The 120,569-nt window shown below is 41.0% G+C and overlaps 1 protein-coding gene and 3 non-coding genes across 17 annotated transcripts; 1 reads left to right on the top strand and 3 right to left on the bottom strand.

The window, feature by feature from the left end:
* Positions 1–2,838: 2,838 nt before the first annotated feature.
* UBAP2 (ubiquitin associated protein 2) lies at positions 2,839–119,706 on the bottom strand. Of its 14 annotated transcripts, none has more exons than XM_089912500.1 (32): positions 116,762–119,706; positions 116,256–116,342; positions 91,421–91,560; positions 89,289–89,435; positions 72,734–72,811; positions 68,540–68,650; positions 65,949–66,102; positions 64,482–64,559; positions 58,104–58,238; positions 48,284–48,338; positions 46,736–46,839; positions 42,258–42,323; positions 37,539–37,591; positions 34,415–34,482; positions 32,212–32,401; positions 28,519–28,732; positions 25,257–25,534; positions 24,461–24,630; positions 20,362–20,575; positions 16,448–16,487; positions 14,166–14,349; positions 13,191–13,260; positions 8,829–9,024; positions 7,970–8,061; positions 7,758–7,805; positions 5,317–5,395; positions 4,888–5,096; positions 4,518–4,617; positions 4,326–4,433; positions 4,114–4,181; positions 3,855–4,034; positions 2,839–3,773 (listed from the first exon to the last, which is right to left on the bottom strand). In XM_089912500.1, exons 3-32 carry the CDS (start codon positions 91,517–91,519, stop codon positions 3,678–3,680), a joined length of 3,684 nt encoding a protein of 1,227 aa, XP_089768626.1. In that variant the 5' UTR covers positions 91,520–91,560; positions 116,256–116,342; positions 116,762–119,706; the 3' UTR covers positions 2,839–3,677. The 14 variants fall into 14 exon arrangements, with proteins under 14 accessions (XP_089768626.1, XP_089768628.1, XP_089768629.1 ...); XM_089912502.1 differs by having other exon boundaries at positions 14,166–14,331; XM_089912503.1 differs by lacking the exon at positions 89,289–89,435 and adding an exon at positions 11,317–11,442.
* On the bottom strand, positions 14,997–15,078 carry LOC115803869 (small nucleolar RNA SNORD121A). The gene has a single exon (XR_004024662.1). It is a non-coding gene; the product is annotated as a small nucleolar RNA SNORD121A (small nucleolar RNA).
* LOC115803868 (small nucleolar RNA SNORD121A) lies at positions 32,010–32,090 on the bottom strand. Its single transcript, XR_004024661.1, has one exon. It is a non-coding gene; the product is annotated as a small nucleolar RNA SNORD121A (small nucleolar RNA).
* On the top strand, positions 99,973–100,079 carry LOC115803845 (U6 spliceosomal RNA). Its single transcript, XR_004024640.2, has one exon. It is a non-coding gene; the product is annotated as a U6 spliceosomal RNA (small nuclear RNA).
* Positions 119,707–120,569: the final 863 nt, after the last annotated feature.

Raw genomic sequence — 120,569 nt, 5'->3', positions numbered from 1 at the left:
ATAGCTCAGAAAGAACGAAAGGGTTGATGAGGGACAGAGGTAGGATGGACCCTAGGACACAGTCTGTGATACTTAGGTCCTTAGTTCCTCCTTCCTTTCTGATCTCAGGGTTTTCATTCGCTCTTCAAACTCTCCAAACATTTGCCAACTAATTCCCAGCAGCCTTCTCTGGAATCTAGTCTTAAAAAAGTGGGAATGTTGAACGTGCTAAGGTTCACATGGGACACTGTTGAGCCTGGTCCCAGAATCTGTCCAAACTCCATGGCCTACTTGCACCCCTGAGTCAAGTGACTCCAGTCAGATTCAGAGAACAGAGCAGCTCTCCTGTGACAAAACACTGAGTGCAAACTCTCATAGAAGGACGTTGAAACTAGTTTTTCGCCCCACACATACTCATAATGCTCTGATCACCCCCTATCAATCACTCCACACTACCAAAACACACACGCGTGTGCCGCGTGCTTGGTCTTAACGCTCTCTCGGAGCCCTAAAACTAAGCCTTTTCTCTTCCTGCCAAAGCGTCTCTCCCCCAGGGCAGGCCAGACTCCCTGGCACTGTGGGAGGTGCTGTGCTGCTCAGCCCTGTCCCACAGGCCCTGCTGGCCTCTGTTTTACGTTGACTCAGAGAGCCAGGTGGAGGTTGTACCTCTCAGCCTTTGGGGTGTTACTCTTCAGAGCTGGGTTTGCCTCTGATGAGAGTAGTCGTCAGTTCCAGAAAAGACTGGGGTGTGCTGATTTGCTAGGAGGTGGGACATTCTGATAGCTCAGACTGACTTGTAAAACCCAGGTGCTGGTTCCAGAGCTCTGTCCTGCGAACACATACTATGGCAAAAGAAAACTGAAGCACGTAACTTCTTTCGGGAGTGGAGATCTCAGGCTTAGGCCACAACCTTGTGAGTACAGTTGTGCTGATTATTTGGTGTAACATGAATTCAGGATCCATCCTGCATTTTTAGGTTCCTTTCGATTCTAGTGGAGGCCTCTGGACGCTCTTCAGGTCTGTGTATTTTGAGGCTGGGTGGAGAACGTACATTATGATTCTGTTGTTGCTTCTTGCAGTCTTCCCCTTTCATTTCACGTCATTCCAGAGTTCTTTTTTCTATTAGCCAAGCTTTTTTGTAGTCCCTTCTTTCCTCTTCCCTGGTAATTGCTTCCTTATTTGCTGGTTTCCTTATGTTTGGAAAATACATAGTAAGCGATTGAAGGGGAAAATGCGTAGTTCTCCACTGAAAATTAACTCTCTACCCTCCCATCCTGATTTTTAAAAAGGTTTACATTTACAAAGATTCAGATGCAATTTTCAACTATTCTGAAACCAGCAGGACACACCTGACTTTAATAGTTTTCTTAGCTGAAATTGTAGATGTTTTTCTTTAGTTTAACTTATGAGAAAAGATTATCTGATGCATTTTGTGTTCAATTTCCCCTTTAGTGGTTTATTTTTTGTCTTTTTCTGCCCATCTGTCTACTAATAAAATGTGAAATAAAATATACCTGTATTGCTACTTCCCCATGGGATGACCCTCTTCTTTTTTTGTGTATTAAAATTAAAAGGTGGTCTTAATCCTTCCTCTGTTCCCTTGCAGATTATGCACAGGAGTCAGCTGAAAAACTAAAACAAAAACCAAATCTTGCTCACCTGCCTTTTGACAGTCTGCTCAACTCACCTCCTTGCAGAATAAATATCCCCAAATCCTTACCAGCTTTTAAGAAAGGTTATTAAAGACAAAGCCATTTGTTAACCTTAATTCTGAAATAGGGCACAAGCTGCCAGTACAAGTAGGTCGGTGAAGTGATGGAGGAGTGCTCCACTGCCCTCCTTACGCAAGTTTTTTGTTTTCATTGTCACTTGTCAACTTCCCGCTGCTAAAAGAAGGGATCAGAAAGCAATAGATCTCATAATTTATTAAGTTTCAGTTGTGGACACTTACTTTTTTTTTTAAGCCAGCAGTGCTTGACCTATCTGATGAATGACCATTGATTTTGGAGGTCAAACAGACAAGGTAAAGACTGTACTCCTGGGCTGGTTCTGGCACGCTGACTTGAAACGGGACGCTATAATGCCTCGGGCAACACCTCAAGGCCTTGAGCTAGCTGCCAGGCTGGAATACGGCTGCGCCTCAAGACAAGCATGGAGATCTGCCTCCTGGCGGAGACATGGATAGTTTTACGGCCCCAGTTCCTTCTGGACTGGTGGCCTGGAATCAGAAGGGAGGAGCTTAAGAGAAGTCAGAATCCTGGCCCCAGGTGAATGGTTCCTTGGGACTTTCTGGAGCAGGTATTTAGCCCAGGACCCACTTACCTACTTCACACCACCCTGGCTCACTAGTCATCTGTCCCGCCACGGTCCTCGACGGTCAATCAAGATTGCATTTGGTTGATGAAGAGCAAAGGGCAGAGGTTTAGCTGTGCAAACTTACTCTCTCACAGGCCTGGAACTGTATTCTCAAGAGTTCTTACCTTTGTTCCTTTGGAAGAGAAATTACCCTACCGTAATATCCTGTTGACAAGACCCTTTTAGAGACCGCCTTGTCCCCTAAGTCTGTTACAGAGTTGCAAGAAAAACAAAGGTAACCGTTGATAAGCACTGCCTGTCAGGAGGGTTAGCTACCTTGTCAGCTGCGTCCTTTACCTTTTCCCTCCCTGAATGCTGATTGTTTTGGGGCAAGAGAAGGGCCCAGCAAAGCAAGGAATACCCACTGAAGCCCTAACACCCTGTTATCAGAAGCCTGTGACCACGGGAGCTCTACTTCAGCCCTGTGAAGTCCAGGGTCCCTGGAACCATAATGAAGATGGTCTCTGCCCTGAGCTCTCCCTGAGTCACACCACACAGAGAAAGTATGCTCTCAGAACTTTATTAGGTGGAGTTTGGGCAAAAGAGAAAACCTCTGAAACAGTCGCCCACCTGGCTCAGGACGACTGGAATAGAGGAGCCTTTGCTTGGAGACATGTTGTCACTGAGATGAAGGCATATCTTTGATTTTTTTTTTTTAAAGGGGAGCTGACTGGCTGAGTATCTCTGAGCGCAAATTCAGATTATTTTAAAAATGGTCAGCCAGAGGAAGGCAAGTCTCTGGGGACAAGACCAGACCAGAAGCCGAAGCCCCAGCTCTCTGTGGAGACAAACAGGTGCCACCTCTATGGGGGGGGGGGGGGGCAGGGCTATCTCTCTGCCATTCCCAGATCGAGGTTTGGAGGGAGGGGAACATGACAGATGACAAAAGGACCAGTTTCTCAAAAAGCAAGGGATAAAGTAATTACACAGGGACGAAAACTCAAAGAATGGTTTACAAGGGAGCGAGATGAGTCGTGATTCTTCATTGGTACCTGACCCCAGTCCCCAAACTGCCTCGAGCCAGCCCTTCCAGACGCTGCCCACCGGGGGGCTCTGTAGAAGGCCTGAAGGCCGAAGGGGGGAAGGGGGCTGCTGCTGCTACAGCAGGAAGGGGCTCGAGTGGGGAGAGGAGCAGTTGCTCCCCCCTCCCCCAAGCCTTCTACCACATTTACAAATACATACATAAATACATTACATACAACAGGGAGTCTGGGAGGCAGGCTCCCCACAGAGGCTCGGCTGACACAGCTACACGTCTCAGAAACTCTGGGGAGGGTGCCGGGCTCTGTGTGCGCTCTCCTGCCCGGGGTAGGCCCCGCCCTGGCCCCCCAGCTCTTCAGGGTTCAGTTTGTCCAGTATGGAGAGTTGCCGTAGGCAGGTTTGGAGGCTTGCGACTTGGGCTGCAGGGAGCTGGGCTGGCTGCGCTGACCGGAGCCGCTCTGAGGAGGAGAGAAGGCTGTCAAGGCTGCAGCGGAGCCCCCAGCCCAGGGCAGGATGGCCGCCTGCTCCACCGGGCTCACCTGAGCGTCCTGCGGGAGGTGGTGGTGCAGCAGCTGTGAGTGAGGCTGCTGGTGGGCGGGCAGGACGTGCACGAGCGGTGAGGGCGCGTAACCGGGGCCCAGGGGCCCAGGGGAGCCCAAGGCCGAGGGCAAGCTGAACGGTGGTGGGGTCCCTGCGTGAAATCCCTGCCTGTCGAAAGTCTGCAGGGCAGAGAGACGACAGTGAGGCTCGCTTGGCGGCACTCTGCCAGCCCTCCCGCCAGTGCCGGCCCTCCCTCACCTGAGTCTTGCTGTAGACGGACCCAGTCACGTCAGGGAGGCCGGGGCCGCTCGAAGACGCCGACACTCCTAGAAGGAAAAGCGGCTGTTCCCACGTCAGCTGGCCCCAGCGCCAGCCTCCCCCCGCTCCAGGGGCCCTCTGGGGCAGCCTCGCCTGAGAAGGAGTCAGGGGAGGAGACGACTGCTCTGGGCCGTAATCCTGGAAAGGCCTACCTTTGCCAGGCCCAGAACCTGCAGGCTTGCTCTGTGCCTGCGATGATCCACCATAGCCACCCTTGGTGTAGTCTCCCGCTGCCGCCCCCTGGCTCACGTCATCGTAACCTAGCACGGCAAGGGACAAGAGGCACGTGTGAGCTAGGTGAGCCTGTCCTTCCCGTGCCTCTCCGTGGCGGAAGCACCCCTCACCTGCGCTGTAGCTGTGCTGGCCATAGCCACTGGCCTGCTGGAAAGGGGTGGTGGGGCTGCTGAGGCTCACACCGTGCTGCTTGGCTGAGGCCGGGGGGACCTGGTGGCAGGCAAGCAGGAAAGGCATCAGTAGGGGGACAGAGCTGGGGGAGCAGGTCACCCCAGCTTAGCCTCAGGCAGTTGGTGGCAAAACCACTAGGGAGGTGTCTTCAGTAGCGCAACACGCTAGATCTCAAAACAGATGGGAAAGGAACCTCGCCCCCAAGCCGGACTCATTCCTCAAGGCCAGGTGACACTCTGAGTGGGGACCTGTCCCTCCCTCCCTGCTTCTGTTCCCTGGAGCTGGAGTAACACCCCCCTGAATACTCACAAACACGGTGGGCCCATACTGGAAGGCACTGGGTACGCCTGTATAGTAGGGGAGGCCAGTGTAGCTGTAGCCAGGTGGCAGGGCAGGGTTCAGAAAGGGCTGCTGGGCTGTGTGGTGGGGGGCCTGGGACTGGCTCTGCTGGGGCTGAGCCAGGGTGGTGGCAGGTGCAGGGGACGCAGAGTCTCCTCGGCCAAACTTTGTGACATCACCTGGGAGAAACGGGGCACTGAATCCAGTCACTGCCCCCTATCCAGCCAGGAAAAAGCCAGACTGGTCCCTGTGAACAGGAACAGGCCTGGCTGCCAGCACAACAGGAAGCCAGTAGGTCTCTGCAGCCCTTCTGCGTCTGTTTCCAGACTCCCGGGATGAGCCACAGGCCAGTCCGATGACCACTCCGCCCCCATGCCTAACCCCCTGAACAAGACTAACCTGAATAGGGATTATTAGCAAGGCTCCCATCTCGACTGGCGAGGGCTGCGGGTGTAGCGAAAGGAATCCCATAGTAATCCTAGGAGAGACCAGAGAGGTTCAGTCAGCACAAGAGCCTCACCCCACTCCCAGGGCAGCAGAACCTGCAGGCAGTACGGGTTCTCCAGGCAATGCCACATTCCCCAGGCCTACCAGACCGCAGGGACGTCACAGGCACACCACCAGAGGGCAGCACTCACAAAGAATTCAAAACAAATGGTGCCGGTCAGAGCTGTGCAGTGTGGCAGGCACACAGCATGTAGACGCACTGACCGATCCCTCAGCCTTCCCCGGGCAGAGCCAGCGGAGGCCCAGTCACACACATCCATTCTACATCACAGATGGATGCTGGTGAATGTCATGGGCCAAACCAACTCTACTGGCTTCTCCAGTGAGAGGGATTCTGAAGGAAAGCTAGGAAAGTTAACAGGACAAGGAGAAACCTGAGGAGGAGGAGGGGCCAAAAGGGTTTAACAGGAGTCAGGTCCTGAGCTAGGAGAGACCACCCACTCTGCCCTGGCAACGCTGACATTGCACAGGAGTCAGGACAAGCGTGGATGCTGAGGCAAAACACAGTGGAGCTCTATGAAGAAGAGGAGGCCTGCCCTGACCCTCACTCACCGCCCAGGGCTCTGCCAGCCCTGGACATACTGCACCCCGGTCCTCTGAGCCGAGGGAAATCCCTCCTGCTTTCCTCGTGGGCAGCAGTGTCTAGGAAAGGCACCTACAGCCTCCTTTGGCCCCATCTCCCGGACACCTCCAGGAAATCCACGGCACCCTCAGACCAGAGCCACAACAGAAGGCAGGGCTAGAAAAGCACAGTTAGTAGAGCACAAGCGGGGACAGGCCTGGAGGAAGCCCAGGAGGGGGAGCTCTTTGACACAAGAAAATCCAAAGGTGGAAATGAGGCACAAAAGTATCAGAATCTAAGAAATGACCGAAGGGGAAAATGAAAGAAATGCATCTCAAAAGGCAGGCTCTAAGGCACAAAAAGATTGAAGGAATATGAAGCAGCCCAGGATGATTCCCAGGGCTAGAATCCCACTGAGTCATTCCTAGGGGCCCAACCAGGCACCACCTTCCGACTCATTCAGGACCACCTCCTGCATTGCATCTCTGATGCCCTGGGGCTCCTGGCTGCAAGGTTTCCTGAGTGTCAGGGGGACTAGGGCTACTTCTGGTTTCCCTGCAAAGCCCTAGGGCTTAAGGCATCCCCAGAAACCCTAAGTTCTGTTTTCCACTCTAGAAATCTGTCATCATGTCCTCAATATCCTTCTGGGCCCTCCAGGGACATGGGCAGCAGCTGGAAAGTCCCGCAGGCCCCTTGAGCAGTAGTGTGATTGGCTGCTGGTTTGCACACTGGGGAAGAGCTGCCCATCTACCAACCTATGGAAACATTCCAAGCAGATGAAAGGGTCTTCTGAGAGACACGAGCATCAGCCACTGGGGCCTGGGAGGTAGAGGTGGTGCCTGCAGCTCCCTGAGCTCTCTGTGGCCAGCCCAAGAGGGGCTAACACCAGTGGAGAGGAGTCTGAGGAAGGACACCTCACCTTCACTTGGGGAAAAGGAAAGACCATACCCAGGAGAGTTGACATCGGGGTCCAAATAGCTATTTACTCCCAGACAATGTGACAGATGCCCTGGTCTGCTGCAAATGATCAGGAGTCTGGGAAACGCCAGACCAAGAAGGGGGTGGCGGTACAGGAGCCTGCAGGCTGTCCGGGCAGGGAGCGTGCCTCGTCCTGTACCTCTTCTGCACTGCAGTCCTGCTCACGTGGCCATCCCAGAGAAGGCCCAGTGCTTCATCCTGGTAGCAAGGGCCAGAATAAAGAGGCAATGCTGCCCTCAGAGTGAGACTGCAGCAACCAGAGAGATCCTGGGGCCAGCGTTCTTATACACGGGATGGCAGGCTAAACCCAGAAGGGCCCTTGAAGACTGCTGGCTCCAGCCACTCACTCAGAAGAACAAAGCTGCCATCACGAGCATCACCAATGGCCACTTCAGAAGCCACAAACACTAGATGGTACTTCGGAGAGGACTTTTTTATAAAAAGTCTAGGGGCACGTAAGCAGCGCCACGTCCTGTTTGTTTTGGTGGGGGGAGGGGTGGAACTTGAGGGAAGAGAAGGACCCACGTTTGGTAGGGACACTGCCTACTGGGGCGCCAGGTCCCAATGATCTTCAAGATCCCCAGGCACGAGCGCAGGACGCTCGAGTGCCCAGGCTGTAGGTGCAGCAGACACAACCACCAAATGGAAGCAGCTTTCTCAGCTGTGGTGCTGAGGGAAGTCCTCAGGCCGAGTGTCCTGAAGGCCAGAGAGGGTAGCAGTCACGGCCGCGCGGGTGAGATTCGCGAGACTCAGAGTCTGAATCCCCCCGGCCACCAGCCCAAATCCCACTCACCATTGGCAGCCGCGACTGCAGCATCTGGAGCTCGTCATAGCCATAAACCTGTGTGAGGACCAAAAAGGCTGTTAGATGCCCTGCCTTGACGGAGTCTAGCTGGAGAAACGCCCGGGATCCGAGCGGCAGAGGTGGGCTCAGGGAAGGAGCAGCAGCAACCCAAGGCCCCCAGGTCCTGCCGGGGGCCGGCCCAGAGCCCCACGTGCGCTCACCGGGTAGGCAGGAAGCAGTCCTCCGGGGCCCACGAGGTACTGGCTGTGCAGCAGGGGAGGCGCCCCCTGGGGCAGGCTGGGGGGCGCTTTGCCTGTGAAGGCAAACTCAAATGGAGTGAAGGGGCCACCACAAGGGCGAGATTCCTCAGGTACTGTGGGCACGGCGGGTGTCGAGCCCACTGTCACGGTGCCGTCCCAGACGAGGCCACGGGCAAGAGGGGAGGGCAGCAGCCGAGAGAAACGGAAGCCATGCTAGGGGGCGGGGGAGACAGAGCACGTGCCACCACACCCAGGCTGTGTTGCCAGAGGGGTCCGCGCCCTGCGGCACAAAACGCCGCCACCCTCTCCTGAAGGCCGCACTGCGCCGAGAGGGCCTGAGCAGCAGGAGCCACCTGCCCCTCAGAACAAAGCAGGCCGGGCAGCGCCAGGAGAGGCACAGCTGGGCCAGAGGCGGGCGGGCAGTCGCTACCAAACCACAGTCTGCTGGGCCCACACACCGCCCGGGTCTGGCTGCCAGGCAGTCACAGCAAGAGCATAAGAGCCCACGAGAGCTGCTCCGTCATCTCAGCTCCAGGGATGAGCGAGGACAGAAAAGAATGGGGAGCTACGAGCACAAAGGCTGCCAGGGATCTGCCCAGGGGAGCGTGCCCCCAGACACTGATTTCAGAATCACCCAGAACCTGGCCCCCACATTAGCTCTGGAAGATCCGGCCTCAAGAGGTGAGTGGAACAAAGATGACAAGCAAGTGGCGGCACAGCCGGAGGGAGACTGTGAGCTTCCGACGCTCGTGGACCCCCCCAGGCCTGCCCGCCTCGGCCTCCTCCCGGGGGAGCTGGAAAGGCCCCGGGGGGCACACACCTGAGGTCACCAAGGGCGTGGCCCTGGCACTGCTGCTGGGGGCACTCACAGCGGTACCGCCCAGGCAGAGGCTGTTGACCGTGTTCATGCTGCTTGGCAGGCTGAGCCCTGAGGACGCGGCACTCGAGGCACAGGTTGCTGCCGTTGAGAAGGTGGCTGAGGACTGGAGGGAAGGGGCGCTCTCCACGCCGGCATGCTGGCAAGACAAAAGCCAGGACACATGGATCTGGGGGCAAAGCACAAGAGTGCACAAGAACCGGCCTGGCCTGTGTGCCCGCAGTCTCAGATGGACCAGTGTGCTCACCGTGGCCTCTCACACTGCAGCCACATTAGGCCACTGGGACACAACTCATCAGCTGAGCTTTCAAGACCATTAAAATGGAGATTTATGACCAAAAAACCCCCTAAAAAATCATTAAAGTTGCTCAGGCTTTGGTAAGTGAAACAAAGCACAGACACAGATAAGCACAGAGCATCTCAATATGAGGTGAAAAGCCACCTCACAGAAAAGCAAGGAACCTCAGCAGAGTCGAGCCTGCGGCCACAAGCAGCCCAACCCAAGTCAGAGCCTTCCTGGCTCCTCCGACCTGAAGTCACAGGTGGCCAAGAGAGGCCTTTGCTCCAGGATCTGGTGACACTTTGTGGGTCACCAGGGACTACCAAGCAGGGCCCAGCCCGGCCCTAGGCCTGCCCGACAAGAGCCACCGAGGAAAGAAGGGCAAAGCCTAGCAGAAAGCTGTGAAGAGCCTGAGTGCCAAGGGTCCTGCCCAGCTGCTAGTAAACGAGGCATCAGGAAGGGTTTCAGGGGCTGAGGGGTGGGTGGAAGAGATACACCTGGCTGGGCAAAGCAAGGGTCAAAGAGGGAGGAAAAGGCTCTGTAAGACTGAGACCAGCCTCCAAATCAGAACTTGTGCACGACAAAGAAGCCGGGAAACTCCTGGAGGGGAAGCTGAAGAAGCGAAGTACCAGGAGAAAGGGGGCCACCGTGTGCTCTGCTTTCCACGGCACAGACGGCGCCGTGCGGGTCCCAGCCCCGCGGGCCGCCCTGCCCACCCGAGCCCTAGTATCCAGAATCGGCTCAGCAAGTGAAGACCGCTGAAATTATGGTCTTCTGGGGCTCCTCGGGACTCCTGCCCCTTCCGCCTAGATGGACAGAGAGAACCAGGAAGACGAGAGCCCAGGGTAGGGCCAGGGCTGCCCAGCACCCATTCCACGGCCCCCTGCGTGGAGCCAAGGGCACCCGCCACAGGATCAGGAACGGCTCTGACCACAGCACTGTGATGGTGGCACTGGCCGCACAACCTTTCAACCACAGGATTAAAAAAAGAAAAAGAAAAAAAAAGAACATTCCCAGACTGGGGAGTACGGGGAATCCACGGGAACTCCAGAGTCATCCAGCAAGCCTCTCCTGCCTTCAGTGGACCCTGGCGGCGTTCCTGTATCTGCCCCCTCACCTCTCAAATCTGTGAGGAAGACAAGTTGCTGGCTTGCTCGGACCATCCGACGGGGCTGCCACTCAGCCCCTCAGATGGGCCCAGAAAAGCACAGCTGCACCAAACCTTCCACAGAACACGAAGGGCAGGAGAATACACTAGATTTCCTTTACAGACAAGGTAGGAAAGACCTGGCTGTGACAGACTATGATATATCCGACTATTCAAAAATCAATTCATAAAATGACAAACCTAGGAAAAATATTTGCACTTCCCATCACAAAGGGCTACCTACTAAGTCTCCCAACTACAGAAATAAAGACCACAGACCTGACAGGAAAATGAAAAATGTAAACAGCTCACTCCAAAAGAAATTAATGGCTTTCCAATATATAAAATAGATGTTCAAGCTCTTTCGATTAAACACTATACTGACAGGTCATTTTTCTATTAACACATTGGAAAAATACAAATATTTGGTAACATCATTTCAGGAGGATGTGGGGAAAGAGGACATTTCATTCTTTGCCAGTGAGATCTAAGTGGGTTAAAATCACTATGCAGAGCAATTTGTATAAAATGACAAATGCCTAGCAATTCCACCTCCAGGGTTTACCCTCTAGACACAGCTGCACACGTGAAACATGTGCAAAAGGTTATACACCATTGTTTGTACAGGCACATCTCATGTTCTTGTGCTTCTCAGATACTGCATTTCTTACAAAGTGAGGGTCTGAGGCAACCCTGGGTCAAGAAAGTCTATCAGCACCATTTTTCCAACAGCATTGGCTCACTTCCTCTCTCTGCATCACATTTTGGTAATTCTCACAATATTTCAAGTCTTTTCATTATTATATTTGCTATAATGATCAGTGACCTCTGATGTTACAAATGCAAAAAGATTACAACTTGCTCAAGGCTCAAGTGATGGCTAGCATTTTTAATTAAGATATGTATGTTGTTTTTGTAGACATGTTATTGCACACCTTAACAGACTACAGTATAGTGTAAACAAAACTTATACGCACTAAGAAATCAAAAGACATATGACTCACTTTCCCACAATATTCCCACGGTGGTGGTCTATAACTGAACCCACAGTATTTCCAAGGTATCAAGACTGAAAATGGCCCTAAAGTTCCATCAGAGGAGGCCTGATTAAATAATGTAATGCAGCAGGGCTGTGAAAAAAGAACAAAGAACTCTGATTCAACACAGAAACCTCCTGAAGATACACTGTTAAGTGAGGGAAAAAGATAAAGGACACTATGTAGAGAATACTCCCATTTATATTACAGGAAAAGCAAAAGGGCAGAAGGAAAACTACTATGTATGCATTTTATGGGCTTATAAAATACAAACTAGAGGATCAAGAAAATAGTAGGGAAAGGGGTACAACCAAGTAGAAAAGAGACAAAAACTTTTCAGTATATATCTTTTTATGTCTTTCGTTATTGAATCTGTGACGACGTTAGCAATTGTACTAGGTGATTCTGGCTGTGGCCATTGGGACTGTAAGATTTGGGGTTTCCTGCTAAGACACAGAGTGCATGCAGCTAACCCATGAGGGCAAGAGCTCTGGGCTCCAACACACAGTGCCCGGAACAGGGGGCCAGCTCTGCAGGGCTCACAAAGGGGACATCTCAGGGCTCCCACTGGCCAAACAGGAGGCACTGGCTGGTGGGCAACTTACTCCAAGGGCAGAGATATTCACACCAATCTCTGCTATGAAGACAGTGATCTATGTGTTTTAAGACAAAGAATTATGTGTAAACTGATTTCACTTGGAAAGCTAGAGTATGAAAGCCACGATGTTAGCCAGGTCCTGATAAAGGATAGGACCTGAATCTTTTCCATTGCTTCATTCTACAGCGAAAGATTCGACTTCTTCAGAGGAAACCAATTTCCCCCAGTTTCCCGACTCTCCCGTTCATCTGCACCCAAAACTTCCTTCCCTACTTGAGGAACCATCTACTTCCACCTTGTGGAAGCCTGCTGTCTCCCAGGAGAGGGACACTGTGCTCTCTCCAGGCACCTTTCCTTCCACGTTCCAGCCTCCCCGGCTGCTAGCACAACACCCGCCCGCTGCCCTGCCTCCTTGCACAGCCTGGCTGCCAGCCCTCAGTCCGCTCGGTCTAGACCGAGTCCTACCCAAGACCACGCTCCCAGCTCCACAGCTCAGAAGCCGCACCTCAGCAACCACCATCTAGGTCACTCTTCAGCGCACCAGGACACTCGCCCGCTTGTGCTTCCACTCTTGCCTCTCCACACCCACACTTCCTTCTTCAACAGCAACCTTCCCAAAGCCTCTGCCTCTGAGCTGGGGAAGATGGCCTGAGATGGCAAGAGTGAAGTCTCCACGACCACCAGCAACCTGGAATGCAGTTACACTGACTGGGCTGTCAGTCTCAGAGCTCTCCCTTTCCTTTCAAGCACTCTCCCTACAGTGGGCTTCACAAAGTAACAGAGCATTCCCCAGGAACACTGCTCTTGATTAAACTTGACTTTTAGTAGAGCCCACGCGGAAGTTAGCAACGAGTCTACTTTCCTCTACAAAACTTGCAAAGACCTCAACATAAGAAGCTCCAGCAAATGAAACCAACCCTGCCAGGTAGAAAGGTCTCCTATCATGAACAGGGAGCTCAGTGAGTTCTTGGGAGCAAATTCACCACCTGACAGCCCTGCCAATCATCTATCAGGTATGGAGAACCAATTCTTCCACAGAGACATGGACTTAGGAAGCAAGATGTCCTCCATGTTGCCTAGGAAATCATCTGTTCAAACCATGTACCTAGATGGAGACATTACAGCCAACCTATTAGAGTATTTCAGACATTTAAAATCCACAAACTAAAGCCCCACCTGCACATGACTAAGCTCCAAGCTGGCTAAGCAGGGTGCTGGGCGAGGGAGCAAGGAAAACACTTACCGTGTGTGACGTGTTGGTGGAGAGCACCGTGTGCGCAGAGGAGAGGCTGCTCTGGTGGCCGGAGAGAGAGCTGGAAGACAAGGCAGAGCCCCACGTGTGCACCCCCCCAGCACTCCACCCGAGGGACCCACGCGTCTAGGAGGGCTGCACACGAGCTTGCCCATCCCTTCACATCCTTCCTTCCATGTGGCCTTGGAACCCAGTCCAGGTGCTCTGTGGTTAGAAATGATCTAAAGGGTCACTCACCATGAGGATCTGGGACATCCTGCCCTAGGAAAGCTACAGAGCCAGCTCAGACAACTCTAACCATTTGCTCTGCAGACTGTAAATGCTAAGAACAGGATTGCACTAAGAACACGGCCAGCCCCAGAGACCGCATTAAATTTGTGTGTGAGGGAAGAAAGTTCCTATGTTCAACCCCACATGCCAGAGACAGAGCTTGAATTCCCATCAAATGCAGAACTCAAACCAAATGCTTTTGTTCCTGGCTACAGGAGGAAAGAGGAGAAGTCTACTCAGAAGACCGGGTAAGGACCAGACAAATACCATTCTCCTGCACCCTGTTCTGATAACTTGATCTCTGACACCACGACAAGTGCGAGGCAGTGACCTGCTCAGAAAACCCCCAGCACTCTCACCCCACATCACAGCAACGGGGCCCAGAATGCGGAGGAGAGACAAGGTTCGGGGCACCCTCCTGAGGGCTGAAGAAGAGTAGCAGTGACCCCTTGGACCCACCTGATTCCCAGGGGACCCAGGGCTCTGTGACAGCAGGGGCATTACAGGCCAGCAAGGCTTTCACACTCGATGCCTGTGAGACCCTACCCAGCCACCTACGCTGCAGCCTTACTGCAAAAGGCCAGGACATCATGCAGGGAGCAACAGTGTGTTCTGCTCATGGGAACAGCCATGTAGAAGGGCTCCAGGACTTCGCCCCCGTGTGCCTCGGACTCTGGGCCTGTATTATCCACATACCTGCTAAGCTGAGAGAGGGGGCTGCTGGACAGGTCACCAGGCTGGGACAAGGAGGGCAGAGCGGCAGTGTGCTGGGGTACAGAGGGCAGAAGCTGAGTGCAGGAGGTGGTGCTGGGCAGGGAGCCCACGGATGGGAGGGCGGAGGGAGGGTCTGTTGTCTTTGGAGCTGGAACAGATGAAGGAGCTGTAAGAAACAGATCTGTTTAGCACCAGAACCAACCGTTAAGTATCAGAAATACGCTCAATGTTTTGTGACACATCAGGCTCAGTTGAGACATATACAAAGTTACACCCCCGGGGAAAATGCACAAGCATGCCACAGGTAGGCCCTTCTCTGTCTGCTGTGACTATGGAGAGGACTGTCAGAACACAGGCCCCAGGCAAGGAGAGAAATGACATCTTTACCAGCATACACAGCCCCTCTGGGGTGAACATACTCCTCCCAGCTAAAGGGACCCGACCCTGAGCCACACCCAGAAAGGGAAAGAGGCTCTAAGTTTGACAAATACAGTTACAACATGAGCACAGCAAGGGACAGTGAAAATCTGGTAGGCGAACCACCCAGGGGTTAGGTCTGCTTCTATCAAATCAGGCTGACCTTGTGAAAGGTCACAGACAGTTTAGGGCAGGAAGGGGTTGATAGCCCAGGGTACATACACTGTGGAGAGCTACACAGGCCTAAAATCTGCAGAAGACACCCCTGCTGTCCACACCTACTTTCAAAAGCGCAGTGAGCACTTCCTTCGCGTGTGCTTGAACAGAACAGACCTCAGAGCACACAAACGCACGCGTTAGGCTTTCAGAAGAGCATGAATGCGATCAATCCTAGCTGCAGAAAAGACTCAGTTTTAGTGCCATCCACACATACAACTCAGATATGTGCTTGGGAATAAAGCATCATTGTCTTTTCCAGTTAGGAGGAGGCAGCACCTTTCCTCGGGAGGCCCTGGGAGTCCAGGGGACACACACTAGTCTCTAAATGGAGGATCGCTCGAAAACCAGAACAGACAGCAACAGGGCAACACAGCACAGTCAGTTCTTAAGAGTGGTCTTCACAACCCTGAGGCTTGCTTTTTACTCACAGTCCTTCCCCAAATGACACCTGTTCTTACAGAAACTAGATAAACACACCATAGATGTCCCTGGCCCCAAACTCACCTCCCTGAGTGTCGGATCATGTTAATGACAGGTTCACAGAAAGCCTCTCAAAGAACGTGTGTTTGTATGAATTTGAGTGTGTATGTGTGTGTGTGTGTGTGTGTGAGACAGAGAGAGAAAGAAAGAGAGAAAGAGAGAGAGAGAGAGAGAGAGAGACGGTTGGAGAAGAGAGCACAGGACATAAAAACCTATCTAAAACGTGCACTATGTTTTACGGACATTTCACATCTCATTATCTCACTTAAAATCTCCAGTACACCTCTATGTGCTCTCGAGCCCATGCCTGGACAAAAGAAACTTCCCACTACGGCTTGTGGAATTCACACTTCCTGTGACATCCAATGTTCTCAGAGCTACCCACGTTATCACATGTGTCATTTCAATTCCAACTGAGGCCCACTCCTGGTCTGGCAAAATCCCATGGCCACTCTCCAAAAATTCCTAAATAAAGAGGGTCTTTTTGACTTCCATACCGAAAGTGGATACCCATTTGCTTTACTGAATGATGAATGAAAATCAGTTTCATTTTAGACTATGATCATAACCATAGATAAATTAGCTAAGAACAAAGGAAACAACTAACGGGGATTCACCTACACTATCTCCAGTGATCACTGAGCTGTGCTGGATGTGGAGGGCCCCTTCCTTTTCTGCCAAGTGTTTATAGTGAGCAACATTTTATCTCTCTTCCTCACAATGTCTTTCCTGAACTAGCATGCCAATTTCTGCTTGAAATGTCTTTCACATTATTGAAGTGAGAGCCCTCCGAGCATCCTGGAACCTGGGCCTCTGAGCAAAGCATCTTTTAAATCCAGCCTACACTCTACACTTGGGGGTGCAGTCTGACAAGGGCAGAATAACACAATACCTCCTTCTTGCTGTGGATATAACATTTCTAATAATACCATCAGCTCCAACCTGGTCACGGGGAATCTCTAGCTAAACTCTAAACGCAAAGAAATGATGCCAACGATGGATCAGACACAGCTCTCAGAAAAAATGTAGAAGGACTATTTTTGCAGAATTAGCCATTGGCCAATCGTTTTCCCATCACATTAGCTACGCTCTTTTTCTGTCTGTGGTTTCCACCAGCCACGACAAGAATAGTTAGCTCATATACTTACTGTCTACTGTCTGCTGACTTCGACTACCACCATGTCCATTCTGTAAGAAAGAGAAAAGAAAGTAAGTAAACCCGCAGAATCAAATGACAACCTAGATGACTTTCTACGGGATTTAGCCACAAACATATGAAGCATTATGAATTAAGCAAAGAACTATGGCCTATTTTGTTTTGTTTCTTAATAAAAGGAGAGGCAATACAACAAATTCTTAATAAATCTCAACAAGCTGACATTTTTTTTAAAACAAACTGGGTATTTAAGGAAGTAACAAGGATAAAACATAAGACCAAAAGCACAGGAAGCAATGAAACAGTCCTAAAAATTATTAAGCCATAGGAAGGACTTAGGAATTCTCATTATATTGAAATCTCCACAAGCCTTCCTGTCTCAAGCACATTCTGTCTCCTGAGTACCCCCCATACAAGAAAGAAAATGTTTCCAAATTATAACAAAGATAACTTTCATACAAGGAATTATCATATTTTATATTATTAACAAAATGGTTCTCAGAGAAAGACGTTACTTTGAAACACGTTTTTTTCTGAACTGGGTGGGGAAAGAGTGAGTTAGGACTGTTTGGTAGTCAGTCCCAAAAAGAACAGAATCTGAAAACAACTGGTTTGAGTTAACCATAAAGCACTTCACTGGAACCTTCTCACAGAAGGAGGCATCCTCACAAGGAAAACTTTAATTCCACAGACTGGGTGGGGAGACCCGGCAAAGACTGATTGACACTGGAACCTACAGGGCTCAGACCCTGGTCCTGGATGGGAGAAGGAACCTGAGGAAGTGACCTTCTCACAAATGTCAAAACTACTTAAAAATAAAAGACAAACCTTATAGCTTTTGACTCTGCCTTAACCAAAATCCAGTACAACTTCTGCTCATAAAATCTTAATTTACAACACATTTTAGTCTTAAAACAATGAGTTTATTTACAAGAAATGTAGACAATAAAACAGAACTGCTAGGAAAAAACAAAACGAGTTAAAAGACTAAAGTCAGAGAAAGGGAAACACCAATATACAAAGACGGGTGGAGAGCAATCAAAGTTCTACTCTTTTGCCTCCCTCTCAACAGGGGTTCACTATTCAGTAAATACATACACATGACATCAAGCATGTGCAGCCAAGACAGCACAAACCCTGACATACAAAGTCTCCTCAAAACTACACCAGAGGGCTTCCCTGGTGGCGCAGTGGTTGAGAGTCTGCCTGCCGATGCAGGGGACACGGGTTCATGCCCCGGTCCGGGAAGATCCCACATGCCGCAGAGCGGCTGGGCCCGTGAGCCATGGCCGCTGAGGCTGCGCATCCGGAGCCTGTGCTCCGCAACGGGAGAGGCCACAACAGTGAGAGGCCCACATACCGCAAAAACAAACAAACAGAAAAAACTACACCAGACAAAAAAAATAGAAAAGGGGAACGAAACAGCTGCCATCATAACTTAGGAACACTTCATCCCACCTAGAAAATCATTTTTTTAATTTATTTGGCTGTGCCGGGTCTTAGTTGTGGGCATGCGGTATCTTAGTTGCAAGCATGTGGGATCTAGTTCCCTGACCAGGGATTGAACCCGGAGCCCCTACATTGGCATCATGGAGTCTTAGCCACTGGATCACCAGGGAAGTCCCTAGAAAATCATTTTTAAATACAAACAACGGAGCAACAAGGTCCTGCTGTATAGCACAAGGAACTATATTTAATATCTTGTAATAATCTATAATGGAAAAGAATCTAAAAAAGAATATATGTGTATAACTGAATCACTTTGCTGTATACCTGAAACTAACACAACATTGTAAATTAACTATACTTCGATTAAAAAATATTAAAAACAAAACCAAAACACTCCACAAACAATGGACAAATTGACACAACAAAGGAGCCATATTATTTGGGATGGGGGAAATTCTAGGCAGAAGCATGGTGGGAACAAAAATAAAGTATCAGATGATCGGGAGAGATCAGAAATCTGGTTCAATTAGCTGAGCAAGAAACGAGGTGAACAGTGATACAGACAAGCAGAACAAGAGGTAAAGTTAGAGCTGGAACTGAGATGTCATGGAGATGACAGATTTAAGCACACAGTCTGATTTATGGTTTAGAAACTATAGACCAGCACGTTCCAAGGCAACGGAATATATTTTTTTAATTATTTATTTATTTTTGGCTGCATTGGGTCTTTGTTGCTGCGCGCTGGCTGTCTCTAGTTGTGGTGAGCGGGGGCTACTCTTTGCTGCGGTGCGTGGGCTCCTCATAGCAGTGGCTTCTATTGTTGCGGAGCACGGGCTCTAGGTGCACGCGGGCTTCAGAAGCTGTGGCACGCAGGCTCAGTAGTTGTGGCTCGTGGGCTCTAGAGTGCAGGCTCAGTAGTTGTGGCGCACGGGCTTTGCTGCTCCGCAGCACGTGGGATCTTCCCGGACTAGGGCTTGAACCTGTGTCCCCTGCATTGGCAGGCGGATTCTTAACCACTGTGCCACCAGGGAAGCCCGGGAACAGGATATTCTGCAATAATGGAAATACTGTCTGTGTGTGCTTGGTCTTATATTGTAGTGACTAACCATATCTAGACAGTGAGCATTAAAATGTGGTGTGTCTGAAAAACTAAACTTTTAATTGTGTATTTAATTTAAATAAACTACTACATGTGGCTAGTGGTTGCCATGTCGGAAATCACAAAAATAAACTTCTTAAAGAAGATATATGAAGAATACACGGCTTTTTAAAAATATGTAAACCAAGAAAGGCAAATACAGGTGGAAAATGAGAGCAACAAAATTTTGTACAGTAGAAAGCAGATGCCAGAGAGTAACTATGACTTAGCTGACCGGGTAAAGCCAAATCATAAGCAACTAGTAGGGAAAACCAGAAAACCACTCAACTGATACCAAAGAACCACACCAAGCAACTCAGTACTTATATATATCACATAACTTTGGAAGTGGGTATGCAGGTAGGGCTAAACATAGGAGAAATGTTTTAAACTCTGTACAGCAGGGCGAATGCCCCCTTCCACCTTCTCCCACAGGCTCTAAACTTCATCAAGAGGGTAACACATGGCAAGGAGTACTATTAAAAAAACACAGATTAAGTCAATGCAGACAAAACAAATTATTCCAACGGCAGCCTTCTGTCTGCACTAGGCTCTTAAGACACTAACAGACAGGTATAGGCCCTACAGGGAAGAGACTAGAAGAACAGTCCCTGGAGAATCTAAACAAACTCAACAGAAAAGGCCCACAGGGGCTGATGAAGGAACTCCCCACCCCTAGAGAAATGGCCGCCCACACTGTCCCTCACGAAAGCCCACATCCAACAACCTACTGCCACAGGCAGTTAACCTTTTAGTGTCAAGTGGGCAGCCTGGAATCACCAGACATTTGAGGAAAACATCTAACATGAAAGATGGAAAAGGAAGGGAGGAAAAATCTCTTAAGTTGATACGTATAAATATTTCCTCAGAATCTTAGAAGGAAACCTAAGAAAAGACAACATACCCAAATTTCTGCTATGCCAATTCAATTGTTTTCATTATTTTCATGTTCTCATCCACTCTTTAAAGTAGCTCTCGCTATAATGCTTGAATGTCTTTGCCTTACAGGAAAGCGAAATATTACAGACTATAGTCCCAGCCTACGCCATCCAAGCCGCTCTGAACAACTCAGGGTATATCCTTACACTATCCTTATACCAAGCGTCTGGGTCCATTCACACAATCCTTGTGCAAGGGTGCTTGAAACACAGGTTTCAAATGAGATGGCCACTAATGGCAAATCCAACGAACTATACGGATTCTACTTAAAAGGTTAGCCATTTCTAAAAGGAAATCTTAGCCAAAAAGCATGATTTCCCAACTACACACTGAGCTCCAAATAGGATTTCCTATGAGGAGAAACCGGAAACACCACTAACCATGATGGTTCCTGGAGCTGACTCCGATGGACTCACAGAGCTTTGGTATGCGCTCCTGTCATGCACAGAACTCTGGTCGTAGGAGGAAGATGTTGTTACGGGACTAGTGGAGCTCAGCGATGAGCTGGTCAGACTGCAGGAGGTAATGACTGAAGTTGTGTGGGTGGAGTTCTGCACTGCACTGGTCACTGCTAGGGAGGTATTCAAAGAGTCACTACAAAGAATAAAAGACATGAGACATAAATTTGTGTCACTTTACAGGTTTTCATGGAGTGATTTCATCTCTTTATTGTCATATTCTAAATTAAATAAACATATCTGTAACTACAAATTTACACTACTGCATTATTTATTTAGTTGTTAATTCTTCTCGTGCAGGATCCAATCCAGGATCATCTGCATTACTTTTTATTTTTTTGTAACATCTTTATTGTATGTAATTGCTTTACAATGGTGTTAGTTTCTGCTGTATAACAAAGTGAATCAGCTATACATATACACATATATCCCCACATCTCCTCCCGCTTGCGTTTCTCTCCCACCCTCCCTATCCCACCCCTCTAGGTGTTCACAAAGCACCGAGCTGATCGTCCTGTGCTATGCAGCTGCTTCCCACTAGCTATCTGTTTTACATTTGGTAGTGTGTATATGTCCATGCCACTCTCTCACTCCGTCCCAGCTTCTTACCTGTCCCCCTCCCCGGGTCCTCAAGTCCATTCTCTACATCTGTGTCTTTATTCCTGTCCTGCCCCTAGGTTCTGAAGAACGTTTGTAGATTTTTTGATGATGGCCATTCTGATCGGTGTGAAGTGATACCTCATTGTGGTTTTGATTTGCATTTCTCTAATGATTAGTGATGTTGAGCATCCTTTCATGTGTTTGTTGGCAATCTGTGTATCTTCTTTGGAGAAATGTCTATTTAGGTCTTACACCCATTTTTGCATTGGGTTGTTGGCTCTTTTGACATTGAGCTGCATGAGCTGCTTCTAAATTTTGGAGGTTAATCCTTTGTCAGTTGCTTCATTGGCAAATATTTTCTCCCATTCTGAGGGTTGTCTTTTCGTCTTGTAAATTATGGTTTCCCTTGTTGTGCAAAAGCTTTCAAGTTTCATTAGGTCCCATGTGTTTATTTTCGTTTTTATTTCCATTTCTCTAGGAGGTGGATCAAATAGGATCTTGCTGTGATTTATGTCAGAGTGTTCTAACTATGTTTTCCTCTGAGTTTTACAGTGTCCGGTCCTACATTTAGGTCTCTAATCCATTTTGAGTTTACTTTTGTATATGGTGTTAGGAAGTGTTCTAATTTCATTCCTTTTACATGTAGCTATCCAGTTTTCCCAGCACCACTTACTGAAGAGGCTGTCTTTTCTCCATTGTATATTCTTGCTTCCTTTGTCATAAATTAGGTGACCATATGTGCGTGGGTTTATCTCTGGGCTTTCTACCCTGTTCCACTGATCCATATTTCTGTTTTTGTGCCAGTACCATACTGTCTTGATTATTGTAGATTTGTAGTATAGTCTAAAGTCAGGGAGCCTGATTCCTCCAGCTCCGTTTTTCCTTCTCAAGATTGCTTTGGGGGGCTTCCCTGGTGGCACAGTGGTTGGGAATCCGCCTGTCAATGCAGGGGACACAGGTTAGAGCCCTGGTCTGGGAAGATCCCACATGCCGCAGAGCAACTAAGCCCGTGCACCAGAACTATTGAGCCTGCACTCTAGAGCCCGCGAGCCACAACTACTGAGCCCACATGTCACAACTACTGAAGCCCGTACACTTGGAGCCTGTGCTCTGTGACAGGAGAGGCCGCCGCAACGAGAAGCCTGTGCACTGCAATGAAGAGTGGCCCCCATTCATTGCAACTAGAGAAAGCCCGCACGCAGGAACGAAGACCCAATGCAGCCAAAAACAAATAAATAAATTTATTTAAAAAAAAAAAAAAAAAAGATTGCTTTGGCTATTCGGGGTCTTTTGCATTTCCATAAACATTGTAAAATTTTTTGTTTCTAGTTCTATGAACAACGCCATTGGTAGCTTGATAGGGATTGCACTGAATCTGTATATTGCTTTGGGTAGTAGAGTCATTTTCACAATGTTGATTCTTCTAATCCAAGAACATGGTATATCTCTCCATCTGTCTGTATCGTCTTTAATTTCTTTCATCATTGTCTTATAGTTTTCTGCATACAGGTCTTTTGTCTCCTCAGGAAGTTTATTCCTAGGTATTTTATTCTTTTTGTTGCAAAGGTAAATGGGGTTGTTTCCTTAATTTGTCTTTCAGATTTTTTGTCGTTAGTGTATAGGAACGCAAGAGATTTCTGTGCATTAATTTTGTATCCTGCTACTTTACCAAATTCATTGATTAGCTCTAGTAGTTTTCTGGTGGTATCTTTAGGATTCTCACGTGTAGTATCATGTCATCTGCAAACAGTGGCAGTCTTACTTCTTCTTTTCTGATTTGGAATCCTTTTATTTCTTTTTCTTCTTCTCTGACTGCTGTGACTAAAACTTCCAAAACTATGTTGAATAACAGCAGTGAGAGTGGGCAACCTTGTCTTGTTCCTGATCATAGAGGATATGGTTTCAGTTTTTCACCACTGAGAACGATGTTGGCTGTGGGTTTGTAATATATGGCCTTTATTATGTTGAGGTAGGTTCCCTCTATGCCCATTCTCTGGACAGTTTTTATCATAAATGGGTGTTGAATTTTGTTGAAAGCTTTCTCTGCATCTATTGAGATGATCATATGGTTTTTCTCCTTCAGTTTGTTAATATGGTGTACCACGTTGACTGATTTGTGTATACTGAAGAATCCCTGCATTCCTGGGATAAACCCTACTTGATCATGGTGTATGATGCTTTTAATATGCTGTTGGATTCTGTTTGCTAGTATTTTGTTGAGGATTTTTGCGTCTATGTTCATCACTGATATTGGCCTACAGTTTTCTTTCTTTGTGACATCTTTGTCTGGTTTTGGTATCGGGGCGATGGTGGCCTCGCAGAATGAGTTTGGGAGTATTCCTCCCTCTGCTATATTTTGGAAGAGTTTGAGAAGGATAGGTGTTAGCTCTTCTCTAAATGTTTGATAGAATTCACCTGTGAAGCCATCTGGTCCTGGGATTTTGTTTGTTGGAAGATTTTTAATCACAGTTACTACTGCATTATTTAAATGATGCAACTGAAGATTCAAAAGAACCACCCCTCCCCCCCTCCCAAATTAGACCCACCTAATTTAACTGACAGGCAGGGTGACATCTTTAAGGATCCTTAAGAATCTTTACGGAATCCAGATATTGTGAGTCCATCCTTAGAAAAGGGAACTCAAGCAATTATCAGATTTTGGCTCTAGAAAGTAAAAAATTTAATAAAATAGAATCTAAAATCTGGGATTCTCTATTTATAAAATATTCCACTGAAAGAAAATAAGTGTTGACAAAGATGTATAGAAACTGCATCCCTCATAAGCTACTGGTAGGAATGTAAATGCTGCAGCCTCTGTGGGAAACGTTTGACAGTTCCTCAAGTGGTTAAATATGAGAGTTACCATATGATCCAGCAATTCCTAGGTATATATACAAAAGAAATTAAAGCACACAAAAATTTTAACTGAATTTTCACACAGCATGATTTATAATAGCCAAAAAGTAGATGCAACCAAATGTCCATAAACTAATGAATGAATAAACAAAATGTGATGTATCTGCAAAATGAAATATTATTTGGAAACAAAATGCATACACACTATAACATGGATGACCCTTGAAAACACTATGCTAAGTGAAAGAAGTCAGATACAAAAGGCCACTTACTGCATTTTTTTCTAGTTATGTGCAGTGTCCAGAACAGGCAAATTCAGAGACAGATTACTGGTTTCCAGGGGATGGGGGAGGGGGGAAATTGGAAGTGACTGCTAACAGGCACAGGATTTCTTTTTAGGGTGATGGAAGAAATGTTCTGTAATTAGATACTGGTGATGACGGCACAAACCCATCACTATAGGGTGTCTTTTCTCCACCAGGTGATTTCTTAGGCTCTATTTTGTTTTACTTTGCAAAGGACTTAATTCAGTCAAAACCAGAGAGAGAAGTAGGAAGTTGTATACCTTAAAGATTTCGAATACAAGCTAATGGGAATCTGGCTACTATTTTCACTGCTTGCAGCTGATCCAAATTCAGAGAGAGAAGGTTCTGATCCAAATTCCAAGGCGCCAAACTGGACATTTAATCCTGTGACATCTGCTGAACCAGGCATTTCCACTGCAGAAGCTGGGATCTGAAAAAGCAAAACCATGATGTCAGCAACAGAGGTCAGAGATTCCAAGTCCCAAGGCCTACAAAGCTAACAAGCACTGGGTTCCCAGGGCATTGTGGGCAGGCCTGAGGAACAAGGAGTGAAAGGCTGAAAGGAAGGAAAAAGGAAGATGATTTTTTTTTTTTAAAGAGAGAGAAAGGAACAGAGCAAAGAAAAATTAAAAAGTTAACAGGACAAAAAAAAAAAAAAGTTAACAGGACAATGGTCAGTGCCACCAACTGCTTCTTTGAGCAAAGAGAGGGGGGAGGATTGTGGTGAAAGATGAGTGAAGAAGAGGGGCCTCTAATGAAAGCATTACCTGGTCAACGAACCACTCATCCTCTGTCTACAGAGCACAGCTAAATACGTAAGAACAGCAGGTCCTGAGTTAAATACACAAGACCATCAGATTTCCTGAGCCAGACCTGTAATTTGAATGCACAGTCCCTGTCTCTTCGCACAAACCCATTCCCTCTAATATTAGCCCAGTTGCTCAGAAGTGACTAAGTCCTCATAAAGCAGTAAACTATGTACTTGAAAATACCACAGGAACTAAGTGTTAAAATACGTCTGTCTTTGGGACTGCGACTTCACGATGGAAGACCCACCTTAGAAGCTGGAGGTATTCGCCGCTTAGGGAGTTTGACGTGTTTAGGCTGTGGCTGGTGAGCAGACACGGCGATGTTTTCGACAGTCATGCTGGGAAGCTGCAGAAGTTTGTTCACAGTGGAGGTACTGCTGTCTCTGGGTGCTGACTCTCGGAGTTTCACCTGGGAAGGAAAGGACTCCAACCCAGGAGGAGGAACAGTGACTGCCTGAGTCTGCTGCTGCTGTCGTTGGCTCAGTTGGCTAAGAACAGGGGATGGCTCAGGCTGAGATTTGAAGTCTAAGAAGGCGGGGGGGTGGGGGGCAACAATCAATCATTTAGGCACATGAGCTCACAGCTCCCTCTTCCACCAGCACTGATGCTGAAGGATTGCTGTCATCACTAGTTTCTCCCAACCGTCTTCTAGCTGAATCCCAAACGTGGTGTGTGCGTGTGTCTATAATGTTTAACAACTGGTATATGATAGATTGAAAAGAACACCTGAATGGGTTTGTAGCTAATGTCTTATGCAGAGAGGAGATTCAGTTTATGCTAAAGCATATGGGGTGGGGAATAGGTGTTTTATATTAACTTCTGAAAACTATATTATTGATTTTTTTTCAGTAAGTAACATATGTGATATTACAAAATCTAAAAGGTACAAAAATACACATGAATGTGATGTGAATACAAATCACCCTTCCACCCCATCCCCAAATTTGATCCACAGAAGCAGACACAGTACCCAGTTTCTTGAATATCTTCAGACATACTGTTTCAGTATATATACATAGAGACACACACACACACATATATCTTGCTTCCTCGCAAACCATTTAGTTTTCAGAGACTGTTCCACATTAACGTATAAGGTGCTACTTCATTTTTATGATTACAAAGTAATCCATCATACATAGGTATTGATTTTTAAAACCAGTACTGTATTAATAAACTTTTAGGTTTTCCAATCTCTTGCTATGAAAAACAATGCTGCAATGAATATATTTCTATGTAAGACATTTTGGTCAAGTGCAAGTATATCTGTAGGATCAATTGCTAAAATACAGCTGCTGGTTCAAAGAGTGACTATATTTTAAATTTTGACAAACACTTCAAAATTCCTATCCATAGACAGAACACAAACTTTTTAACATACTGTAATACCACACTTTTATCCTTCCTAGTTTGATTGGTGGAAAAATGGCAGAAAAGACACAAATTAAAATGATATAAGTTTCAGGGCTTCCCTGGTGGCTCAGTGGTTAAGGATCCGCCTGCCAATGCAGGGGACATGGGTTCGAGCCCTGGTCCGGGAAGAACCCACATGCCGCGGAGCAACTAAGCCCGTGCACCACAACTACTGAGCCCGTGCGCCTAGAGCCTGTGCTCCGCAACAAGAGAAGCCACCGCAATGAGAAGCCGGCGCACCACAACAAAGAGCAGCCCCCGCTCGCCGCAACTAGAGAAAGCCCACGCGCAGCAACGAAGGCCCAACGCAGCCAAAAATAAATAAATTTCTTTTAAAAAATGATATGTTTGGCTAAAAATCATTGCGTACACTTAAGTTTTCTTTGCCTATGAACTCTGTCCATACCCTCTCTTGACCATTTTTTTTACTTCGTTGTTGGTCTCCTTGATTTTTAGTTAGTTTTTATATTAAGGAAGTTAGCCCTTTGCCTATGATACAAATTTTTTTTTCATAGGTTGTCTCCCTTTTCATTTGGTTATGGTGTTTCCTATCATATCTAGAAAGGTCTACCTCACACAGAGTATATCAAAATCTTCCCATGTTTTTCTCTATTATTGTTCTAGATTCATTATTTATGTTTGGGTATTTCACTCATTTGGCACTTTGCTGAAGAGTGGGAGTTAGGGATCCAACTTCATTTTCCAGCCAGTTACCAAACAGAAATAAACCATCTTTCCACCATTGAGTTGAAATGCTACCTCTGTCATATAGGATAGAGGTTGGCAATCCTTTCCTGCAAAGGACAAGACAGTAAATATTTTAGGCTCTGAAGGCCATCTGTTAGCAAATTCTCAACTCTGCCTTTGTAGATTGAAAGTAGTTACAGGAAAAACAGAAATGAATGGCTGTGGCTGTGTTCCTATAAAAGTGTACTTACACAAATGGTGGCAAATCCAGTTGAAGGTTTGCCATCCCATGACTTAGTATATTTCCATCATAGATGAATCTATTTTTGGCTTGATATTAGAGGCATGTACAAAGAAGACAGGCTTTTAAAGAATATGGGAATAGCACGCTCAAATCTAAAAACTCACACCACTCATCTGTTAAGTGTGCAGAAAAAAGTTAACATACATAGGAGGCCTATAGCTGCCATCAGAAATGCCAGCTTGCAGATGGGCTCTCAGCTTCTGTCTGGGAACAGGGAATTTTGGTATGTTCTAGACAAAGGATGCCTACACTCTAACTGATAAAAGGGATTCTCTGCTCCTCGATTATTTGTACAATGTGGTTTATGTTGAATACTTGCTTTCCTTCTGGGATTCTACAATTTTGGTTTGTACTAGGTGGAGGGTGCCCACGTAACCAAGTCCCCCAGTAAAAACCTTGGGCACTGAATCTTTAGTGAATTCCTTGGTAGACACGACTTCAAACCTAGAGTAGTCTCAGGTACTTCCATAACAGTAAACCATTTCATTCAGCAGAGAAATGTGCTTCCATGTCTCTCAATACACCCTAAACATAAACCAGACAGCTGACCCTATGGTTAAAGTAACCCCCTGCTATTGTGGCATGTGTGTGTTGGTGGGAAATGGTGGTTTAATGTCAAAAAGTCTATGGGAGTACAGCTTAGAAAACATCCAACTTACACATGATGCCTTTAAATTATAAACCACAGACATTAAGCCTGGACCAAATCATGGTGGATACATGCATGTGTTAGAATCAGAAAGCAACCAGAGGATATGATTTAAAGTGTTGTCCACATTCCACCTTCTTATTCTAATAAAGCTCAAAAAATCTGTCTAGGCATTTATTCAAAGTGTTGTTTCCTTATATTTGCATGAATATTTCCATGTTTTTGCACATCTCTTCAAGGTATGTACTTACTACTACTACTAATATTAACAAATAAATGCAGGTATTTATACAATGCCAAGCTGACTGATTTAACTCAGCAACTCTGCAGAAGTTCTACTAAAAAAGAAATATGTCTTGTCAAATCCACATTAGTGTGCAAAAGTCAACCTGCTCTGCTAATGTTCGGCATGTCCTCACTAGGGGCAAACCACCACACTTACCAAAATACACTTACCAAAATGACTAAGGACTGAGGACTGGGATGCTGAGGGCTTGAGGTCCCAAGAAGAAGCGGTTGTGGGAGGACCTGTATTATTCTGCTGTGAACTTGGGGTGGTGGTAAACTGGCCCAAACTTGGAGCTTCCAACTGGTCCAAAATCTGGGAACTGGTGATGTTTGCCATTTTGGAAGGTGCGAGCTCTCCAAATCCTGAACCAAGGACGGATGACTTTAAAGGGAAAGAAAAGCAAAAGTCCTCAGCGATACAGAATTTCTACAACAGGCTCTAAAACACGCCATGTATTTTCACAAGGATTTAAAAAATTATAACCTAAAACATTCTGGATTAGTAAAAATCATCTGAGTGAATACTACATGAAAACATTACAAGATCTGACTACATAAATCCAACAGTCCTTCCTGATTCTGATATAAGAGGTTAGAGGGGGGCTTCCCTGGTGGCGCAGTAGTTAAGAATCCACCTGCCAATGCAGGGGACACGCGTTCGATCCCTGGTCCGGGAAGATCCCACACGCCGTGGAGCAACTAAGCCTGTGAGCCACAACTACTGAGCCCACGTGCCACAACTACTGAAGCCCACGTACCTAGAGCCCATGCTCCACAACAAGAAAAGCCCGTGCATTGCAACAAAGAGTAGCCCCCGCTCGCGGCAACTAGAGAAAGCCCGTGCGCAGCAACGAAGACCCAACGCAGCCATAAATAAATAAATAAATAATTTTTAAAAAGAGGTTAGAGGGAAGGGGAATATTTGCCCTAGACTTTAAGAAATTGATTTTTATTTAAAAAGTGATGTCACAAGTTCACAAACACAATACTACTTTTTTTTAAAGTAAAGAGAAATACCATGAATAAAATGACAGAGACAAGCCTGAAAAACAAAATACAGTCTTTAACTTTTTAATGTTTTTAATAGGTTTAGTCACAGAGAGATCAGCCATCGGGTCACCCGGCAAGATCAGACGCAGGTCACAGTACTTACTTAAAAAGTTTGTATTCTGAAATCAGATATGAATTACACAGGTGGTATTTGTGTATTGAGCAGATTCCCTAGACACTGCTGTGTTTATTTCAAGGTGTTTAGATGACTAACTACACCAAATACGCTCCCAATGCGAATGAAAGCCTATGACTAGACAACATACAGTTGCAGATCAACTGCATTTTTACTTATCACGATCATTCAGTTTCTGGAAAGGTTAAGTCCTTTGTCAAAAATAACTTTGCAGGGACTTCCCTGGCATTCCAGTGGTTAAGATTCTATGCTTCCACTACAGGGGGGCACAGGTTCGATCCCTGGTTGGGGAACTAAGATCCCACATGCCGTGTAGTGTGGTCAATAAATAAATAAGTAAACAAGCAAACATTAAAAAAATTAAAAAAAAGAAACCTTTCCATAACCATCTTAAAGGTTAAAAATAGAAATGATTTGCATTTCATCAAGAGGTCAGATCTAGAGAGCAGAATTATTTCTGCTATCAATTCCCAAAGGCATGGACTATCTATCCCAGTTGTTCTAAAGATATCCAAATTCTCCAAAACTAGGCTGTCGGCAATTATTGCACATCAAACACAGAATCTGTTTCTATTAGAAAGTTGTGCTAACATTACTTATTGCTACTCCTGATTCTGTGCTCATGCTGCCCGCTACACTACTCTTATGTTGCTATAAATCTGCCAAAACCCAGCTCAAGCCTACTTGCTCAATAAAGGCTTCTTGGATGATGCTTCTATTCTTTCTGTTTTCTTACCTAATCTCTATCCTGTTTCAGCATTTAATCTTAACGCACTTTCTGTGTGTTTCACAACACGATGACATCACTGCATCAATGACTAGCACCTTGCTTTAGGTAACACTTAGCACAGGACTTTAATTCCACCTATGCATTTCAATCAATGGGGGCAGTTTACAAATGTGTCTATTGGTACACTTGTGCACATGCACTCACATATACATAAGCACACACAAGTGCCCAAGCCCAAAGATTCTGACTGGTCTTGTGTAGAATCTGGTATAATTTTATTATTATTATCATTATTAATGTTGCTATTAACTAAAGTTTTCCAATGATTATAAAAGTATAGTAGGGTTGGAACTTCCCTGGTAGTCCAGTGGTATAAGAATCTGCCTTCCAATGCAGGGGACACTTAATTCCTGGTTGCGGAACTAAGATCCCACATGCTGTGGGGCAACTAAGCCTGCACGCTCTAGAGCCCACAAGCCACAACTAGAGAAAAGCCCGTGCGCTGCAATGAAAGATGCTGCATGCTGCAATGAAGATCTCGTGTGCCGCAGCTAAGACCCAATGTAGCCAAATAAATTTTTTTTTTTTAAAAAAAGTACAGTAGGGTTGAGAACCACTGCTCTAATATGCTAAACAAACAATTCTTACTCCAGTTTCTCAAGATGTTGTCCACAACAAAAAGCAACATACCTGGGGGATGCTGTAAAAAACAGAAACAAAAACAAAAACTCAACTCACGTCTTATCTACGCTCTCAGTGGCCTGACTATGATTCCAGCAAGTCAGCAAGGACATCACATCAGTATACCAGTGGCAGATGGAGGAAAGAAATTGGATGGTTCAATCAAACTCAGGGGTATTACTGGGCCCTCTCAAAACAGAGACAGCACCCTGCCTTGGGCCTGTCCGACTTCAAGCACTGATACCCTCTCAAACACTATCAACAATGGCACTAAAAATGTCAAGTTCCCAAGCCAGTTATACTTGACATGACATGACTATGTAGAGTAGAAGACAGCAATGAAAAGTTTACATATTCAATTCTCCATTTTTTTAGGGAACAGCAAAGGATTTTGAGTCAAGTGGGAGAGGGTGATTATCATATATCGTATTCATAAGAAATTCCATTTCAACTGTAGATTTCAGGTAGGACACAGCGAAGAATGAACCAAAGCAATTGTCACTAGGGAAAGCTGTGGATCTGTGTTTATAGCCCTTCCAACCTCCCCTCTGCCAACTCAGAACTGCCCACAGTTGGATAGGGACTTGAGTTCACCATTCTGCAGCTACATTCTTTCACGTTCTATGCTCTTTTATTCCCATCACCTATCTTCATATGCTTCACTAAAGGTTCCTGAACTTCTTTCTGATGGGAGTTTAATTCTTATGGGAGCCAGAGTCATATATGCAGCAACAGATGACACTGTTCCATTGAAAACGCATTTAAAATTTTAAGGGCCTCTACTACATAATTTTTTGGAATAACAAATAAAAATGAAAAAAATGTAAGAACCTAGGCAGACCTAGAAAAAACTGTTCTTGCATATTAGCAAGCCAATACTCACAAACATTAGCATTTAAGTAAACTGGAAGACAAATGAAAATTTAACATCTTAAGTACAGAGACAGACTTTGAAACAAAATCCAAGAAAAAAAAATCATTAGTAAGAAGGATGCCTAACTAAATGATTATAACTAAACTAATTCATAATTCAATGAATCATAAAGAAGTATTTTTATCTTCATCCAGAAAACTCAGTAGTTGAATTCCACATGGCATCATCAGATATGTGCTTGGAAATTATCACATCATTGTTTTCTGGACCGAGATCTAGTGTAGAAAACTTTTATACGTAAAAAATAACCATAAGGCATGTGTCATTCTAGAATACATTTGCTCATGGGTACATTCCTTAAAATCCCATACTGAAATAAAAGTGAGTTACCAGACTCTGAGGTGGATAGGGATTGACAGCAGTGGAGCTGCCAGTCCCTTGTGCCATCTGACCGTTGTGCTGAGAATTTGTGAAGACAAGGGCTTGGCCAAAGCCCTGCTGTTGGGAAGTTTCAAAGGAGTTGACTTCTGAGGCTTGACTGTGAGGAACAGGCTTCTGGAGCAAGGCTACCAGATCAACACTAAGCAGACAAAAAGCAAATGAAGAATGAGTCACAGGCAAATCTCACCAAAAAAATGAATTTGAGAAGGGAGTCAATATTAAGTAATAAGTTCATGCTAAAAAGAATCCCAGTGACGAAAACCCTTGGAAACTGGAGTTTAAGGGAGCCAAAAGCAGGGAATCAAATCATCCGCCACACACTCCTCCTCCCCAAAAAGGCATACCAAGCCACAGAGCGTGAAACAGGGCTTTGCAGAGAAGAGAAACGAAAAGGTGCATTAAGATGTTTCCACAGAAACGGCACAACGACAACTGATTTAAAAACCTGGAGCAACTGAGTACACTTCAACAGTTCTCTCAAGTTTGGCTTGTTTCCTTTAGAATATCTGGCTCCCTTTATCACTTGAAACCAGTCTCTCTTAAACTTCCCTAAAGGAGAGTGAATCCATATTTTTGAGGAATGAGGACCAAAGCTGTACTAGACCACTGAAGCAGTCTGACATTTATCATAAATATTCCTATAAGTTCTGCATTCTATCCAATAATATATTTACATTTATATAAATCTCATATAATTTCTCTCTTAAATATTTAGGAAAAAATGCACAACGTATTAACAAATACTCTGTTAACTAGGATTCTTATAATGTCCCCAGAAAGACAGAGATCCAAATTTGAGAATCATGGTCTTAAAACCTGAAAGCATGAGGAAGAAGTGATCTTCCAAGTAATATACTACTTGACATGGGAATGAGCCACTAATTTCTCCACAGGATGACCCTAACATGATAATTTGCTCCATTAAATCTTTTTAAAGGCCAGTTCCCAGGCAGTTCTCCTAACGGAAACTCTCACCATGCCAGTGAGGCAGATTCTGGAAGGTCAAATAATTCAAAACTCACTTGTGATATATAGCAAAGTTCCTAGGCCGAAGTTTCTCTCCTTATCCACTACCAACTCTCATGTTCCCATAACCGGATTGAAGTTATGGGATCTAGTATTTTGGACCCCAAGTTAATGTTCTAACTTATGACAGCCTAATTCTAGGGATACAAATCCATGGTGGTTATATTACATATGACCCATCTTAAAAGTTCCATTACTAAAAAAACCAGAACCAAGTTCGATTCCAAAAGATTGATAAGACATATGCATGAAAAACAGTCCAGCACTGTCTTCTGAAAAATAACCATTGAAAAGGTCCATTTCTTATTTTTTAAATGAAAATGATCCTATCAAATTCATTGAGTAATAAATACAATGCAGAAGTTATATCCGTTTAAGGAGAAATTCTGAGCAATTCACAAAATATATTGCAAGACATAACCTTTGATCGTTTTTATTTCCCTATAATGAAGTCTTATAACCATCACATTTAGCAAGAGATTGAGCATGTTGGGCTCAAAACTGTCTTCAATGCTCAGATGTCATATATATCAAGGCTCTCATCCTTCTAGGTCACTGCATTTTGAAACCATAATCAAAGGTTTTTAGGATGCAAATAAATGCTTTTCAATAATTCAATTCTGCACACATTCTAACAACGTTTCTATTACCCCAAAAGCTCCTTCCTTTTCTGTAATCCATGAAATCAGTAGATTAAAACTAGTAGAACCCATATAAAATGAGAAGTTTGTACTACCCTGAGAAGATCTAAATAAATGGTATTATATGAAGAAACCAAAGGATAGTTCTGTTAAGTTTATTTGTCAAAAACAGTATGCTTACAAAAGTAAAAAAAGAACCATTAAACAGATTTAACATTATCTCTGTCACAAATTCTAACACAAACATAATCGCTATTTTAATTCATCACTGATCACAACAAATTAGGAAATGATGGAGGCTCTGTCAGCTCACCAAGTAAGTTAGGGATAAAATAAAAGTCTCACACAAAAAAGAGAAAAAACAGAAAGAGAGTCAAGAAAAGGGTAAAAATAGAAAGCGATCTGAGGAAGAAAACAACTCTCCTGAGGCAAGAAATTTCAATTATGCTTTGACTAAAAAACAAAAGGTGGGGGAAAGCGTTTACCTTTGCCCAGGTGTGACAAGATGCTCTGCTGGAGCAGATGAGGAAGTGAAGACCTTTGTTTCAGAAAGCTGTTATGAAAGGATTAAAAATATTTTAATCTTATTTTAATCTTTATTTTAATCAAAATGTATCAAATTCCTGACAATTTTTAGTCACTGGTACTCTTATTCTAGTTCACCCAAAAGGTGGTCAAAGGAAAAGAAATATACAAGTGATTATGGCACATAATTTTCTTATGGTGAAGATAAATTTAGATTGACAATCCCACAAAAGAATTCCACATCAGCGAAACAAGAAAGTGAAGTAGTAAAGCCAGACCCTTGTGCCATAGTTCAAGTCCCAGTTTCACTATTCTACTTCACATTATATAAAATGAGAACACCAATAAAAACCACCACTAATGTTACTATAAACTCCAAAAAGGAGTAGGAAAGTTTGAAAAGGCAAAATAATTGACGTTCTCTTTCCCCAAACACAGATGGTTTTGGCATTTTGTTTATTAGTAATAGGTTTACTAGTCATAGATTTCCTTACTGTTTTTATCAAAATAATTTTATTGAGGTATAACACATACAATAACTGTGAATATTCAAACCGAATAACTGAATGAGTTGTGTCATATGTATACTCCATGAGACCATCACCAAATCAAGACAATGAACGTATCTATTACCCTAAAAGTTTGCTCCTGTCCCTGTGTAATCAATTCCTCGAGCACTCACTTTCGTCCCCAGGCAACCACCGGTATGTTTTCTGTCACTACAGATTAGGCTGTATTTTCCAGAATTTTAAGTGGAATTTTTTTAAACATACAGTCTTTTTTGTCTGACTTTTTTGACTCAACATAATTGTGTTGAGATTCATGCATACTGTTTTAAGGTACTTTTAAGGCACACAGGATAAAATTTCTTGAAACCTCAATTGACACTGTTGAAAGGCAGACTCTTTTTATGTTTCCAAAGTGGGGCATGGGCTTTTAAAGGCCGATTTTGTTGATCTAATGACATAATGTGAAAAATTAATGAAAATGCTATTCGAACACTGCTGTAATTCTTAACAATGCTAAATGTCTCAGAACTCTGAAACCCAGCATAAAATCAGACTTCCTAAGACACTGATATTAAGGCAGGGGCAGAGCAGACAGTAGATGTTCATTCTCCATAAAAACAAAAGTGCTGAATTGATTATACTGTTTCAACAAGAAAGGCTTATGCTATGCTGCACCCTAATCCAAGGTAGTATCTTAAGAATTCTAAGGAATCCATTTTTGCCTTAAAGAATCTTACAAATTAAATTAAGACAAAGAGAGAAGCAATTAAGGAGTAATTCTATTAAAAGTAAAAATAGAGTAGATTTAAAGCCTTGAAAATATTAAGTTCAAGGAAAATGAGAACTACATTTATCACTGAAATCCTATCTAACCCGGTAGAGTACAGAAAATTGCAGTTTTCTTCTCCTAAGCTCTAGAAGGAATTTAGGATTTGCATTTTAAATTACTCACCTTTCAATCACCATTACTTTGTATATGTCAGAAAACTTTGAAGTAATTTTGATATTTCCTGAGAAAAGAAGATGCCCAAATTCCCTACTGTAATTCTTTTCAGTAATTATATCGTGATTCAATATGGTCTATACAACAGAATATTACTGCCTATATGTGTGTACCTTTGAACTACTTGTTAGCAGATTTACATCCTAAGACCTCATCTGAAGCACAGAAAAATCCCATCAGTTAGGCATGACAGTTATTATGATATTCATTTTGGGGATGAAAAATAGGCGGCTCAGAAAGGAAAGATGCCTCATCTGAGGTCAACAGGTCAACCCAGCTAGAATCTGAATACGGGTCATCTGCCCTCTGACAGCCTGGTGACTTTCTAACCTGCCTACTGACCCAGACAACAGGCAAGGAGATATAAAGCTTTTAGCTCTGGAAGCCTTTTTTTCTCCCAACAAATTCTTAGCAAAAATTCTAGTAACACAAAACATTTAAAAGTAGGACAGCTCTGTTTGAAATAAGGCATGGTGTCCACAGGCTGCTCACTCTCACTTCCTGTCATCACTGGTACCATCCCTCCACTGATTCTAATAGCCACCCATCCAGCTCAGTCTCTTCAGATTACAGGTAACAGAGAGCCCGCTGACATCATACCCCAAGGGCTTATGGTTAGTATGCAGTAGAAGAAAATAAATTTCTAAATTTCTAAATTTCCCTAAATTTCCCAAATTCCAATCAAATGAGCATCTTTCTTTTTCATGCCCTACCCAGCTCATTCCCTAACAAGTCAGATAAAATAGTGCTAAAAAGAAAGAAAGCACAAGTGCACTTTTGTTTCTTTTTAAAAAATGTTTGTGAGTACAAAATGGGGAGAGGGGGAATAATCTCAAAAAGAAAAATAAAATCTCAAAGTCTGGATCACTTTATGCAATTTTGAAGGTCAATACTTGTAAACCCTTTATTCTCTCCCTTCCAATGTCAGCTGTAACTCTCTAACATGTACATACTTTTGTTCTGGGCCTTAAGAGTGAAACAGAAAAATAGTTAAGATATCTTATGCTGAACACAGAACCTAGAGACCAACACTACCCAGAAGCTAGTACAGTATATTCAAAAATGTCTGTGGAATAAATGAATACAAAAAGAGCCATCTAGTTGAAAAGGGAATTGGTTGGGCCTAGAACCAGAATGATTTATTCAGGTTAATTTCAACTATAAACCCCAAACATAGACTGTCTCTTTTAATAAAAAGGTTATAAAGAGTAAGTATCATTCACAGGCCAGGATAATAGCATCAGCTAGTTATCAGGCCAAATAAAACAAAGATAGAGAAAAAAATGATGTCACTCCTACTTAACACCTGGTCTTTTTTTTTTTTTGGGCCACACCACGTGGCATGTGGGATCTTAGTTCCCTGACCAGGGATTGAACCTGTGCCTCCTGCACTGGAGGCAGAGTCTTAACCACTGGACCGCCAGGGAAGCCCCAACACCTGGTCATCTTTAAACGGTTGCTTTAAAACCAAGTTTCGCAAAAACCTGAAAACACCAACTTCCTTCTGAGAAGCATCTGCTAAAAAAAACATGGTAATCACAGAAGTCTGTGATTGTAAGTGTAAACACTTACATCTTCAGTCCAGTCTTCCGTTGTCCACTCGTCCACAGAATTCTTCCAGGCCCCTGTTGACAATCACAGTTTACACCACAAAGTCAAATAATGTCTGATTCCAAGTGGTTCTCTATTGTGTACGGCACAAGATATATCACATATACCATTAGCAATATAGTTTACAATCCAAGAAATATGAGTCTTTTAATCTATCTCAAGAAAATCAGTCATGTTTTCAAATGCAAGTTGGTTAAGTACTATCCACAAAAACTCAAAAGCAATGGTCTCAGATTGCTTTTGGATGATATCCAAGCAATTCTGCCTTAAGAAAGAAAGTATGGCACAGCACAAACAAATGTTTAACAAGGAGCTCCTTATGATATATATTATTTAAAAGAGAACACAATTCGGTATAAGGCAGCTCTGCTTTGGGCCCTCATTTCAGGTGGATTATCAAATTTAGAGAAGTATGCTTTTCTTTTTTTCTCGGCTGTATTGGGTCTTCGTTGCTGTGCGCAGGCTTTGTTGTGGTGAGCAGGGGCTACTCTTCTCATTGCAGTGGGCTCTCTTGTTGTGGAGCATGCGGGCTCTGTAGTTGCAGCATATGGGCCCTAGAGCGCCTGGGCTCAGTAGTTGTGGCTCATGGGCTTTAGAGCACAGGCTCAGAGCAGATTCTTAACCACCATGCCATCAGGAAAGACCCGAGAAGTATGCTTTTTATATTAGTTCCACTGTATGGTTTCCTAATAGGTCTCCAGCAAAGCTAAACATTAGTCCTATTCATATAAAGTCTGTGGCTATTAACTCCTGATAAGCAGGTACAGAAAATGTGCTCAAACAGTTCTTACAGAACAATCATTTATATATAAAACAATTAAATGCTTTAAAGAAAAGCATATGAGTTCAGATATGCTGACACTAGTGCTTAGCGATTCTGTATATTCCCATTATTTTATTTTATTTTATTTTTGTATTTTTTTGCGGTACGCGGGCCTCTTACTGCACAGGCTCCGGACGCACAGGCTCAGCGGCCATGGCTCACGGGCCCAGCTGCTCCGCGGCATGTGTGATCTTCCCAGGCTGGGGCACGAACCCGCGTCCCCTGCATCGGCAGGCAGACTCTCAACCACTGCGCCACCAGGGAAGCCCTCCCATTATTTTAAAGCATACGTGCAAACACATACCCAGATAAAATGCTTTTAAAAGGAAGCACACCAAGATACTAACTATAACCACCATCATGAAGTGGGACTGTGAATGTTTTCAGTTCCTTCAATGGGAAGAAATAAGTTGAGCATCTGACTTACAATGAGGTTTGTGTGTGGGAAAAGGAAGGGCATACCCCTGAAGGAAAAAGGCAGATGAACAGATCTAACTTCCTTGGAATCATGTCAATAACCTAATAACTAAACTGATGGTGTCACCTAAGAAAAGAGTCCTTTTCTATGGAATGCTTTCAATAGGATGTCCCTAATTTGAGATTGATCATGGCAAACAAAAGTAGAATCTATGGATTTATGGAGCATGGCTCCTTGTAAAATACCACCCCAGATATGCTACTCTGTGATTATAAAACGGAGATGTTTCAAACCTGAAAACATTCTCTATTGTGTGAGAAACCTACACACACCACTTAGAGACTTCACCTATACTGTGGATCACAGGGCATATGCATTGCAGGGAAGAACTCCCTGCTTTTCTGTCCCTCTCAATTGCATGTATCCTTGAAATAACAGTAAAGCTTGATAGATAAAGGTTTCAATATTTTTTAAAATAAATTTATTTATTTACTTTTGGCTGCATTTGGTCTTCATTACTGTGCGTGGGCTTTCTCTAGTTGTGGCGAGCGGGGGCTACTCTTCATTGCAGTGCATGGGCTTCTCATTGCAGGGGCTTCTCTTGCTGCGGAGCACGGGCTCTAGGCGCACGGGTTTCAGTAGTTGTGGCACGCAGGATCAGTAGTTGTGGCTCGCAGACTCTAGAGTGCAGGCTCAGTAGTTGTGGCGCACAGGCTTAGTTGCTCCGCGGCATGTGGGATCTTCCCGGACCAGGGCTCGAACCCGTGTCCCCTGCATTGGCAGGCGGATTCTTAACCACTGTTCCAGCAGGGAAGTCCCAGGTTTCAATATCTGAACTGACAATCTGATCCTTTGTTTTGGCTAATTTATCATATCTTTAAATGGTTTCCATAATTTCTCCAAAAATGTCACAAAACAACTATCAATTTATGTGCCCCCAAAACATCTCTTTGAATTAAAATATTTTCATAAACGAAAGCAGAAAAACATAATAGTTTAAGTGAAGAAACACAAGGTGCAATTAGTCCCAGTCAGAAATCAGTACTGGAACCTGGATCTCCAGACCCCTGCACAGGCCTCTTAGCACACTGTACGCAAAGCTAAATGAATCCAACACAAGCCATCCACCTATAATTCAATATCATCTTCCTTTCTTAAGTACTAACTAGTGCCTTTCTTAAGTACTTATACATAATCTCCAACCTTTTACTATATTTCCTTCCAGACTTTTGTCTAAGTACATGCATAGTTTTAAAAGTTTACAAGTGGACTAATTTCAAAGATGGCCGGTACATAGTGGTCTTGGTGCCACCTCCATCCAACTTACCCCGTGTTCATGCTGTCAAATTCATCATAGGAGACAGTACTCTAAAGACTACAAATTCTATAAAAAGCTGAGGCTCATTCTAAGCAGATTTAGGAACACTCTAGTCAAGAAATAGAAAAAGCCTCAAAAGTCATTCATAAAACTTTCACCTTCAAAGCAACTAAGATTATAACAGGAAACAATTTATGATGAATTTTCCTTAGGAACCTTTCATCATCAATCATCAACCAACTAATCCTGGGTTAAAAGCCTACATGTAAAGAAAGCATGATGCTAGGTATCAAAGTCATATCTCACTGAAAAGACAAGTAAAAATTTAGGGAGTGACCAGGGTAGTATATTACTGAATGATACATAAATTACACGAATCTGATTAATACACTGGAAATTTACAGGATGAAAAAGTTATGGAAAGCTAGAATGCTAAGAGAAACTTTATGGGGAAGATGAATCACAGCAAAAACCTTGAAGGCTGGAAAATATCTGAACAGATATTTAAGAAGGGATAGTCGGGACTTCCCTGGTGGTTCAGTGGTTAGACTCTGCGCTCCCAATGCAGGAGGCCCAGGTTCGATTCCTGGTCAGAGAACTAGATCCCTCATGCCTCAGCTAAGAGTCCGAATGCCGCAACTAAGACCTGGTGCAGCCAAATAAATAAACGAATGAATAAATTTTTTTTTTTTTTTTTTTTGCAGTACGCGGGCCTCTCACTGTTGTGGCTCCTCCCGCCGCGGAGCACAGGCCCCGGACGCGCAGGCCCAGCCGCTCCGCGGCATGTGGGATCTTCCCGGACGGGGGAACTAACCCGCGTCCCCCGCATCGGCAGGCGGACTCCCAACCACTGCGCCACCAGAGAAGCCCTAAATATTTAAAAAAAAAAAAAAAAAAAAAAAAGGGATATTCCAGGGGAGAGAAACAATGATGAGGCATTACAAAAAATTATAAAATATTAAAATTAACCTAAAGTTCAGAACATCCTTTTTTTCCCCCCAAAAATGTGTAAGTTGTGGCAAAATACTTATAAAATTTACTACGGTAATCATTTTTTAAGTGTATAATTCAGTGATACTAATTTAAAACATATTCTTATACATGATATGTAAAGAGACTGGCCTACCACTTAGAGAGGAGTATTATGAAAATAATTAAAATGCAAACTTAGACATGTAGAAGAGGATGAGAAGCTGAGTACATTTACTTATTTTATTTCTACTTATTTCTGGCTGCATTGGGTCTTCATTACTGCGCACAGGCTTTCTCTAGTTGCAGAAAGCCAGGGCTACTCTTCGTTGCAGTGTGCAGGCTTCTCATTGTGGTGGCTTCTCTTGTTGCAGCTCTAGGGCTCTAGGGAGCATGGGCTCAGTAGCTGTGGCGCACGGGCTCAGTTGCCCTGCGACGTGTGGGATCTTCCTGGACCAGGGCTCAAACCTGTGTCCCCTGCACCGACAGGTGGATTCTTAACCACTGCGCCAACAGGAAAGCCCCGAGTACATTTAAAAGCAGGCAGAAGACAACGTATGAAATTGTAAGCAGAAGTCCAACATGGTATGGTGTTATGTCAAGCAACAGAGGGGAAGCCCCGTGTCAGCAGCCAAGGTCAAGCTGTTGCACTGACCCTCCCTAGATACACGGACTCTAAAAAATACATGACATTAGATACAGAAGAATACAGAGTCAGGTCCTAAAATCTTATTTTGGAATATTAAAATTTTACAGGAAGACCTTGCTCCCCATTGTAGACCTACAGACCTTCACATCAAACATACAAGAAAAATTCAATGACGTTAATTTATTTCTAGCTTAAAACAATAAATTTGAGATGTATGCTTTATGTTCAGTTTAACTTGATGTTAGCCCTCTATCAAAAGGACATATAAGGCAGCCTTATAGAAAAAAGGACAGCAGTGATGCAAAAATCTGTGTCACCTTGAAGGCCAATGTGAAAAACACTTCCATTATCAAAAGCTGATAATTACTTTACCAAGCAGTTGTAGAAATATAGTTTACAAACATCCATCTGATGAATTTTTATTAGCTAGCCTTGATAAAAATGGAAGATATTTTAAGCATTTTATCAGATTCTTAACTAAGAAATTAAAAAAAAATTCATACCTTTGAGTCCCAAAGAATTTTTGTTTGGCAGATTCTGAGCTACATTTTGAGCATTTGATGCCAGTTCTGTGGATCAATGTAAAATGGAAGGTTTTAACATATCACAACAATTAAGGTATTCATCAGAAGAGAAATTGGTCAGCAAATTAAACGAAGGAGGGAAAGCATAAAACTAAGTATATGCTATGTGTCCAAGGAAAAAGAAACTTACTGCAATCCATGCTATGACAGACTGCTATGGTCCAACTATGAACCTTAACAGCCAGACAGACCTTGAACATTCAATTTACATCAATTATGCTTGTTCTCATTCCCATGTTCACCAAGTTCCCTTCCCACTTGTCAAAGAAAACATTCCAATCTGTTTAAAAGGTATGTTTTTAGTAAATTTATAAATTAGCATTTTGACTACCCTTCAGTCTTTCTATTTTGGGTAATGTTTGATTCTGACTCTAGGGAATGGATTTGATTATTATCCTGTCAAGTCAGGTTTCTGAGCCTATGAGGCTGTGGGCTAGACTCAGAACTCTGGGTTATCAACAAGACAATACCATTCTGTGAGGCCTCTAGAGAAATAGCCAGCCATTCCATCAGATGACATCTTTTAACTGTATTTTGCATCGAACACATTCTGCTACTCTAAATGAAAATAAGAGGAATGAGAGGGAAGAGATAAAGACAAAAGGAGAAGGAAGAAGAGACGGAGGAATATGAAAAAAGAAAAATAGCAGTTAATGGACTAATTCAACATTCTGTTTCAAACATCTGATTTAAAAATCAGTGGCGGTTATAAATAAAGCCACTATAAACATCACATGCAGGCCTTTGTGTGGGTGTTTTCATTCCTCTTCAGTAAAAACTTAGGGTTGGGATTGTAAGACTGTATAGTATATGTATGCTTTCACACCAGGAACGTAGGAGTTCGAGTTACTCTGTCACCTCCACTAACACTTGGAACTATCAGTTTTTTTTAAAGCTATTTTAATGGATGAAAGGTGGTAACCTACTGTGGTTTTAATTTGTATTTCCCCAATGACCAATGATGATTAGCACATTTTTGTGTGCTTATTGCCATCCATATATCTTCCTTTGTGAAGCATCTGTTCAAATCATTTGCTCATTTTTCATTAACTTTTTATTTTGAAATAATTATACATTCACAAGAAGTTATCCTTCACCCAGTCTCCCCCTATGATTACATCTCACATAATTCCAATAAAATATTATAGCAAAAAAACTGACACAGATACAGAATGCGTATACTGTTCTATGTCAAGTTTGTATTGTGGTAAAATAATGTTTATGTGGTAAATAAAATTTACCATGCTAACCTTTTTTTTTTTTTTTTTTTTTTTGTGGTACGCGGGCCTCTCACTGTTGTGGCCTCTGCTGTTGCGGAGCAAAGGCTCTGGACGCACAGGCTCAGCACCCATGGCTCATGGGCCTAGCCGCTCCACGGCATGTGGGATCTTCCCAGACCAGGGCATGAACCCGTGTCCCCTGCATCGGCAGGCGGACTCTCAACCACTGCGCCACCAGGGAAGCCCGATGCTAACCTTTTTAAGTGTACAGTTCACTGGCATTGAGTTATTCACAATGTGATATAACCAGTATCACCATCCATTTCCACAACTTTTCATTTTTTGTTCATTTTTAATTGCTCATTTTACTAGGTTGTTTGTTTTCTTCTCAACGAGTTGTGATAATTCTTTACCCATTCTGTATACAAGTCCCTTTTCAAACAGAGGTTTTAAATAAATATTTCCTCCTAAACTATGCCTTGCTCCTTCATTCTCTTTATTCTCTTCTGAAGAACCATGTTTTTCTTTTAGACTCATGCTTATTATGCCCTACGTAAGAAATTTTTGCTTAATCCAAGGTGGCTAAGATTTGCCCTGTATTTTCTTTAGAAGTTGTGCTTTCAGGTTTCACATGTAGAGCTATTATCCACTTGTGGTTATTTTTTATATACAATATAATGTATACCATTGAATTGCCTTGGAACCTTTGTCCAAAACCGATTGTATCTGTGGGTTTATTTCTAGATTTGCTATTATATAATTGATCTGTCTCTGTGCTTTTGCCAATTCCACAGTCTTGACTACTGTACCTTTAGGGTAACTTCTTGAAATCAAGGAGTGTGAATCTTTGAACACTGTTAGTTTTCAAAACTGTTTGGGCTATGTTCAGACCTATACTTTTCCATAAAAATTTTAGAATCAAGTTACTGACACACAAAAAATCTGTTAGGATTTTGAATGAACTTGTACTGAACCTGTATATCAATTTGGGGAGAAACAACATGTCAATAATATTGAATCTTCTAATTCATAAACACTGAGTATCTTGCTCCCTTTTTGGGTCATCTTTGATATTTATCATCGTGTTGCATAATTTTCAACATATAAATCTTGCACATATTTTGTCAGATTTATACCTAAGTGCTTCATGTTTTTGTACTACTATAAATGGTATATTCTTCTGTTTATTAATGCTTCTTCAAACACTCAATTTTACATTTTACTGTAAGGTTTTATAATTTACATTTTCATTTAGAAGTCTTATCTTGCACATCATTAGACTTCTTCATAAGCATCTGATATTTTTTGAGGCCACTAATTTTTTTTCCATTTTCTCTTTGTTGATGGTTTATAGAAATGTCACCTGTCAACTATCTGCACTGTTTAAAGCTTCCTAATTAATTTCATTAATTTATCTATAGATTCTTTTATATCATTGCCAGAAATGACAGGTTTTTTCCTCCCTTTCTAACCCTTCTTTTCTTTTTCAATCTTTGTTTCAGTGTTTATGACCTCTGGTACAGGGGTGAATAGAAATAATGAGAGTAATCCTCCTGTTTCTCTTCAGTTCAACTAAATTTTTTGCCTTTATTTAAAAAAAAAAAAAGGTAAGAGGGTAAGAGTAGTGAGAGTAAGCCCCTTGATCTTGTTACAAAAGAAAAATATTTTACACATTACTATTAATTTTGAGGTCTGCTGTGACTTTTGTAGAAATCGGGAATGAATGTTGGGTTTTGTCAAATGCTTTTCCTTATTAAAATGATATGGAGTTTCTCCTTTATTCTGTTAAAGGGGTGAATAATCCTTTTTTTATTGAGATATAACTCACATGAAATCCACACTTTTAAGGCAAAGAACTGATTGGTTTTCAGTATATTCACAAGGTGTACAACAATCACAACTACCTATTCCAGAATATTTTCATTGCTCCAAAAAAATCTGGCACCCGTTCCTAGCCACTCCCCATTTCGCCTAAACATTCCCAGCCCCCAACAGCCACCAGTCTACTTCTGTTTCTATGTATCTGGCTAATCTGGATAATTTTTCTTACACATTGAGCCACTGAAGGACATTTGGCTTTTATGTGAACCTGTATCTTCCATTCTCTTGGGTATATATCTAGGAGTCGTCTGATTTTTTAAATGTTAAACTTGAATATCAAGTATAAACTTAACATGGCCATGATACATTAGCCTTTTTCTAGTCTACTGAATTGATTTCCAATATTGTGACTTAAAATTTTTACAGCTGTTTTGAAGAATGAGATTAATCTGTAATTGCAAATGTTAGCAAAAAATTTATTGACAAAGTATCTTCTGATGATTTTTAATAGCTATAATATTAATTATAATAGATTATAAAGATAATTAATATCAATATTCCTTTTCTCATTCCTACAACGAATTATGTTTCTTCTGTTTCCCTTGATAAGTCTCACAATAAACTTATCAATTTTATTGATACTAGTCTTTTCAAATTACCATTTTTATAACTTTCGTTGGTCCTCTTGATAGTATATCTGATTTCTAGTTCGCTGTGCTTCTGTGATGGTGGCAACTGTCTTTTTTAGCTAATTATTGAGCTATACTTTTATATTTTGGGTTATAATTCACGAAGTGTCAAATTATGTTTTTATAAATATAATCACAACAGTTAATATATATTATCAGGAAAAAAATCTTCAAAAGAGCTTTATTAAATAAATAAGCCAATTAACAAGTATTTATCTGTGAATTTCAGTGAAGAAATAATCTTAAAACTGCAGGACACAGAAGAATCTGCAAAAGCAACTGTTGCCCTAAACCCATCTATCATCATCTACCTCTTTATCTGGCCAAATTTGTGTTCACCATTATGAATGGTAAATACTTTGTTTCAAGTCTTGCACTAAGAAATTCTATATATCCCTGACACTGAGATTTGAGTGTGGGTTTGTACTGCCTTACACAGATTTATTACAGCCTCTTCTTCAGAGTGCAAAAGGGGTAAACCACATACTTTATTGTCAATGAGATTTATAAGTGAGAAACTTTGGAGGTAAGAATCAGCTAAGAGTAGTCTCAGAGGTAGGACAGCTGCCTGTTTTTCATTCTTCTCCACCAGCACACTTTGATGTCATCTTTGTACGTTAAGAGCTCAAACAATTAAAATACATCTCTGGTGAGAATAGACACTTACCAGTTCCCTCATCTGCACCATTCTGAGCAGCTTCCCAACCTACTGGTTTTGTCCCACACCCATCTATAGATGGAGAATCTGAATAGTCCGCAGGGTTAAATGTCCTTGGGTTTGAAATAAAGAATAAAGGCAAATCACAAAATTAACTGTACATCATCTTCCCCGAAACAAGCCCTGTCCCTTCTAAGAACCACTATAAGAAACTTCACCCTCCTTCTCCTATGTAATTATAGCCAACTCTTCTTGCCATCGGAATGCAGATCTTCTGAAAAGCAGAGGTTGCCTAGAACCTTCCATACACTCTTGTATGATGCTCCTACTTCCCTAAGTTGTTGTCCTCTGCATCCTAAAGCAAGTGTGGAGACCTATAATAGTTCTAGGCAGGGTAATGGCTCTAATGAAAAACCCACCCACCCACCCCCTCCCAACTAAGCCTAGACTTAAATAGGCAATAGGTCTTTTATTCCGAAGTCAGAATCCAATTTTGGATTTGAACCTTTTACAGTAGAAGTATATGATTCTTTTTGTTTAGATGGATGTAAATAAAAAGAAAACGTTTTGTTCAGTGCCTCTTGTTAAATTAAAATCCTCAATACCCATGATTCAGATGTCTAACTAGAGCCAAATTAAATAGCACTGCTAAAATTTTCACAACAGAATTAAAAAAAATTTTTTTCAGCATTATTGGGGTGTCACTGACAAAAAGAACCACAAGTGTACTTTTTAAAGTAGACAGCAAAATCCACAAAATCGTTTAAAGCTACTGGGTTGGGCACATACGTTCATATGTTCCGGCCAGTTTGCTCCCTGTGTTTTCATCCTTCCTTTGTCCACAGGGAGCTCAGGCAGAAAACAGAGATGGCAGGAGTCACCACCTAAAGGCAGTGACCCCCAACAGTGCTGCCCTGGAGATATGGAGAAACAAAGGACTTTTCCTTTCTTGACTGTCATCTACTTATGGCCTCTATAAGAAGCTTAAAAACTTTTTATAAAGATCGGGGGGGAGCTAATGTTTTGGATAACAGCAAAAAGTGAGAGAACCAGAAATAATGAATAAATAACTGATTATACCATCTATTTAATAACAATATACTCATCCTTCACAATTCAAGATAAAAATGATTGCTTTTCATAAAAAACAAAACAAAACAAAAACATTTCATTTACTTACCATTCAAAGATAATTGCTGGATTTACCAACATAACTCTCTTAAGCAATGGTTTTCAACTGGGGTGGCTGTGCACCTCCCTCCCAGGGAACATTTGGCGATGTCTGGAGACATTTTTGACTGTCACAACTTGAGGAGGGGTGCTACTGGCATCTAGTAGGGAGAGGCCAGGGATGTTGCTAAACATCCTACAATGTAAAGGGAACCCCACCACCTCAACAAACTATTATCCAATCCAAAATGTCGATAAAGCCAAGGCTAGAAAACTGCTCTAAGGCCTACTGCAATACAAGTTTATTTGTGTTATTTTGCTTTTTCAGTATTGTCTCTTTAAACTACAGAAGGTAATTACTTCAAAAATAGGATGGCTAAGACTTACCCCATGCCTTGTGTTGAGAATCTTCCTGCCCCTCTCCCTCTGCCACGTCCAAATGCTTTTAAAGAAAATATAGTGTAAAAATAATACTTATGTCCTACACAACTATAATTCTACCAACTTCATCCCTTACACACCTACCCAAACATTACTGTCATTGTTCCTAACAGCACCAACATTCCCAACCAGTGCACCCAATCTGCTGGTCCCTAATGACACAAATATCTACAGTTATTGATCTCAAAGGATAGAAAAGAATTTAATTCTGCTTGTACAACACTTGTCATATTTAGCAGCTTAACACGGGCAGGTTTTTTATATACATATATATATATATATTTAATTTATTTTTGGCTGCATTGGGTCTACATTGCTGGCCGCGGGCTTTCTCTAGTTGTGGCGAGCAGGGGCTACTCTTCATTGCGGTGCGTGGGCTTCTCATCGCAGTGGCTTCTCTTGTTGCGGAGCATGGGCTCTAGGTGTGGGCTTCAGTAGTTGCAGTACGTGGGCTCAGTAGTTGTGGCTCGCGGGCTCTAGAGCACAGCCTCAGTAGTTGTGGCGCATGGGCTTAGCTGCTCTGTGACATGTGGGATCTTCCCGGACCAGGGATCGAACCCACGTCCCCTGCATTGGCAGGCAGATTCTTAACCACTGCACCACTAGGGAAGCCCCTGATGGTGTTATTACATACCATTTTTAATACTAAGATTCTGACCGATGACCAAAAGGGCAGCAAACAAGAGAGCGAGCAAGCAAGAAGAAATAGTTCTATTCAGTGACTCTCCAGTTTTTCTTAATCGAATCCTAAATTGTGGATTAAAGACCTAAACACAAGAGCTAAAACTATATAACCCTTAGAAGAAAATATAGAGCAAAAGCTTCATGACACTGAATTTGGTAATGATTTCTTGGATATGACACCAAAGACTCAGGCAAGAAATGGAAAAAATTAGACTTTAAACTGGTGTATCAAAAGGCATGAACAGACTAAAAAGAAAACCCAAAGAATATTTACACATTCGACATTTGATAAGGGAGTAACACTGAGAATACATAACGAAATTCTACAACTCTCTAACAAAACAAACAACCAGATTAAAAAATGGGCAAGGGACTTGAATAGACATCTCTCCAAATATAATATAAAAATGGTCAATGAGCAGATGAAAATATTCTCAACATCACTAATCATTAGGGCAATGTGGCACCCATTACAATGGCTACGAGTGAGAAACAGAGAAAGAGAGAGAGAGAAGAGAAAATAAGTGTTGGCAAAGATGTATAGAAACTGAAACCTTTGTACACTGTTTCATGGGAATGTACAATAGTGTAGCCACTGTGGAAAACAGTTATGGCAATTCCTCTCAAAATTAAAAATAGAACTATATGATCCTTATAGCACAGAGAACTCTGCTCAATATTCTGTAATAACCTAAGTGGGAAAGAATTTGAAAAGAATAGATACATGTACAGGTATAACTGAAGCACTTTGCTGTACACCTGAAACTAACACAACATTATAAATCAACTGTAGTCCAATATAAAATTTTAAAAAATTTTTTTAAGAAAAAGAAAAGAATTATATGATCCTGCAATTCCACTTGTGGGTATACGTATCCAAGAGAATTTGAAAATAGGGTCTTGAAGAGATACCTGTACACCCATGTTCACGTTCATAGCAGCCTTACTCATAATAGCCAAAAGGTAGAATCAACCTAAGTGTCCACTGATGAATGAATGTGGTATATACATACAATGTAATATTATTCAGCCTTAAAAAGGAAGGAAGGGGTTTCCCTGGTGGCACAGTGGTTAAGAATCTGCCTGTCAATGCAGGGGACACGGGTTCGAGCCCTGGTCCGGGAAGATCCCACGTGCTGCAGAGCAACTAAGCCCATGTGCCACAACTACTGAGCCTGCGAGCCACAGCTACTGAGTCCGCATGCCACAACTACTGAAGCCCGTGCGCCTAGAGCCCGTGCTTCGCAATAAGAGAAGCCACCACAATGAGAAGCCCACACACCACAACAAAGAGTAGTCCCCGCTCGCCACAACCAGAGAAAAGCCTGCACGCAGCAACAAAGACCCAATGAAGCCAAAAATAAAATAAATAAATAATAAAAAAAGAAAAAAAACGGAAGGAAATTCTGACAAATGCTACAATGTGGATGAACCTTGAGGACATTTTGCTAAGTGAAACAAGCCAGTCACAAAAGGACAAATATTTCATGATTCCACTTATATGAGGTATGTAAGAGTACTCAAATTCAGAAAAAGGTGGTTGCCAAGGGATATGTTAGCCATGCTAATATAACTAAATGTATATTTAATCATGTACAGTTAACTTATCCAGTAGTTCAAGTTAAACTATTAAAAGGTACAGTCTTAACAAAAATCTACCCTATCCCCAGAGACAGGGGAATAGAGGGAAATGTCCTAAAAAGTGGAAGAATTCTAATAATGCATATTAGTGGCTACTATCTATTTTAACACTGTCGAAAGGTAAGACTTCAGGTAAGTCTAAAAGAAGGTTGGAAACTTGGGTTTAAAAAAAAACAAACTTAACTCTAAGAAGAAAGCTTTCAATGACCAAGTTTTGGCAAGACTCCTTATAGTTAAGAGAGGTGGTAGGGTGGGGGGAGGAGAGTTATCATGTAAGAAAACGAATTCACAGGACATAAAACACTTAACTGTAAAAAAAAAAAAAAAAAAAAAGCAAACAAACTTTAGTATGTCCATACAATGGAATATTATTTGGCTATAAAAAGAAATGAAGTACTTATACATGCTACAACATTGTGCTGATATGTGGTAGAACATCAATGAATCTTTAAAACAGTAAGCTAGGTCAAAGAAGCCAGTCACAAAAGAGCACATATTGATAGATTCCATTTACATATCATATGTCCAGAACAGGAGAATCTATAAACACAGAAGGTAGATTACCAGTTGTTTACTGCTGGGATGGCAGGGGGAGGGGGAGGTGATGAAGGAATTGGAAATTGATACTTAAAGGGTATGGGATATTCTTTTTGAGGTGATGAAAATGTTCTGAAATTGATTATGGTGATGGCTGCATAATTCTAAAAATATACTAAAAACCACTGAATTATGCAATGTAAATGGGTGAATTGTACAGTATGTAAATTACATCTCAAGAAATTTTAGAGGGCGATAATAAACACTGTTACCAGTGAAGAAAACAGAGAAACAACACAATTGCTCTTGATTAAGTGCATTCATATGCACCCACTCAGTGGCAAACTGTGTGACAAAAGGAATATTTAACAGTGGTTAAGTATTAAGAAAATAGGGGCAATTTTTTAAAAAGGATTCTGCTAAAAAATCATTAAACAATTATCTAATACTTGAGCCAGAAAGCAAGATGCACATGAAAGAGAAAAAAGGAATTTATAAAAGAAAAACATATCCTAAGGCCAAAAATTCAAGAAATCCTGCACGTCCCCTGGAAAAAGTCAGTATCAACTAAATATCTCCATGTCTCCAGAGAGCAGTAGCCGCACCCAAGTATGAAACACAAACAAGCCAACTATCTTAAGTAGATTTTAAAAAATCAAATCCATCTTCATGTACATTTTAGCAAGCTAACAAAATTGTTCTTTTCTATTCACCCGGCTAGTTACATGGCCAGTAACATTGTTATCTGTGTATATACATTTTCCTATACTGTTATCTGGTACAAATAGCTGTTTTCACCTAACAGCTCAGAAGAGAGACCTGGGTTCTTATAATTGAGAAAAACAACACTAAAGTAAATTATCATAAAGAATAAACCAATGTTATGATAAATGCTAAACCTTTACTCATAGAGGTCTATCTAGTGACTCTGCACTACATCTATGTTGAATAATTGCTCAAGTTTTTAATTGTTTAATATTTATGTCTTACACTGAGAGCCAGAGTAGAAAAGTTGCCCATTTCCCTTGAAAAAAGCCAAAACACAGAGAACAGCTAATCACCTCTAGTGGAGAAGGCAAATCTAAAGAACAGATATCCCCCCTGGGGCTGAACATGTGCAACCTAAAGAAAAATAAGAAGATAGAAAGCAATCCCTTTCCTTCACCCCCAGGAGACTGTAAGCAGGGCTTTGATAACAGCCAAATGCACCAGAAACTGTGGGCTCTTGAATTTATCACTGCACACTCTGGGTCATGATCTTTAAGATACTGAGTAGTTCTAAAGTTTTTTGTACGGACAAAAGTTCCCAGATTTTCAGGGCTGGTTCAATGATAAAGATGGTTGCTGTGTTCACCACAAGCTGCCCACCTGCCCAGCGACCTGTTCAGCCCACAAAGAGAACAGGGCACTCTGGGGCTTGTGGCTCAGAGACTTAGGACTCAGGCAAGTTGTGCCTCTTTGTCCCTGGGTCAGGGTTTATCCACAGAGATAGGAATACGTCTTCCCCAATCGCAAAGTAGCGTAAATGAGTCAAATGACAACAGCAAATGCCGCAGGGACTCAGTGAGAAAGAGATCTTATTTCGAGTCTTACCCTCATATCTCATATATTAGCTTTTCCTTAGCAAATAAGTCTGATTATAAATGTGTCACAATAATTATTTCAGGAAAGAATTAATGGATTCTAATACCAGTGAATAAAAGTCTGATGGGAAAACGGTTATTTACACAGTCTCAGAGCACTCCCCCCAAAAAATACGTATTAATTACAAAGAATGAGGGAGTAACTTTACAAAGGAGAAACTTAGCAGAAACCACTTTCCTTAAGTAATCAAAGGTAACATCACTAGCAATGGGATAAATCTGCATCATGTACCCTCTAACATGAGGTACAGCTATATCATTCTGTGGCATTCCGGCCAAAAACTGGTAACATGAATCTAATCATGAGGAAACTTCTCAGTTTGCTAATCAAGGACATTCTACAAAAGAGATACTTCCAAAGTGTCAAGGGCATGAAAGACAAAGAAAGACTATTCCAGATTGATAAACTGTTCTAGATTGAAGGACACTACACAAGACATGGGAACTAAATACTGTGTGTGATCCCAGACTGGATCCTGGACCAGAATATTTGCTTTTTGTTATAAAGAACATTAGCAGGATAACTGGAAATTTTTGAATAAGGCCTATACATTGTATCGATGGTAATTTCATGATTTTATCATTTTAAGCTGGCTCTTTAAGACAATATATTTTTTCATAAGAGTTACACACTAAAATATTAAGGGGTAAAATGGCATTATGTTTGAAATGAACACACAAGGGTTTCAGAAAAAAACAGTAATATGTACATACAGAGAGGAAATATAGCAAATGTAGCAAAATATTAAAGCTTGGGGACTCTGGGTAAACACTATGCAAAATTCTGCTGTGCTTTTTTATTTCAAAGTAAAATGTTAAAACCGCACCCTAAGCACTTATATGTATATTTTATATTCCAGTGAATACATTTTATTCTGTGAAAAATCTAAGTTGTTCTTCATGTTTGCACTAGCTAAGCTGATCCTTCTACACAGAATGTTCCTACCCAGATTTTCACATGGCTTTCTTCCTCCTCACTTTAAATCCCATCTCCTCAGAGACCTCCCTAGGTCCATCTAAAGGAAACCCTATCGGCAGTTGATCACGTCACCAATCATTTTCTTAAGTAAGTCGAACAGTGCTTTTACTTGATTGTCTCTCCTCCTTCCCCACTAAGGATGTGAGGAACCATGTCTTATGCACAGCAGTATCTTCAACAATATAATAGGTACCTAAGTATCAGTTGTTGCATTAAAGACTGATATGTAACCCCAATATCATAAACATGGATTTTTTTTCATGGACTCATATTTAGAGGCATAATAATATTACTATTCAATTACAGGAAATAACCTAGTTGTTCAGCAACTTATTTTAGAGCACTGCATTTTGTAAAATACTTTTTGTACCAGGACCTGAGAAGGCATTATAGAAAATTCAAGAATTAAAACTAGAATGTCAGCACCTAGTAGGTGCTCAACAATTAACCTTTCAGTTATATTATATAGGCCATATTCATAAATTAGTTTCCCTGGTGGCGCAGTGGTTAAGAATCCACCTGCCAATGCAGAGGACACGGGTTTGAGCCCTGGTCCAGGAAGATCCCACATGCCATGGAGCAACTAAGCCCATGTGCCCCAACTACCGAGCCTGTGCTATAGAGCCTGTGAACCACAACTACTGCACCTGTGTGCCACAACTACTGAAGCCTGCGCGCCTAGAGCCCGTGCTCCGCAACAAGAGAAGCCACCACAATGAGAAGCCCGTGCACCACAACGAAGAGTAGCCCCCATTTGCCACAACTAGAGAAAGCCCACATGCAGCAATGAAGACCCAACGCAGCCAAAAATAAAAATTAAAAAAAAAAAGTTAGCTGAGTGGCTTGATTATATTGTAACTTCTTACACAAAAGCCAAGTAGTTTCATCCTGGAACACAGAATTATATTATTTTTTTTACTAATTAACATGGCACGTGATGAAGAACTTTTATCAAGAATACCCCCAATCTGAGTTTGAGATTGGCATGTACACACTACTATATTTAAAATAGATAACCAACAAGGATCTACTGTATAGCACAGGGAACTTTGCTCAATATGCAGTAATAACCTAAACGGGAAAACAGTTTGAAAAAGAATAGATACATGGGCTTCCCTGGTGGCGCAGTGGTTGGGAGTCTGCCTGCCGATGCAGGGGACGCGGGTTTGGTGCCCCGGTCCGGGAGGATCCCACATGCCGCGGAAAGGCTGGGCCCGTGGGCCATGGCCGCTGAGCCTGCGCCTCCGGAGCCTGTGCTCCGCAGCGGGAGAGGCCACGGTGGTGAGAGGCCCGCGTACCGCAGAAAAGAAAAAAAAAAAAAAAAAAAAAAAAAGAATACATACATGTATATGTATAACTGAATCACTTTGCTGTATACCTCAAACTAATACAACATTGTTAATAGACCATGCTCCAATAAAAAAAAAAAAAAAAAAAAGAATACTCCCAATCTCACAGATTATTAACATGGTCTTCAATCTAAACTCAGGATTAGATTCTTTATAAATATCAATTAAATTCCACATTTTGTACACAAAACACAGTATTATTTGATGGCCAAGTATCTATGAATAGTCAACATTTATAAATTTCCAAAGGTTTTCACACCAACTACTAGGCTTACTTTCCAAAAAGCAAAGCCCAGAACACTAACGATAGCCTAGCACAGCTGTTATTCTCCTCTTCTGAAGAGGCTGTTTTCTCACAAAAACACACAACTCACAAGCTACCTTTCCACAAACTTTAAATGAATCATAGAAAAGTGATCTGTTACAAGTGTCACACTGATTCTTGCTCCTCCCAATACAGAGAAAACATTCAGGGAAAGGTACAGAAAAACTAGGTGTATAAATGGAACTTAATTTTATTTCATTTGCTACAGTTTATACTTTCCATGAAATGGGAGTAAAATATACTCCCATTTTATATATATGATTTTTTATTTAATACAGAGATTACCAAATTCTTAACATAAATTACCAAAAAAATGTACATTAGCATATTAAATCCATGCTGTTTCATAATACTCTTTATGCTAACACTGTGTAGATAAGGCAAAAATTAAAGAGGAAAGGGGTGATTTATTAAAATTTTAGCAGCTTAACATTTTAGCTAACTTTATCATGAACATAGATTACTGTTCTGAGGGAGAGCCAACGTGAAGTCAGCAACAGCTGCCCACAAGTATGGTCAAAATTAAAGAATAAAGGCAATGGAGACCTCAAAGAATCATTTTTAAAGTACACACTTTAAACCATGTACTTGTTTTTTAAGGATGCATTTTAAAATCTGCATACTACACAACAGATCACAAATAACTGGAAAGGGATAGTACAATCAACAGTTTTAAGGTTAATTCAACACACCATGAGAGAGTAGATTAAGACATTAAATAACTTACAACCAAACTTCTGGAAAGGGACATATTAAACACATAAAACAAAGGACACATCCTTTAATTATGAAAGGGACAAATTATTTGTCTTGTACCACTATTCACTTATTATCAAACTGTACTTTACTAATATTCACCAAGCAAAATAACTGTTTTTGTGCATAGTGGGTACTGAATGTTTTCTCTCTTCTTGCTCTGTGTTGAACTTGGGATAATGATTCTAAGAAATCCCTAGACACAGACCACTACTCTTGAACAGCTTGTTTAAACATGTTTAAATATTAGCTAATAATATAAAAATTACACCTCACTAGAGTTTACATATATGTGGAAGAGGGTGGACTGATTTTTTTTAACATCTAACTGGGTTTATAAACAGTCAATCTGGGAATTCCCCGGCAGTCCACTGGTTAGGACTTGGCGCTTCACTGCCAGGGCTTGGGGTTCAATCCCTAGTACAGGAATTAAGATCCCACAAGCCACGCAACACAGCCAAAAAAAAAAAAAGTCAATCTGAGTCCCTTACCCACTACTTTACAACCTTCCTTAAAAGTAAACAGAAGGGGGCTTCCCTGGTGGCGCAGTGGTTAAGAATCCGCCTGCCAATGCAGGGGACATGGGTTCACGCCCTGGTCCAGGAAGATCCCACATGCCGCAGAGCAACTAAGCCCACACGCCACAACTACTAAGCCTGCGCTCTAGAGTCCGCGAGCCACAACTACTAAGCCTGCATGCCACAACTACTGAAGCCCGCACGCCTAGAGCCCATGCTCCGCAACAAGAGAAGCCACCGCAATGAGAAGCCACACACCGCAACGAAGAGCAGCCCCCGCTGGCCACAACTAGAGAAATGCCGCAAGCAGGAACAAAAACCCAATGCGGTCAAAAATAATTAAAATAAATTTTAAAAAAAAAGTAAACATAAGGGGACTTCCACTGAAGGTCCAGTGGCTAAGATGTCACCTTCCAATGCAGGGAGTGAGGGTTCAATCCCGGGTCAGGGAACTAAGACCCCACATGCCTCACGGCCAAAAAACCAAAACATAAAACAGAAACAATAGTGTAACAAATTCAATAAAGACTTTAAAACTGGTCCAAGTCAAAAAGTTCTTTAAAAAAAAAAAAAAAAGTAGGGCTTCCCTGGTGGCGCAGTGGTTGAGAGTCCGCCTGCCGATGCAGAGGACACGGGTTTGTGTCCCAGTCTGGGAAGATCCCACACGCCGTGGAGCGGCGAGGCCCGTGAGCCATGGCTGCTGAGCCTGTGCGTCCAGAGCCTGTGCTCTGCAACAGGAGAGGCCTGTGTATCGCCAAAAAAAAAAAAAAAAAAAAAAGTAAGCATAAGGAGGTTGGGGGGGTGCGATTAACATATATACACTACTATATATAAAGTGGATTTAAAAAAAACAAGGACCAAGACTGATTGAAGATGGTGGAGTGGAAGGACATGTGCTCATTCCCTCTTGCGAGAGCACTGGAATCCCAACGAACTGCTGAACAATCATCAACAGGAAAACACTGCAACTCACCAAAAAAGATACCCCACATCCAAAGACAAAGGAGAAGCCACAATGAGACAGTAGAAGGGGTGCAATCACAATAAAATCAAATCCCATAATCACTAACTGGAGAACATTTATACCATAGAAGTCCACCCACTGGACTAAAGGTTCTGAGCCCCACGTCAGGCTTCCCAACCTGGGGGTCGGGCAATGGGAGGAGGAATTCCTAGAGAATCAGACTTTGAAGGCTAGCGGGATTTGATTGCAGGACTTTGACAGGACTGGGGGAAACAGAGACTCCACTCTTGGAGGGTACACACGAAGTAGTGTGCACATCAGGACCCAGGGGAAGGAGCAGTGACCCCATAGGAGACTGAAGCAGACCTACCTGCTAATGTTGGAGGGTCTCCTGCAGAGGCAGGGGGTGGCTGTGGCTCACTGTGAGGACAAGGACACTGGCAGCAGAAGTTCTCGGAAATACTCCTTGGCATGAGCCCTCCCAGAGCCTCCAGTGCTGTGTCACCTCAGGCCAAACAACCAACAGGGAGGGAACTCAGCCCCACACATCAGCAGACAAGCGGATTAAAATTTTACTGAGCTCTGTCCACCAGAGCAACACCCAGGTCTACCCAACACCAGTCCCCCCCATGAGGAAGCTTGCACAAGCCTCTTAGATAGCCTCATCCACCAGAGGCAAGAAGGACTACAATACTGCAACCTGTGGAACGAAAACCACATTCACAGAAAGACAGACAAAATGAAAAGGCAGAGGACTTTGTTACCAGATGAAGGAACAAGATAAAACCCCAGAAAAACAACTAAATGAAGTGGAGATAGGCAACCTTCCAGAAACCTTTCAGAACAATGATAGTGAAGATGATCCAGGACCTTGGAAAAAGAATGGAGGGAAAGATTGAGAAGATGCAAGAAATGTTTAACAAAGACCTAGAAGAATTAAAGAACAAACAAACAGAGATGAACAATAAAATAACTGAAATGAAAAATACACTAGAAGGAAACAACAGAATAACTGAGGCAGAAGAACAGATACATGACCTCGGAGATAGAATGCTGGAATTCACTGCCACGGAACAGAATAAAGGAAAAAGAATGAAAAAAATGAAGAAAGCCTAAAAGACCTCTGGGACAACATTAAACGCACTAACATTTGCATTATAGGGGTCCCAGAAGGAGAAGAGAGAGAGACAGGACCAAGAAAATATTTGAAGAGATTAGAGTAGAAAACTTCCTTAACATGGTAAAAAAAAAATAGCCACCCAAGTCCAGGAAGTGCAGAGAGTCCCAAGCAGGATAAACCCAAGGAGAAACATGCCAAGACACGCAGTAATTAAATTGACAAAAATTAAAGACAAAGAAAAATTATTAAAAGCAACAAGGGAAAAATGACAAATAACATACAAGGGAACTCCCATTAAGGTTAACAGCTGATTTCTCAGCAGAAACTCTACAAGGCAAAAGGGAGTGTCACGATAAATTTAAAGTGATGAAAGGGAAGAACCTACAACCAAGATTACTCTACCCGGCAAGCATCTCATTCAGATTCGACGGAGAAATCAAAAGCTTTACAGACAAGCAAAAGCTAAGAGAATTCAGCACCACCAAACCAACTCTACAACAAATGCTAAAAGAACTTCTCTAAGTGGAAAACACAAGAGAAGAAAAAGACCTACAAAAAACAAACCCAAAACAATTAAGAAAATGGTAATAGGAACATACATATTGATAATTACCATAAATGTGAATGGATTAAATGCTCCAACCAAAAGACACAGGCTTGCTGAATGGATACAAAAAGAAGGCCCATATAAATGCTCTCTACAAGAGACCCACTTCAGGCCTAGGGACACATACAGACTGAAAGTTAGGGGATGGAAAACGATATTCCATGCAAATGGAAAAAGAAAGCTAGAGTAGCAATACTAATTATCAGATAAAATAGACTTTAAAATAAAGAATGTTACAAGTGACAAGGAAAGACACTACATAATGATCAAAGGATCAATCCAAGAAGAAGATATAACAATTATAAATATATATGAACCCAACATAGGAGCACCTCAATACATAAGGCAAATGCCAACAGCTATAAAAGATGAAATTGACAGTAACACAATAATATTGCGGGACTTTAACACCCCACTTACACCAATGGGCAGATCATCCAGACAGAAATTAATAAGGAAACACAAGCTTTAAATGACACAATAGACCAGATAGATTTAATTGATATTTATAGGACATTCCATCTGAAAACAGCAGATTAACTTTCTTCTCAAGTGACTACAGCACATTTTCCAGGACAGATCACACGTTGGGTCACAAATCAAGCCCCGGTAAATTTAAGAAAATTGAAATCATAACAAGCATCTTTTCTGACCACAACGCTATGAGATTAGAAATAAATTACAGAGAAAAAAACGTAAAAAACACAAACACATGGAGGCTAAACAATATGTTACTAAATAACCAAGAGATCACTGAAGAAATCAAAGAGGAAATCAAAAATTACCCAGAGACAAATGACAATGAAAACACGACAATCCAAAACCTATGGGATGCAGCAAAAGCAGTTCTAAGAGGGAAATTCATAGCAATACAATCCTACCTCAAGAAACAAGAAAAATCTCAAACAAACAATATAACCTTACAACTGAAGGAACTAGAGAAAGAAGAACAAACAAAACCCAAAGTTAGTAGAAGGAAAGAAACCATAAAGATCAGAGCAGAAATAAATGAAATAGAAACAAACAAAACAACAGCAAAGATCAATAAAACTAAAAGCTGGTTCTTTGAGAAGATAAACAAAATTGATAAACCTTTAGCCAGACTCATCAAGAGGGAGAGGACTCAAATCAATAAAATTAGAAAAGAAAAAGGAGAAGTTACAACAGACACTGCAGAAATACAAAGCATCCTAAGAGACTACTACAAGCAACTCTATGCCAATAAAATGGACAACCTGGAAGAAATGGACAAATTCTTAGAAAGGTATAACCTTCCAAGACTGAACCAGGAAGAAATAGAAAATATGAACAGACCAATCACAAGCAATGAAATTGAAACTGTGAATAAAAATCTTCCAACAAAGAAAAGTCCAGGACCAGATGGCTTCACAGGTGAATTCTATCAAACATTTAGAGACGAGCTAACACCCATCCTCTCAAACTCTTCCAAAAAATGGCAGAGGAAGGAACACTCCCAAACTCATTCTGTGAGGCCACCATCACACTGATACCAAAACCAGACAAAGATACTACAAAAAAAGAAAATTACAGACCAATATCACTGAAGAATATAGATGCAAAAATCCTCAACAAAATACTAGCAGACAGAATCCAACAACACATTAAAAAGATCATACACCATGATCAAGTGGGATTTTATCCCAGGGATGCAAGGATTCTTCAATATATGCCAATCAATCAATGTGATACACCATATTAACAAATTGAAGAAGAAAAACCATATGATCATCTCAATGGATGCAGAAAAAGCTTTTGACAAAATTCAACACCCATATTTATGATAAAAACTCTCAAGCAAGTGGGCATAGAGAGTACCCACCTCAACATAATAAAGGCCATATAAGACAAACCCACAGCAAACATCATTCTCAATCGTAAAAAACTGAAAGCATTTCCTCTAAGATCAGGAACAAGACAAGGATGTCCACTCTCCACTATTATTCAAAATAGTTTTGGAAGTCCTAGCCACGGCAACCAGAGAAGAAAAAGAAATAAAAGAATACAAATTAGAAAAGAAAAACTGTCACTGTTTGCAGATGACATACTATACATAGATAATCCTAAAGATACCACCAGAAAACTACTAGAGATAATCGATGAACTTGGTAAAGCTGCAGGATACAAACTTAATACACAGAAATGTCTTGCGTTCCTATACGCTAATGACAAAAAAATCTGAAACAGAAATTAAGGAGACAATCCCATTTACCACTGCAACAAAAAGAATAAAATACCTAGGAATAAACCTTCCTAAGGAGACAAAAGACCTGTATGCAGAAAACTATAAGACACTAATGAAAGAAATTAAAGATGATACAAACAGAGAGATATACCATGTTCTTGGATTGGAAGAATCAACATTGTGAAAATGACTATACTACCCAAAGCAATCTACAGATTCAATACAATCTCTATCAAGCTACCAATGGCATTTTTCCACAGAACTAGAACAAACAATTTCACAATGTGTATGGAAACACAAAAGACCCCGAATAGCCAAAGCAATCTTGAGAAAGAAAAACGGAGATGGAGAATTCAGGCTCCCTGACTTCAGACTGTACTACAAAGCTACAGTAATCAAGACACTACGGTACTGGCAGAAAAACGGAAATATAGATCAATGGAACAGGACAGAAAGCCCAGAGATAAAGCCACGCACATGTGGTCACCTTATCTTTGACAAAGGAGGCAAGAATATACAATGGAGAAAAGACAGCCTCTTCAATAAGTGGTGCTGGGAAAACTGGACAGCTACATATAAAAGAATGAAATTAGAATGCTCCCTAACACCATACACAAAAATAAACTCAAAATGGATTAAAGACCTAAATGTAAGGCCAGACACTATAAAACTCTTAGAGGAAAACGCAGGCAGAACACTCTATCACATAAATCACAGAAGATCCTTTTTGACGCACCTCCTAGAGAAATGGAAATAAAAACAAAAATAAACAAATGGGACCTAATGAAACTTAAGAGCTTTTGCATAGCAAAGGAAACCATAAACAAGAAGAAAAGACAACCCTCAGAATGGGAGAAAATATTTGCAAACGAAGCAGCTGACAGAGAATTACTCTCCAAAATATACAAGCAGCTCATGCAGCTCAATATCCAAAACACAAACAACCCAATGAAAAAATGGGTGTAAGACCTAAATAGACATTTCTCCAAAGAAGATATACAGATTGCCAACAAACACATGAAAGGATGCTCAACATCACTAATTATTAGAGAAATGCAAATCAAAACCACAATGAGGTATCAATTCACACCAGTCAGAACGGCCATCATCAAAAAATCTATGAACAGTAAATGCTGGAGAGGGTGTGGAGAAAAGGGAACCCTCTTGCACTGTGGGTGGGAATGTAAGTTGATACAGCCACTATGGAGAACACTATGGAGGTTTCTTAAAAACCTAAAAATAGAACTACCATATGACCCAGCAATCCCACTACTGGGCGTACACGTTGAGAAACGTAATTCAAAAAGAGTCATGTACCACAATGTTCACTGTAGCACTATTTACAATAGCCAGGACATGGAAGCAACCTAAGTGTCCATCAGCAGATGAATGGATAAAGAAGATGTGGCACATATATACAACGGTATACTACTCAGCCATAAAAAGAAATGAAATTGCGTTATTTGTAGTGAGGTGGATGGATCTAGAGTCTGTCATACAGAGTGAAGTAAGTCAGAAAGAGCTACAACTACTGAGCCCGGGTGCCACAGCTACTGAAGCCCGCACTCCTAGAGCCCGTGCTCCGCAACGAGAGAAGCCACCGCAATGAGAAGCCCACGCACCGCAACGAAGAGTAGCCCCTCCTCGCCGCAACAAGAGAAAGCCCGCGTTCAGCAACAAAGACCCAACGCAGCCAAAAATAAATAAAATTAAACCTTTTTAAAATAAATTTATTTTATTCTATTTTATTTATTTGGCTGCTGTGGGTCTTCGTTGCTGAATGCGGGCTTTCTCTTGTTGCGGCGAGGAGGGGCTACTCTTCGTTGCGGTGCGTGGGCTTCTCATTGCGGTGGCTTCTCTCGTTGCGGAGCACGGGCTCTAGGAGTGCGGGCTTCAGTAGCTGTGGCACCCGGGCTCAGTAGTTGTAGCTCGCAGGCTCTAGAGCGCAGGCTCAGTAGTTGGGGCGCATGAGCTTAGCTGCTCCGCGGCATGTGGGATCTTCCCGGACCAGGGCTTGAACCCGTGTCCGCTGCATTGGCAAGTGGATTTTTAACCACTGCACCACCAGGGAAGTCCCAAAATTAAACCTTAAAAAAAAAGAAAAAAAAAAAAAAAAGCAGTTGTTGGTTACCAAGGATTTCCTTTAAAAAACAAAAAGAAGGGCTTCCCTGGTGGCACAGTGGTTGAGAGTCCGCCTGCCGATGCAGGGGACACGGGTTCGTGCCCCGGTCCGGGAAGATCCCACATGCCGCGGAGCGGCTGGGCCCGTGAGCCATGGCTGCTGAGCCTGCGCGTCCAGAGCGTGTGCTCCACAACGGGAGAGGCCAGAGCGGTGAGAGGCCCGCGTACCGCAAAAAAAAAAAAAAAAAGTACAACTAGAGAGAAGCCCGCACGCCACAACGAAAGGTCCTACATGCCTGAACGAAGATCCCGTGTGCTGCAACTAAGACCCAATGCAGCCAAATAAATGAATACATAAATAAACATTAGAAACAAACAAACAAAAAAGCATCATATGGTAAAACACTTTACTATGGGTAAAGTCCAACATAGGAGAATTAATAACTTTTTGGTCAGAGCTTCAAGTTTTAAATTATTCATAAAGGGCCTTTCTCAGCTCATTTGAAAACAACCAGTAGGTTTCCTCAAAATTACATAATCCAAACACTTCATTCACTGGCATCAGTAAATGAATCAAAAGATTTCAGATCAACCATTCTTTCAGAGTACACTGCCATGGCTTAATGTACTGAGTATATGAACAGCCTGCCTCCTTCTCCCGATCACAAGCATCTCCGTCCGCCTTATTCTGTCTTACCTCTACCACGAGCTCTCTTGCCACGGTCTGAAGGCTTGTCCCCTTGATTGCAATCAATTCCATTCTCTTCACCTCTAACTAAGGAAAAAAAGAGCACCCCTTATACATAATCAAACTAACAGCTATTACAGCTATTAAAGACAAGGACAAAAAGACTCCCTCCACCCCTCAACAAAAAAAGGCTTTTTAAAAAAAGGTTAAAATTCAACCAAAGGGTTTGGAAAACAAGAAAAACCAAACCAGCGTGGCTCAAAAAACTGAATGACAGCACAACTTGCTTAATTCATAGGTGAAAATTCAAAAAGAAATTAAAATGACGTACCACCTTTATTTTCTGTTTTGACGTGCCCTCCTGTAAAGTAAGTTTACTTCCAAAAAAAAAATACCTTTGTTATGTAACCATACCTGCTCATTGGTTAAGTTCAAAGCCTGGAAAGGCATAGATTAGCAAACTGCAATACCAAGGAAACACTGAATTCTTGGGGAAATCATTGTTAGAGAGAGGTTTTCCAGGTTACTGTCCAGAAGATGCCAACACAGTCTTTTCTTCTCCTTATTTCTATATTGGCATTAATGACTCTGTATAATACAGAAATTTTATGAACAATATTGACACAGCTTGCTCCCCTCATCTCTTTTATGGCTTAAGTATGTGAGTTGTCAGTGAGGCCTTCCTTGGTCACTATCTTTAAATTTGTCAAACCCGTGCCTATAATTCCCATCTCTCTGCCTTTGTTTTTCCCCAGAGCATAATTTTCTACATAATGCCATTAAAATATTACAATATCAATATGAAATGTTACTTCTCTTTTTTATTGTTACATCTCACTCTACCTCCCTTAAAAGATGTTTTAGAAGGGCAAAGATTTCTGTTTACTTCATTGCTGTATGACTTGAAGACTATCCACTACACTGCAGATACTCAATAAACATCTGTGGTATAAATAAACTAGCAAAAGTCTATAAAGGAACATGTTAAATATTTATCATAATTTAGCCACTTTGGTACGTCTGCATAGGAGGTAGTGTTGTTTTGGGTGAATGATGCCAAAACCTGAGTCAAATGGAGAGAACTGAGAAAAACCTTTCCTATTCAACAACTTTCATCTTAATCTAAACCTTGCATGTATCATGAGTATCCGTAAGTGGGGAAGAATAAACAGCTTTAGCTACCAGCCAACAAAAAAACCTTCTTTAAAATTAGACGATGCACTTGATTCATAACAGAAGGCGGTCTTAAGACACAACACAAATACCTACAGCCCAGGTCAGTGCTAATATGAAATTGTATCAGTTAGGGTTCTAATAAACTACTCAGTTGTAGCTCATTACTAACTGTTAACTATACTAACAAATATTGCACTGAGGAAGTGGATTTATAGGCATTCATTGGATCATTCTGTCAGCTTTTCAACATGCATGAAAATTTTCATAAAACCAAAGGTGAGGAGAAAGGTCTGTACTTACACTCTCTCCCACGATTGCCACCTCTTACTTTCCGGTTGTTGCTTCCGCGTCCACGGCTCACTTCTCTCTCACTTCTCTTCTCTCTATTCTCTTTGTTTTCTGAACTTTCTTTTCCAAAATTCTTCTTCTTCCCTCCTACAGTCTCCCATGAAGTCTATCGAAAATAAGAGCATTTATTCAGAGTTATCACTCAAAGTGTGGACAATCATCAAGAGTATGTGCATTTATCTTTCAGACCTAATTACGCATGCCTTACAGCTTGCATGCCTACTATTTTAATTCTTCTCCATAAACGTACTGTACTCTCTGATGATAACGACAGCAAATCTCGTCAGGTTCCTGTTGCTACAGAGAGCACAAAAGATTACAGCAACTAGTTGAATTGACAACATACTATATGTTGTCCCACCACAGAGCCTTTTCCTATGCTGATAAGCATAAAGTAAATGTTATTTCCCCAAGCTCCCACTCTATGCCATCCTCACCTACCTCAGTAGTAGCCATGGCTACTGCAGACAACAACAAGGTAAGAAGGCAAACAGGATGAAAGAAAAGATGGACCATGGAATAATCCTAAACAAACCAGGGTTTCAAAGGACTTCCCCTCTGCCTCTCTATTTTCCCTATAGCCTTCTCATCTCCAAACAGACAAATGCCTTTTGTGTCTGTATTCAGGCCCTAATTTGCTAGTTTCTCACCTTTTAAGAAAACAACATGCCAGATCTAGCCCCAACTGTGTGACTTCTAGGTTCAAGAGGTAACCAAAGGGCTTCCCTGGTGGCACAGTGGTTAAGAATCTGCCTGCCAATGCAGGAGACACGTGTTCGAGCCCTTGTCCTGGAAGATCCCACATGCCACGAAGCAACTAAGCCCGTGTGCCACAACTACTGAGACTGTACTCTAGAGTCAGTAAGCCACAACTACTGAGCCTGCGTGCCACAACTACTGAAGTCCATGCTCCTAGAGCCCATGCTCTGCGATGAGAAGCCACCGCAATGAGAAGCCCGTGCACCACAACGAAGAGTAGACCCTGCTCGCTGCTACTAGAGAAGAGTCCATGCACAGCAACAAAGACCCAATGCAGCCAAAAATAAATAAGTAAATAAATTTTATTATTTTTTAAAAAAAAAAGAGGTAACCAAAGAGATCTTTATGTAACTTTCAGCCTAGAACCACCTCCTTTAGGTTCAGTCCCAAATGAGGAGAGGAAGTTGAAAGTCTTTATTGAGATAGAACTGGCTGATCATTTAAAACTTAAAAGATTCACCCAGCCACCAAAGAAAAGGAGTGATGAATCTGTGGGAGCTAAAGGAAAGGCAACAGGAAAACAGTATTCAAGCCTATCTCTACCGTATAAAGGAAAATATGTCCTCCAATTAATGATTTGGAAATATTTCATTTATTCACAGTGATTTTTTTTTTAATGAGAAAGCAGTTAAGCCCTTCAGTTCATTTTAAAAATAAGCGAGAACTATTCTACACTGCATCCATTAGCAATGAGGTGAACACCCCCCATAGTTTATAAAACCCAGCAAATACATGCCCAAGTGTCAGCAAACAAAAACTCTTCAAAATTTTATTTCCTCACTTAACATGACATATTTTCCCAACAAACTCACATATTTGGTAGTTCATCATGTTGGACCAGTGTAATCTTGCATAGAATTTTACACACAAATACTGCTATACTCAAATAACGAAATATTTTCCCAATTATCATTAATTTTTATAATTACAAATTTTATTCTGCTTGTTTCCTATTAAATAAAAATATACTCATTTCAGTTTTGAGCTTGTCACAGTAGCTCATTTTAATACAGCCTGTGCCTAAAAAAGCCTACCCCTAAAAACAAGAACTTGATTAAACCTAAACAATGATAAGGAAGGCACTTTTTGATGTGTTCATCTTTATACCCCACTTAGGTGAAACATTATTTGTTTTAATCTGCTCTGAACTGGTTTCCTCAATGAAAAAATACAAATGAAATACTGTGTAATTTCCATGTAGAAATCAAAAGATTAGGGCTGACACCTGCCTCTGGTGTGGCTTTAGCTGCATCCTTCCTAAAATAAAAGGGAGGAGCTTTAGTGTGCATGTGCATTCCTCAAACTTGATTAAGCTTAAAAAATTTTTTTTAATTTTATATATCTGTCAGATTGTCATGAAAATGTGTCTGTAGAATATTCACACATAAGCAAATAGAGATACCAGCAAATCCTGGTTTTCTGTTAGTCTAGAGATATAAGGAGTGGTAAAAGGTGACAATTGAGATGAAGAAACATGAGCTGTGGAGCCAAGAGAAGTTTTTCAGGTGGTGAAAATGTCCACAGGCCCAGATAATTTTGGCAACTGTGTAAGGCTGGAGTAGATGACCAAGTTCTTTTCAAGTCTTCAGATTCTACAACTTCATGAAGAAAACATACACAACAAAAACAGTCATTTCAGGTTAGTGTTCTTTCTGGACTTAAAACATATATGGAATGGCACCCACAATCCCCCTCTACCACCACCCCCGAATAAGGTGAAGTTGAAAATGCAATATGGAACTGGAGAGAAATCTCAGCATTGCAAATCAATTAATAATACTTACCGTGTCTGAATTCCCTTCCAGCAATATATTGATAGCTTTGTTGACATCTCCATTACAGTCATGCAGAGCCACTATGCATTCATCCTGATTTTTTCCTGTCACTTCCATAAGCTGTTGGAATTATAAGACAATGATTAGGGAAACAGAAGAATGGCATTTGATATTAATCCTAAGATTCTACTATATAAAGACAGAGATTATTCCACATGAAGATGGCCTTTTCAAGACTCTGAGATTACAATCCAAGATCAGGTTTACCTGTTTTGGGGGGCTACTCCATGTCTTTCGACCAATACTGGTAAAGTCAAGCTATAAATCAACCCTCCTCCAAGCTGACAAAGTATCAATTCTTAATCGGCAGCACATACATACATACCAACATTCTCAGAATACTCAGGATGAGCTATGTGACTGCTCAAACTAGTTTAATGGCCTGGGACTCCCATATTTCTGAGCTACTCAAATATTAAGTGGAACTATATGTTTCCCAAAGACCAAGCATGAGTATGTGGCCACAATTAGCCGAACATCCAGTCCAACTGTTTGCAATGTCCAACAGTCCAGTTGACTCCATCAATGTTCCGTACATGGGCTATCACTGCTTGGATTAGAACACTGCACATATAAAATAATTTTTAACACCCTAAAGTCTCACAATTAGAATTTGGCAAAGCAATCTACAGATTCAATGAAATCCCTATCAAATTACCAACGGCATTTTTTACAGAACTAGAACAAAAAATCTTAAAATTTGTATGGAGACACAAAAGACCCTGAACAGCCGAAGCAACCTTGAGAAAGAAAAACAGAGATAGAGGAATCAGGCTCCCTGACTTCAGACTATAGTACAAAGCTACAGTAATCAAGACAGTATGGTAATGGCAGAAAAACAGAAATATAGATCAATGGAACAGGATAGAAAGCCCAGAGATAAACCCACGCACATATGGTCATCTTATCTTTGACAAAGGAGGCAAGCACATACAATGGAGAAAAGGTAGCCTCTTCAGTAAGTGCTGCTGGGAAAATTGGACAGCTACATGTAAAAGAATGAAATTAGAACACTTCCTAACATCATACACAAAAATAAACTCAAAATGGATTAAAGTCCTAAATGTAAGACTGGACACTATAAAACCCTTAGAGGAAAACATAGGCAGAACACTCTTTGACATAAATCACAGCAAGATCTTTTTTGACCCACCTCCTAGAGTAATGGAAATAAAAACAAAAATAAACAATGGGACCTAATGAAACTTAAAAGATTTTGCACAGCAAAGGAAACCATAAACAAGACGAAAAGACAACCCTCAGAATGGGAGAAAATATTTGCAAATGAATCAACGGACAAAGGATTAATCTCCAAAATATATAAACAGCTCATGCAGCTCAATATTAAAAAAACAAACAACCCAATCCAAAAATGGGCAGAAGACCTAAATAGACATTTCTCCAAAGAAGACATACAGATGGCCAACAAATACGTGAAAAGCTGCTCAACATCACTAATTATTGGAGAAATGCAAGTCAAAACTACAATGAGGTATGACCTCAAACCAGTTAGAATGGGCATCATCAGAAAATCTACAAACAACAAATGCTGGAGAGGGTGTGGAGAAAAGGGAACCCTCTTGCACTGTTGGTGGGAATGTAAATTGATACAGCCACTATGGAGAACAGTATGGAGGTTCCTTAAAGAACTAAAAATAGAATTACCATATGACCCAGCAATCCCACTACTGGCCACATACCCAGAGAAAACCATAATTCAAAGAGACATATGCACCCCAATGTTCACTGCAGCACTATTTACAAGAGCCAGCTCATGGAAGCAACCTAAATGCTCATCGACAGACAAATGGATAAAAAAGATGTGGTACATATATACAATGGAATATTACTCAGCCATAAAGAGGAACGAAATTGGGTCATTTGCAGAGACATGGATGGACCTAGAGACTGTCATACAGAGTGAAGTAAGTCAGAAAGAGAAAAACAAATATCGTATATTAACGCATATATGTGGAACCTAGAAAAATGGTACAGATGAACTGGTTTGCAAGGCAGAAATAGTGACACAGATGTAGAGAACAAACGTATGGACACCAAAGGGGGAAAGCGGGGCTAATAGTGGTGGGATGAACTGGGAGATTGGGATTGACATATATACACTAATATGTATAAAACAGGTAACTAATAAGAACCTGCTGTATAAATAAATAAATAAGAAAAAAATTAGAATTTGGCAGCTATCACAAAACTCACTCCTGGACATACTATTTTCTCAAGTAGCCTCAACAGGGTGCTATGTTTGAAATCAAAGAAATCTCCTTGGTGCATTCCCTGTAACAAGGGATAATTAAGCTACTTAATATTTTCAACACAAGGAACAATCACAGATTAGGCAAAATATAGGTTTCTCAGTTATCAGTGAACAAATGTATGATTTAAATATCTGCTGTGTTTTAAGTATCTTTAACTATTTTAGTGTGTATCACCTGCAGTTCAAAACAGTTTGACCCCCAACATCTGAAGCAATTGCTCTGTGATCACAAAACAATTAGCCTTTCGGGAAGCCAGGTCTCCTGGTCTCATAAATACAGCTCTTTACACCACATCGTTCCATCTGATTTCCTCCCTGTGTTACCCAGCAAGGTTCTATACATTCTACAGCTTTCCCATGCTTCAGTCTTTGGATTTCTACTAATAAGGTCAGATTTTTACCAACGATCTATAGTAGGTCATTACCCATCACATGCAGTTGTTAAGATGCACAGCAGGGACTTCACTGGTGGCGCAGTGGTTAAAAATCCACCTGCCAATGCAGGGGACACAGGTTCGAGCCCTGGTCCTGGAAGATCCCACATGCCATGGAACAACTAAGCCCACAAGCCACAACTACTGAGCCTGCATGCCACAACTACTGAAGCTCGCGCACCTAGAGCCCGTGCTCCGCAAGAAGAGAAGCCACCGCAATGAGAAGACCAGGCACCACAACAAAGGATAGCCCCCAGTCGCTGCAACTAGAGAAAGCCCATGCACAACAACCAAGACCCAATGCAGCCAAATAAATTAATAAATAATATTTATTAAAAAAAAAAAAAGATTTATAGTAACCTTCAAAACTCCCCCAGTGATTGGATTAGTAAGAGAGAGAACCATCGTTAAAACTTAAAGCTCTGGGGCTTCCCTGGTGGTGAAATGGTTGAGAGTCCACCTGCCGATGCAGGGGACGTGGGTTCGTGCCCCGGTCCGGGAAGATCCCACATGCCACGGAGCGGCTGTGCCCGTGAGCCATGGCCGCTGAGCCTGCGCGTCCGGAGCCTGTGCTCCGCAACGGGAGAGGCCACAACAGTGAGAGGCCCGCGTACCACAAAAAAAAAACAACTTAAAGCTCTGAACTCCTCTACCAGTGCTCTTTTTTGTGTATCTGCTATGCTACTCAGATAAAAGGCGATATAATATGTAGAAGTATGTCTCAAACAATTCATAAATCTCATTCCAGCGAATAAGTTCTATGATTTTTAATAAATAATTTTTGTGGCTTTCCAAAAATATCACCATTAAGTCTAATGACAGCACTATAAGTAAGAAGAAAGAGCTTACATACTAAAGGGCTAAAATAAAGAGTTCACCAAGGGACTTTCACTCCAAGGAATTACTGGTAGACCTCTACCAAGGTAAAGGTTATTGCCTGGTTTCTAGAATCTTGAAGGGAAAAGAAGTCTTATCAGGAAAGAAGAATGTGAAATTAAAATAATATTATATCAGTGAAGGTCTAAGTGAAGACATCACCCTAAAATTTAATTTTATAACTTTTCCAATCTATGTTTGGGACCACCACAATATGTGAAAAGGCAAATCAGCTCTTCTGTAACACTGAACAAAATTTTCTGAGAACCTGCCGTATACTAAATATACTTTCTATGCACAGGTATATACAATGCCATTGTACTTTCACAAATGCTCATTGTTCACATGTAACACCAGTAACTCAGAAAGGTTCTACTGCCAAAACTCCTTCACTCTAGCCACCAATACAGGTATTTTGATTTTGAATCACAAGTTCAAAATCCAATTATTTACAACTAAGCAAGAAGCATAGTTTAAAATAAGAATCTCTAGTGAAATTATCTTTTTAAGCACAGTAAGACTAGATTACAAAAATGACAGTATCCTATGCCAGAAACATACCTGTTTAACTTTAGCTTCAAACTCTGAATCATTTTTATCAAAGATCACTTGAGCAAGACGCATCTGTTCAGCTGTTGCCTGGAAAAGCACATACAACTATTCAAGACTGGAGCACCAAAAATACAAGTTAGATGCCAAAATCTGGTATAAACAGATAAAAACTCAATCACTGTGGTAACAGAAATACTGATTAACTAAAAAAAAGGACTCTGAATTTAGACCTCTTAAATGTATACAGTGTATTCCCAAAAGGTAAATAAGCATCAAATTAAATAGCATAAAGGTCCCAGTCCTTTGACCAAAGGACCTGAAGTCCTGTTCATCTTCATTAGCCTTGTGACTCATTTGAATTTTCTTTTTTGAATTTTCTTTCCCCTGGGCAGATGAAGTTACAGCGTAACAGAAAGTGGAAGAACAGGAAGCAGTGGAAACAACCGCCAGGATACAGGCTTAGACACAACCTTGCTGTTGAAAAGCAAAAAAGCTCTGCTATCAACTCAAAAAAGGTCAGTTCGGAAGGGAAAAGGCTGTATTTATCTAAATAAAAATTATTTTTAAAGTTACATTTTTATTTTTAACCACAATTTTAAAATGGTTTTAATTTAACAGAATTTTAAAGGAAGCAACTTTCAAACGCTTAGTCAACTATGTAGAAAACTCTTTTCCAGTTGCTTTTTTCACTCAAAATCCTTCTTAAAAAAAAATTCAAATTACCGAATTTTTGAGGTTTCATTTTGTAGTATTTCTGGCAATTAGAAAGGTATTATTTATTTATTTGTGGCTGCGTTGGGTCTTTGCTGCTGTGCGCGGGCTTTTCTCTAGTTGTGGTGAGCGGGGACTACTCTTGTTGCGGTGTGCGGGCTTCTCATTGCGGTGGCTTCTCTTGTTGCAGAGCACAGGCTCTACGCGTGCGGGCTTCAGTAGTTGTGGCTCGCGGGCTCTAGAGCACAGGCTCAGTAGTTGTGGCGCACAGGCTTAGTTGCTCCGTGGCATGTGGGATCTTCCCGGACCAGGGCTCGAACCCGTGTCCCCTGCATTGGCATGCAGATTCTTAACCACTGCACCACCAGGGAAGCCCAGAAAGATATTTTTTAAATGAGGAAACTTTTGGGAATTCCCTGGCAGTTCGGTGGTTACGACTCCGTGTTTTCACTGCCGAGGGTGTGGGTTCAGTCCCTGGTCAGGGAACTAAGATCCCACAAGCCATGTGGCACAGCCAAGAAAATAATAAAAAATAAGAAATTTGAAAAAGGTAACTCTTGTGAAATCAGTTAATAGTAACATACCAAACATTGCTAGCTAAAATCTTTACTAACTCCCAACATAAATATTTTTAAAGTTAAATCATTTAAATTACTGAATGAGCTTGGGGGGGAGGGGAGACCCACCAAGTGCTAATAATAAACAACTTTTTAAAAATATATTTATTTATTTATTTACGTACGTATGTATGTATGTACGGCTGCACTGGGTCTTCGTTGCTGTGTGCGGGCTTTCTCTAGTTGCACAGAGCAGGGGCTATTCTTTGCAGTGTGCGTGCTTCTCATTGCGGTGGCTTCTCTTGTTGTGGAGCACGAGCTCTAGGCGTGTGGGCTTCAGTAGTTGTGGCACGCAAGCTCAGTAGTCGTGGCTTACGGGCTCTAGAGCGCAGGCTCAGTAGTTGTGGTGCACGGGTTTAGTTGCTCTGCGGCATGTGGGATCTTCCCGGACCAGGGCTGAAACCCGTGTCCCCTGCATTGGCAGGTGGATTCTTAACCACTGTGCCACCAGGGAAGTCCCAACAAACAACTTTTCACCTTTGCTTTTAATACAGATTCATAATAATCTCAATGGGGGTGGAGGGGGAGAGGTTGTTAGTGTTTTTTACAATGTAAAAACGCTTCTCACAAGAGCTTTCCAGTCCATGTTGTTGGTTGATTATACAAGCTCCAGCTAGCTTTGGTCTGTTCCCTCCAATCCAATGGCCAATCCTTTCATCCCAACCTATGCCTGCTGTGACCTCAGTTGCAGCGTTACATTACACCCAGAAAGATGTTTGTACAGTTTCTACACACACGGCAAATTTTACCTCAATTCTAACCAGTATATATAAGGGCCTTCTTTACACACACCCTCAAGTGAGAAGTCCCAATGCAGCAGCCAAAAGGACCAAGGTATGAAATAACTGAACGAGGTAAAAAGGAAAACCAAAGGGGAAGGTGAGTTCTGGAAGACGGCACTTCCACATTATACATTTGAGCTTTGGGTAGTGGCAACCTTTTATGAAAGTAAGCCACTGGGATAAAAAAAGAATATATATATATATATATAAAACTGAATCACTCTGCTGTACAGCAGTAATTAACACAACATTGTAAATCAACTATACTTCAATAAAAATAAAAAATAAAAAAAATTATTTAAAAATAATAAACTAAAAAAAAAAAGAAAGTAAACCAATGTGGCCCTTAGTGCTAAAACGCTGCATGATTAATTTTTGCCCGTTTTTCCTGATAGCAATCACTTCTACTCTGAATTTCAAATCTAGAAATTGTACCTCACACATATTCATTGAGCCCTGCTGCAACCTAAGCAATATGAATGTTCATCACTTACCATTAAATTTCCTTAAATTACAAAATTTTCACAAAGCCCACAAGAAAATAACAGTGACCCATAAAGTAACTATCTAATACCAAAAACTATTTATTTGGTACTTACATATTTTTCTCTTATATCAAAAACAAAATACTAATCACACTACTTTGTAGGAATACATAATCAATTGTAAATACCTATATCATAATGCTTATTAGCTGCATACAAGTCTACTGGATAGGTCTTGCATTTTACTTACTCTGAATTCTTCATTACTACCCAAACACTACAGGGAGCCATTGTTACACCTAATACATCCAGGATAGCTTTCTTAGAATAAATACAAAGATGTGAAACTACTAGGTCAAAGAAGTATATAGAAAAAAGTTAAAAGTAGTTTCATACCATCTGCTCAAAAATGCTCTTCACAAAGGCTGCAAAACTTTATACTCAATTAACAGTATAAAAGAGCCTGCTTCCTCAAACTCCAGTCTAAAAAAAACGCAAATTTAACCAATTAAAAATAAAAAGGATCTCTATTTGGTTTGATTTTTACTTCTTAGATCATTAGAGTAATCTTTTAAAAATACACTTACTGGGACTTCCCTGGTGGCGCAGTGATTAAGAATCCGCCTGCCAATGCAGGGGACATGGGTTCAAGCCCTGGTCCGGGAAGATCCCACATGCCGCGGAGCAACTAAGCCCGTGCGCCACAACTACCAAGCCTGCACTCTAGAGCCCGCAAGCCACAACTACTGAGCCCACATGCCACAGCTACTGAAGCTGGTGCGCCTAGAGCCCATGCTCCCCAACAAGAGAAGCCACTGCGATGAGAAGCCCGCGCACCACAACGAAGAGTAGCCCCTGCTCGCTGCAACTAAAGAAAGCCCGTGCACAGCAACGAAGAACCAACACAGCCAAAAATAAATATATAAATAAATTTTTAAAAAATAAAAATACACTTACTAATGTGGCAATGATAAAAAGACTATAAGAGGGAGTAGTAGAGCTGAAAACATCTTCATTTTGCAACCATCACAGTAAAGCCTATTTCAAACAAGAATCATCAACGAATGCTGATTCTAAAGGGGAAAGCTTGATGAGGAAGAGGTTATTTACACATGGTCTCAAGGTGTCTCCACAAAGATTATTTTTTAGTTGCTGGCAGAAACCTAGTAAACAATAAATTAGGGGAAATGGGAAAACCTAGACTCAGTGATCAAAATTAACATCCTCAGGGAGGGGCAGAGAGACATCATGTGACTCTACATATAGTACTCAGAAATACTCAATGTCAGTTAAACAGCATCCCTGAGATCTATAACATGAATCTAATCAGAAGGAAATATCAAAACACAAATTCAAATTGAACATTTTTTACAGTAATTGGCCTTCTTCAAAATTGCTATTATTTCAGAAGACCAAGAAAGGTTAAGAACAGTTCCAGATTAATGAAGACTAAAAAAGCATGTCAAGCAAAGGGGATGTGATGATGCTATACTGGAAAAAGGAAACGTGCTATAAAGGACATTACTGGAGTAACTGACATTACTGGAATAAATGAAAGTTCCACATTGACAAAACTGGAATATTAACTGTAGTGAAAGAACACTGTAACAATGATACATCTAAGAAATTTGATAGTGTAATTATGTTTGTATAAAGAAACATCTTTGTTCTAACTTTATAGCAAACCTAAAATCCCGTGGACAACAACACAGGATAAAACTAGGTGACAAGGTATCCCTTACAAACCTCAAAATACAAACAGGAAAAGAAAAAACAACAGATACAAGATCTGCATGGTAATAATTGTGGCAGAGGCCAGCACTGGGATGTTTGACTGGCCTAAGAACAGGAAAACCCCAAGTAGCCAAGAGGCATTTACTGGAAAGTAAGGTGGGCCAATTTGAGCACAGCACCTGGCACTATAGGGTTTTGACAACTCCAACAGCAAACTATGTGTGAGGATTGCAGAAAGGTTTAAATAGGCTGGGGTAGTTACCATCATAAACTACTGAAACTAACCAGCTAAGGTTCCCATCAAGAGAAAATACTGGGAGTAAAATCAAAACTGGGCCACATATATAGAAAAATCTAAAAAAGTCCACACTGGGGGAGGAGAACGAAGACAGGAAATCTCAGAAAGCAAGCCAACATAACTATACAGAAAAAGAGGAAACACTATGAAATTAGAAAAGTCACTTTGAACCATGTTGCCATGTAAAAGTCCAAGAAGACTCATTTCACATATAAATGAGCAATAGAAAATTAAAGGTCAAATCCCATACAAAGTTACTATAAGAGAAAAAGAATATAAGCAGGATAATACCCCCCAAAACCAATGACAGTACACCAAAAAAGGAGCCTAGGGAAAAAAGCAAAACTGCTATCTTCTGTTTCAAAATGCACTAAAAGACTGAGCATGAAGAAAACAATAAAGACATAAAGAATAACATTTTATGTCTAAGTTTTTCTAATTCAGAAGTGAAAATGAAGATTAAACTAGAAGGAACACAAAAATAAACTTAAAAGTTAATGCTACAAGAGAAATAAAAGGTGAAAGAGGAAAAAATAAGTAAAAAAGAAATTTAAAAGAGGAAAAAGAAAAGATAAAAGAATGGTAGAAAGAAAGTGTCAAATGTTGAATGTAGGCAAAAGACAACTCAACCTGAATCTGTGGAGAATACAAGTCTGAAGAAGACAAGGACAGAAAGGAAACAGTACAAATGTTTAAAGCTAAAATTCAAGAAAAATGTCTGGAAAGCAAATAGAATAATGTTCAAATTTGTGAAAGAAAACACACCATACTTACGAACATCAACCCATAACAACCCATACTGAGAACTTTTCTAAGTAAAATATCTGGACTCTAAAAAATATCCATCGTGCATGTAGGCAGAAATGACAAAAGACTTACAAGGGAAAGAAATCAGCGTGTCATTAAACTTGTCAAAAGCAGTGCTTTATGCAAAAAGAAAAGTAACATTTTAAGATACTCAAGTAAAGAAAATATGAGCCTAGCATTTACAGAGAACAAAACTGACTTTATGCTCAAATAGAAAGGGCATAAATTGTTACCAGCACAGAAGAAAACAGGAAAAAGGCTTATTCTCATGAGCCTTTCCTGAGGAATCAAGAACAGCATTGGCTTCAAACAACCAAAATGACTAGAGATAGTGACCTAAGTATTAATGGTGACTATTAAGCATATACTTGTTGTAGAAGTAAAACTAAATGATGTCTCAAATGGAGAAAGTATAGTATACACTGGGCACATGAACAGCGTATGTAGATACAGTGTAATATTTAAAGGGGGGTAGAGGGGGAGTCTTACTAGTTTCAGATGGAGCTTATCGGCTGATTCAGGTGCCATGGGTACCAAAGGCTACCCTGGAGCAGTGGGTGCACCAATCTGTCCTTCAGGCTGGCATTAGCAGCCACATCATTTTTTCACTTGAGGACCACCTCTATCAAGTAAAATATGCTTTGAAGGCTATTAATGGAGGCGGTCTTGTATTAAGGCTGTCACAGTGAAAAACCAAGTAGTAACCATCATAAAAGAAAGCAGATAACAAGTTACTGAATTCCAGCAGAGTGACTAACTTATTCTAGATAACCAAAAACGCTGTGTCATGAAATAATGGAATGACAGCTGACAATGGTTCCCAGGTACAGAGTCACATTATGAGACAGCAAACAGCAAAAACAAGGATGGCTATGAGATCCCTGTTTGTGTCAAAGAATTGTAGACACTTACTTCCCAGGTCCATACACAGAGTGCCTCTTGGTTGTTGAATAATTTTCACCAATACTAATAAAGACCAAGGCCCTCAGATGTGCAAGTGTGATCATCCTGCAAGTTACTACTATCAGTTTAAAAGCTACTACAAAAGGAGCTGAAGCAAATAAACGAAGCAGTTTCCTTGAAATTTCAAGTAGGCAGAAACTATTCAGTTAGACATTTGTTCTATCAACTGACTTCAAGATAAAGTTTAAAATCCTAAATTCAGAAAATTTTTACAGAATCGGAGACTGATACACATGTTGTTGCTCCAGCAAAGGGTGTAAACATTTATATCAGGACTCCCCTGGTGGCGCAGTGGTTAAGAGTTCGCCTGCCAATGCAGGGGACATGGGTTTGGGCCCTGGTCCGGGAAGATCCCACATGCCGCGGAGTAACTAAGCCCATGCGCCACAACTACTGAGCCTGTGCTCTAGAGCCTGCGAGCCACAACTACTAAGCCCACGTGCCTAGAGCCCATGCTCCGCAACAAGAGAAGCCACCGCAATGAGAAGCCTGCGCACCGCAACAAAGAGTAGCCCCCACTTGCCCCAACTAGAGAAAGCCCGCATGCAGCAATGAAGACCCAACGCAGCCAAAAAACTTAAATTAAAAAAATATGTATATATATAATTATACCATCCCCTGGTTCTGAAGAAACTAGTATTCTCAGTGTAGAAGTGATCAAAATGTAATATGAAAGAAGTGAAAATCCTGTAGTCCTGAATTTGAACTATCAGCATTACTAACTCATGAGGCATTTTACTTTTAACTGTCCACTGGAGAGACCTATAAACAATGACAAACCCAGTAACAATAAACATCAGTTACCAGATTGAGGTCTCTAAGTGCCATTTCCTACTAAAACATGCCAGGATTCCTTAGAGCAATGTCTGATCTAGGTACACAGCAGGAATTATACAAGATAAGTCTGGAATAACTCATCATACTAGTTTATGAGGAAACCATCAAAGATTACTAGAAAGTCAAAAAGCCCTCAGGAGCCAATTTGAAGAGACCTGGCCAAAGATAGGATAATTTCAACTTCAAAAAGGGTAATAACTAGAAATAACTGAAACCCTTCAAATGTTTAAATTCATAGGTTCATAATAATATTTTTAATACTAATTATTCACCTTTGGAGGATGATAGGTAACCAAGTAATTACTTTAAAAACCTATAAATAGGGGCTTCCCTGGTGGCACAGTTGAGAGTTCGCCTGCCAATGCAGGAGACACAGGTTCGTGCCCCGGTCTGGGAAGATCCCACATGCCGCGGAGCGGCTGGGCCCGTGAGCCATGGCCGCTGAGCCTGCGCGTCCAGAGCCTGTGCTCTGCAACAGGAGAGGCCACAGCAGTGAGAGGCCCACGTATGGAAAAAAAAAAACCTATAAATATATTCTTCAAATGTGCAATGGTCATGAAAAACAAGGAAAGACTGAAAAACTGTTGCAGATCAGAAGAGACTAAGGAGACATGAAAACAAATCCTGGAACAGAAAAGAGAACTTGGGACTTCCTTGGTGGTCCAGTGGTTAAGAATCTGCCTTCCAATGCAGGGGACACGGGTTCGATCCCTGGTCGGGGAACTAAGATCCCACATGCCATAGGGCAAGTAAGCCCACGCGCCACAACTACTGAGCTCAGGCGCCTCAACTAGAGAGCCTGCATGCTGCAAACTACAGAGCCCATGCACTCTGGAGACTACACACCTCAACTAGAGAAAACCCGCAAGCCACAACTAGAGAGAAGCCCACACGCCACATTGAAGAACCCGCATGCTGCAACAAAAGATCCAACACAACCAAACATAAATAAATTTTTTTAAAAAAATGTTGTAATACAAGAAAAACAAAGAAGGAACATGGAACAGAGATTTGTGTGTGGTCTGCAGAGCATAAAATACTTGCCATCTGACCCTTTTTGGGAAAAGTTTTCCAACATTTGATATAAAATGTTAGCATTAAGGGAAGATTGGTACATGTTGTAGAGACCTCTGTATCATTTTCCAACTTTTCGGCAAATCTTCCAAAACACTGATTCCAAAACAGTTTTTTAAAGAAAGAAATTATAGAAACTACAGTAGAAATAAATGAAATAAAGAAGAGAAAAATCAACAAAATTGACAAACCTTTTAGCTAGAACAACCAAGAAAAGAGAGAGAAGCCTCAAGTTATTAAAATTAGGAATGAAATAGGGAACATCACTACAAACTTTAGAGGAATAAAAAGGATTATAAGAAAATAACCATGAACAAGTGTATGCCATCAAGCTGGATAACCTAGACAAAAATCAACAATTTTGTCTAAAAAGGCAAATTCCTAAAAAGACACAAACTACTGAAACTGACTCAAGAAGAACTGAAAATCTGTTAACAAGTGACTGAATTCGTCATCAAAGGAGTTCCCAGAAAGAAAAACCCAGGCCCAGACGGCTTCACTGGTAAATTCTACTGAACAACGAAAGAACATCAATCACCAATTTTTCACAAACTTTCCCGAAAAAATAGAGAAGGGAACATTTTCTAACTCATTCTATGTGGCCAGTATTACCCTGATACCAAAAGCAAAGACATCACAAGGAAAGACAACTAGAGAAAAATATCCCCCCACAAAATCCTAGCAAACCTTACCATACCAGCAACTTACCAATATGTACCATGACCAAGTTAAGTTTATCCTAAGAATGCAAGGTTGTTTAACATTTTAACGTAATACACATATTAATAGAATAACAGACAAATCCCACATGATTATTTCAGTAGACACAGAAAAAGAATGTGATAAGATCCAATACCCTTTTAGGATAAACAAACAAAAAAACCCCAACAAATCAGAAATAGAAGGGAACTTCCTCAACCTAATAAAGTCAACTTAAAAAACCTACAATTTAACATTCTACTTAACGGTGAAAGACAACTGAAAGCTTTCCTCCTAAGATCAAGAACAAAATAAGGATGTCTGTTCCAGCCATTTGTACTGAAGAGTCTAATCAATGCAATTAGACAGGGAAAGTCCTTAGGCAATTAAGCAAGGAAAGTAGAATATATGAACTAAATTCTTACAGCTTTAAAATATTAGTACACACAGACACACACTCTGGCTCTCAGAAAAATGCCAAAACTTGAGAAAAACACATTAAAAGTATTATACAGGATAGGGCCAACAGCAATTTGGTAAATAACCATCATGAAACTATTCATCCATGAAGCATTCATTACCTTTCTATAAAATCAAAAAGTTTCTATTATAAAATTTATTAAATCATAAAGTAGAGCTTCTGTTTTATCGCTAGAAAGATCTTAAGAGGTAGTAATACAGTTCAACTCCATACTGTACCCCTAAGTAATTTACTCACGCTTTATGCTGGGTGTTACTGGCACAAACCTCCTAACTACCAGAGGTGTGTAGTATCCAGTGTATCAATCATGCTGCCTCCCAACAAGGCAAGAAGCTATTTGAACAGTCTAAGAATGCAGTCATGACAGTCTAGGCCACAAGAAGGAAGGAATGTAAAAGGAGATGTTTCTTCTGTCACTTTACATTTGAAGACTGAGAAGAGTGACTACAACATGCACAAGAACTGGGAGAACCCAGTCTGCATTAGTCACAGGAAATCTTCGAGAATCAAATGAAAAGAGGCACAGAGAAAGATGGAAATGAGACTTCCGAGCAAGGTGGAAAGCAGTCAACGGTACATTAAGAAAATCACCAGAACTCTAAAGCAGGTGTCTGTACCAAGAAAATAAAATAAGGGACTTCCCCAGTGGTCCAGTAGGTAAGACTCTGAGCTCCCCATGTAGGGGGCCTGAATTTGATCCCTGGTCAGGGAACTAGATCCCACATGCTGCAACTAAGAGTTCGCATGCCGCAACTAGAGCCGGCATGCCGTAACTAAAGATCACTCATGCTACAACTCAGACCCAGCAAGCCAAAATTAATAAACAAATAATTAATAAATAAATATAAAATAAAAATTATGTTTTTGAAAAATAAAATGAGCAGAACTTTCTGGGATGAGGGTGATGTTCTCTATCTTGATAGGAGACTGGGTTACACAAGTATATGCATCCTACAAAAAATGATCTGATACACTTAAAATGTCTGTATATAAATTTCACATATTAAAAAAAGAGAAACCTAGATAAATATTAAACTCTAGTTAATGATATATAAGCTAAAGTGTTCAAGGGTAAAGTATATTGATGTCTTCACTTTGAAACGCATCAAAAAAAAAATAAGATAGCATGATGGATAGCTAGTCAGATGTGGTAAAACAAATGCAGCAAAAAAGGTAATTGTGAGTGTATGGGTGTTTGCTGTACAACTCTTTCAGCTTCTCGTTATATTTGAACATTTTCATAATAAAATGTTAGGGGGGAAAAATTTCAGCAGATCAAAAAAAAAAAGGTCTGGAAAAAGGTCAAAAAGAAAGGGCAAGGGACTTCCCTGGTGGCGCAGTGCTTAAGAATCCGCCTGCCAATGCAGAGGACACAGGTTCGATCCCTGGTCCAGGAAGATCCCACATGCCGTGGAGCAGCTAAGCCCATGCACCACAACTACTGAGCCTGCACTCTAAAGCCCGCGAGCCACAACTACTGAGCCCATGTGCCACAACTACTGAAGCCCACGCACGTAGAGCCTGTGCTCCGCAACAAGAGAAGCCACAGCAATAAGAAGCCCGCGCACAGCAACAAAGAGTAGCCCCCGCTCGCTGCAACTAGAGAAAGACCGTGTGCAGCAACGAAGACCCAACGAAGAAGGAAGGGAGGGAGGGAGGGAGGGAGGGAGGGAGGGAGGGAGAAGCAAAGGAAAAGAAGGAGAAAACACAGATGTTAAACAGGAGCTAAAATAAAAAATATAAACGAAGACAGAGAAAGACAAGTATTATATGATATCACTTATATATGGAATCTAAAAAATAATACCGGACTTCCCTGGTGGTCCAGCTGTTAAGACTCCACACTTCCACTGCAGGAGATGTGGGTTCAATCCCTGATCAGGGAAGTTCCGCATGCCACGCAGTGCAGCAATCAATCAATAAATCAGTCAATCAACCAGTAAAATAAAAAATAATAGCAATGAATCGATATACCAAACAGAAACGGACTCACAGACATAGAAAACAAACTTATAGTTACCAAAGGGGAAAGAAAGCAGAGGAGGGATAAATTAGAGGAGTACGGGATTAACAGATACAAACTACTTTACAGAAAATAGTTAAGCAACAAGGATTTACTGCAAGAAAAAGGGAACTGTATTTGATATAATAACCTATAATGGACAATAATCTGAAAAATATATATATATATATAAAACTGAATCACTCTGCTGTACACCTGAAACTAACAATGTGTAAATCAACTATACTTCAATTAAAAAAAATACACACACACACACACACACACACACACATAATAAATGGGAAAAACTCCAAGAAAGTGAACTGCAAACCAGGTGTAGAAATTCACTCACTCACTGTATGATGTTTATTAGCAGAATGTGCCTGGTTCAAGACTTCTCACACAGAAAATACAGCATATAGAAATTTCACAGAGTATAAGATACACCAAAGCCAGGGACTCTGGCTGTAATATCTTTCTGAAAAGGGATGTAGGATCAATTAAAAGTAATAGGGCAAAGGGGAAGATAACAATAATAGCTCTAAAGGCAGCAATATTTAAACTTAAAAACTGCCAGAGAATTCCCTGTGCTTCCTAAATGTATACAAATTACAGAAACAAAGAAAGCTCCCCCGTTCTATTATCTTATAAAATATTAATACGAAAAACATTCAAGTTGACAAGACTTCCAGTAAAGATTATAAGCAGAATAGTTATTACCAACAGCATTTTGCTGTAGACAACAGTCTAGGGCTTCTACATATTTTCATTTTATTTTTTTAACATCTTTATTGGAGTATAATTGCTTTACAATAGTGTGTTAGTTTCTGCTTTATAACAAAGTGAATCAGCTATACATAAACATACATCCCCATATCTCCTCCCTCTTGTGTCTCCCTCCCACCCTCCCTATCCCACCACTCTAGGTGGTCACAAAGCACAGAGCTGATCTCTCTGTGCTATGCGGCTGCTTCTGTTGTGCCCACACATTTCTAACCATGAAGTCACTATTCATTACCATATGTAAGGTAAATACCAATTACTAATTTATGCAGACTTAGCTTTTTCAGCTTAAATACTGTGATTCTTTGCACTTCTCTTCAGTGATATCATGTTTTATTCCTAAGAGATTACAGACCACCTAGACATAACTTCTGAAAGCACAGCTGATGCACTTGACAGTGGTTTAACAAATACAGTATTGCAATACTAGCATAGCACAGTGATGAAGTATAACACGTTTTAAATCAGAACTTTAAATATTTTTTTCCTTTGCTGACTGACCTAGTCCAGAGAAAATTACTTTAAATATTCGAAAACCAAAGCACCAAACAAATTAGAGTATGATAGGCAAGTTGTCAGACTGAGCTCTAGAATGTGTCAAGAGATCTGTACAGTTTGTGAAATCAGAGGAAAAAGCAGAATCAAGGGGTAAGTTAACAAGGTTACACACCCTCCCCTACAACAAACATTAGTGACATTTACCATACAACCGTCAAGTGGAAAAAAACTCTTGCCAAGAAAAATAGCATTACTAACTCTCTTTCTCTGGATCTCTCTTTCATTCACTTGGCTCATAAGGAGCTAAAGCTACTTTCACAATGAAGAATGTGTTCATTGCTTTTCTAGTGGAGCCAAATGTTTTGTGCTGGATCTGTCACCCAGTAAATTTGGAAAATATAATGAAGTAGGATTTTTTGTTTTTAATCATCCTTATGCCCACCATCCAAAGATAAGCATTATTAATATAGCCTACTAGTCTTTTTTCTTAAATGTTTTAACAGTTGTGCTATAATATTGGGTCCTTTCAATAACCGGGCCTTTTCCATCAAAATTTCAAATATTATAATCACTTCATAACTTATGTGGAATATACAATAAAAGCTACCACTTCCTGAACACAACTTATGCAATTTCTAATTCCTTCCAAACATCCTGCAAAGTAAATATTGTGAGAATAATAACGGGAAACCTTGCTAAAATGGAATCAGGAGGCCAGAAGGGGAAGCTCTCATGCAGTACCACTAGAGGTCAATTACAGGAAAAAGTATCATGGCAGGCCCCAATGGGAAAAGATGTACACTGCATCCCTACAAGAAATCAACTACTCCAGCAACTCAGCTAATGAGAAAACCTTATTACCCTGAACCTCACTTTTCTCTAATGGACTTGCTCCAAACAACCCCTCCCAACTTCCTCTTCCTCTATAAAATAAGGTTCCTCTGTTTCTGGGACTCGCCTATGGTTGTTTTTTTTTTTTTTTCTATTTCTTTGGCTGTGTCGGGTCTTACTTGTGGCACGCTGGATCTTCGTTGAGGCATGCGGGATCTTTCACTGCGGCGCGTGGGCTCTTCGTTGCGGTGCGCGGGCTTCTCTCTAGTTACGGCATGCGGGTTTTCTCTTCTCTGGTTGTGGCGCAGGCTCCAGAGCACGTGGGCTCTGTAGTTTGCGGCACGCAGGCTCAGTAGTTGTGGCGCGCGGGCTCAGTTGCCCCGCGGCATGTAGGATCTTAGTTCCCCGATCAGGGATCAAACCCGCATCCCCTGCATAGGAAGGCAGATTTTCTACCACTGGACCACCAGGGAAGTCCCTTGCCTATGGTTTTTGCCGTGGCTTGCTTGTTCTGAATTGCAATTCTCTGCTATTCCCAAATAAGCCCATTTTTGCTCATAAAATAACTTTTATTTTTAAGTTCAATATTACCATACTTCATTTTACATTTTTAAAAACCGGAGTTTTTTATCTCCCCACATGATGCTATATAATCAAATGACAAAATTGATTACGAGTTTATAAGACAAACCTATGTCCTATACGTCATAATATGATGCATTAAGGACAGATCATCAGGACTTCCCTGGTGGCGCAGTGGTTAAGAATCCGCCTGCCAATGCAGGGGACATGGGTTCGAGCCCTAGTCTGGGAAGATCCCACATGCCACGGAGCAACTAAGCCCGTGCACCAAAACTACTGAGCCAGCACGCCCTACAGCCCGTGCTCCACAACAAGAGAAGCCACCACAATGACAAGCCCACGCACCACAACGAAGAGTAGCCCCCGCTTGCTGCAACTAGAGAGAAGTTCGCACACAGCAACGAAGACCCAACGCAGCCAAAATTAAATTAATTTTAAAAAAAGATCATCATTTCTCATCATTTCTGTGGTATTTCTACCAAAAATGCATAACCCCCCTCTCATCATGAGAAAATATCACACAAACTGAAATTGGTAGACATTCTACAAAATAAATGGCCTATATTCTTCAAATACATCAACGTCATGAAACAGAGACCACATTAAAAGAGACTAAAAAAGGGACTTCCCTGGTGGCGCAGTGCTTAAGAATCCACCTGCCAATGCAGGGGACACAGGTTCGAGCCCTGGTCCAGGAAGATCCCACATGCAGCGGAGCAACTAAGTCCATGAGCCACAACTACTGAGCCCGCGATCTAGAGCCCGCGTGCCACAACTACTGAAGCCCGTGCGCCTAGAGCCCGTGCTCCGCAACAAGAGAAGCCACCGCAATGAGAAGCCCGCACACCGCAACAAAGCGTAGCCCCCGCTTGCTGCAACTAAAGAAAGCCCACGAAGTGTAGCCCCCACTCCCTGCAACTACAGTAAGCCCACGCACAGCAACAAAGACCCAACACAGCCAAATAAATAAAATAAATATATAAATAAATTTATTTTAAAAAAACAGACTAAAAAGAATTGACACCTGAATACAATGTATGATCAAGGACTTAATTAGCTAAAAACGACACTATTGGGACAATCCGGAAAATATGAATACAATGTACAGGTTATATTAGATGAGTTGATATCCTGATTTTTGATAACTGTACTGTGATTACGTAAAATAAGATCCTCTTTTTTAAAAAATATACACACTAAAGTATTTAGGGGTAAAGATGCACCATATCTACAACTTATTCTCCAAAGGTTCAGGGGAAAAGCTGTGTGTAGTTTCTCCTTTGTAGAAGGAGAGAGAAAAGGATAAATTAGTAAACATGGTAAATATGTAAAATCTGGGGGGATATGGAAGAAGGATATTCGAGAATTATGTATACTACTCTTGAAACTTTTCTCTAACTCTCCAAGCATTTTTTTTTTAAACTGAGGTTCAAAGAGACTTAAGTAATACATCTAATTGGTAAAGTGGTAAACTTAGGTCCCAAACCCAGGTTTATTCAGATTGAAAAGAGCTCAGCGGTTTTTCTCTTACATCCTGCTGCCTCCATAGGGTATGGCAGTACACCTCTACCATTACACATTTAGAATTGGGCGATAAGCATCCTGTGGAATGAAGCGCACACACCCCACCCCCAATTTCAGGTTACTTCCTTAGGAAGTACTTCCCAGAATGGGGTTAATGGATAAATGAACATGGACAATTTTACTAATACTCCTTTGAGAAATTCTCACAAAACTTTTTTTTTTAACAAGGAAAATCAGAAATCTAAGGGTCTAGGAATCCTTCTCAAAGCTCAGTGGGCAGCTTTTTTCTTCTAATTATATAAAATGAGCCATCCCCAAAGGGCCAATGGAAAAACGATTAGGGACAACACTTGGCAGGAAGGGAGTCCTCCTTCCTCCATTCCGGAGACTTTGATTCTCTGGAAATCATTCCAAGGATTTTATTTGGGTGGAAGATGGAGACAGTTTACATTCCCAACAATTCACTTTTAATATTTAATCTTTACTGATTTGATAAACAAAATAAAATATTTTAATTTATATTTGACTGTAGCAGGATTGTACCTATGATTACTCATAACTTGTATTTAGGCTATTCATGAAACAAACATTTTCTTAAGCATTCATCTATACAGAGAAGGCCTACTCCATACAGAAAGTCCAAATTTTTCCCACAATAGCCAGTCTTTCTCGGTCAGTTGTGAATAAATACCTACCAGGGTAAGTGTATTTAGGAGCAAACACTAAATAAAAGATGTTTGCTGATAGCAGCAAAATACAAGGCTAACCTTATACTGGAAGATATGATGCAACCACTGAGTTGACTCCATCTCCTATGTCCCTTAACATCAACAGGGAACTTGTTAAAGAAAAGTACCTGTAGGGCTTCCCTGGTGGCGCAGTGGTTGAGAGTCCGCCTGCCGATGCAGAGGACATGGGTTCGTGCCCCGGTCCAGGAAGATCCCACATGCCGCGGAGCGGCTGGGCCCGTGAGCCACGGCCGCTGGGCCTGCGCGTCCGGAGCCTGTGCTCCGCAACGGGATAGGCCACAACAGTGAGAGGCCCGCGTACCGCAAAAAAAAAAAAAAGTACCTGTAATTAGCTGTCAAAGTACAGTCAAAACATCAATCTGAAATTATGATAGACTGCATAAGGTTTATTTACTTACTTCCATACTGTCTCTGAAAAAATGTTGGCCAATCTAATCAACAACATGTATAAAATGCTCAATTCTGTACCATGTACTGTGCTTAGCTAGCATTTTACTTGGATTATCTCACTTCATTTAAAATAATACAAATTGAGAAGGAAGGACTATTTAACACTAAATATTTTACACAAATGGATCTTGTTCATTAAAAGCCTTTCTAAGGGACTACCCTGGTGGCGCAGTGGTTGCGAACCTGCTGCCAATGCAGGGGACACGGGTTCGAGCCCTGGTCCGGGAAGATCCCATATGCCGCGGAGCAACTAAGCCTGTGCGCCACAACTACTGAGTCCGTGTGCTACAACTACTGAAACCCGTGTGCCTATAGCCTGTGCTCCACGACAAGAGAAGCCACCACAATGAGAAGCCCGCACACCACAAAGAAGAGTAGCCCCCACTCACCACAACTAGAGAAAACCCACGCACAGCAACGAAGACCCAACACAGCCAAAAATTAATTAATTAATTAATTAATTTAAAAAAAAAAAAAAAGCCTTTCTAAGATTAAAGCACTCTTCCTAGGGGGCTTCCCTGGTGGCACAGTGGTTGAGAGTCTGCCTGTCGATGCAGGGGACACGGGTTCGTGCCCCGGTCCGGGAATATCCCACATGCCGCGGAGTGGCTGGGCCCTTGAGCCATGGCCGCTGAGCCTGCGCGTCCGGAGCCTCTGCTCCGCAACGGGAGAGTCCACAACAGTGAGAGGCCCGCGTACCACAAAAAAAAAAAAGAAAAAAAGCACTCTTCCTAGGTAACAATGCATGAAAGAAAACGAAGGTTTTGTTTGTTTGTTTTTTTGGCCACACCATGCAGCATGTGGGATTTTAGTTCCCGGAACAGGTATCGAACCCGCACCCCCTGCAGTGGAAGTGCAGAGTCTTAACCACTAGACCACCAAGGAAGTCCCAGAAAAGGCAGCTTTTTAAAACTGTATAATTCAGGGACTTCCCAGGTGGTGCAGTGGTTAAGAATCCGCCTGCCAATTCAGGGGACATGGGTTCGAGCCCTGGTCAGGGAAGATCCCACATGCTGCGGAGCAACTAAGCCCGTGTGCCACAACTACTGAGCCTGTGCTCTAGAGCCTGCGAGCCACAATTACTGAGCCTGCAAGCTGCAACTACTAAAGCCCACGTGCCTAGAGCCCTTGCTCTGCAACAGGAGAAGCCACTGCAATGAGAAGCCCGTGCACTGCAACAAAGAGTAGCCCCCCCCTCGCCACAACTAGAGAAAGCCCGCGCGCAGCAACGAAGACCAAACGCAGCCAAAAATAAATAAATATTTTTAAAAACTTGTATGATTCAGATATTTCTCTACTTCAGAGTATTACTTCTCCATATACTTGGGATTTTCGCATTACATTCCAGGGACACACCTAGATTAATAATAAAGAAAAGAAGGGACTTCTCTGGTGGTCCAGTGGTTAAGACTCCACGCTCCCAATGCAGGGGGGCCTGGGTTCGACCTCTGGTCCGGAACTAGATCCTGCATGCCGCAACTAAGAGCCAGCTAGCCACAACTAAGACCAGGTGCAGCCAAATAATTTTTTTTAATAATAATAATAATAAAGAAAAGGAGATGGCCTAGGTGCTAACAGGTAGGAGGAAAAAGTTCAGGATTAAATAGTTAAGAAACAACGTCCCACGTTACCTGAATCAGTATCTACTCTTTTCTATTATATACTACCTACCTTTTAAAAACAAGTTTCAAAATCCCAGGTTTCCTAAAAAAGAAAACATTAAAGTACATGTGCCCCCTTAATTTCTGTAATTTTAAACAAAGCAAACAAGAGTTCCACAAAAACTTACCTGTACCACTTGTTTCTGTAGTTGTGTTGCCTGTGTCGCTGAAATCTGTGGCTTTTCCCGAGCACCTCTGGACCGGTCACTGCTCACCGAAGTCATCATATACAGTATATACAAAATAATGTATGCACAAAATAGAAAATCTGAAAGAAAGCAGACACAGTAAGCAAAACTTCCAGATTATAGAAAACGACACGGATAAAATTCAGGGATAAGGAAGAAATGTGAGATAAAACATAAAGGTTCTCTAGAATGCAAATTCTCAAGAAACAAACCATTAGGATTTTAGATTTTCCTGGTAGCTCTTAAGCCAATTTATTAAAGCAGTCTAAACGCCTATGGTTTATGATTATACCAATTTTAAACAAAAATATCAAATATCACCAATTTTAACCAGCAATTATTTTACCACTATATAACCAGCCCTCTGCATCCACAGATTCAACCAACCACGCAAAATATTAGAAAAAATTTTTTTCAGAAAGTTTCAAAAAGCAAAACTTTGAGTCTGCCACACTATCGCAACTATTTACATAGCATTTACATTATATTAGGTATTATAAGTAATCTAGAGATGATTTCCCATTTTTTAAATTTATTTATTTATTTATTTTTGGCTGCATTGGGTCTTCGTTGCTTTCCCTAGCTGTGGTGCACGGGCTTCTCACCGCAGTGGCTTCTCTTGTTGTGGAGCACGGGCTCTAGGTGCGCAGGCTTCAGTAGTTGTGGCACACAGGCTCAGTAGTTGTGGCTCGTGGGCTCTAGAGCGCAGGCTCAGTAGTTGTGGCGCACAAGCTTACCTGCTCCACAGCATGTGGGATCTTCCCGGAAGAGGAATCAAACCTGTGACCCCTTCATTGGCAGGCGGATTCTTAACTACTGCCACCAGGGAAGTCCTAGAGATGATCTAAAGTATACAGGAGGGTGTGTATAGGTTATATTCAAGAAATATCATGCCATTTCTTTTTTTTTGGCCACGCCATGTGGCATGCGGAATCTTCGTTCCCCATCAGAGATAGAACCCGTGTCCCATGCAATGGAAGCACAGAGTCTTAACCACTGGACCACCAGGGATGTCCCTATTATGCCATTTCTATAAGGGACATGAGCATCCACAAATTTTGGTATCTGAGGGAGGTCCTAGAACCAATCCTGTGCAGATACCAAGGACCAAGTGTATGTAGTTACTACTACATCAGCGGTCCCCAACCTTTTTGGCACCAGGGACCGTTTTCCTGGAAGACAATTTTTCCACGGATGGTGGCTGGTGGGCGGGTGTGTTGATGGGATGGTTTTGGGATGATTCAAGCGCATTACATTTATTGGGCACTTTATTTCTACTATTATTACACTGTAATATATAATGAAATAACTACACAACTCACCATAATGCAGAATCAGTGGGAGCCCTGAGCTTGTTTTCACTTGCCACTCACACACAGGGTTTTGAGAGGAGTCTGCAGGCAATTGATTTATTATGGTCTCTGCAGTCAAACCTCTGCTGAAGATAATCTGTATTTGCAGCTGCTCCCCAGTGCTAGCATCACCGCCTCAGCTCAACCTCAGATCATCAGGCATTAGATTCTCATAAGGAGCGAGCAACCTAGATCCCTCGCATGCACAGTGCACAGTAGGGTTTGAGCTCCTTTGAGAAGCTAATGCTGCCGCTGATCTGACAGGAGGCGGAGCTCAAGCAGTAATGCAAGTGATGGGGAACGGCTGTAAATACAGATGAAGCTTCGCTCACTTACTCGCTGCTCACCTCTTGCTGTGCAACCCAGTTCCTAACAGGCCACGGACCAGTACCAGTCTGTGGCCTGGGGGTTGGGGAACCCCGTACTACATGTAGTTTTATCTGCCTCTCCCCATTTGCAGTTAGTATTTGAACCCAAAGGTGACGTTATGTCCAGCCTGGATTTTACCGGCAATAATGTAATTCAAAATGTGATGTCTAGGGGACTTCCCTGGTGGCCCAGTGGTTAAGAATCCACCTTCCAATGCAGGGGACGCAGGTTCGATCTCTGCTCAGGGAACTGAGATCCCACAGGCTGTGGGGCAACTAAGCCTGTGTGCCGCAACGAAATATCCCATGTGCCTCAAATAAGACCCAATGCAGCCAAAAATAAATAAATAAATAAAAATTTTTTTTAAAGAATGTGATGTCTAGGAGCAAGTTATACCTTAAGGCAAAAACCACTTATAAACAATAAACCTTCTAAACAGACAAAAATGACTGTAATTTTCCTTTATTTACTCAACACTTATTGAAGAGCTACTAAGTGCCAAGCATACAACTAAATATAATATGCCATCAAAACACGATTATAACAACAAAATACACTTCACACCCAGTAGGATAGCTATTATGATAAAAAATTCAAAATAGAAAATACGTTTTGGAGAAGATGCAGAGAAATTGGAATCCTTGAATACCACTGGTAGGAATGTAAAATGGTGCAGCCACTACGGAAAACCAGTATGGCAGGTCCTCAAGAAAAAAAAACCAAAAGTAGAATTACCGTCGATTCAGTAATTCCACTTCTGGGTATACACCAAAAAAAATTAAAAGTAGGGTCTCAAAGAGATAGTTGTACACCCATGTTCATAGCAGTATTAATCACAGTAGCTAAAAAGTAGAAGCAACCCAAGTTTCTATCTATAGATAAAAGGATAAGCATATATGGTGTATACACATACAATGGAATGTTATTTAGCCTTAAAAAGGGAGGAATTTCTGATGCATGCAACAAACATGGATGAACCTTGAGGACATTATACGAAATAAAATAAGCCAGGCACAAAAGGACAAATACCCTATGACTCTACTTATATGAGTTACTTGGAATAGTCAATTTCACAGGCAAAGTTGAGTAGTGGTTACCAGAGGCTGGGAGCATGCGGAAATGGGGAGTTACTGTTTACTGGGTATGGAGTTTCCATTGAGGAAGAAACAAAAACTTCTGAAGATGGATGGTCACAAAACCAAGTGAATGTACGTAATGCCACAAAAAAGTACACTTTAAAAATGGTTAGGGACTTCCCTGGTGGTTAAGAATCCGCCTGCCAATGCAGGGGACAAGGGTTCAAGCCCTGGTCCGGGAAGATCCCACATGCCGCGGAGCAACTAAGCCCGTGTGCCACAACTACTGAGACTGCGCTCTAGAGCCCACGAGCCACAACTACTGAGCCCACGCGCCCTAGACCCCGTGCTCTGCAACAAGAGAAGCCACCGCAACGAGAAGCCCGTGCACCACAATGAAGAGTAGCCCCCCACTTCGCTGCAACTAGAGGAAGCCCGCGTGCAGCAACAAAGACCCAATGCAGCCAAAAATAAAAATGGTTAAAGTGATAATTTTTGTTATGTATATTTTACCCCAATTTAAAAAAACAGTGCAGCAATGCCTTAAGAGTTTAACTTCCAACCTAGAATTCTATACTCAGCAAAAATTCCAATCAACGTGAACACAGAAACAAGTTGAGTTCACACATACAATACCTCATAAACTCAGGAAGCTCCTGGAATAAACAAAACCTCTAAAACAGCAAACCAAGAAGAGGCCATTTGCAACTGACACCACAAATTACCTACCAAAATCCATTTACAACATATTTTTCCCTTGCAGTTCTCTTGCAAAGAGGGTGAAAAGCTAAATACTTTCTCAGCCTCCCTTGTAGCTTGGGATAGCCATAGGCCACTTTTCTCGAAAATCACCTGAATAGTGATAGCGCCTTTATTTACAGTCTCCCAAAACTGTAAATACACCAACTGTCCTTCAAAGAGTAAATGTAGCATAACCATACAGTTGAATATTACTCACGAATGAAAAGGAATCAACTATTGAACAACACGAATGAATCTCAAATGTATTATGCTAAATGAAAGAAGCCAGACTTAAAAGGCTGCATACTGTATGATGCAATTTTTATGACATTCTGGAAAAGACAAAACTAGAGAAACAAAGCAGATCAGAGATTGCCAAGAACGGGGGATGACAAGGGGGTCTAACACAGGAGACAGGAGGCTCCCCCAAATGACAGTCAAAAAATATCAAGATGACATCTTGACTGCTGACAGCTGACAGGAGGCCTACAGAGCAACCAAATCTAATCAGAGCAGGAAAATAGAGGGATACCAAAGAGACGCCTCCAAGAAAATGTTCTTGACCATCTAAAGAAGTTTATTTGCACATATGAAAAAGTATAGGGACTTCCCTGGTGGCACAGTGGTTAAGAATCCACCTGCCAATGCAGGGGACACGGGTTTGAGCCCTAGTCCGGGAAGATCCCACATGCTGTGGAGCAACTAAGCCCGTGCGCCACAACTACTGAGCCTGTGCTCTAGAGCCTGCAAGCCACAACTACTGAAGCCCATGCACCTAGGGCCCATGCTCCGCAATGAAGACGAGCCCCCGCTTGCCGCAACTAGAAAAAGCCCACGCTCAGCAATGAAGACACAATGCAAACAAAATTTAAATAAATAAATTTATTTTAAGAAAAAGAAGAAAAAGTATAGAGTTTAATCAGTGGTGGGTACATAGAAACCTAAGCAACTGTGGGAAAAAAAACCAAAATAATTATTTTTCCCCATAAAAAGCAACACGGCTCAACTGTAATGCTTATATGATCACAGCAACTTTTTATTTAAATTTACTATGTGCTGAGCACCAAGGTGAATGTTTTACATAAATTTCTCCCTGTAATCCTCAACACTCTATAGAATTTGGCATAATCCCCATTTTAAGGATCGGAAATAAAACTTGAAAAGGTTCTACACAGACCAATGAGATGTAATATAGTTAAGTCCCAATTGCTTATTTCCTAGGGTACAGAGCCTACAAACCAAACCAGGTACTAAATTACAAAATAACTGTTGCCTTCATAATCCTAAACTAGCAAAACAGTAGCAAGAGGCCAGGATGGAGGAGACAAAACTCTTAATTATGAAAACAAGCCACACAACATCCAGCTGTAGACACTGCAGTCTCCGAAACACAAGACTTATGGCTAGAGGCACCATAATTTGTAGCCGATCTTTAGCACGCCTTACCATCTCCCTAACTTTTCCTGGCAGTCATATACACTCAGAAAAATAGCAATGTTGAACAACATGAACATTTAAAATAACATCAAAGTAAACCCTTTTATATTTTCAAGAATTTTAAATCACTGCTTGAATCGAAGGTCCATTGGAACTTCACAACTAGGAGGTCACTGGTGATCACTGCCAATACAGCTTTGAAACAGTGGTGTGGAAAAAGCCAAGGTGAGTGAGGGAGAGTGGCAGTAAACTAATCATACTTGCAAGAGGTGGTAGCTAGAAAGAGATACAGAGCATCAAAGCAGAATTTTGTCAGGATGAGGTACATTGAGCAATTCTAATACACTGTAAGCCGCATGAGGACAGTGATTACATCTGTCCTGTCGCTTTTGTTCTTCCAGGGCCTAACACAGGGTGTGCGCTTAATTAGTTAATATATATTTACTGAACAAAAGAGGCCTATCTATAAGCTGAAGAGGAGATAATTGAGAGGCATTAAATTGAGATAGCAATAAAGAAAAATGATTCACTTGGACAGGAAGAGAGTGCCCTCTCCTCAGGCCAACAGAATGAAGGGCAGGTATGGCAGCAGCTAAATTTTTAGGAGATTAGGAGACAGACAATGGAGTCGGTTGTATTTGTCTTTACTTTTTTAGTAAAAGAGACAAAACACCTGCAGAGAATGCATACTAGACGAGCGGGGGTGGAGGAATGTAAGAAAATGGCAAAGGTTTTAACTGCTACTAAGCTGAATATGAGAGGAAGCTAAAAGAAGTAAAAAGAACAGAAAAGTGATATGGAGGATCCCAACTGAAAGCAGAAATCTTGACCTTCTAGTGGTACTAATCCACATATTACCATGAAATCAACTAGACTGTCAAAAATTCAGGATCACAACTTAAATGAATAATCAAGGTAGAAGTGGGTTAAGATGAACAGATCCTTTGCTGAAATATCCCACAAAATAAAAAGACCTTGAATTTCAAACTAGAAAGAGTCCACTTACTCAAGTCACGGATGATGTCGCCAGGTGAAGAGCTGCTCATATCTACCTCTAACACTGGGGCCTTTCTCATAAGCTTTAAGCTTCAATACATATTTGAAAACATCCCTTCCTAAAGAATATTCTCTCTCCAGTTTATTACAACCCTGGATGCCAGATTCGCAACCTCATTAAAGGTAAAAATAACACTTTAAAGTAATGTTTTGCATTAAACATGTGTTTCATTCTAATATAATATGGTGACTCAATCTTTCGGGCCATTAAGTACTTAGACAATTTGAAGAAAACTATGGACCCCCCCCCCTCAGAAAAAGGCATATCCACAGAAATTTCTGCCTGAAATTTCAGGAGAATTGTATCTCATCTCTCCCCCGCCTTCCCCCAAAACCCATCCATGAACAGCCCACTCCACCTCCTCAATGCCTATGGATGGATACCCAGGCCAAAAACCCTGCTCTAAGAATTTAGTAGAGCTCTAAACTGTACTTAAAGCTTAAGGGTATCCCTGGATCAAGCAAAATTTAAAACTATAACTGCTAATTTGGTCATTAAACAACATCATATAATTCACACTTTTTTAATGGGCTCTATTCTCCCTTAAAAACAAAAGGCACCTGCTTTGTTCCCAAAGGAACAATTAGGGGAAAACTCTGACCCTCAATAAACTTACACTTAGTATTTAATCAACATACTACCTATGTCCTTTCTGAAGAAACTGTTATCAAGATCTGCTGAGATGGCACAAACCCAATCAACTAATTGTAATGTTAAAAGAGTCTGCTGTTTTAGGTGAATATAATTAGCAGGAAAATGTATACATCCTCCCCTCTGAACCACACTTAAGAGCATGAATTGGAAACAGACTAACCATCTATGCCCTACAAATATCTGCTTGAATCAACTGGCCTAAATGTGGCACTTAAAAAATTATGTACTTCAATGGAATATTACTCAGCCATGAAAAAATGAAATATTGCCATTTGTAGCAACATGGATGCACCTTAGAGATTATCATACTGAGTGAAGTAAGCCAAATATATGATATAACCTATATGCAGAATCTAAAAAATAATACAAATGAACTTACTTACAAAACAGAAACAGACACACAGACACAGAAAACAAACTTATGGTTACCAAAGGATAAGTAGGGGGAAGATATCAATAAATTAGGAATATGGAATTAACAGATACACACCACTATACGTAAAATAGTTAAGCAACAAGGATTTACTGTATAGCACAGGGAACTATATTAAATATCTTGTAATAACCTATAATGGAAAATAATCAGAAAAAAATATACGTATAACTCAATCACTTTGCTGTACACCTGAAACTAACACAATATTTTAAACCAACTATACTTCAATTTAAAAAAATAAAAATACTCCCTGGGGAAGTAGAAAATAATAATAACAACGTATTTCACATCAAAAAAATGTTAAATGTTGAACCTACTAGATTGAAAATTAAATTTGGGATTTAACACTGTCTGCCACTTAAAAGATGATTCAATGGATGAGATGTCCAAGACAAAGGTATACTACAATGCCCTAACTGATCCAGCCTAACCCCTTTAGACTGTATCATATCCAACTAGGGAAGCCTAAAAACCCGTTATCAGCCTTCTCAAGGCCCTCTTTTTAAAAAGCCAGATTTCTCTCTCTGCTGCCAAGGCCTAAAATGGGGAAAGCATTATGTAAAAAACCAGCACTTTTCAAAGCAGAATCAAACCTACTAAGTTTTTGGTTTGGCTCTGTTACTGCTCCAAGAGCTACTACAAGGCATTTGAAATTGCCGGAACCCTGCCTCCAGAAACAGAGGCTTCAAAAAAGAAGGGCAGGAGAGGAATTGGAAAACAGAAAAACAACACCAATTCCAGTGGCTAAATATAAAATGTTATATCAAGTTAAATAAAAAGCTGAAAATGGAGCGTGGCAATATATATGGCAAAATGAAAACTTTAATGTAGAACGGCCATAATATTTCATGCTTAGGGAACATGTTAAAAGTTTTAAGAATCCATTTTAGTAACAAATCATTTTTACAAAAGGGTAGCAGTAAAACAAGAATACCCACTCGGAAACAATTTCCTTAATATTCTTTTGGTCATATTTCGTAAGAAGTCTCCGTTGCCCCTTAAAGTGGCCTATTTATTGACTTATTTATTTATAATAAGCAAGCAAGCACACACATCTGTATCTATGCTCATCTCTACCCAGATTATAACCATCAGGGCCCCAAATTCTTATTTCCCTTAGCCTTGCACTCCACCGCCATCCCCAGAGTATCTTTGCATCCACAGCTGCTGACAAAGGTTAGAGGCTCTGGGTCTACCATGAGGTAATTGCCAACAAAAAAAATACAAAATACAAACGATAACACCCTGGATTGAAACCAGAAATAATGGAGTCACCTATAAGGGGTTAGCGAGACAGTTTTGAAAGGACCCTGCTTTTCAAGTGTACGATTCAGAGGAATGAGGAACATTAGTTAAAAAATAAAAGGTCAGTGCTCGTTTCAGCAGCACATATACTAAAACTGGAACGATACAGAGAAGATTAGCATGGCCCCTGCACAAGGATGACAAGCAAATTCGTGAAGCGCTCCACTTTTTTTTAACACAACGTTGTAAAGCAATCATACTCCAATAAAAATTAATTAAAAAGGGCTTCCCTGGTGGCGCAGTGGTTGAGAGTCCGCCTGCCCGTGCAGGGGACACGGGTTTGTGCCCCGGTCCGGGAAGATCTCACATGCCGCGGAGCGGCTGGGCCCGTGAGCCATGGCCGCTGAGCCTGTGCGTCTGGAGCCTGTGCTCCGCAACGGGAGAGGCCACAACAGTGAGAGGCCCACATACCGCAAAAAAAAAAAAAAAAAATTAAAAAAAATAAAAGGCCAAAAAATAAATAAGTAAATAAAAGACAATATTACCATACCACATTGTCACTCACCACTCTGAGAGGAATGATGGGTAGCAGGGGCTGAGTCAGCTGCAGAAAAATGACAAAATATCTACCCCCAGCATGGAATAACCTACTTTGCAGGTGATGGGCTATCAGAAAGGCCTGACTGGGTAATTCCTTGGCAATCCAATGGATAGGATTCTGTGCTTTCACTGCCACAGGCCCGGGTTCAATCCCTGGTCGGGGAACTAAAATCCCATAATCCACACAGAGAGGCCAAAAAACAAACAAACAAAGAAGGCTTGACTGGAACACTGTAGATATAGGGGGAAAGCCTCTTAAGAAAAAGAGAAGTTCCATGCAGACTCAATTCTACACTATAATATTAAGGAAAGCAAAAAAGACTGAAGATATGAGGTAAATCCACAACTGTGAATGAGGAGACTAGAGGACCACAATCCTGGAAATCAACAAGACTTCTGCTGTAAAGAACATGTACTAATCATAGTTTTTTTCTAAAAAAAAAAAAGTGGCTCCTGAAATCAATCCTGGATAAATCTGAGAAACTGAGCAGAAAAAGACAAGAAATATAAGTTCAAAGCTTGTACTGGGGGGCTTCCCTCGTGGCGCAGTGGTTAAGAATCCGCCTGCCAATGCAGGAGACATGAGTTCGAGCCCTGGTCCAGGAAGATCCCACATGCCACGGAGCAACTAAGCCCGTGTGCCACAACTACTGAGCCTGCGCTCTAGAGCCCGCGAGCCACGACTACTGAGCCTGCGTGCCACAACTACTGAAGCTGTGAGCCTAGAGGACATGCTCCACAACAAGAGAAGCCACCGCAATGAGAAGCCCGCGCACCACAATCAAGAGCAGCCCCCGCTCGCCGCAACTAGAGAAAGCCCGCATGCAGCAACAAAGACCCAATGCAGCCAAAAAAAAAATGCTAGTACTGGACTAAAGCTGTGGTCAAGAAATATTTATGAGGAATTCCCTGGCGGTCCAGTGGTTAGGACTCTGCACTTCCACTGCTCGGGGCCCAGGTTCGATCCCTGGTCAGGGAACGAAGATCCTGGAGGCCACGCAGTGTGGCCAAAAAAAAAAAAAAAAAAGTATTACAAAAAGAACTGAGGTCAAGCAGCATTACAAACATCCTAATTTGTAGAACAGAGGCATTCCTAGCAAAGCTAAGTACACTTTTTAATATAGCACAGGGAACTACATTCAATATCCTGTAATAAACCATAATGGAAAAGAATATGAAAAATATATGTAAAACTGAATCACTTTGCTGTATACCAGAAACTAACATTGTAAATCAACTATACTTCAGTTAAAACAAAAAGAAAGAAAGAAATACTATGGGGAATTCCCTGGCAGTCCAGTGGTTAAGACTCTGCTTTCACTGCTGAGGGCCCGGGTTCAATACCCGGTCATCAGGGAACTAAGATCCCATAAGCCGCTCAGTGCAGCCAAAGAAAAAAAGAAAAAAAACAAAGAGAAATACCATGAAACACAAAGCAACAGAAAATTATCCAATAGGAAAACCAGCAAGAGTTTGTCAGAACTTCATAGTAGATAACCAAAATAGCCCTTAAGTTTCCATCAAAGTCCATTTAAAATATCCCAAAACAGCCTACAGATTTCTAGGATTATATTTCCTAATACTTTTTATATATTAACTTTCCTTTGAATTCTAGAGTACATACATGCAATTCATATTTTAGCTTATCAATTCTGTTTCTTCTATATCTAACTTGTCTTCCTAACCTTAAATCATAAACGAGTTAAGACCAGAAATTCATTTTATTTTGTTTTGTTCCCTTCACTACTAAATAGGTGTCAATATAAGAGACATTTAATAAATATGTTGAAATGACATGTGATAGAAGCTGGTAACTTATAAAAATTAAGAATGACACAAGAAAGACCAAATCATAACAGAGCCAATGATTCCAAAAAAGAGCAATACATGAATTGAATTCTGTTTTCTAAAACAATCAGTTACAGACACCTCAAAGCAAGCACTCCCATGATGTGAAACAATGTTCCCCTATTTATAAATCTTACACATCTCAGGTTAACGAAATGACATTATACAAGTATTTCTAGTTATCTTTTGGACCTGTGTATCTTAAATTTAGAGAAGAGACGAACCATAATTCAGGATACCATTTCAGGCATCACAAGGAAAATTATGTCCCTGAAACCTATTTTAGCTAGAAAAGGTTTCACAAGCTTTTCATTGAATCAGCTATTCTAATATTATTTACTAATTTTCTTAATAGGTCCTCTGTCAACTGGAATGCTAAAGGCCACAGGCATATTACTGCAGGGCCTTATACATACACTGTAAATAGCAAATAACCAATTAACCAGAATATCTCACATGCCTAATATGCCGGTTTAAAACTTTTTACTCTATTTGAATCCGTCTCTCACTGTCAGTATGAATACACACTTTGCATACTTTTTTGAGTTAAAGATTTTGAGATTTTATTGGTTTGGGTTTACTGTTTTAGTTGTATTATATAAACAAGGTTGTTTTGTCACGATTATTTTAAGAGCTTTCTTTGAGTTTAGTGTTCTCAGATATGAATACAAACATATGAAACTGTCAAGCATCATACAAATGTGAAACTAGTATTTCTGAAATAAAGGGATTACTTGATTCTTTCTAAAATCACTTTGAGCACTAATACTCTATAATTCTATGCTAAATATCTAAAAGTTAAGCATCCAACCAAAACCTGCCTGGCTGAGTGGTATTCCCAGGGTAAAACCTTTTTTTAAAAAAATCATTTTTAGTTTACCCACAGATTTCAAAACAGTTCTTTTTTTAATTGAATTATGTGATCCTTTTCTCACTCATCTTTAACTGTTTAATCCTCAGTGCCCCCATTTATGAAAATAAACTAGGTACATTAAATATAACAAAATGAGAATTTCTTCTTACAGCAGTGCCATCTGGTGATGAAAATCTGCATGTACAGAAATAAGCTAAATTGAATGGATGCTTAGATCGAGTTTTTTCATTTATAAAAGACTTTTAGTCTTAATAGTCTTGCTATTAAAACCAAACACTTTGATGTAATGTATCTGAATTCTCACTTGTCAATCAGAAAAACCATAAACTCCTTATATTTCAAACTATAAAATATTTACTAATTCACTGCCTCAATATAAACATTAAGACTTTATATCTCTAGGGAATTCCTTGGTGGCACAGTGGTTAAGAATCTGCCTGCCAAGGCAGGGGACACGGGTTCAAGGTCTGGTCCAGGAAGATCCCACATGCCACAGAGCAGCTAAGCTCATGCACCACAACTACTGACGCTGAGCTCTAGATCCCGCAAGCCACAACTACTGAGCCTGAGTGCTGCAACTACTGAAGCCCACACGCCTACAGCACATGCTCTAAAGATAAACGTGCAAGTTTATAAAGTAAGCAGAGGGGGAAAAAAGTGTTACTAAAATCCTCTGGGAAAAAACAGAGCTCAGAAAACAAAGTCAACAGGATGTATGATTCAACAAATTTTCTTATGTTTTACATAAAGCCTCTGGAGACAATGAATTCATAAAACAAGGTAAAAAGCATAAGTTACCAAAATCATTATCGACATCCTTAAAAATTACCACCAGTGAATTGTGAAAATGAGTAAGTCACGGAAATTAGACTATAAAAATCAACACCTTGGGACTTCCCTGGTGGCGCAGTGGTTAAGAATCCGCCTGCCAATGCAGGGGACACGGGTTCGACCCTGGTCCGGGAAGATCCCACAGACCGCGGAGCAACTAAGCCCGTGGGCCACAACTACTGAGCCTGCGCTCTAGAGCCCACAAGCCACAACTACTGAGCCCGTGTGCCACAACTACTGAAAGCCAAGCACCTAGAGCCCGTGCTCCACAACAAGAGAAGCCACGGCAATGAGAAGCCTGCACACTGCAAAAAAGAGAAGCTCCCGCTCGCTGCAACTAGAGAAAAGCCTGTGCGCAGCAACGAGGACCCAATGCAGCCAAAAATATAATAAATTAATTAATTTTTTAAAAACTCAACACCTTTAGCATACTGCCATATGGGGAAATTCTCTGTTCCCTTTTCTGGGAAAAAAAGCTCTGTGTAGTAAATGAGAGTGCTTCTCCAATAAGCAACCGAGTTGCCAGGCCACAGGAATTCAGTTTACTCTTGTGTTCCATCCTATCACTCTCCACCCCCAAGAACTACTATCCTGGAACAGGTTCCAAGAGAATTCTTAGAATAGAAACAGACAAGAGCAAGAGATTCTAAAAATAATCCAGTAGAAACTCAAACATACATATCTCAAGTTCTTGAGTGGCAGGAAGCATCAGGTTATTCAATCTATACAACCAAATTTTAACACCAATTTTAACCTCACCTCATTCAAAGTAAATTAAAGATGTGACAGATTTTAACAGGGGTAAGAAATGCTACTACATTTTTAACCTCTTTAAAAACAAAATCAGCAAAATACCATATAAAGCTTCCTAGATTATCTAAAGTGCAAGAATGGTCTAAAATTACTTGTAATAGAAAGAAAATAAACCACCAGAATAAACCAATTTGATTAAACTACAAAGACTGTCTCTGTAAAGGGACACTTTTAGAAAATGTTTTATTAACTGTTATTTTTTTCAAGGACTTTTTGTAGATAAGATACCTCAGTGAAAAAGCTGCATTTTCAAGTGTTCCAGAATTTCAGAATGAACTGGACATGGTTAACAGCCACCTGCACTTCTATTAAAGTTTACATAAGCAAATACCACTCATAAGAGAACCCTACCTAACGTTAGACATTAAAAAGACATAAAAAAAAATATTGTTCGGGGACTTCCCTGGCAATCCAGTGGTTAAGACTGCGCTTCCAATCTGGGGGTGCGGGTTCTATCTCTGGCTGGGGAACTAGGATCCCACATGCCACGCAGAGCGGCCAAAAAAAAAAAAATTGTTGGGTAAAAATTTATCTACAAACCACATAAACCCTAACAGAAAAACAAGGATACATTTGGTCATCCTGAGATGTTACAGAACACTTGTTGATAACATGCTGAGAACTGTGAAGACTTTGGTGAAAGCACCAAGGGCTTTATTTAAGATAGTAAGTATCACAAAGTGTCAGCATTGGAAGGTACCTCTGAAACCAGGAGGTTCATAGAGTATTTCATCCACTGCATCAAGAAAAAATCATATTCTAGAAACAGCAAAATAAATGTTTTTTTTTCAAACAGAATATAATTAACCCACACAACATGAATTACTTAATCAGCTAAGAGCTCAACTACTAAGAACAGAAACTAGTCTGCATCAAGAATGCTCACAGAGGGGACTTCCCTGGCGGTCCAGTGGTTTAGACTCCGTGCTTCCACTGCAGGGGGCACGGGTTCGATCCCTGGTCAGGGAACTAAGATCTCACATGCTGCACGGCGCAGCTCAAAAAAAAAAAAAAAAAAAAAGAATGCTCACAGAGATGCTGTTCACTCGGTCCTTAGGCCAATGGGGCCAGGACTGTCTTAGTTAGACTGGCAAGGATGGGTAGGGGGTCCTTCATCTGTATCAAAGACTCATTGACTCATTCTCAATAGCCTGAAACCATTAAGTAATGACAATAATATAGCAACAAATGCATACTGTTTACCAAGTGCCAGACACCACTGAAGTGCTTTACGCATACAGAATTAAGTCATTACCTTGCTGACAACACTCTGAAATACATCCTAATACTACTCCTATTTTACAGACAGGAAATTAAGACATACAAAGATTCACAGCTAGTTAAGTGGTAAGGTCAAGATTCAAACCCAGGCCATCTGGCTCCACAGTCTGTGTTCTCACCCGCTATGCTATGCTGCAAGCATATATATCAATTACAGATATACAACACACTCCAACTCAGCTTCCTCTTCTTTAAGACGGCATAGCTACTGCTGGCGTCACCTTCATAACTCATACCTGATGCAAAAGATCTGGTTCTGGGTCAGAATCTCACCTAGCTTCCCAGCCTTTCAGATACCCACAGGTGCTCCCTTGGTTGTCTATTGTAATGTTTTTTGGGTTTTGGGTTTTTTTAATACATTTATTTTATTTATTTATTGCTTGGCTGCGTTGGGTCTTCGTTGCTGTGTGCGGGCTTTCTCTAGTTGTGGAGAGCAGGGGCTACTCTTTGTTGCGGTTCACAGGCTTCTCATTGCAGTGGCTTCTCTTGTTGCAGAGCACGGGCGCGTGGGCTTCAGTAGTTGTGGCACGCAGGCTCAGTAGTTGTGGCCCACGGGCTTAGTTGCTCCACGGCATGTGGGATCTTCCCGGCCCAGGGCTCGAACCCGTGTCCCCTGCATTAGCAGGCGGATTCCTAACCACTGCACCACCAGGGAAGCCCTGTTCTTGCTTTTTCTATTAAGAAAATACCCATTATTCTCAACCTTTTTCTGCAGAGGAAATTCATTTTTTCATTCCTGCAGAGAACACTGATTTGTATTAAGAACCTCAACAAATTTGGGAAGCCCAAAGCAGCCAACAAGAGGAAGTCTACATCCCCAACTCAGGAGAGAGTAAGGCAGCTACAGTGCCAAGGAGTGCCAAGGAACTCTAGTATGAGACCCAATTACACACAACTAAACTTCTTGTGCCCTGCATGCCAGGAGCTGACCAAGCTGATACTTTTATTCTCCACAGCTGCTGAGGGCAAGGTCAGGCTTCTAGCAGTTGGTGGACAAGGTTAACTCCCCTACGCCCAGGCTTGGCTGACAATGTTATCTGCTATTCTGTACATATAATCTGCCCACAGAAAAGATGAGTGCTGATGAACCCTTGAACATTATAGGACATCAAAAATTATTTGGTATAGTCATATTTCTCTTTTAGGTTACCTAAGGTCAGGGGAGAAAAAGTATTTAACTGCCTATGGCTGCTTCCTTACATCTGTCCCACTCCTACACTGCTATTTCTTGGCTCTAAACCCTATCTTTAACCAAGACCCTAGTTCAGTAGCTATCTTATGATTCTTTGCCCTCCTATCCCTTAGAAGCCCCTCGTTGTTCATGACCAGTCTTAATCCCTTCTTCTAACAGCCCTTTCTCTCAAAAAAGGTAGGGAAGGGGGTTTCAGACTTCCAGTGGTTATGACTCCACGCTTCCAATGCAGGGGGAGTGAGTTTGATCCCTGGTCAGGGAACTAGGATCCCACTTGCCTTGCAGCATGGCCAAAAAAAAATCTTAAAAAAAATTTTTTTAAAAAGGGAGGGGGCTTGGAGGGGGTACCTATACTATACGGCATTTCAGAAGACCTACAAGTTGTAATACTGTACTTTTTATTTAGATTGCAATCAAACAAGCACTCCCCAAATAATACCAAGATGTTACATTCATTAGAGGGTTACTACACCATAGACAAAGACTAGTAAAGGGTCTAGTTTTTTTTAATTTAAAAAAAAACTTACACTGGAACTAGATTAAAATAGAATTTCTACAAATCATCCACTTACCAGAATATATTAATGGCTTTCTTATAAATCCAGTAATAATTCTTGCTAAACACACTCACACACACTTTTTTTTCTTGCTCTACGTATATCAGATTCTGTTTATCTTCCTGTGTGTTATTCTCTGGTCTTGCTCCCCCAGAATTAGTACCCACCCACATATACAGTGACACATCCAGAGTTTGCTTTTTGCTTTCAGCCTCCATTTCTGAAATCTTCTAAGTTCCTCACAGGCTCTGGCAACAAGGAATTACTATATACCCATTATCTTTAATAACCTCTAATAAAATATAACCTGCAAAAATACTGAATTACTGTGCTGAAATTAACACAATATTGTAAAGCTACTATACTTCAATTAAAAAAAAAAAGAAAAGTAATAACTAGATAACTATGCTATTATCTCCTGCCATGGTTCTGCTCTTGTGGTTGCACAGTGGGCCTAAGGAACCAATAGAATGGTGAAACAAGTAAAGGAGGAGCCCAGAAAAACTGCTACTCCATGAAAACACCAGAATGTCAACCCAGGTTTGTCAGCTTACTTATTAGCTAAAAGTGCCTTTCTATCCATGTCCGATTCTTAACAGTGGTGGTATCTCCAGAAGCATTGGGAATTTCCCATCATCAAATAAATAAAGTTTAAGACTCTGGAATAGTGGATCACCATCCATCACCACCCCTCACTGCATAGTACAATCACTTGAGCAACTTCTAAAAAATGAAACCAGGTCCTATTAAAATCAGGCTGCTCAGAATAGGTAAAACCCAAACATCAGTATTCTTTTTTAAAAGTTCTCCAAGCAGTTTCTAAAAAGTTAAACAAAGACTTACCATATGACCAAGCAATTCCAATCCTAGGTACATACCCAAGAGAATTGAAAACATATATTCACCCAGAAATGTGTACATGGAATGTTCATAAGCAGTATTAGTCATAACAGCCAGAAAATAGAAACAACCCAATGATGAATGGATAAACAAAATGTGATATAACCACACAGTGAAGTATTATCCATATTATTCAAGTACTAAAAGGAATAAAATTTCTAATAAAAACTACAACATGGATGAAACTTGAAAATGTTATGCTAAGAAGCCAGTCACAAAAGATCACATATGTATACTGTATTATTCCATTTATATGTAATTTCCAGAAGAGGCAAATCCATAGAGCCAGAAAGTAGATTAGTAGATGGGATCAGGAGAGAATGGACAGATGGTAATGGGAATGGGGGGCTTCTTTTTGGGGTGATGAAAATGTTCTAGAAATAGTGATGTTTGCACAACCTTGTGAATATACTAAAAACCACTGAATTGCATACTTTAAAAGGATGAATTTTATGGTATATAAATTATATATCTATTTTTAAAAGACAAAGCTCTCCACTTAAAAGCTTTTGCACAGCAAAGGAAACCATAAACAAGACGAAAAGACAACCCTCAGAATGGGAGAAAATATTTGCAAACGAATCACCAGACAAAGGATTAATCTCCAAAATATACAAGCAGCTCATACAGCTCAGTATCAAAAAAACAAACAACCCAATCAAAAAATGGGCAGAAGACCTAAATAGACATTTCTCCGAAGAAGACACACAGATGGCCAAGAAACACATGAAAAGATGCTCAACATCACTAATTATTAGAGAAATGCAAATCAAAACTACAATGACGTATCACCTCACAACGGTCAGAATGGCCATCATCAAAAAATCTACAAATGCTGGAGAGGGTGTGGAGAAAAGGGAACCCTCATACACTGTTGGTGGGAATGTAAATTGATATGGCCACTATGGAAAACAGTATGGAGGTTCCTTAAAAAACTAAAAACAGAACATATGACCCAACAATCCCGCTACTGGGCATATACCCAGAGAAAAAAAACACACGCACCCCAGATGTTCAGAGCAGCACTATTTACAACAGCCAGGACATGGAAGCAACCTAAAGGTCCATCAACAGAGGAATGGATAAAGAAGATGTGGTACATATATACAATGGAATATTACTCAGCCATAGAAAGGAACGAAACTGGGTCATTTGTAGAGACCTGGATGGACCTAGAGAGTGTCATACAGAGTAGTAAGTCAGAAAGAGAAAAGCAAATATCATATAATAACGCATGTATGTGGAATCTAGAAAAATGGTACAGATGAACCTGTTTGCAAAGCAGAAATAGAGACACAGACAAAGAGAACAAATGTATGGATACCAAGGGGGAAAGGGGTGGGGAGGGAGGAATTGGGAGACTGGGATTTACACATATACATTACAGATACTATGTATAAAATAGACATCTAATGGGAACATACTGTAGAGCACAGGGAACTCTACCTAATGTCCTGTGGTAACCTAAACGGGAGGGAAGTCCAAAAGGGAGGGGATATCTGTATGTGTATGGCTGATTCATTTTGTTGTGCAGTGGAGGCTAACACAACATTGTCAAGCAACCATACTCCAATAAAAATTAATTAAAAAACAAAAACAAAAAAACCCCACAAGCTCTCCATATTTCTAATGTGCAGCCAGGATGTCAAGCCACCACTCTGGAACAGCGGCTCTCAAAGTGTGGTGTCTGGACCAGCAGCATCAGCATCACCGGAGAACTTGTCACAAATGCAAATTCCAAGGTCATCCCAGACCTAGTGAATCAGAAATGTTTAAACAAGGCTTCATGAACAACAAAATTTGAGAATTGCTGCCCTCAAAGAAACTTAGATGAAAACTTTGATCCAACTGGTTCAAATGGAAAGGTGAGAAAGCTGCAAAAAGCATAATTTTGCTTTATTATTTTACTGTATGACTGTGTAACAAAGTTCCAAAAAAACACTGAAAAGTGGGAAAAAATAAAGCCACCACCTACAGTTCCACCACCCCAAAATAACTACTGTTAATAGTTTAGTGAATAGCCTTCCAGTGTTTTCACTTGTTTTGCATCATTGTAATCCACAAGAAATGACTATATTGTACTTTTATCACAGAACATTAACATATAAACTATTATGGAAAAGCAAGGTAGCATAATAATTAGCACCTCAATTACACTATTCAGCTGAGAAGTTGGGTGTATTATGGGAATATGAAAGAAAATTCTTTAGGGGCCAAAATGTTTTTGGCTCCAAGTTTTTTTGATATAATTGCCTTCTAAAATGCAATACTTCTCTTCCTTGGCAAATACAGTACAATAAACATGATTTAACTGTTTCTGATTCTACATCAGTTATTTTAGCCACATGATGGGTAATGGGAGGAATTAATATGAACTATTCTAACTCCAGGACATACCTAGGAACTTACTTTCCTAAATAAATTCATTGTATCATCATCCTTCTTGTCCTTGGCCTCTTTCTCAAAAGTGGCAGCACTGACATATCTGCATGGCTTCTGGGCAGCACAGTATGGCCACATTCCAAAAATAATTTCTGAACCCAACGACAATACAATCTTTCAGGCTGTTTCCTTGTCATTTGTTTTAAAATCATCTGCATTGTTTTTAATCACTGACTCGCTGTCTTTGAAGGGGGGGGGGGCGGGGGGCAAGACGACTTTCCACCCAAGCCTTACACAGAGTAAACCCTCAATGTTTCTTGATTTTCCCCAGGTTGTTCTATGGTAGCTTGAATGATTAAGAGACAACCACTGATTCACTGATGTTAGCATGCATTATATCAAGCACCAAAAAAAAAAAAAAAACAGAAAAGAAAATAGAGGGACTTCCCTGGTGGTCCAGTGGGTAAAACTCCATGCTCCCAATGCAGGGGGCCCGGGTTCAATCCCTGGTCGGGGGACTAGATCCTGCATGCATGCCACAACTACGAGTAATAAATCGCCAACTGAATGTTCCCATCTCAAATTCTCCTATCCCTAACTTTAGTTTGACTTGGCTCTTCCACAACCATGTTCAGCTGCATTTATCCCCACCTATCCTCTCGCGAGAATCAAGTGAAGTCTCAGAGTCACTAGAACAGGATAGACGTAATGCCAATAGTCTTAGTCTGTGATGAAGACTGAGACATATTTTTGTAAATTTTTTGCCTTCACACTCTCACTCCCATTCTGCCACCACCCTCCAGCTCCACATCCATCAGAGCAAGATTAACTTCTCGCTAGTTGCTCCATCCCAAGGCCTTCATAGGGAAGGGGATAAGCAAGGAAGTCGCCTTCTCCCTTTGGGTTATTTATTTCCTCTTCCTGAGACCCAGTCAGAAAGGGGAAGGTGGAGCTTCCCTGGTGGCGCAGTGGTTGAGAATCCACCTGCCAATGCAGGCGACACGGGTCCAAGCCCTGGTCCAGGAAGATCCCACACGCTGCGGAGCAACTAAGCCTTTGCTCCCCAACTACTGAGCCTGTGCTCTAGAGCCCATGATCCACAACTACTGAAGCCTGCACATGCCTAGAGACTGTGCTCCGCAATGAGAAGCCACAGCAATGAGAAGCCCGCGCGCTGCAACCAAGAGTAGCCCCCGCTAGCCGCAACTAGAGAAAGCCCGTGTGCAGCAGTGAAGACCCAACACAGCCAAAAATAAATAAATAAAATAAATTTATTTTTAAAAAAAAGAAAGAAAGGGGAAGGTGTCGAGCTATAGGCTAATCTACCTTACCAATCTTGGGGATACAAGTTCAATAAGCCAAGTCTTTCTTTTAGTCAAGTCATATTGACCAGAACCAGTTACAAACATCAAGAATCAAAGATTTTCAGGATTTCCCTGGTGGTCCAGTGATTAAGAATCCGCCTTCCAATGCAGGGGACATGGGTTTGATCCCTGGTCGGGGAACTAAGATCCCACATGCTGCGGGGCAACTAAGCCTGCACCACAACTACTGAGCCCAGGCGTGCCTCAACTGCAGAGCCCACGCACTCTGGAACCCACACACCACAACTACAGTGCCCACGCGCCGCAACGAAAGACCGTGCGTGCTGCAACGAAGACCCGACACAGCCAAAAATAAAATTAAAAAAAAATTAAAGAATCAAAGATTTTTGATTCTTGATACTCTAAGCTAAAACATTATCTTAAGCTGTAGTATCAGTTTAACTCTTGCTTCTTATTTTCAAGCACAGAAAAGCCATAACAATACTCAACACAGGAAAATCTCCAAACTCCCCAAGATGTGAAAAGAACTTCAGGAAATAGCCCTATTCAACAACACTCAAAATGTTACCTAGTTCAACTCCTAATCACTTAAAAGTTTTAATCCATTATCTCACATTAATTTATTGTTTTGGTTTTGGGGCAAAGCAGCATCTCTGCTAACCCCTCTCATATAGTAATCACTTTTACTGCCCAAAGTGATTAAATCCCAACTATACTTTCACAACAGACAAAACTTTACAAATCTTCAATTCTTTTTATTTTTTTAATTGAAGCTTAGTTGATTTACAATATTACATTACAAATCTTCAATTCTTACTGAAGACAGATAAAATATTTCAAGTACTCTCATTTTTCACATCTCTGCACAAATCATTTAAACATATGGCACTCAATTGTTACAAATACACAAATATTTCACAATTGATTTAAAAGGTTCAGTATATCCATTATTAAGCTATTTGAAAACAGCTATATCATAAGCCAAAAATATAAACACTGATTTTTTTTAAGTACTTCACACCCACAGCTTTTCATTACAGTTCTTCAGCTTTCCTCATATATTCAAGATATAAAGTCTTGAATTGCTTGGCTTTTTTTTTTTTTAAAGCGTATTTGTTTTATTCTAATGGCATCCTTATTATTGTTTCACTCATGCCAAAAGCAACTTTTTAAAAAATGTCAGTTACCTGAAGAATGTATCCATCAAAACATAGTCACACAATCCATTTAAATGTTACCACACCTGTCACTTATGCACCAGGCTCAGTTTTCATTCAAACCAAATACAAAATTCCTTAATAAGGAAATCTCCTACAACTACATTGAGAAAATATTCCATACCCTTTTCCTTCTCACAAGGATGTGCATCAAAACCTGTTCAACTATTCTATACATCCAGATTAATTTCAAAAACAATGGCTTAGAAAAATTACCTTCCATGTACTCTTGGAAACTGCATGTAATTGTAAGCAATGACTACATAAGCTATATTTCTCAAAAAGAATACACTCACTGCCTCCATTTCCTCACTAAACAACTCCTTAACTTTCAGTCTGCTTTCCACCACCCTACCACTGCAACAGAAGGAAAGATACTATTTCCCCAGGTCACCACTGACCTCCACATAATTGTCGAATCTTTCTTGTTCTCATTCTTTCACCTGTCTCTGGCATACAACACATTGTACAACTTTTTCCCTTGGCTTTTAAGACACTACACCATCTTAGTTCTTTTGTTCTCAAATCCTAAGCGGCATCCCATCTTTCTCCCACCCCTGAAACAACAAAATTGTTCAATTCTTAAGCACGTTCTCTCTTCTCACAGAAATTTTATGCCCTACTGGCATCAATAATTACCTCCAACTTCAAAGCAAAAGCTAAAGACTATGTCTCTCCAGAGATTCAGCCTCCAGGTAACTGCCTATTAGATAGCTACACCTATAATGGAATTCATCCAAAACTGCCTCATTTGAAGATTTCCAAAATTTTCCAAGTAACCAACAGCATTTTTCAAGTGTTCCAGAGCTCAAAACCTTTAAGCCATTCTTTTAGTGCACCATTTCTTCCTATACCCATATTCAAGTAATAAAGGATTTAAGGCCTTAAATCTATGCCTTCCTTTATATTCTCTCTGCCATCAACTTTCTACAGGTACCTGAATTAAGGGTCACTGTACTTAAAGCCTCAAAGGTTCTAAGAATTTCTAAGGTATCTGTATCAACCAGAATATCAATAATTGCCTCTTCTCTACTTCACTGAAATGTCACACCCTTATTTATCTGTCTGAACTATCTTAATTATGAAACTGATGTCAAAGTGGAATGTTTAATCTTTTAGAATACTGCTTACTGCTAACTGTTAAACTCCATCAACTTCTGTTCACAAACCACCAACCATCACAAATAAATACAAGGTTTTTATTCCTTTCTGATCCCTACACTTGTCATTCTCCCAAATTGCACCTGTTTTTTTGTTTTGTTTTGTTTTTTGCCTCCAACCTCCACAGACATGTTTTCTCAACAGCATACTGAACATAACACCCATTTTCTCATTTTCTGTCCTTCAATGTAAACAGCAATTACTCTTTACTTGACATCCATAGTAACTCCATGGTGTTTTAGGGTCACTTAACGATATACTAAACAGCCCTACTTAATAGCAGCTTGAGTTCTTAGTGTAATTTTATAGGCTTCCTGGTCATTTCTTTGTCCCACAGATGGCTAGACCGTCAGAGTATATAAATTGGTTCATGGTAAGCTAGCTACATCCCATTACAGCTAGGATCTTTTGATAAAGTGAGATAAGCATTAGAACAATTAAACAGCTCAAACTGCCTTTAAAAAAATGAAAGTTCTTCTGTGATAATAAAATAGTAAATGGTCTACTTTAGCTAACAAGGATTTTACTCCTGTTACCAACACCTGGATTGTTCTGTAATATACAGGGGTATTTTTTCCACCATTACCTTAGCACACTCAGTCACAAGGAATTAAAAAGGTACTAAATAGGGACTTCCCTGGTGGCGCAGTGGTTAGGAACCTGCCTGACAATGCAGGGAACGTGGGTTCGAGCCCTGGTCCGGGAAGATCCCACATGCCGCGGAACAACTAAGCCCATGTGCCACAACTACTGAGCCTGTGCTTTAGAGCCCGCGAGCCACAACTACTGAAGCCTACACACCTAGAGCCCCATGCTCTACAACAAGAGAAGCCACCACAATGAGAAGCCTGCGCACCACAACGAAGAGTAGCCCCAGCTCGCCACAACTAGAGAAAGCCCGCGTGCAGCAACGAAGACCCAACGCAGCCAAAGATAAATATATAAATTTATTTTTTTTAAAAAAAGGTACTAAATAAGCTAAGAATTTTTTTAAGAGGCCATCTGACCTTCAGCAATTCAAAGAAGTATTTCACCAAGTAACTGATATTATACCAGGAAATTTCTCATCAAAATAAAATGAGATCTTGATTGGAGGGGAAAAATTGAGACATTCATTAAGTTACAATAAGAAAATGTTTAATGTGACTAAATTACATTAAGAATAACTTTGTTTCTCTTTTACTAGTTGCTACAAATAAACTACCAAGTCAAGGCCAAACAAAAGATAACAATAATATGGTAATCCAAATAACAGCAAATTCCAATAAAACTTAATTTTGAACGTTCAAAACGTTTTAACATTCCAAGTGTTTTAACAAAAGAAACAATTATAACTTCAGGAATATGCCCATAATTGATCCTACAGGAATAACCCAGGAAAAGTAAGGCTCAGACTCCCAATACCTCAAAGAAGACTTGCCCAGTACCTGGAATCAACTGGCAGTGCTTTCCTCTGTCACTCCCAACAGCATCCTCATTCCTAACTGCACTGTCTTCCCACTAGAATTAAGCACCTAGAGAACAGGGACAGTGCATTATTCATCTGTATCCCTAGCACCTAACAGTTGCTAACAAGTAGCAACAATAAATCTTTGTTCAAGTAAACACCTGTATACTAGCATATATCATTAACAACAACAAAAAACTGTCATTCAGGCCTAATTTGGATTAACCTACATTCTGAGCATTTCAGAGAAATAAAATGTCATGAGAATATACTATCTAAAAAAGTTTTTATAAATGTAATAGCTTCGCTTCATTCCCACATCAAAAAGGAACTTTCATCAGTGTTTCAAAACTTGGGGTGGGCAAAGGAGTAATAGAACACTTTCAGTCTTCCAGTGGCCCAAGAAAATTACACTTATCCTACAATAAACTGCAATTTACTTAACATTTGCAAGAATTATCTTAACTAAGTAACAACAGTAGTTACCTCTTGCTTATCAGATCATCTGACTGGCAGTTACATCTGATAAATAATTGAGAAAATAATCACTTAAGAAATGGATTATCAGGACTTCCCTGGTGGTCCAGTGGGTAAGACTCTGTGCTTCCAATACAGGGGGCCTGGGTTCAATCCCTGGTCAGGGAACTAGATCCCGCATGCATGCTGCAACGAAGATCCCGCAGCTAAGACCTAGTGCAGCCAAAATAAATAAGTATTAAAAATACTAGCCTAAGCTTTAAAAAAAAAAAGAAAGAAAGAAATAGATTATCATTCAGTAGTGTACTTCAGTGACAATACCTAAATAGGGTAAATCAGAAACCCTGATTGAATAGGGAGTTATAAAAGACATTTTCTGAACAACTGGGAAAATCTGAATGTGGATTTATATCAGATTTTTATTGACATTATACATTATATTTTAAATAATTATTCACTTTCCTAGGTGTAATAATGTTATTGTGGCTGTTTGTAAGAGAAGCTTTTTGTTGTAAAGAGACACTTGCTAAGGAAATATTTAGGCATAAATGTCAAGATGTTTGCATTTTACTTTCAAATCATTTAGCCACAGAAGATAATGTGTGGAGTATATACAGAAAAAAGTCAATGTAGGGCTTCCCTGGTGGCGCAGTGGTTGAGAGTCCGCCTGCCGATGCAGGGGACACAGGTTCGTGCCCCGGTCCGGCAAGATCCCACATGCCGCGGAGCGGATGGGCCCGTGAGCCACGGCCGCTGAGCCCGCGCGTCCGGAGCCTGTGCTCCGCAACGAGGGAGACCACAACAGTGAGAGGCCCACGTACAGCAAAAAAAAAAAAAAAAAGTCAATGTGGCAAAATATTAAGTAGTAACTCCACTTAAAAGGTACACATTATACTCTTTCAGATTTTATAGATTTGAAAAAAAATTCTTTTAATTGGAGGAAAGCAAACAGAAAAAAGAATTAAAACTGCAAAAGGACAGAGAAACAATAAACACCAGGCAAGCATAAGACCATATGGCAGGACTTCCCTGGTGGCGCAGTGGTTAAGAATCCACCTGCCAGTGCAGGGGACACAGGTTCAATCCCTGCTCCAGGAAGATCCCACATGCTGGGCAGCAACTAAGCCCCTGTGCCACAACTACTGAGCCTGTGCTCTAGAGACCGTGAACCACAACTACGGAGCCCACGTGCCACAATTACTGAAGCCCACACACCTAGAGCCTGTGCTCCGCAACAAGAGAAACCACCGCAATGAGAAGCCCGCACACTGCAATGAGGAGTAATCCCTAGCTCACCGCAACTAGAGAAAGCCCGCACGCATGAACAAAGACCCAATGCAGCCAAAAATAAATAATTTTTTTAAAAAAGGTATGGCAGAAATATATCCAAAACATCCATAATTACCATAAACATGAATGGTCTCCATGCTCCAGTTAAAAGAGCAGTTGGCAGCCTGTATTAAAAAGCAAAATCCAGCCATGCGGTGTTCTTAAAAGATCTACCTAAAACATCACTACCAAATGTTAGCAAGGATGTGGAGCTCTTACCCATTCGGTCTTGAGAATTAAGTTCCAATGTCTATAGTATCCATTGTACGTACGAATTAAATTCTTCTGTAGGTGTCTAGAATGATACTAGCTATGGAACATCCTCAAGAGAATTGAGAAAACAGTCACTCAACTTTCTGTGTTCTGTGGTTCAAATGTGGTGCCTAATTAAGAATGACTGTACAATACTATGGAAAATAGTTTGGGATTACCTAGTGAAGTTACACACACCCCACACACAACCCAAAAATTCCACTCTCGGTTATACATAGTCTCAGCAAATTAGTTTACTGTACTTGTTTTGAGGTGGGGTGCAAATGTTCACAAGGGGAACGAGTATAATTTGTAATTGCAAAAAACTAGAAATGAAACGAACATCCATCACAATAGAATAAGATGTGGCATATCCTTACAATGGAATACCACACTACTGAAAATGATGGAGAGTTGTAAGAATCAATGTGGATGAATCTAAAACATATAAAAGAAGTATCAGAAAATCATACAATCCCATTTAGATCAAGATTGAAAATGGGAAATACTAAACTATATATTGTTTATGGATACATACCAAGGAAACATTATTTTTAAAAATAATAAGGCCAAAATGTAGGGTAATGATAACCCCTGGGAAAGAGAAAAAGTAACATCTAGGAGATGGGGATTTTAGGTAGCATTAATGTTCCATTTCTTGGTTGGTCATTTAACTAGTTTTTGAAAACTCTACACGTGTTTTTCTACCTCATATACCTCCTTTGGTGTGTATTCTATATTTTTCAATAAAAAATCAGTAAGTATGCAAAGTACAATCTCATTTTTTAAAAAGTATATACTTCACGTAGGGAAAAAAAGGATTTATACTAAAATGTTAAAACCATTTTAAGTCTCCTTTTTTTTTCAAATTTTCTAAAATGTATTTTCTTATGTAAAATAGTGCCAGCCAGCCTGACTCAAAAACCAACTTTAAAATGGAAATTTGTAAATTAACTTGAAAAAAGAGAGGGAGAGGAACTGGTTTGGTATAAAAAACAACTTAAAGTGAGGCTTGTCAATCAATCCTAAAGCCAGTCACTTTTTTCCCAGACCCTATTTCAGTTAAACTTGTATTTTTTAAGCCCACTTATTCCCTTGCTTATGATCTGACAATGACAAACATTATATTATTATCAAATGAAAAATCCCACCCTTCAAAGAGCACACATTCCAGCTGTGTAGACATGCACAATACAGGTAGCACTATACACCTTCCCCAAGCCCATGAGATTGCAAAGATATTTCAGGTTTTCATCGCTTGCTTGGGAAGCAGCATGTTATGGTGGCAAAGAAAGTCAGAAGGAATACAGCCTCCTCAGTTGAGACTTGAGTGTTTTTGTAGGGGGGTGAAGGAACAGAAGAAGGCAACAAAAAAAAAAAGAGAGAGAGAGAGAGAGAGAAAACAAGGGAAAGACAGGAATAAGAGGAAAACAGAAAGGAGGATGGGAATGGAAAGAATTAAAGAAGGCACAGAGAGAAAGACATTAATAAAGAGAAGCAACTCTGAGCTTCCAAAAGTCTTCATAGGTATATCTAGGACTGATTTGATGAGAAGCTTAAGACAGGTAAAAATTTTTGAGTAAATATTAAAGCACTGAAGTATTTTGGGGGGAATTCCCTGGCAGTCCAGTCGTTAGGATTTCACACTTCCACTGCAGAAGGCACGTGTTCGATCCCCGATCGGGGAACTAAGATCCCACAGGCTGTGACACGGCCAAATAAAGTATTACTGGCTTGTGTATGTACAACATAACTTTAAATGAGTAAGTTCCTATGTGACATCTTACTTAAAAAGTTAATTATAACACAAGAAACAAAGTTACAGCAACAGGTCTAAATCCAAATGAAATTCTCTAGTCTACAAATCCTTGAAAATACTCTCATAATGAAATTTCTGACCTAATCAAATATACGTTCTTTTATTTTTAGAGTTCCAAATGAAGAAAAACAAGCAATACATTCCTAACAATCTTTAAAAGTAGAGCATTGCCTAGTCTAAAATGAAACACCTATTCCTTAGTCCAAGTCCTGTTTCATAAATTAATTCCAAATAGTTAACTGGGTTCCAATTTAATTGAGCTCATAACTCCAGTATGAAAATGAGTTTTCTGAAAATTGAAACTCACTGTAGTACACATGCTATGTCAGCCAGAAATTCACGAACCTGTTCTTCAATACCTAGGCCAAGAATTTTCACAACTAAAATAATGGGACTTCCCTGGTGGTGCAGTGGTTA

This window comes from Delphinapterus leucas, chromosome 6, assembly GCF_059928025.1.
Source record: "Delphinapterus leucas isolate spDelLeu-1000000601 "Yukka" chromosome 6, BTC_Dleu_Yukka2, whole genome shotgun sequence".
Classification (NCBI taxonomy): domain Eukaryota; kingdom Metazoa; phylum Chordata; class Mammalia; order Artiodactyla; family Monodontidae; genus Delphinapterus; species Delphinapterus leucas.
This window is presented reverse-complemented; position numbering and strand designations above follow the sequence as displayed.

What these genes read in the sequence shown, in the direction of transcription:
- UBAP2 (XM_089912500.1), bottom strand. Translation starts at nt 91,519, where the DNA reads ATGATGACTTCGGTGAGCAGTGACCGGTCCAGAGGTGCTCGGGAAAAG. An exon ending in AAATTCTTTGGGACTCAAAG is followed by an intron (nt 37,592 to 42,257) that starts GTATGAATTTTT and finishes GATTGTCAACAG; the next exon opens with GGGCCTGGAAGAATTCTGTG. An exon ending in CCACCAACACGTCACACACG is followed by an intron (nt 9,025 to 13,190) that starts GTAAGTGTTTTC and finishes TTGTCTTGCCAG; the next exon opens with CATGCCGGCGTGGAGAGCGC.